Raw genomic sequence first — 121,896 nt, forward strand, 5'->3', positions numbered from 1 at the left:
AGAGCGGGGGAACAGACAGATATAGTTGAGGTAATGACAGAGGTGATTGAGTCCAGGTGAGTCCAATAATCGCTGATGCACGTGACGGAGGATGGCAGGTGTGTGTAATGATGGTGGCAGGAGTGTGTAATGCTGGGGAGCCTGGCGCCCTCGAGCGCCAGGGGGGAAGAGCATGAGCAGGCGTGACAGGTGGTCTTTTAAAATAGTTTTTACACTTAACGGGCATTATAATAATTTTCACAATTTCACAGTGTTATTCCAACCTCATAGTGTGGAAATATACTGAGTATACAAAACATTAAGGACACCTGCTTTTTCCATGACATAGACCAGGCCTGTGAAATTATTTTTCATGGAGGGCCACATTAGAATATATTTTTGCCATTGCGGGCCAGAATCACATTACAGGACTTATTCATCATATGTATATGACTGTGTTGGCAAATATATCTATTGTAAATCACTTCCAGATATGCTTATTATTTTACTTTTTTAACATGCACGGAAATAAACCACAATCATGTTCTCCTTTTTGTCTGTATTTTCAATATTAAACATGTAATGAACTACACGGAGGGAAAAGTACACTGTGCATTCAGCACCACGGACAGAACTCTTGTTAATGAGAATGCACAAAAACACAAGAAAGATAGAGCTCAACATTACATTTAAACTACTCAATCAGTGCGAGGAGTGAAGTCTTTGATGGGCATTGACTAGAACAGTGAAGTTAAGTATAGTTTTTGATGTCGCTATTCAGTTCATTCATGAGGGCCATGAGGTCCACGGTGAAGGCAAAATCAGCCAACAATTCTTTATCTTGCAGTTGAGAGATATCCACACATTTTCCTTTCATTTGCAAAAACTCAGCCATCTCCGACTTCAGGTCCCACACCCTTTTAAGCACCTCCCCCAAACTCAGCCATCTCACGTTTGTGTGGTAAGGGAGATCTGCATGACCCGACTCAGTCTCTTCCAACAGTGAGAAAAACTGCCTTGTGGTTTAAGGATTTTGCTCTTATGAAGTTTACCACTTTAGTATCCACAACATGGATCATTTTCAGAACACATTTACAGATGAATAATACAATGCAGGAAAATAATTTTCTGATCTGGGTTCAGCTCATTTACACATTCTTTAATGAATTTGCCTCATACAAAAGGCTTGCTATGTTTAGCTTTTGTTTAGTTTTGTGAAAAGTCCTTGCTGCTTTTGCAACTGAGAAAGCAACTCTTTCGATGCACTTGCGCTCTACTCAGAAGACATATTTCTCTGCATGCTTCGTCTGGAATTGTCGGGACAAGTTGTAGACAATTTATAACTAGCTACTGTTTGTAACTGTGACATGTGTGTCAGCCTTTCAGTCACTGTCTGTCCTCGTGCAGTTGTTATTTATACGTGCCTTCAAAATAAAATAAATCAATGGAAACAGGAGACAAAGGGCTGTGAGACATGGCTTTAATTCTAGACTCAGGAAAGATAGGAAGTATACAGAGGGTACGGAGCAACAGAGGGGCTAATGATCTTGGAGTGGGGGGGAAAGATCTCGGCTTCCGGGGGTGTAGCCGCGGGGCTATAGCAGTGTGCCAGCTCATCAGGCTTGACCTTCTTGGATACCGGTTGGTGCTGCGGAAGAGAAGTGGCCCGGGACTTACTGAACCCCTCTCAGAGGTCCTGGTACTCTGTAGGGCTGGTTGAGAGGTTCGGGGCAATTTCAAAGCCCACAGGAAGATGTCCCAGGGCTGAGTGTGGCAGGACGGGCTCCAGCCCACGATGGCACCAGTAGCCCAGTCAATAGAGGGATTGTGTCGCTGGAGCCAAGGGAATCCCAATACCACGGGAACCTGTGGAGACTCAACTGACAGGATTTGGATCGTCTCGCTGTGGTTCCCTGACACTCGTAGGTTGATGGGGGTGGTATGGTGGGTGACCCGGCCTATAGAGCGACTGGCCAGTGCTCTAACATCCATGGGAATGGAGAGGGGTTGAGTGGGGATGCCAAGCTCGGACGCCAGGGTAACGTCCATAAGACTCACATCGGCTCCCGAGTCAATGAGAGACTTGGACTGGTCCCGCACAGCAGGACGGCATAGAGAAGGGGGTGAGTAAGGGGAGAAGAACATTTTTCTTCAAGACCCACCCATCACTCCAAAGAATGAGCTAGGTCTCTTGAAGGGACAGGTAGACACATAATGCCTGGAAGAACCGCAATACAGACAACAACCACAATGTCAAGTCTGCGTACGCATTTGGCTTGGGAAGAGGTGAATCGGCAGTCTTTGAAGGCTCTTGGAGGAACTTGGGTAAGCTCGGATCCTCTTGGGGACATAGACGCCGTGGAATTCCGGAGTTCATCAGATGTAAGGTGGGATCCTTGAGTGAGCAATTGGGACCGCAATCAGACCTCTTCTCCCTCCTATGTTCCCGTAGCCGACCTTCAATCTGAATGGTTAAAGCAATGAGTGTGTCAAGGTCCGTCGGTAGATCCCAGCCTGCAAGTTCATCCTTTACTTCCTCCGATAATAAATTCAGGAACATGTCAAACAGCGCTGCCCGGTTCCAGGCATCCTCAACTGATAGCATGCAGAAATCCACCACATAGTCTGCCACAATGAGGGAGTCCTGCCGAAGCTGAAGTAACTTCCGGGCAGCCTCTCTCCCGGACACCGGAGCCTGAAAATCTTTTCCCACCTCAACCACGAATCCCTACAGACTGAAGCATGTGGCCGACTGTTGTTCCCAAACAGCCGTACCCCAGACGAGGGCCCTCCCAGACATCAGCGTGATGAGGTACACTATCTTAGAGCGGTTCGAGGAGGAGAAAGGCTGCAGATCCATGACGAGGGAACACTGAGCGAGAAACACCCGACAGCTGCCCAACTCTCCATCGAAGCGCTCCGGAGGAGGTAAGCGGGGTTCCCGGGAAACCAGGGTGACGGCGCTGCTACCAGCCATGTTACTGAGGGTCTGGGAGGTTACCGTCGTGGTAGGCTGCCTAGTAGACAACCCACAGAATTGCTTCCACAATGTATCTAATGCTAGGTGGTAACGTTCGGTCACGGCCTGGAACCCTTCCATCAGACTGCGAAACAACTCCTCGTGCCTACCAATGGTGGCTCCTTGGGAGGAGCTGATCCAAGTCTGCTGCATTGTCTTGAATGTGTGCTTAGGGTCATTGTCCTGTTGGAAGGTGAACCTTCGCCCCAGTCTGAGGTCCTGAGTGCTCTGCAGCAGGTTTTCATCAAGGATCTTTCTGTACTTTTCTCCGTTCATCTTTCCCACGATCCCGACTGGTCTCCCAGTCCCTGCTGCTGAAAAACATCCCCACAGCATGATGCTGTCACTACCATGCTTCACTGTAGGGATGATGCCAGGCTACCTCCAGATGTGACATTTGGCATTCAGACCAAAGAGTTCAATCTTGGTTTCATCAGACCAGAGAATCTTGTTTCACATGGTCTGAGAGTCCTTTAGATGCCTTTTTCTCATACTCCAAGCGGGCTGTCATGCTTTTACTGAGGAGTGGCTTCTGTCTGGCCACTCTACCATAACGGCCTGATTGTTGGAGTGCTGCATAGATGGTTGTCCTTCTGGAAGGTTCTCCCATCTCCACCGAGGAACTCTGGAGCTCTGTCAGAGTGACCATTGGGATCTTGATCACGTCCCTGACCAAGGCCCTTCTCCCCGAATTGCTGTTTGGCTGGGCAACCAGCTCTAGGAAGAGTCTTGGTGGTTCCAAACTTCTTCCATTTAAGAATTATGGAGGCCACAGTTTTTGTGGGGACCTTCAATGCTGCAGACATTTTTTGGTAACCTTCCTCAGATCTGTGCCTCAACACAATCCTGTCTCGGAGCTCTACGGACAATTCCTTCGACCTCATGGCTTTGTTTTTGCTCTGACATGCAGTGTCAACAGTGGGACCTTATATAAAAAGGTGTGTGCATGTCCAATCAATTGAATTTACCAGAGGTGGACTCCAATCAAGCTGTAGAAAACATCTCAAGAAAGATCAATGGAAACAAGATGCAAAAGAGCTCAATTTCGAGTCTCATAGCAAAGGTTCTAAATACTTATGGAAATAAGGTATTTGTGTTTTAATTATTATTTTTGTATTACAAAATGAATTTTGCTTTGTCATTATGGAGTATTGTGTGTAGATTGATGAGAGATTAAAAAATATATACTTTTTAGAATAAGGCTTTAACTTAAGGGATAGGCGTCCCATCAACGGGACAGTTGGAAATCATGCAGCGCCTTGTGTCACGATCGCAGATAAAAGAGAAACAACAAATGTCGGTACATATAAGTGTCTTATATTGGCTGAAAGCTTAAATTATTGTTAATATAACTGCACTATCCACTGTACAGTAGCTATTACTGCGAGAAAATGCCATGCTATTGTTTGAGGAGAGCTCCTAACAACAAAACACTTTGAAGGAACAAGATGGCGTTGAGGCCTCAACACTTTTTGAGTTATTAAACAGAGTAGGGTAGTAGGTGCCAGACACAGGGCCAAGAACTGGAATGTCAAGAACTGCAATGCTGCTGGGTTTTTCATGGTCAACGGTTTCTTATGTGTATCAAGAATAGACCACCACCAAAAGGACATCCAGCCAACTTGACACAACTGTGGAAGGCATTGGAATCAACCCAGACCAGAGCTTTCGACACCTTGTAGAGTCCATGCCCAGGACAAATTTATGCTGTTCTGAGGGCAAAGGTCTCGTTTTTTTCCCGCTGGGTCTGTGAACCTTGAGGCACGCGAGTGGTCTGTAAAACATGTTAAAGAAACTAAGGGATACATACCAAGCTTTCACTGCTTGCATGTTGGAACTGGATGTGTTGGTTTGTGTTGCAGGTGGTATTAGAGGATAGTGATCTGGCTGCAACTGAAAGGTAATAAAGAGAAAGTTTGCTGAATGTGGAGCATCCAAGAGAGGGATCTCTGCAGGGATCAGATTTCAATAGAGAGAGAAATAAATTACTAATCTAATTTTAAATAGACCCATGTATAGACTTCCCTTAGAAATGCACGCTGTGCTCCTTGTAAAGCCATGCAATTAAGCCTGGAGTTGCATTTTATTCGAGTAGCGTGCTCTTAACCCCTCCCAACTTTTTATTAATGAGCATTTTTTCTCTTTGATTTTCAGCCAATATTTAGATTAGTAGCGACATGCAGAAATCCCAGGTTCCTCCAGATATGTGAAGTTTCAATGAGCTCAGTTGTTTTGCTGTCTCCTCAAAGGCATCAAACAATATGTGTACAAAGAAGAAAGAGAGAGACTGAGAGGAGCCACTCTGCTTCGTTAACACAGGGAATTGAACTCCAAATAAATTGTCCTCCTCAGTTAGAAATACGCTCTCATTAATAGGCAGACACATGCTACCGGCACACTGCATCATTATTGTCTTGAGAATGCAATTGTACGGTAGGGGCAATTAGGATGGAGAAACCGTGAGTTCACCATTATTTTAGCATTTAATGACAAGGCAATAAGGCAAGAGCTTGATGTAAAAATGAGGGCTGCAATACAAACATGATGCATAATGTGCACCCCCCACACTCTCTTCCTTAGCCTTGAATACATTTACATGGAAATGAATATTCCTCTAATTTATTCAGAGAATTATAATATACATTACAAATATTTCCATAGCAGACATTAATGGCATGCAGTTAGGTTTTTAATGACTTCTTTCTTTGTTTTCAAAGGGGGTAGATGGGCTTGTTGCCCTCACTAAAAAAATATAAATAATTACCTACATATAGAGGTGCGAATAATATTTACTGGATTTATCTTCACGTGGAGAATTACAAAGGTTTTAAGGATCATCAAATCCTAAAGCTAGAGGAAAAAGTGTGGTGTATAGGTAGTGTACATACGATAAATACCACGGATGGTTATGTGTAATAGCATGAAAGCAAAATACATGGGTATGCATGGACACAACCCTAAAGAATGGAATATTGACATGGATGCTATAGGTCTTTAATAAGCCACTGTGTCCGTTGTGTGTTCGGGGTCACCATTGCCTACTATAACTATACCTTGTCAAGGCTGCTCCAGCCTCACAATATGTGCCTCATGTATATTCTGTCAGCAGGCATAATTCCTGTGTGCTGGTACACCGCTGATTTCTGCATAAGTAATGCAAGCCTTAGGAGCTGGAGTTAGGAGCTGGAGTTTTTTTTTACCACTGAAAGATGTTCATCATTCTTGATCCTGCTCTGTCAGGGCCTAGTGTTTTAGTGCCTCTCACGATTAGGCAGAATTGACAGGCCAAGAAGGAAGCGAATAGCAGAAACGTGTGAAATGAAGGGGAGTGTGGTATAGGGTGGAGGATGAAGTGAACTGTGACCGTCATTTAATCTGCAATTTATCAGTTTAGGCTGCACCATGTAACATCGGGATATTAGATTCCAGAGAGGAGAAGCTCTCCCCTGTATTCTCTCACACACTTCTTAATGTTGTCTAGGGGTGGAGGAAGAGAGGGAGGGATTTCTTTATTGTTATTATTATTATTTCTGAAACACTTAATTAATATATAGCATTGTGGACTCCTCTGTGGGGTAGCAGAGGATCGTTGGTGACAGAGTGATGGAGTGAATGAGGTGTGCTGCAGGAAGAGAAAGAAAGAGAGCATCTCCCATTGTTACTGCGTCATTGCTTGTCATGAGACCGAGGTCATACAGTATTGACACAGAAAGAGAGAGAGAGAGAGAGAGAGAGACAGAGACACAGAGAGACGCACACGCACGCACGCACGCACGCACGCACGCACGCACGCACGCACGCACGCACGCACGCACGCACACACACACACACACACACACACACACACACACACAGACACAGAGACACAGAGACACAGAGACACAGAGAAACACACACACATACAGAGAGAACTGACGCAAACTATATATCTGCACATATCTACTATACATAATGTTAGTCTGCACATGACCTCTAACAACATGGATCATGTTTTGGAGTAATCAATGTTTAATTGGTATGTTTTCCATTATTCTGTTCTATTGATGTCTTTTCTAAACCATAAATATGAAGTGGTTGCTAGTTGGTGTTATATTTCCCACTCTACACTAAATATATTAATTGATTCAGTTGTTGATTACTTTCACTGTATAACCTTCGGGTTCAAATACCTTTACAAAATAAGAAGCATACTGTACGCAAAACATTAGTATATTAAAAAAGTCAATTGATCCTGATGTATTATAATTTGATAAGTTGTGTGTCTTCCTCAACAGCAGTTCCCTCTGGTAACCCAGGAAGCCCAGGGCCATTGTTCCTTTTTGTAGACAGGGAGCTGCGGCCAGTGGGCAAATAAACTCTCTCCTCCAGAGGTGTCACTCAAATTACATCCCAGTAAGTGATCCCCAGCTCAGTGTTTAGTGGACTGTTATAAAGCCAAATCACAGTTAGTGGCAAGGGGCATTGTGCTTCTCTCTCAAAATGGATCCATTTCCACCTTTTTTTGGGAGAGCTTAATCCACCTCATGCTTTGCACTATACAGTATAAATCAAATCAAATTGTATTGGTCACATACAGAAGTTTTGCAGATTATTGCAGGTGTAGCGAAATGCTTGTGTTTCTAGTTGCAACAGTGCAGCTAAAACTGTTGCAGTTAGAAACACACACACACATACGATAACATACGGACTATACCTACACATGGATTTAGTACTGTAGATATGTGGTAGTGGTTTTGTAGGGACCTGAGGGCACACAGTGTGTTGTGAAATTTGTGAATGTATTGCAATGTTTTAAAATTGTATAAACTGCCTTAATTTTGCTGGACCCCAGGAAGAGTAGCTATGGCAGCAGCTAATGGGGATCCGTAATAAATACAAATACAAAAATATCTAACAAATAATATCTAACAATTTCACGACAATACACACAAATCTAAGTAAAGGAAGGGAATTAACAAAATATAAATATATGGACGAGCAATGTCAGAGCGGCATAGACTAAGATACAGTAGGCAGCAGCCTCTAATGTGCGGTGATGGCTATTTAATTAACAGTCTGATGGCTTTGAGATAGAAGCTTTTTTTCAGTCTCTCGGTCCCAGCTTTGATGCACCTGTACTGACCTCGCCTTCTGGATGATAGCGGGGTGAACAGGCAGTGGCTCGGGTGGTTGTTGTCCTTGATGATCTTTCTGGCCTTCCTGTGACCGAGTGTTGTAGGTGTCCTGGAGGGTGGGTAGTTTGCCCCTTAGTGATGTGTTGGGCAGACCGCACCAGCCTCTGGAGAGCCCTGCGGTTGCGGGCGGTGCAGTTGACGTACCAGGCGGTGATACAGCCAGACAGGATGCTCTCAATTGTGCATCTGTAAACGTTTGTGAGGGTTTTAGGTGCCAACCTAAATTTCTTAAGCATCCTGAGATTGAAGAGGCATTGTTCAATCACTGCACCTTCTTCCCCACACTGTCTGTGTGGGTGGACCATTTCAGTTTGTCAGTGATGTGTACGCTGAGGAACTTGAAGCTTTCCACCTTCTCTACCATGGTCCCGTCGATGTGGATAGGGGGTTGCTCCCTCTGCTGTTTCCTGAATTCCACGATCAACTCCTTTGTTTTATTGGCGTTGAGTGAGAGGTTATTTTCCTGGAACTACACTCCCAGAGCCCTCACCTCCTCCATGTAGGCTGTCTCATCATTGTTGGTGATCAAGCCTACTGCTGTTGTGTCATCTGAAAACTTGATGATTGAGTTGGAGGCATGTGTGGCCACCCAGTCATGGGTAAACAGGGAGTACAGGAGGGGGCTGAGCATACACCCTTGTGGGGTCCCAGTCTTGAGGATCAGCGTGGCAGATGTGTTGTTGCCTACTCTTACCACTTCTGGCCAATAAAAAGTAAAGATTAAGATGGGCAAAAGAACACAGACACTGGACAGAGGAACTCTGCCTAGAAGGCCAGCATCCCGGAGTCGCCTCTTCACTGTTGACGTTGAGACTGGTGTTTTGTGGGTACTATTTCATCTTGGCGCATGGATCCCGCTAGCGGGATCAAAATCGACAACATCCGGTGGAGCTGGAGCGCGCCAAATCCAAATGACAAATTTGTAATATTAAACATTCATGAACATTCAAGTGTTCTACATCATTTAAAAGCTTAACTTCTTGTTAATCCAACCGCATTGTCAGATTTCAAAAAGGCTTTACAGCGAAAGCATACCATGCGATTATCTGAGGACAGCGCCCCACACAAAAATACTTTTCCATACCAGCACAGGCGTCACAAAAGTAACAAATAGCGATAAAATAAATCACTTACCTTTGCAGATTCCCTCTGTTTGCAATCCCAAGGGTACCAGCTACACAACAAATGGTTGTTTTGTTTGATAAAGTCCTTATTTATATCCCAAAAATGTCCGCGCGCTTGATTCAGTAATTCACTCATTCAATATGCATACAAACGAATCCAAAAAGTTACCAGTAATGTTCGTCCAAACACGTCAAACAATGTTTCTAATTAATCCTCAGGTACTCTAATATCTAAATAAATGATCCAATTTAAGACAGAGAATAGTATGTTCAATAGGGAAGATAAATAACGAACAGCGCGCACCTCATTCATGCGCGCAACAAGACTACATTTCTAATGAGAGACACCTTTGCAAAACTACAACTACTCAATCATTTTTCAAAAAACAAGCCTGAAACCCTTTCTAAAGACTGTTGACGTCTAGTGGAAGCCATGGGAACTGCAATCTGGGAGCTATTTATTTGTATATCCCATAGACAAGTATTGAAATGGACTGTGACCTCAGAAAAACATTTTCCGGATGGTTTTTCCTCAGGTATTCGCCTGCCATATCAGTTCTGTTATACTCACAGACATTATTTTAACAGTTTTAGACATGTCAGAGTGTTTTCTATCCAATGCTACCAATTATATGCATATCCTAGCTGAGTAACAGGCAGTTTACTTTGGGCATGTCATTCATCCAAACTCCAGAACACTGCCCCCTAGCCCTAAGAGGTTTTAATAAAGCTGTTAGTTGAGGACTTGTGAGGCGTCTGTTTCTCAAATTAGAAACTCTAATGTACTTGTCCTCTTGCTTCTCTCCAATGACAGATCACTCCTGAAATGTGGCTTGAACCCTTACAAGATGAAGACATGACATGACATCTTCCGTTCACTTGATGTCAATGATAGGACAGCTCACTTTTAGATCAGGCATGTTGCCAGCCAGTCCACCCCGAGTCATGAGAGCCAGTCGTCGTCTCATACCAGAGGCCAATGACACAGACAACACCCAGAAAAGCCCATCACCTGTTGCTTATGGACAGCATAACCAAAGCAGGTCACACAAGTACAGGGGCAGTACCCAAGCCCTCCTCGGTGAGTGTGGGTGAGGTGATCATCTAACCAATTTGATGCTCCCAGTCAAGTACGTGCTCCAGCTCTGAACTTATCTGTGATATCCAACCTGACAGAGATCAACATAATCAGTAGCAGCATCACATGCTCTGTCAGATCATACTCACTCTGAGGGCCAGTCATTGTCACTATGTCCTGCTGGACAGCATGTGTGCCGCAGTAGCTGATGTTTTTGTGTAAATTATTCAGTTTAAAATAGTATGCGGCACTTAGGAAGATAATGACAGTATTGTGGGACTATGCCTAGTTTCTGTAACTGATTAATGGTACAGTATGTAAAAAAATAAGTATCCTTTTTGACTGAACACACACACACACGTCATGTGTTCCCTTCCCTTGTTTTTCCCCCAATTGGAAACTCCCCCTTGGCTGGTCTCCTTGGAGACAGGAGTTGTCCCAGGTCTGCCACACCTGAGCCTGATCAACTAACAAGCTATCTGGGCTCCTTAAAAAGAAGCTTCCAGTTCACTCTGGGGTTGCTAGAGGAAGACCACGTCAAAACGGCTGTCATCAGCGCCACAAGGCGATGACCTTGCAACCAAAGGGTACTCATGCATGTGAGCGTGGTCGAATATGTCTGCTCAGAATGGCTCCCTGCTCATGCTTCTTCTCCCCCCTCTGTCGCCTGCACTGGACTGGACCATTGGCTGGATGCCACAGATGCTTTATGACAATCGACGATGAGGAACGACTGCCAAGTGAATACCGACGAACAAACAAACCAACTGCAGATGAGAGACCGAAGGGTGGTGGTGGTGGCCATTTTAACAACCCTCGAGCAACATGGACTATCTCTGGGACTGAATGTATGGTTGGTGTGAACCCAGACATGTGTTACATTACAAACCCTTAACCTTACATTTGTCTGTGTTGGCCTGGGATCCAAAGAAACTGGTTTTTGACACACATTATTCACAACTGTATATTGTTACAAACGGGTTTTTCTCAAACATCAGTTCAATTAATTTAGAAGCATCAGAAATGTATGCTTCAGGAAATGCCTTGTGGTCTCTCTCTCCAGGGGATTTTTGTCTCCCTAACTATGCTTCTTAATTGCAAGAACAAAGGAAAGTGCCTGTACAGTAATGGCAGCACCTTACTGTTGCCATTTATGTGAATGCTATGTATGAAAAAGAGATTTGTGCACCTTTTAACTGTCAAGTCCAAAGGGTAATTTTATTTGTTTTCATTAACATAATGCTGGCTAAGCGCATCTAATTCTTGTTTCCATGGGTGATTACACATGCATAGAAAGCTTGCTTTAGAAACTAAGTTAAGTGCAACTTTGAACTTGCGCTATGCTCTAACCACACAGACAGCTGTATTTGACACAATGCCTAATACTATTCAGTGCACAAAGGAACCTACACTACATGACAAAGTATGTGAACACCTGCTCGTTGAACATCTCATTCCAAAATTATGCAACCCCCTTCGCTGTGATAACAGCCTCCACTCTTCTGGGAAGGTGGTCCACTAGATGTTGGAACATTGCTGCAGGAACTTACTTCCATTCAGCCACGAGCATTAGTGAGGCCGGGCACTGATGTTGGGCGATTAGGCCTGGCTCAAAGACGGCATTCAAATTCATCCCAAAGGTGTTCGATGGGGTTGAGGTCAGGGCTCTGAAGGCCAGTCAAGTTTTTTCCACAGCGATCTTGACAAACCATTTCTGTATTGACCTCGCTTGGTGCACGGGGGCATTGTCATGCTGAAACAGGAAAGGGAATAACCCCAAACTGTTGCCACAAAGTTGCAAGCACAGAATAGTCTAGAATGTAATAATATTTCCCTTCACTGGAACTAAGGGGCCTAGCACAAACCATGGAAAACAGCCCCAGATCTTTTTTCCTCCTCCACCAAACTTTACAGTTGGCACTATGATTTGGGCAGGTAGTGTTCTCCTGGCAATGGCCAAACCCAGATTTGTCTGTCTAACTGCCAGATGGTGAATCATGATACATCACTCCAGAGAGTCCAATGCGAGATTTACACCACTCCAGCCAATGCTTGGCATTGCACATAGTGATCTTAGGCTTGTGTGTGGCTGCTCGCCATCGAAACCCATTTCATGAAGCTCCCAACAAACAGTTATTGTGTTGACGTTGCTTCAAGAGGCATTTTGGAACTCTGTAGTGAGTTTTTGCAACCGAGGACAGAATTTTTATGTGCTTCAGCACGGGGCGGTCCCATTCTGTGAGCTTGTTTGGCCTACCATTTCGCGTCTGAGCCTCTCTTGCTCCTAGACATTTCCACTTCACAATAATGGCACTTAAAGTTGACCAGGCAGCCCTAGCAGGGTAGAAAACTGACTTGTTGGAAAGGTGGCATCCTATGACACGGCCACATTAAATCCCTGAGTTCTTCAGTATGGGCCATTCTACTGCCAATGTTTGTCTATGGAGATTGCATGGCTGTGTGCTCAATTTTATACACCTGTCAGCAACTATTGTGGCTGAAATGGCCAAATCCACTCATTTGAAGCGGGTGTCCACATACTTTTGTGTGTGTGTGTGTATCAGACATTGAATTTCTAAGTTATATAGGCTACAGCTTTATTTAAACATGAACTTGAACAACTCAAATACTATACGTTTTAATTATTTTCTTGATCATGTTGAAATAAACTAAAAATATTATGCATCAATACCACAGGTTCTGTCATGATTTAGTAGTGAAATAGTATGTACCATGATTGAGTCTATTGACATGAGTGCTGAGCTTTCAACTGTATCCACATCACTAAGGCTCTATCATGGTCCATGCATACACATTGGTCTCTACACACACACACATAACATGCACACACATGCATACTGACGCCACACAATTTCACCCTCAGCACATATTGTACACTGCTGCTACTGACTATGATCTATCCTGTTGCCTAGTCACTTACCCCTGCCTATATGTACAGTACATAGATACCTCAATTACCTCGTACCCCTGCACATCGACTCAGTACGGGTATTCCCTGTATATAGCCATGTTATTTTCTACTCCCCAGATACAGTACAGCCATGTTATTTTTACTTATTTGATTATTTATTCACTGTGCATTTTTATTCCTTGTGTCACTATTTCTATATTTATTTTTTAAACATAATCTTTAACTCTGCATTGTTGGAAATGGACCCATAAGTAAGCATTTCACTGTTAGTCTACACTGGTTATCTACAAAGCATGTGACAAATAACATTTGATTTGATTTTTTCATACCAGTGGGAGATCTCCATCACATTGCCGATACATTCCCAGTCTGTATAGTTTGGGTGGGAATTATCTCAGAGAAGAAAGCTGAGTTTTATTATTTATGTCTGTTATCACCCCAGGCACAGACACTGTATCCTCCTGAGTTTTAATCTGCTTGTCTCCAAGCATCCTCCTGGCTATTTCATTTAGTTTTTAATGTGTATTTGACATTTTGACATCTAGGTTCCCCTTTCATTTAATTGATTTGCCGCTGCCTTTTGCTGTTTTCTCCTCAGTGAAAGGATTCCTCATGATCACCTGCCTACTTCTCACGGTGGGCCTATTGCTTATTCAATTTCTCTTCACTACATCTCCAGATGTACAAAATCTCCAGATGTAGAAGTTAGATTAGTATTAGAAAAGAGAGGATGAAAAGCTTGCATACAGGGTTTTGAACATTTTAACAAAAATATTAATGGCTACCATTTTGAAACCACACACACACTGTCCAATTTCCAATTTATTTGGACAGTGGTGTGCTATGATTTTTAAAAATCTATAAATGTGAACTTCTGAAGTTAGATGGGGGAGTTTCGCAATGCCACCGTTGACCGTTTGACCATTTGAATGCTTGAATGAAAAGTAGTTAGGAATATGGGAGACTTGCGAGACCGTGTCGACAACAAATGTAGACCTATGTGTATGCAAATGATTATTGATTCTGTCTGTCCACCCAGTAATTTAAATGTACTGCTTGTGATGGTAATATGTATTAATTCGAAAATACTGTGGCGATTTTTGTGAGAGTGCAACGCTAATGGTGAGTTACCCAAATGAATGGGGATGCACACCTTTCATTATTACTATTAGATTAGGTGGCGCCAATTGATGGATTCACTTGTGACCAAACTAAAAGCCTTTCTGCGGTTCGCATCAATTTGGTTTAAGACCAAATACAGGTTTTAATGTTATGGACACTTACTAAGTAGTTTTTTGTCTTTGTCAGTAGTCCATTAATTGTAATAAAAGTTTTCTTCTGTCCTTAGGGACTTTGATAGAATCTTGAATAATTAGGCTACAAAAAAAACATGGGGCTACACAACAAAAGTCATGTTTTGTTTGTTTAATAAATGAAACCTATAAGTAGAGACAATAATATTAGTAGTAGTAATAAGAGGATTTCCAAATTTAGTTTAACTTTATAACACTTTTTTTTATCCATGGTTTGTGTTTATTTATATATATATATGTGTATAATCCTCATTCACTCTCAAGGATATAATTTACATGAACTAACATTCATGTGTCCATAGACTTTTAATGTGTTAATGTTCCATAGGTCTCGTGTTCTTTGTCTAAGCTCAGCTCAGGAGACCGTCGTCAAGAATGATGCGTCTGCCATCTGCAGGAGAGCGACGGCACGCCACATTAAATGGCCATTCCATTGGCCAGAGCCAACACATTCATGTAGCTCTGATTTATAGCATATTACACTGTGATAATAAAATATTTTCTTTGATACAGCTTCACGGCTATATGCACCTCTACTTTTCAGATTTACCACGTCGTTAAAAGGCAAGTGCAGTAAGCATGTCCAGTATACAGTATAAAGTAAACATCCATTTCCCTAAGATCCCATAGTTTGGGTAGGTCTAATGTCCATTACAAAAGGTAAATGAGCACAGTGGATGCCTACAATAAGGCATAAATGTGTCTGTCTTTCTCAAAGAGTGGCTGGTGAGATATACTATTGATATCAAGCAAGTTGTAAAAGAAATCATCCAAAAAGAGAGTCTGAATTAACCCTGATCAGAGTTCACTGTGTTCAGAGCTGCATGACCAACACTATTGAGCTAGGTAGCTAGCATTAGCTAGACTAGGGGTTAAGGTTAGGAGTCAGGTTAAAGAGTTATGGGAAGAGTTAGCTAAAAGGGTTAAGGTTAGGGGAAGGGTTAGCTAACATGCTAAGTAGTTGCAAACTGGTGAAAAAGTAGGAAGTGGTTGAAAAGTTGTTAATTAGCTAAAATTGTCCATGATGAGATTTGAACCTGCAACCTCTGGGTTGCTGGACGTTCACATTATTAGCCCACCCATTCACTCCAACCAACCACTGTACTTTTGTTTTTTCATTAAGTAACCATCTGTCTTATGTAACCATACCTAACATACACTGCTCAAAAAAATAAAGGGAACACTTAAACAACACAATGTAACTCCAAGTCAATCACACTTCTGTGAAATCAAACTGTCCAATTAGGAAGCAACACTGATTGACAATACATTTCACATGCTGTTGTGCAAATGGAATAGACAACAGGTGGAAATTATAGGCAATTAGAAAGACACCCCCAATAAAGGAGTGGTTCTGCAGGTGATAACCACAGACCACTTCTCAGTTCCTATGCTTCCTGGCTGATGTTTTGGTCACTTTTGAATGCTGGCGGTGCTTTCACTCTAGTGGTAGCATGAGACGGAGTCTACAACCCACACAAGTGGCTCAGGTAGTGCAGCTCATCCAGGATGACACATCAATGCGAGCTGTGGCAAGAAGGTTTGCGGTGTCTGTCAGCGTAGTGTCCAGAGCATGGAGGCGCTACCAGGAGACAGGCCAGTACATCAGGAGACGTGGAGGAGGGCGTAGGAGGGCAACAACCCAGCAGCAGGACCGCTACCTCCGCCTTTGTGCAAGGAGGAGCAGGAGGAGCACTGCCAGAGCCCTGCAAAATGACCTCCAGCAGGCCACAAATGTGCATGTGTCTGCTCAAACGGTCAGAAACAGACTCCATGAGGGTGGTATGAGGGTCCGACGTCCACAGGTGGGGGTTGTGCTTACAGCCCAACACCGTGCAGGACGTTTGGCATTTGCCAGAGAACACCAAGATTGGCAAATTCTCCACTGGCGCCCTGTGCTCTTCACAGATGAAAGCAGGTTCACACTGAGCACGTGACAGACGTGACAGTCTGGAGACGCCGTGGAGAACGTTCTGCTGCCTGCAACATCCTCTAGCATGACCGGTTTGGTGGTGGGTCAGTCATGGTGTGGGGTGGCATTTCTTTGGGGTGCCGCACAGCCCTCCATGTGCTCGCCAGAGGTAGCCTGACTGCCATTAGGTACCAAGATGAGATCCTCAGACCCCTTTTGAGACCATATGCTGGTGCGGTTGGCCCTGGGTTCCTCCTACTGCAAGACAATGCTAGACCTCATGTGGCTGGAGTGTGTCAGCAGTTCCTGCAAGAGGAAGTCATTGATGCTATGGACTGGCCCGCCCGTTCCCCAGACCTGAAACCAATTGAGCACATCTGGGACATCATGTCTCGCTCCATCCTCCAACGCCACGTTGCACCATAGACTGTCCAGGAGTTGGCGGATGCTTTAGTCCAGGACTGGGTGGAGATCCATCAGGAGACCATCCGCCACCTCATCAGGAGCATGCCCAGGTGTTGTAGGGAGGTTATACAGGCACGTGGAGGCCACACACACTACTGAGCCTCATTTTGACTTGTTTTAAGGACATTACATCAAAGTTGGATCAGCCTGTAGTGTGGTTTTACACTTTAATTTTGAGTGTGACTCCAGTGTGATTTTGTTGTCAGCACATTCAACTATGTAAAGAAAAAAGTATTTAATAAGAATATTTCATTCATTCAGATGTAGGGTGTGTTATTTTAGTGTTCCCTTAATTATTTTGAGCAGTGTATATTCATTTGAGTGTCCTGGATTTACATTTACTATGTTACGTCTCGTCCTTGAGACCAGGCTGGCTCTTTCCATGACAGACTGACCAGGTGAATCCAGGTGAAATCTATTATCCCTTATTGATGTTAAATCCACTTCAATCAGTGTAGATGAAGGGGAGGTGACAGATTCAAGAAGTATTGTTAAGCCTTGAGACATGGGTTGTGTGTGTGCCATTGAGAGGGTGAAAGGGCAAGACAAAATATTTAAGTGTCTTTGAACGGGGAATGGTAGTAGGTGTCAGGCACACCAGTTAGTGTCAAGAACTGCAACGTTGCTGTGTTTCCTGTGTTTATGAATAATGGTCCACCACCCAAAGGATATCCAGCCAACTTGACACAACTGTGTGTTGGAGTCAACATGGGCCAGCATCCCTGTGGAAAGCATTTGACACCTTGTTGAGTCCATGCCCCAACGAATTGAGGCTGTTCTGAGGGCAACAGGAAGGTCTTCCTAATGTTTTGTACACTCTGTGTAGATGAATACATTCTGGTAATCAAATTTCAAATATATTTATAAAGCCCTTTTTTACATCAGCAGATGTCCCAAAGTGTTTATACAGAAACCCAGCCTAAAACCCCAAACAGCAAGCAATGCAGATGTAGTAGCACGGTCGTTAGAAAAACTCCATAGAATGGCAGGAACTCAGGAAGAAATCTAGAGAGGAACCAGGCTCTGAGGGGTGGCCAGTCCTCTTCTGGCTGTGCCGGGTGGAGATTATAAGTACATGGCCATTAAGGCCAGATTGTTCTTCAAGATGTTCATATGTTTATTGATGACCGGCGGGGTCAAATAATAATCACAGTGGTTATAGAGGGTGCAACAGGTCAGTACCGCAGGATTGTTTTCTATAGACCTAACACATTTAGCGTTTAACTACTCAAGGTAATATAGTGGAGCGAGTGAGGGGAGATATATGGCATTCCATGGTTCCCCTAGTAGTCATGCACAAGCCCCGCTGGACTGATCATCTGTTATTCCAGAGCCATCTGGGCCAGGCTCCAGGGCTGTTTATATCCTCATGCAACAATCTGACATCAATGTGAAACAAGAGTTGCGTCAGAGAAGCCAAGTCCACATTTTCTCCACTTCATCCCTCAAATAATAAAACGGCAAGCATCTTTTGCATCAAACTTGAACAAAAATATAGTATATAATGAAACGTAGCTGTTGCCCATACAGCCAGATCTGTGTAATGCAGGATATGATCACATTGGGATCATGGGCAAGCAGTGATTGGGGAAACAAAGACCTCATTCTCAATGTATCGGAAATCAACCATGTATCACAAACAAAAAGATCCAAACTCTAAACCAGGCCAATTTTGCCATTGGTTAATTAATCCAACTAATTAACTGCACAGAACATTTGAATTTAAATTAACAATTGAGAGATATTATCAGGAGATGCAAGCCACTCCGAGGACTTTTTTTCGTAATAAAGATGACTATTAGAGAAGGCTGTGTGTGAAGTGATGCTTTTAGATGAGAAATCTCCAATTACAAATCTGCCGTACACTTGTCAGCAGTAATTAAATGTTTGGTTAGACGTTGCTATATGTGGCGCTGCAGAGATAGGATGATCTTGCTCTGTTGCCCTCTCCAACAATTATGTTCCATGCAAAAATACGGTCAACATGTACCATTTATTGTGCAGCCTGTGTCAGAATTTCTCTGAAGCTAAATCTGAATTACAAAGCCACCGAATATGAAACAAAAAAATGAGACTACAACATCCCTCCATTAGAGAGCCTTCACACATTATACTTGCATGCAAACAAATAACAGGATACTGAGTAACAGAAAAATGACTGTTTAAAATAGTTTAAGAATTGTTTAATAGTTTAAGAATGATATAATACATTAATCACATTAAAGACAGATCGCCTACCCCTCTGCATATGTCATAATTGTGCAAGCTTACAAATGTCAAATGTATTATTCTGCCTACTCTGTACAGGGACCAGAGCACAGGGAGGATTGTAAAGCTTTGAAGACCAGATTTCATAGGCAAGTGTCTCTTCGTCCACCAACGGTCTACTTGTTTGCATACAATCAATGCTAAATCAGGCTATAGTACAGACTGCTCAATGTTAGGATGTGTACTTGAACTTCACAATAAGAGGTATTCTGTCACTGTGTATGAACAGTATCACTCAGGTCAGACACTAAGGCTGGTTGTAGTTTTTTTTTTTAGCTATTAAAAAGAGTCACTGATATGTATAAGGGAACATTGAAACACTATTCAGGTCCAGATTGTTCCACATTTGGTCTGTACTGTACAGTACCTCTAAAGTGACACCACAAACACTTATAGATACAGTCTATCTGCATTTGGTGACATAGTACATGCTGTGTTTTCAAACAGGTTAGACAACAGTATCATCTATTTAGCAGAGGTGTATTTAAAACGGTAGATGCTGTACACACATATTCCTCAAAAACCAGGAAGAGAAGTCCGGGAATGGGGAGAAAACAAACATCCCACCTTTAGAGATTGCTTATAAATGTGTCTCCTTATGACTAACAGTAAGACCTAGCTAAACTACCCATATAATCACCTCAATTAGAGTATTTTAATGTCAGAGGCAGTAGTTCAAATGAGTGCAACTCATTACTAAAGAGCAGGGAAGTAGAAAACATGTCAAATGTTCTGCTTGTAGAATGTAGGGCTCAAGCGTCGCTAACCCCGTACAAAAACTCAAGAGTAATTTAGCTCTGAACTTTTAAAAATAAATGACATCAGGGTCACAGACTCAAAAGAAAACCAAGCCTCATTCTTCTCAACCCTTTCATACCTGGCCTGAGTTGGAAAATAGAAGTATTTATAGAGATTTTTTTACCAGCAAGGACTTACTGCTCGTGTAGTACTGTAGCTACAGTAAGAAGACCATCCTATAAGACAGTGCAAGAGGAGACTGAGCAGATGCAACCGCTCACACATTCAACATACAAACCTCTCACGCCCATCACAGCCTTTTTCCAGCAGTCAGTAACATGTCAGTGTTCTGATGGTTTGTTCTTTTTGTTGTGCTGTCTATTCATGTGATATGAAAGCAGTCATTTAACACATCAAATAAGACAAAACACTTGGCACAATACTAAGCGTACAAACAGTGTGTTCCTTCTTTTGTAGCTGCAATGAAAACAGAACAGGAGTTTGAGTTTTGATGACTTTGGCTGCAAGTGACTTTGAAACAGTTTTTTCTCCCCCCCCTTTTTTTTTTTTACCTTTATTTAACTAGGCACGTCAGTTAAGAACAAATTCTTATTTACAATGCTGGCCTACTCCGGCCACACCCTAACAACGCTAGGCCAATTGTGCGCCGCCCTATGGTACTCCCAATCATGGCCGGATGTGATACAGCCTGGAATTGGACCAGGGTCTGTAGTGACACCTCTAGCACTGAGATGCAGTGCTTTAGGCCACTGTGACACTTGGGAGCCCCTGACACAGAACAGGCAGAAGAGCAACATGCCTGTAAGTGGAAGAAAATTATGAAACTGGAATATCCCTGCGCTCTAAAATTGTATAATAAATAAAATAATCCACGCGAGCATACGCGTGAAGAGTCCCTTTCTTGATCATGTGAGGTAGAGCTAATCCAATCACTAGCCTGTCTGCTCTATGCTGAAACATACATGCATTCAACTACAGAAATACCTAACTTTATTCGCTTGGAAATGCTTTACTACCTTGAATACTAAAGGTTACTTTGACCCGCCTAAAGTAAAAATATTACATACTAGTATGCTTCATTGTAGCAGGGGAAGATGCTATAGAAGCCCCTTGAACAGTGAATACCTGTTCCATTATTCTTTCTATCCAACCAATGTTAAAGACTTGTGCCCAAAAATAAATTGCAGGTTCATTGGTTCTAACTGAGGTAGAATCTTGGATATTCAAGGGCATAACGGTAATGGGAAGGAAATGAGTGCAAAGGGAATTAACTGAAAGAACCAGCGGTGTTCCACACACTGCCTGTCCTCCTCAGAGGTCACTCCCAGCATAGAGGTTGGACAGAGGTTTCTTAAAAAGAGGCTGTGGGGCTCATTGGTGATAATGGGGTGGGAGAGTAATGCCAATCGTTTATGGAAAATAAAGAGCAGAACCCTCATACTCAAGAATATATAGAAAATGAAGACTTACACAAAACGCCCCTCAAGGCACTCATTTTCAGTATTTCCAAATAAGCAGTGCTACTGATATCTCATCCTGGGGGCTTTTCAGTCCAAGGACAACACTGCTCCTTGTCCTAACACTATATATTTTTTTGTTTTTTGTTTAAAAGCATTTAAATAGAATGAAATAAATACATACATTTTATTTCATATATAAATGTGTGGGCCCTTGTCAAAATTGCCACATAAAAATAAGTATTTAGGAAAGGATGAACTGAAATGACTACATGTGTTTACATTTGATGAAAAAAAGTTACCCTATTATCAATGTGGTAGCGTTAAAAAGAGAAACATTAGCATTAGTATATTGGATTGATCTTATAATGTATTGAGTCACGAATACTCAGTATCTATTGAGTTTTGTGATTCCCCAGGATACAATGCATCTGAAGAGCATAAGTATTTCAGGGGAAAGATTGCACAATTTAACAAGGAAGAACTTCCATCACCTACTACTACATTTATCTGAGATCATCTCTAGGAAACATGGTTCCCTTTCATCTGATTAGAAGCTTTATCAGTCAATTTAACATCAGAATCATAACTTAAGATAGAACACTTTAGATACAGACCCCACACCTCACCATGACTAAGGAGACCCAAGAGATGATAGGAAAAAACATCTAATTAGTTTAAGTTCAAAGTTAACATCTGCCATTTTTCCAAGGCCTTTTTCTCTACTGTAAAACCTGGATTTTGCCAGCTTAATAATCATATATACTCTCAGTCTCTGACTATGTACAGCTATACAAACAGACAGCAGACAGGGTGTGGTCCTGGTGGCTGTGGGGAGCAGAGAGAGAGGGAGCAGTTGGTTGGGAAGCCTCCCAGTCCAGTCTCCTTCACCACGGTCTGCCCATACAGGTGGCTGTTCGTTCTGCTTCACTTGCGATCGTCGATGGTCTTAATGAATTCCACTGCCGCGGTGAACTGCATCCACCAATAGCACTCCTCCCCACTCAGCCGGCTGGCGTAGAAATGATTGATGTACTGAATAGTGGACAGCAGGCAAGGCGGGTTTGCCTGGAGGGAGGGGGCTCACATTAACCACGGAGAGAGCCACACGTCCGCCATGTATAATACATGCCGTATGTAAATATGTCCATACAAGTTATCATACAGCAAGATCTTTATGCTACTACACATTTACTATGCAGTTGTCTAGGTGAGAAGGAATTGTCAGAAGTTCTGCTAAGGATTCAGTTTTACCCTCTGCATTTTAGGGAGATGAGGGTCATACTTCTAGCAAAGCCTATCATTTTAATAACCATGCTTGTGATATTAAAGTTATGGTTTAATGAGGTATCACTTTTCAATATCTAAAGTGAATATGTTGTTGTAAACATCTCAGAGTAACTTTATATCAGTTTGCGATGGATGCTCACCTTTATCAGGACAAAGACCAGCACAGGGACAAAATCGTCAGCTCCGGGGACAGAGTCCTCGTTGGCCAAACTCAGGAGATTCATGATGGTGGAACACATGCGTAAAATACATTGCACTTTGTCCCGAGGGGTCTTGTAGGCACTGATGGTCCGGATCTCTGACTGGGCAGACGGCCAGGGAGCCTCCCTCGCATACACCTGGAGCCACACAGGAAAAAGCATTCAGCATGTCAAATCTGTAAGAGCTCCAAAACATCAACACAAAACTAAACATCTCAGACTTTGACGGACAGTTGGGGGATACAAATCTGTGGGGCATTACCTCTGGGATTTGAAGAGCTTTGTGATTCGCTGTCACCACTTTTGAGAGACGTGCTATGTGTTCCTGAAGAAGCCTAGAGGGGGAAACATGGATGTAGAGAGCAATAGCTACAGTAGCCTAAGATGAACACATAACATAGCAATACATATTGGTTACTCAAATATGTCAAAGATACTGCTGCTACAGTAGCATCAGAGGAGGAGGAGAGGATTCTGGGTCATTTGATAGCGTCAGGGGTTGCAGCCACACCGAGGCTGTGGCTGTGTGACGGAGGTGAGGTGGCGGGCACCGTTACTCACTGGTCTCTTAGGATGTCCCCGTCCTGGTTGGGGTAGAAGGCCAGCTTGAAGATGCGGTTCATGACGCTGCGCTCGATGGCCATCTGGGCATCCTGCAGCTGATCCTCGCTGGCGTACTGCCAGATGGCATCATGGGCCATGGCCCCGTACAGGTAGCGCAGGAAGTCCTCCACCGCCGCAGTCTTGTCGTCTGACGCTGTGCACCCCTGGAAGGCTGGGGGGGGGGCAGAGACAGACACACTGAGCACTATGCACCCCTGGAAAGCTGAGGGAGGAACCTGAGATAGTCTTTTTAGCGAGGTTACAGATTGACGCACTGCAGTTTGGTGCAGGTAGTTAGGTTGAATATTAGTGTCTGTATTTTGAATTCCAATCTATGGCCATTCAGCAGACAATCAACTAGCAGAGACAACATGAGTAGATTAATGGTTACAATATCAAAGTGATTGTGTCCGTAATAAGCGGCAAAGACCTTTGATGAAGTCCAGGGACTTCGCCTCCATGTGTTCCAGTAGGAGGCGAACACAGACTGTGGTGAAGTAGCGGTTAGCTACCTCCTTGTCCCTCAGCACCCTCTGCAGCAGCCTCTCCAGGTGGGCATGGGATGTCTGCAGACCCTGCCGACAACGCGTCAGATATGCTATGTAGGGTGCCCGCTTCCTACCGGAGGGTACAACGGACACACAGGCATTATGGATTATGCTTATTAACAGTTGTGTTCAGTGACAAAATTATGTTGATCTGAGATAATACCAGTGAAATAAGACAGTACACTCAACATTCATTGATAGTCTACCAAAATGTTTATTTTATCCTTTCAAATCGACATACACACAGGTATTTCAAACAAAACAACACCCAACTATGCCACAGAACTACGTCTTTGCAGTAGAAGAGGTGAATGTGCAGTGCTGGTCCTTCGGCAGCATGTATGTCTTCCTCCATAGTTACCTGTAATCCTCAGCAATGGCAGCCAGCAGCTTCTTGCAGGTGCGTGTGTCGAAGCGGCTGACGCAGCGAGTGGTCTCCTGGATCTGGGCCATCTGGTTCTTATCCTGCAGGTTGATGGCCTCCGCCAGCTGGACCTTCAGGAAGCACACGATCTCGTTGTCTGGGAAGGAGACGGGAGGGAGATGGCGGTGGGTCAGATACGCAGGCCCCTCAGTGGGAGAAGGGCTACTGCTGTAATCAGATCAGCCTTCCCTGCTCCCCCCTGACATGTGGATGTGACTGATGACTACAGAGCTAGTCTCTTATGGATTTCAAATGTAATCATTTCAAAGGATTTCACTTTCTATTGTGTGTGGCCGTGCCCTGATGGTAAACGTGTAGTGGGATGGCTTACTTACAGGAATGAATGTGGTCAGATATAATATGAACAGTGATGATAGAATGTGCAAAACAGATTCAGTGATTTTTTACAGTAGCTCGTCTGGTACCTTCAAAGTCTGTGTGGTCAGGCAGCCCATTGCGTGTGGTGGCAGGAGCCATGAGAGGAAAGGCCACAGACTCTGCTGAACACAAGGCCAGCCTCAACTTCTTCTTTGCATCACTGCAAAATATGAGTAAAAAAAAATAGCCAAATGTAGATTTGGTTTGACAGTCTTATCACTCTGTCTTTTGCCTCTGAAGCACTTCTGGCTAATTAAGCATCACATGAAATCTGATGCATAAACAAAGATCTTATTATTACTATTATCAAAATCCTAGCTGTGTGATTCTTGTGAGTTGATGAGCGTTGGCTGACCTGAATGAGAACTTGTTGGAATCGTGTTGCTGGGCTGTCTGGCTGGCTGAGTCTGGCAGGTCGTCTGTGGATATGTTCTGCAGAGCTTCGTCTCTGGGGGAGTTGTGCACACACTCCTCTCCACACAACTCTGTGTACAACACATTCACACGCTCAAATTGATGTAACGTGTGTGTGAGTGGGTGTACCTGAGCGAGAAAGACACTGACCTGTGGCGTCGTAGGCTGCAGCAGTGGCTCCTTCACTGGGACTGGTCCTCTTGATGTTCCTGTACTTGTCAAGGATGTCTTCTGCTGCCTGGGCCTGGGAGTTCCTGGACAGAGGGTCGTCTGACACACACAGAAGACACCACAGGCACATTTGGATTAAACCCACCATGGGAAACATGCCCAATTCCTTTCCCCGTGATTCAACCATATCTGAGTGCAATGACAGTAAATCAGGACAGACCTTGTGGGACACGTTCATGGCCCATATTGTCTTTCTCCTGCTTGTCCCTTTTCCGTAAGGCTGCTATCGGAGCTGTGGAGAGGGCATAATGAGTGAGCTAGGAGAAGTGCAGCTACGCTCTCCTCTCACCATCTCTGGACCACAGTCCCATCATGACTCACTTCACACAGCAGTGTTTCATGACAGCATGTGTTTATACAAGGTATTTTCTCACTAACAATGCAGAGGAGAGATGCATACCGTAGCATAGCATCATCTCACTGAACAAAACGAAGGAGATTTATCCATATTTTTACTGCATGAAAATAGCAAAGGAAAAGAGTGGTAAATAAAACCAACATGGCTGAAATAATACGACTGCCAGACCGCAATGGAGAAATAAGATCATAGATATATACACATGATAAAATATCAATATATACAGTAAGTGTATATATTTGTACAAATAAGCAGGTGAGGCTCATCCTAATAACGTGTCAACTAGACAAACGGGATGTGTCCAGATAAGACGTATCCTACAGGACTGATATTTAAAGGGAAAGAATGTGAAGAGGACTAGCAATGATTAGACTAAATGGGTTGTCATTCTGTACGCTCCAATAACATTGGTTCACAATGTTGTATAGCAAACAGTACAGTGCAAAAAGAAAAATGGAGACAACCAAAACAAATGCATGAATGCTGAGCCAGAGACATCAACTCAGGTGGCACCATGTCACATCACAGCTTTATCACAAAGGGCCACGTCTACAAGCCTCATGACCTACAGAACTCAGGCACTGACTTCAGAGCCGCTAGCTCAATGGTGACAGTTACAGTGTCGGGACGTGTTACCTGGGACTTCACTCTCAGCCGTCCAATACAGCACTGTGTGAGGAACACAACAGACAAGGTTGGCCTTTCACGCACTCAGTCTGCCTGGCTGCCACTCTGTGTGAGGGGCTACACATCACCATGGTATTCACAGCACAGCAGCAGCAAGGCCAACAGAAGGGACTTTATGTGGACTTCACAGGTTTACACTTCTCTTTGCAGATCTGGCTTTATTAATACAACTTCAATGTTCACTAAAGGAACATCATTATCTAAAAGAGTAATAAACAGTCATCTCTTGTAGGCACAGCCCCATTATTTCCCTGACACTTCCATGAGAGATGGTTTTGGAGTTTAACTGCAACAAGAGATGTGTAATCTATCCGCGGTGATGACAGCGAGGTCTATGTAATGACCATTAGGCTGGGGATGACAGGACTGCTTGGAGGGGTACCACCGCACAATCTACACCTGCTCAAGCCCCTCACATTAATGATTCGTTTCACAAACTAAAAATAAATCTAGCGCAAGTGAGACGTGAGGAAAAGACATGTCTAGTGTAACTTTCAACAACAAACAGTATTTGAAGTGGAGCGATCACGCATCATCACTCCCTTTCTCACATTACAAACAGTAGAGATCTGAAACGATTCATAGGAACCATGCAATTCTCTAACGAATTGTAACCATTTTCAACCCACTAAAAGCATTTTTTGCAACAGACAGCATGCCAAAATGACACAGTGATGGAGGGGAAAGAGAGTAGCTGAAGTGACTCTTTACCTTTGGGAATGGCTGACTGAAAGCGTTTCTTCCACCACGGTCTGTTGCGATCAGACTTTTCCTCATCACTGTCCTTTCTCTCCTCAACCTTAGGGAAAACAGACATTCAAGTATGTTTTAGAATCCGTAGTGACATACTGTACAGTAGGACAGGAAAGAAAGGCTTGCAGTAGAGTTCAAACTTAGACTATTGCTATAGAGCAGCAGGTCTAAAACTAGGCTTTGAGAGCAGCATACAGGACTAACGCGCGACACAGGCAGCGATGACCAGCAGCTCTCACCTCCCCTTTCAGGGAGTCCTTGCTAGGAGACGAGAACGGCCCCATAAAGAAGGCCCCCGCATGGTCCCGCTCCTCGGCTGCAGCCCTGCGATTCAGGCCCGGGTCGCTGGTGGGTCGGCGGCCTGGGCACACAATGTCAGAGCTGCGGCTGCGTACCAGCCTGTCTGTGTAGGAGTGGCGCTGCTTGGTGTGCTCCAGCTCGGCTTGGGCCAGGCAGTGGGGCGTGAACAGGGAGTAGCGGGGCTCCTGGCCCAGGGCACAGGTCTCTGGGATGGGTGGGTCAGGCGGAGGATGAAGGGGTCTGGCGTAGTGCACCTTGGGCCTCACAATGGTACCAGTGGAGGAATCTGTGGTGGGGCAAAACATGGCTTAGTTTGGTTATACAGCTTTATACATAGGGGTGTATCACACTCTATTACCCAGATTGTCCAGAAACAAAAAGAACAGCAATACAATTAGAAAGTAAGGGACAGTGCTAGAGAGAGGTTGGTGGGAGACAAGCCCTAGGTGTGGGTAGGCCACCTGTTCCAAGGGTAGATTGTCTCTCCTGAAAAGCTTCCAATGGCAGCCTGGTGCCATGAGCACAGTGGGACAAGGGGACTGTGCCAAAGTGCCTGGGGTGAGGTCTCTCAACCTGTCATCCCTTCACCTTGCCACAGACACACAGCCCTGCCACAGCTCCCCTCCCTCTCCAGCCATCTCCTCCTCCACTCACAATAACACTGAGCAAGACAGGGCCACAATTTACCAAGCGCAGAGAGAACAAAGAGCAAACCACAATGGAAATATTATACACCAAATTAGCTAATTGAAATGACATTCCCACGCAGTAGACATTTTTATTGCACTAATGTTTTGTCCAGTAATTGGGGCGGGACTCTTTGGTTCATTTCTCAGAGCTCAAGCTGTTCTGTGAGCCCATGCCATTAGACACGACTTAATGATGCTCATTTCTGGGTTTGATTGGACACTCGACACAGCAAAGACCCCAGAGCATTGTGGAAGCAGAAATTACCTTCGCCGGAAGAGAGGGGATCAAACATGGCCAGTAAGGAGTCAGCCTGAGAGGGCGGAGAGGCCAAACTGTGATGTGCTCCTGAAACAACAAGGGAAATAGAGAATTCTGAATGACATTCATATACTAAACAGAGAGCCACTTTCTGCTATAATTGGTCATGTCACTGAAAAACGCATGGGCTATTCTGTGCTTCGTATTATACAAAGAAAGTCATCATCATCATGTACCTACACTTTGTATTTGAGAAATATAGTCTAAACATCTTATATGAAAACATAGCAGAAAGACTCCAACAGGGTCAGCAGCATTCTAGTGTAGTGGAGAGGTCGTGGCAGCTCAGCTATAGAGCAGACAGGGATTGATAGGTCTTGCTGATGACAGTGTAGTGATGGCACAGCCGGGCCAGGGTTGAGGTGACTCTTCCCGCTCTCCTACCATGGGATGAATCCTCCCCATCTGGACTAGTCACAGAGTCCTTCCCCCCAAAGTCCGAGCTGCACTCTGACCGCAGGTCCTCTGTCTTGTTGGGAATGTCTTCTGATGTCGCTGCAGAAGAAAAAATGTCTGTTCAAAAGTCTGTCATCCAGGAGATGTTTACATTTGGTGGAATACTTGGTTTCTGAGGGATTGAATGTGTGACATTTGAAAGGTAGCAGCATGACACCATACACACTGTATAGAGAGGATATGCCGAACGATCCCACTGGGACCTCTAAATTTGGTAGCAGGAGATCCCATGGGTGGGATGGTGACACAAATAGCAGCAGCAAGAGTGATAATCAGACAGAGCCTATCCATCGGCCCGGCCCCTCTGGGACATGTTCCTATAGGGGCTCAGCCATGGGCACTAGCCCAGTCCTCTTAATCTGGGATGCTACGCCAAACATGGCAGCGCAGCTTGTTTACCTGAGCTACCAGTACAGAGTGCCAGGGTTAACCTCTGTGCCCTTGCCAAACTCACACAAACATGATTGTCCTGGCTATTTAGCATTATTTGACGGTTTTCCAACTAACACAGACTACTCCCAACGTGGTTTTAAACTAGCCTGCATGTATTCTATGTAACTGACCGGTTAGGTTGCTTTTACTTGATTTCCCACTATGTGTTTTATATGTAATGAAACCTGATGTATAGGGTGTAACCGCACAGCTTCAATTAGTGACATAGACGCAGGGTACCTGAGACTACGCTGAGCCCTGGGGTGCTGGGCCGAGAGCTGACCTCTCTGACCTCTGTGTCATCGGAGGTGCTGCCCACCCCGGAGCAGCTCTCTAGCTCCTGTAGACGCTCCTCCTGCTTCAGGTCTGGGGCTTCTGGAGGGGATTATGGGGAGGTACACACACACACACACACACACACACACACACACACAGCACAGTCACATCACATCCCGTTATAGTCATTGTGGTTTGTTCTTGCATACAGTAGGCAGCCTAAAATAGGCCTATGAATGCCAATGTACACCTTGCTGTATGTTTGCTCTCCCTTCTCTGGGAGGACAAAGTAATAGCGAAGAAAAGCTCATATGCACGAAAGAAAACAAACCATTTACAACTGACAGAGAAAAACAGAAAGTCCAGCCCATTTTGTGGCTGCCCAATGGAGCTGTTCAGCTTAACCCAGAGGCTCCATAGTAACAGCCGTAGTCATTTGCATGCTCATTAGTAATAATGTGCTAGAGAAGTGCTCTTTGGAGTGCAGTTTTCTGCTGCCTAGCCATGAAACAAGCGCTCAACTCCAGGTGAGCATCAGATAGCCCTATTACAGAGGAGAACAGGGGCAGCAAACGGAACAAAAAGCAATCAAGACACTCATGCATGTCAATTTAACACTGCACATATTGCAATGGTGCACTTCAATTAACAGAGTCCGGGCTTTCCCAAGAAACCCTAGTTATGCTTTTATTAGCACTCAATTGATATTCATGAAACACTGACTTTAGGGGATTTACGTAATCTAACAAGGTTTAACCTTGTTTTTAACTAAATGACAGTGCAAGATTGATATGATTCCTGCTGTTCATCATAAGGTATGGTTTGTAACTGCTGCAATGGGACCACATTCACACTGTGCTGGAACTGCTCAGCACATGTCCATACATAGAACATGGTCTGAAGAGGGTTGCAAAGCCTACAGATTTGTGAGAGTATGTCGCCAGCAGATAACAGCACTCGTTGCACATTTCCTCATGACCGTTCCTTCACTACAGGTGCAAACACACCTGGAGGTTCCTCTGGGGAAGCCCAGAGCTGCCTTATACTGTCACAGGCAGATGTGCCCTGATAGACAGGCTAGTGCACACAAACATGACAGATTGCACCCACTTCCTTGATTTGGAACTGGGGGACACCACACCTGGCATGTCCGCCCACACACAGAGATTCATACCGTGCACACACCTACTGGAGTGACTCATGCAGATGCATTGCATGGAGGAAGACAAGAAAATGAATATACATAGACACTCATGGAAAATGTGTGTAGAAAGTTGTGAAATAGACAGGAGACAGCATTCAGCCCCTATAATCCCCTTCTCCACACTGAACCCACCTGAGTCGCTGGGCAGGACCTCCACACTCCAGGCCTCGCTGGTGGTCTCGGAGATGGTGGATCCATATGGGTCTAGCAGCACTGAACCAGAGCCTGGTAGACACAGCAGGCTGCCCAGCATGTTCTCTACAGCCGCCCCTGAGAACACACGCACAGACAGACAGAGAGAGAGAAAGCCTGGGGTCACGGGCATTTCATGCTGGGCCCAAAGGTGTGCGCACGCACACACACACACACACACACCTGTGCCAAAGGTCAAAGGTTAATGGTAATATCTCACCCCACCACCACCCCCTGAGCCATGACTTTGAGCTGTTGATTAAGCCGGGCATTACTCACAACCAAATTACCCCTCACCCACCCACCCACCCTCCCACAAAGTCCTCCACACGACGTCCCTCCATTTCCATTTGGGATGCTGCGGCAGGTTAACAAGGCGGAAGAATGCGGAGGAGGGGAAAGAGCTAGCAGGTGTGAGTGGGAGTATGGTGGCCGGGGTGCGGATCATGAGTCGACCCGTGGTACCCACACTCCCAGGTATGCCATGTTTCCACTTCACAGCACACACACAGGCGCACGTGCGTGACAGCGCCCAGGCAACAGTCTGCAGGGCGGGGGCAGGGCCCTTCCTTGCGGCAGGAGAGCTCTACCCTGCTGTCCATGTTTACAGTCTTCAAGGTAGAGGCGCAGAGCACTTGTCTTTCAGGTGGATGATTAAATGAGTGGCACAACAAGAAGTGAAACAATTAGAATGTCTGCCTCATTATCATGGTAATCTTATCAGTGGGATAATGAGGTATTAATGGATATTTAATGTGCATCTCATAACCCAATCCCTTGGAGAAAACACATAAGGAAACCGTTGTAAATTCACTTAATGATGGAAAAGTCCCCCAACGCCATATTCCGAGCAATGAAAAATGGTGGATGCAAATGAGAAGGAACCAAGGTCAATAAGACTGCAGAGACTGAGTGAATATATATGAGCGAGAGAGAGAGCTTTGCATGGAATAAAATGAAAAATTCTGATGTCTTAAGGCGTCAGCATGCTTCAGTTCAGCTGGTGCCAAGCTGAACTTGGCGAACCGAACAAGTGTGCTCGCAAACTCCCTTAAAAAGACCTTCTCTTGAAAACGAGAAAAAAAGCAGCAATAGTACCGTTTGGCCATTGAGACGCCGTAGCCACTCTCCAAAATAGTCAGAACTAATCAAGAAATCTGTCATTGACATTTTTGCCAAATAAATCTTATTTGCGTGATTTTACATCTAACTAAGATGTTCAGTGAATTATTGTTCAACGAAAAAAAATGTGCATGAAAACATGTCGTCTCTCATTGAATGACAAGAACCCCTCCTGTTGACCAATCACCGATGAAGGGGCGTAGACTTCAACCTTCAGCTTGCCTCCAGAAATGTTTTGGTGTGCACAACCAACCCCCCCCCCAAAAAAACTCACCGAAGTCCAAAACGTCGTCATAATATTTGCACGAATTCTACCGAACTGTTTCGGCTGGGATGTATGCGGACGCCATTAGAGAACATTAAAAGGTAGTCCTTACTTTAAAGAATTAGCTAAATAAAATGGGATACTCCAGAATAAATGTGACCATAGGCTATATTGAGTGGAACTGTTAAAAAATCAAATTAAAATAAAAAAGTTAGAAATACAAGCTAGATGAATAGCAGATAATGATAATGAGCTGCACACATGAACTCATACTTTGATTGAAATCATGCATCGATGCTTCAATGGAAACATTCTAGTTATGCACAAGGATCTCAAGTTGGGATTCAGCCCGAAGTGCCCATTTTCTACCCACATATAACCATCTACCCATAGCTAAACTTAAAAAGGGCATTCAAGAGAGTGATCTCAATCAAGAACACACCCATCACTCGAAAAAAGTTAAGAAATAGCAATGATTATCCCTTGAGGACTTGAGTGCTTTATAGGGCAGGCCTGTTTATGGAGAGGAAACCATAACATGCCGTTATCCAACATACACCACAACAGTATTGTGCTACATTCTCAACAAAAATATGCAACAATGTCAAAGATTTTACTGAGCTACAGGTCATATGAGAAAATCAGTCAATTGAAATAAATTCATTAGGCCCTAATCTATGGATTTCACATGACTGGGAATACAGATATTCATTTATTGGTCCCAGATACCTTTAAAACAAAATGGGCCTAACAATGGGCCTCAGGATCTCGTCACGGTAGCCTGGTGGTTAGAGCGTTAGGCCAGTAACCGTAAGGTTGGTGGATCGAATCCCAGACAAGGTAAAAATCTGTCGTCCTGCCCCTGAGCAAGGCAGTTAACCCACTGTTCCTTGGGCGCCGAAGACGTGGATGTCGATTAAGGCAGCCCCCCACACCTCTCTGATTCAGAGGGGTTGAGTTAAATGTAGAAGACACATTTCAGTTGAAGGCAGTCAGTTGTACAACTGACTAGGTATCCTCACTTTCCCTTTTCTTTCAAATTGCCTCCGATAAAATGCAATTGCGTTCATTGTCCGTAGCCTGTTGTGAGGCCGGTTGGATGTACTGCCAAATTCTCTAAAATGACATGAGGCAGCTTATGGTAGAGAAATTCATGTTAAATTCTCTGGAAATAACTTGTGGACATTCCTGCAGTTAGCATTCCAATTGGACGCTCCCTCAAAACATCTGTGGCACTGTGTTGTGTGACAAAACTGTACATTTCACAGTGGCCTTTTTTCCCCAGCACAATGGGCACCTGTGTAATGATCATGCTGTTTAATCAGTTTTTTGATATGCCACACCAGTCAGGTGAATGGATTATCTTGGCCAAAGAGAAATGCTCACTAACAGGGAGGTCCTTACTACACTGAACAATAAATAAAATAAATTATATATATAAATAAAAACACACATGGCATATGTTGGAACTCCTTCAAGACTGTTGGAAAAGCATTCCAGGTGAACCTGGTTGATAGAATACCAAGAGTGTGCAAAGCTGTCATCAAGGCAAAGGGTGGCTACTTTGAAGAATCTCAAATATAAAATAGATTTCGATTTGTTTAAAACTTTGTTTACTTCATGATTCCATAAGTGTTATTTCATAGTTTTGATGTCTTCATTATTATTCTACAATGTAGAAAGCAGTAAATAATAAAAACCCTAGAATGAGTCGGTGTACAAACTTTTGACTGGTACTGTAGGTCTTACCAGCTATTTCCTGCAGTCTATCTTCGTCCATGTTGGGGTCAAAGTCGCTGCCCAGCACGTCTGTGCTCCAGGTCTCACTCACAGTCTCAGAGATATCCCGGTCATCCGTCAGGCCCATCATGTCTCGTATCTCAAACTTCCTCAGTTTGTCATCCAGGTTGTCCTGAGTGGTGGCTGGGGGTTAAAAATAGACAAAGTTATCACAGCTCAATTTAACAATACCTGACATTGATATACACTACCGGTCAAAAGTTTTAGAACACCTACTCATTCAAGGGTTTTTCTTTATTTTTACTATTTTCTACGCTGTACATCAAAATAATGAAATAACACATACGAAAACATGTAGTAACCAAAAAAAAAAAAAAGTCTCCAATCAAAATATATTTTATATTCTTCAAAATAGCCCCCCTTTGCCATGATGACAGCTTTGCACTCTTGGCATTCTCTCAACCAGCTTCATGAGGAACTTTTTTCCTTCTTCATGCATTTGAGCCAGTTGTGTTGTGTTGTGACAAGGTGGGGGGAAACAGCTCAAATAAGCAAAGAGAAACGACAGTCTATCACTACTTTAAGACATGAAGGTCAGTCAATGCGGAAAATTTCAAGAACTTTGAACGTTTCTTCATGTGCAGTTGTAGTAAGGACCTCTCACTGTCAACTGTGTTTATTTTCAGTAAACTTAACATGGGAAAGAAGATTCCACAACAGACAAACTAAACACGTTCCACAGACATGTGACAAACAGAAATTGAATAATGTGTCCCTGAACAAAGGGGGGGGGGCGTCAAAATCAAAAGTAACAGTCAGTGTCTGGTGTGGCCACCAGCTGCATTAAGTACTGCAGTGCATCTCCTCCTCATGGACTGCACCAGATTTGCCAGATCTTGCTGTGAGATATTACCCCACTCTTCCACCAAGGCACCTGCAAGTTCCCAGACATTTCTGGGGGGGGAATGGCCCTAGCCCTCACCCTCCGAGCCAACAGGTCCCAGATGTGCTCAATGGAATTGGAGAGCCGGGCTCATCGCTGGCCATGGCAGAACACTGGCATTCCCGTCTTGCAGGAAATCGCACAGAACGAGCAGTATGGCTGGTGGCATTGTCATGATGGAGGGTCATGTCAGGATTAGCCTGCAGGAAGGGTACCACATGAGGGAGGAGGATGTCTTCCCTGTAACGCACAGCGTTGAGATTGCCTGCAATGACAACAAGCTCAGTCCGATGCTGTAACACACCGCCCCAGACCATGATGGACCCTCCACCTCCAAAATCGATCCCGTTCCAGAGTACAGGCATCGGTGTAACGCTCATTCCTTCGACGATAAACACGAATCCGACCATCACCCCTGGTGAGACAAAACCGCGAATCGTCAGTGAAGAGCACTTTTTGCCTGTCCTGTCTGGTCCAGCGACAGTGGGGTTGTGCCCATAGGCGACGTTGTTGCCGTGATGTCTGGTGAGGACCTGCCTTTCAACTGGCCTACAAGCCCTCAGTCCAGCCTCTCTCAGCCTATTGCAGACAGTCTGAGCATTGATGGAGGGATTGTGTGTTCCTGGTGTAACTCGGGCAGTTGTTGTTGCCATTCTGTACCTGTCCCACAGGTGTGATGTTCGGATGTGCCGATCCTGTGCAGGTGGTGTTACACGTGGTCTGCCACTGCGAGGACGATCAGCTGTCCATCCTGTCTCCCTGTAGCGCTGTCTTAGGCGTCTCACAGTAAGGACATTGCAATTTATTGCCCTGGCCACATCTGCAGTCCTCATACCTCCTTGCAGCATGCCTAAGCCACGTTCATGCAGATGAGCAGGGACCCTGGGCATATTTCTTTTGGTGTTTTTCAGAGTCAGTAGAAAGGCCTCTTTAGTGTCCTAAGTTTTCATAACTGTGACCCTAATTGCATACTGTCTGTAAGCTGTTAGTGTCTTAACGACCGTTCCACAGGTGCATGTTCATTAATTATTTATGGTTCATTGAACAAACATGGGAAACAGTGTTTAAACCCTTTACAATGAAGATCTGTGAAGTTATTTGGATTTTTACAAATTATCTTTTAGAGGGTCCTGAAAAGGGGACTTTTCTTTTTTTGCAGATAGACAGAGGTCCTTACAACACTGAACAAAAATATAAATGCAACATGTGAAGTGTTGGTTCCATGTTTCATAAACTGAAATAAAATAATCCCAGAAATGTTCCACACACACAAAAAGCTTCTCTCTCTCAAATTTGTTCACATTCCTGTTAGTGAGCATTTCTCTTTGGCCAAGATAATCCATTCACCTGACTGGTGTGGCATATCAAGAAACTGATTAAACAGGGCCTCCCGGGTGGCGCAGTGGTTAAGGGCAGCTGTGCCATCAGAGTCCCTGGGTTCGCGCCCAGGCTCTGTCGTAACCGGCCGCAACCGGGAGGTCCGTGGGGCGACGCACAATTGGCCTAGCGTCGTCCGGGTTAGGGAGGGCTTGGTCGGTAGGGATGTCCTTGTCTCATCGCGCACCAGCGACTCCTGTGGTGGGCCAAGGTTGCCAGGTGCACCCTCCGACACATTGGTGCGGCTGGCTTCCGGGTTGGATGCGCGCTGTGTTAAGAAGCAGTGCGGCTGGTTGAGTTGTGTATCGGAGGACGCATGACTTTCAACCTTAGTCTCTCCCGAGCCCGTACGGGAGTTGTAGCGATGAGACAAGATAGTAGCTACTACAACAATTGGATACCACGAAATTGGGTAAAAAAATATATTTTAAAAAAGGGGTAAAAGAAAAAGAACTGATTAAACAGCATGATCATTAGACAGGTGCACCTTGTGCTGGGGACAAAAGGCCACTCTAAAATGTGTAATTTTGTCACAACAATGCCTCAAGTTGAGGGAGAGTGCAATTGGCATGCTGACTGCAGGAATGTCCACCAGAGCTGTTGCCAGATAATCGAATGTTCATTTCTCTACCATAAGCCAAAGCAAAACAAATAAATAAACTGGAATGAGTAGAGTTTCTAAAACTTTTGACCGGTAGTGTAGCTGATTATTTCTCACAACACACCATGTTCATGCTCCAGCAGTTGTAGAGCCTCCACCCCATTGCTCCCTGATGGCCCAGCTCCCAGCTCTGACACAGACTCTCCCTCCAGGTCCAGAGACGACACAGAGTTAGACCGGTTGGACGGACCTGTGCAAAGAAAACAATTACATTGTGACATCTCTAACTACAATGCATCAGATTACAAAGTCCTCTTCTGAATCCTATTTTTGTGGTACATTAACAGTTACTGTGGTTTACAAAAGATACACTGTAATAACATCTATTATAAACTCAATTCCATGGTCAAACATTGAACACATTCTGTTGTGTTGCTGTAGTAACTACTGAGTTAGCAAGGCATGTGGGCTGTTAGCACACTGACCCTCTGAGATACCCTCCAGGTTGTCACTACAGAGGGAGAAACGCAGGGTTTTGTCTGGTTTGCAATGGTGCTTGGTGTCGTCTGCAGGAGTGTACCCTTGTGCTCCATCAGTCTGCTGCGCGGTCAACACCTGAGAGAGAACAGCACTGGTTACTGCCACCCTGGCTCTTGATATGGGCTTCCAATAATGACAAATACATCTGTTACATAAAAGTATATATAAAAGTAAGTGATCTTTGATTTGAACGATTGTGTGGAACTGTATTACAGCACATCTCCCTAATGAACTAATCTTCATGATCCAGGCTCCTTAGTTACCTCATTCTCTGACATCATGCCGGGGATGGTCTGCGGGCTGCTTCCGAGTGAGATCACCAGCACCTCTTCTGGCATCACCTCCTGCAGGGATTCCATGGAGCTGGCCTCTGCTTCCCCCTGCTGGGCCAGCTCAGTACGGCTGCGGGAGGCTGCTGGGGGAGCAGGAAGACAGACGGGATGAGGCTAACTAAATAAGATATTCAGGGTTAGCAGGGGACACGGAGTTACTCTAATATTCACTCATTAACAGAAATTCAGAGTGCGCAAAAGACTGGGATCGGTTTCAATTATAAAAAAAGCAAAAAGTAGGCAATATACTATCTATAAAACAACCGAACGTACAGACTCACCTACCTACACACAACTACATACAGACTGCTTTGCTAGTTAGATTACCTGTAAGTTGCTCCCAACCTGTTAGTTGCTCCCAATCTTTCAGTTTTGCAATGTGAAAGAAGTATTGCAGTGAACAGAAATATTGGACTAATGAATCTCACATTTAATCATCAAATCAATGAATCTATCCTAATAGAGACTGAATATTTTGCTAGGCCCTGATTAGATAACCTGTGCTGTATAACCCGTGCAGTGTAATACAGGTCAATGACTGCATCCAATCAGGTTCACAAATCATAAGTGCATGCCAAACACAATGAAGCAGTCACATTCTGCACATGGCATGCATACCATTCTAATGACCGACCTGATGGACTTCTACAGGATGACAATCTATTCCTACATTGTGCTCTGTGTGGTTTTTTATTTATTTTATTTCATCTTTACTTAACCAGGTAGGCCAGTTGAGAACAAGTTCTCATTTACAAATGTGACCTGGCCAAGATAAAGCAAAACAGTGCGACAAAAACAACACATGGGATAAACAAACGTAGTCAATAACACAATAAAAAAATATATGTACAGTGTGTGTAAATGTAGTAAGGTTAGGGAGGTAAGGCAATAAATAGGCCATAGTGGGGAAATAATTACAATATAGCATTAACACTGAAGTGATAGATGTGCAAGTAGAGATACTGGAGTGCAAAAGAGCAACAAAAAAATAACAATATGGGGATGAGGTAGTTGGGTGTGCTATTTACAGAAGTGCTGTGTACAGGCGCAGTGATCGGTAAGCTGTTCTGACAGCTGATGCTTACAGTTAGAGAGGGAGATATAAGTTTCCAGCTTCAGTGATTTTTGCAATTCGTTAAAGTCATTGGCAGCAGAGAACTGGAAGGAAAGGCGGCCAAAGTAAGTGTTGGCTTTGGGAATGACCAGTGAAATATACCTGCTGGAGCGCGTGCTACAGGTGGGTGTTGCTATGGTGACCAGTGAGCTGAAATAAGGCGGGGCTTTACCTAGCAAAGACTTATAGATTACCTGAAGCCAGTGGGTTTGGCTACGAATATGTAGCGAGGTACAGTTAACGAGAGCATACAGGTCGCAGTGGTGGGTAGTATATGGGGCTTTGGTGACAAAACCAATGGCACTGTGATAGACTGCATCCAATTTGCTGAGTAAAGTGCTGGGGGCTAGTCAGTTTTACGAGGGTATTTTGGCAGCATGAGTGAAGGAGGCTTTATCTGCAAAATAGGAAGATTCTAGATTTAATTTTGGATTGGAGATGCTTGATGTGAGTCTGGAAGGATCGTTTACAGTCTAACCAGACACCTAGGTATTTGTAGTTGTCCACATATTCTAAGTCAGAACCGTCCAGAGAAGTGATGCTAGGCGGGCGAGCAGGTGCGGGCAGCAATCTGTTGAAGAGCATGCATTTAGTTTTACTAGCATTTAAGAGCAGTTGGAGGCCAAGGAAGGAGTGTTGTATGGCATTGAAGCTCGTTTGGAGGTTTGTTAACAGTGTCCAAGGAAGGGCCAGATGTAAACAGAATGGTTATGGTGCAAGACCTTCAAACAGAGGGATGCACAATCCCAACATCAGCAACTTTAATATCTCTTTCGCCAAAAGCATGCGTCTGAAAACATTCAGCAAACAACCAGGTATAAACGATGTTAACAAGACGAAAGCACAGGGCGAAGCAGGCATGGTCAAAACATGGACAAGAGCACATCTAGCGCTATCTGGTGGTGAAGCAGTGGGACTGCAGCTACATGGCTAAAAGCATGGCTGTTACTGTATGTTTATGACTGGCAGTGGTACAAACACACTTTAGTTCTAGTCAGCCTCACAGGGCTGCCAGGCTACCCACCAAAAGGGGTAACTAATGGAATGTGTGCAGACAGGGTGGTGGTTGTGGAATCCCAGGACGTTGCTAACTGTTGTCCTAATCGTTCATAGGCAGCAAAGGAGGAAGGAAGAAGGTTGAGGGTGAAAGAGTATACAGGGCAAATATTTAGTAGCAACAGTATAAAACAGTTTAAAATCTGACTAAAAGGTTCATATTTTAGGGCAGCTTGAAGCGGCTTATTTCATGGCAGAGGATGTTGTGCCCTCACATTTAATGAATGTATTTCTAATGGAGGAAGGTATACATTTCTCCATCTATACCAATTAAAAAGGGTTCATTTATATTTGGTCATTTAAATTGGTTGTCATTTCTGGAATTGAGCTCCAATCTAGAAGCTGCTAATTACCTGTAGAACAGTCAGGGAACCTCATTAGCTTCCTACATAACAGGGGCTTTCTAAGGCAGCCATTACAACTCTAGCAACCTGGTTATTTATTACCATGAATGAAACAACCTATAGTTTGTACATAAATACAGCAAGGCTGGTTTCAGTGAAGATTCCAACTGAACTCTACAACTGGTGCCATCAGTTACAGCAAAATACACTATTGAAAAGACATCCTATAATGGGAATGACAAGTACTGGAGATGAACACCGTACATCATTAAGCAGTATGTCATTTTATCTGTCAGAGAGCCAGTGGCTGCACATGTACAGTAACAATAGCTGAGGTAGGTACCTAAGTTCCTGTTCTTCTTGTTGGCAGGGGTGGTGGTTGGGGAAAGCTGGGGGGTGTTGGAGGGGGTGAGCTCCAGACTGTTGCTTTTCACTGTGCGGGACTGGGGCACGTTGGCCATTAGGGTCTCCAGTAGTATGTGCTCCTCCTCCCGGAGGTAGTCCCCTGCCATCACACTCCGTACAAAGTCCACCTGAACACCATACGATTGATTTACTTCATTTAATACTCTCACATCCTAGTCTCTATGTGGAACCTAATTATGATGTTTTTAATAATGCATGAATAGCTACGCTGGAGGATAACTTATGCCATAGGTGATAAGTACAGGGCTCTGCTTTACAATTAAACTAAAAGTGGCACTTGAGACATGCTAATGTGCAGAATACAGCTAGAGTAAGTGTTGATTATTGCACTGTTATAAGGAAAGGTTCCTGTAACTCCAGGAATATGTGAGACTATTTTGTATACTTGAGTATGGTATATCCCAGCTAGGGTTCCTGGTTATTCCCTCCTGATTCCTGGAATTTTACAAACAGGATTTCTGGAAAACCTGTGACTTTTGGGATAGTTACCAGAATTTTGTAACCCTAATACCAGTCCTTAAAACATAACACCACTCAACAACCTGTGTGAAATGTCTCTTTCTGCTCTGACAAGTTTGGGCATGTCATGTACATTTTCTGTAACATAGGAATCTCTACTGTTGCCTGTATAAAACATGGGGGTATACAATTCTTAGGCAAGGCTAACTATATAACAGTCAGACTCTGGGCTTCAGCAGCGTACCAGGCAGAGCAGCTGACTGTGTGTCATGTACGCCACAGTCCTGCTGAGCCCTTCAAGTAGGTTCATGGAGGACATGGGCGGCGTCTCCACAGCTCTCCCTCCGATTACCACATCCAGGAAGGCAGATACGCAGCTCTGAGGTGACACAACCAGACAATCAACTTCAATAATAAGGCAAGAAGCAAAACAAGTATTCAGAATGTAATTAAAGCTACCCCATGGGCAAACCGGTCCATATTAAGATGTGTGTTTGAGGATATTACCTTATCGAACTTGGCCAAATTGTTCTTCCTCCTGGGGTCTCCATCACCGTCAGCCATTGCCAACTGTTGAAGAAGCTGCCCTACCTAGAGGACAAAGATAATGATTAGAATACATACAAAGGTAACAATATTTTGTCTTGTTATTTAACAGTTAAAACAAGATTTGTACTCTTAAGCTGTCAATATAAGACTAGTGTGGATGTATGAGTCTGTTGGCTCCTCCACTGACCTGCATGAGGTTGAAGCGAGCCACCTCGTTGATAGGGGCGTCTGAGATGATGCCGTACTGCTCAGGGTTGACTATGGCTGGGCAGATGAAGCAGGTGAGCAGCAGGTCCGTGCACATGGTCCGCACCTCGCCCACCTCCAGCCTCTCCACACACGACAGAGTCTTGTACATCTGAGACACAATCCAGCGCAGGTTGTGGGGGAAGCAGTAGGTGTTCTGCTTCAGGTAGCCGATGAACTTGTTGACCAGGGTCACCAGCTTGGCCTCATTGGCCTCCACAGCAGACGCCACCTTCTGCCTGTAGCCCTCCGAGCCCTTCTCCCCAAACAGGCGCTCCTGCTGCGCCGGCGTGAAGCGCTCTGTCACCTTGGAGGGGTCCGTCTCCAGGTGGTCCTCATCCTCCACCAGCAGCTGCATGATGGGCTCATGGAGGGTGGCGGTGAGGAAGAGCTTGGCGGAGTACAGCCCCTCAGAGAAAAGCTTGAAGAGGATGCTGAAGGCACAAGTCCCTCGCCGCAGCAGCCGCCGAGGGTTGTCGCTCTCCTTCAGCTCAAACTCCACCAAGTATCGCAGGACCTGGAATTTATAGAAACAGCAGCACTGTTACCATCAGTTTTAGCAGTGCAGAGGTTAGAAACTAACTGCCTGATCACACTGCCTATGGGGATCTGTAATAGTAACATGTGGCTGCTTGGACTTTGTGAGTGCAACTGGCTATTGGCTGTGTGTGAACAGCATGTTTATAGTGTAAGTGTATAAATCAGAAGAGGTCTGGGCTGCTCACCTGCAACAGGTAGCTCTCATCCTCCTGCATGATACAGTTGCCATAGAGTGAGGTGAAGACAGTGTAAATGACCCCCTGTGTGTGTTCCTGGTTCAGCCTCTCCCCAGCCACCAGGCAGGAGGCCACCAGCCGGGGATTCTCCCGCACCCGGCCCAGGAATTCCCCATAGATGCTCTCCTGGAAGCCCAGAGTCTTGTAACCATCCAGGAACTGTGTGTCCTCCAGCACTTTGGCATGCTGGCAGCATTCGGCCGGGGAAGCCTCAGCACTGTAGGAAAGAGAGCTTTAATTACAAGAGCAGAAGGCTCCACAAACCAGGAGCTGGAATTAGGCAACAGCGGGCCACAATGTTGATTAGTGGTTGGAGTGACATGTAATTGTATGATATTCTTGCTGATCACGGGACTACTCTTATTCCTTGTAATTTCCCTTTTGACTTGCTAAACTAAATAATACTCAGCTGGGTCTGGCATGCACCATGTTTGTATTTGGCAGGATCTACCATAAACAAGATGATCACATCAGGAAGATAAGACAGTTAACACTGTGGAATCCGACTTCGGGACTACTAAGTTACTAGTTCATTAATAGGTCACTCGGTGGTCACACATTGCTGTACAATTTAAAATGCAGGACAATTTAAATTGCCAATTAATTGAGAGTTCCTATTAGAACTGTTTCTATTCTACAATTGGATCAGTGTCAATTAAGTGCGTTGGTGTAACAGTAGCTGTGGGGGCACCATGCTGACCTGGTGAGGATGAGCCGGTCGAGGTTGATCCTCTGCTGCTTGGTGATCCAGGCAGCACGGTACAGCCTCTCAGCAGTCTTCAGCACGTCCCCATTGAGCCGCTGGATCAGCTGCTTCTCTGAGGCCACATACAGCCGCTCCTGCTTCAGGTGATGGGCCAGAGTGTGGATGTCTGGCTTCATCTTTACCAGCTCACGCAGAGAGGCAAAGGACTGCAGAAGAGTGAGAGAAGAGAGGGATCAGTCACACTGGGAGAATGAGTCCTAGACATTCAGGGCAGAGCTACATACAGGGCAGTTTTGGAGTAGATTTATAAGCGTGGACAATGTAGCATTTCTATATCTGAGAGGAATTCAGATGAAGAGCCGGAAAGAACCCTTTTCCTGTGGATGCATAGCTGGCAGAATCCTAGCTCACACACGGACAGAGGAATTGGATTGTCAGTAGTCAAGAGAAGGTAGAAACACTACTTCCACTGGCTGAGAATGACAGCAAAGAGAGAAGAGGGGTGTGGGGGGTGGCTTCAAGCCATCTTCAGCAGCTGGCCCCATACTGGGGCGGCCTTTAAAAGAATTAACTCCTACTCTCACACACACAAGCGTTTGGTAGTATTATTCACAGCACAAAAGAATATGCAAATCCCTTTTTCTTCACACATACACAAACCAGAAAGAACACATTAAATTTAAATGATTTCCTGGAGAATTCTATGACACAAAAGGCTCTTTGTGGATGGCTGCTCCCGAGGAAAACAGACAAGAGTGTAAGGCTGGGAGGCCCGTGAAAACAGCCCAGAGAACCCTGCCTCAGACAGAAGGCTACGGCTATCAGAGGACACAGCCTGCTAGCTAGTAACAAGTGCAAATGCTTGATACTATTAAACAGAATCAATTAATGTGGTTTGAGGTATAAATAGTGTAGAGGCTTAGAAGCATTTATTTTAAACATGTCAAATAAGCAAGGTCATCATCATGGGTAATACACAAGGCAGTCTCTGTTTCTTTAGTATGCTAAATCCAATTATGGACAGGCCACTGTGGAGTTTTCTAGAAACATGAACACTGTGGGATCTCTGCTAAATCAAATTCTGTCAAATGTATAAGGTTAATCAATAGATTATTGAACGACTAGTATACTTGCCCATGAGATGATGCATGTGCCGTATTCTCTTGAGAGAGAGGACTACATTTGTCATAGTCCTGCGGGGAAGAGAAAGGGTATAGGCCTAGGGCAGACAGACAGGTGGTACTGTAGGAACTGTGGCCTGGTACTGGTATTAAAGCCATTTCTGCGTTAGAGACTTGTTGAGTAGACCTACAGTGCATTCGGAAAGTATTCAGAACCCTTGACTTTATCCGAACTGTTACGTTACAGCTTTCATCTAAATGTATTAAAAATAAGAACCTGAAAAATCACATTTACATAAGCATTCAGACCCTTTACTCAGTACTTTGTTGAAGCACGTTTGGCAGCCTCGAGAATGACGCTACAAGCTGGGCACACCTGTATTTGGGGAGTTTCTCCCATTCTTCTCTGCAGAGCTTCTCGGTCAGGTTGGATGGGGAGCGTCGCTGCACAGCTATTTTCAGGCCTCTCAAGGACATTCAGAGACTTGTCCCAAAGCCACTACTGTGTTGTCTTGGCTGTGTGCTTAGGGTCATCGTCCTGTTGGAAGGTGCGCTCTGGATTAGGCTATCAAATATCTCTGTACTTTGCTCCGTTCATCTTTCCCTCGATCCTGACTAGTCTCCCAGTCGCTGAAAATCAACCCGACATCATGATGCTGCTGCCACCACCACCATGCTTCACTGTAGGGATGGTGCCAGATTTCCTCAAGACTTGACACTCAGACCAAAGAGTTCGATCCTGATTTCAGCAGACCAGAAAATGTTGTTTCTCATGGTCAAAGTCCTTTAGGTGCCTTTTTGGCAAACTCGGGCTGTCATGAGGATTTTACTGAGGAGTGGCTCCCGCCTGGCCACTACCACAAAGGCCTGATTAGTGGAGTGCTGCAGAGATGGTTGTCCTTCTGGAAGGTTCTCCCATCTCCACAGAGGAACTCTGGAGCTCTGTCAGTGACCAATTGTGTTCTTGGTCACCTCCCTGACCAAGGCCCTTCTGCCCAGATTGCTCAGTTTGACCAGGCAGCCATCTCTAGGAAGTGTCTTGGTGGTTACAAAATTCTTCCATTTAAGAATGATGGAGACCACAGTGTTCGTGGGGAGCTTCAAAGCTGCAGAAATGATTTGGTACCTTTCTACACATTGGTGCCTCGACACAATCCTGTATCAGAGTTCTACTGACAATTCCTTCGACCTCAATGACTTGGTTTTTACTCTGACAAACACTGTCAACTGTGGGACCTTATATAGACAGGTGTGTGTGACTTTCCAATCATGTCCAATCAATTGAATTCACCACAGGTGGACTCCAATCAAGTTGTAGAAACATCAAGGACCATCAATGGAAACAGTACGCACTTGAGCTCAATTTCAAGTCTCATAGCAAAGGGTCTGAATAGTTATGTAAATAAGGTATTCCTGTTTTAATAAATGTGCAAAAAAAAATTGAAAAACCTGTTTTCGCTTCATCATTATAGGGTTGTGTGTGTAGATTGATGAGAAAATTTGTATCCATTTTAGAATAAGGCTGTAACGTAACAGAATGTGGAAAAAGTCAGGGGGTCTGAATACTTCCCGAATGCACTGTACCCAATGAGTAAGTAATGGAAAAGGAAGGGGAACTTGAAAGCAGAAGAACACTAGGTGGTGGGGAAAGGCGCAGGTTGGAATGTGTGAGACAGAATGACTGTAGTTACAGGTAGGCAGGCAGGCTAGAAATAGAATTCTCAGTCCAAAGCCACCCCAACCCTCTATACATCATCCTTAGGCTCAGAACAAGGAAGCACACCATCCATCTGATCAAAACACCATAACAGCACCTGAACCAGTGATGTAGAGTCGTGGTGTTTAGAACACAACCCAAACATTCCCTCAGTTGAACATACAACACAAACCAAGAGAACAAAGTGCTTTCTAAAGGCACTGGAAACTCAGCCAAAGTCCCCTTTTCACTTCCCCTCCACATCAGATCAAGTAGGACTGTATGCATGAGTAAGTTACCAACTCCAGTACACCATAATCTATGGTCCACGCCACACCACTGCTGAGCCGCAGCATCTCCCTTTGAAACTCGTCAGGCCTCCTTCCATTGGACTGCAGACATTTACCAGCTCCTGTGTGCAATGCCTTGGGTTGCACACTGCACCTCCCTACAATCACCTCCTCTAAGAATGAGCTCACACAACAGAGACATAGCAAAACTCTACCTAGCCTATTCCAGCAATCTGGGCCCACCACTCCCCAGATCCAACTGACAACATAGGACAGTCATATATTCTGTTTTAGATTATTAGGAAACTAAAAATATGAAATGTGAAGTGCCATACACACAATATACTCAACTGCTGTACCCTTAGGAGGCTCAGCATGTTTATGTTCAGATTATTGATTCTGGGATGGAGAAGTAGAGGGAATCGCACTGACACTGGTGTCTCCCTGGCCACTGAGAAGAGGGGCAATGTTGGGGGAGAATATGCTGTGTGGCATTACAAGCCCAATTGATGTTTTCAGTGAGTAGTTTCACTTTGAGAGTCATTTCGATGCTTGGCTAGCTCTTCTGCTTTCCCAACCATGTAAAGAATAATCCAGTGCAGTACTGTCATAAATACCTAGAAACTTAAGTTAGGCTATCTGAGCCCAGAGATGACAAATTAGTCAATGTTTCCTCTTACAAACACCATAACCAAAGGGGGGCATTCTGTAGGTAAGAGGAGTGCTGGCAGGAAATATTTAGAGACTTCAAGTTCAAAGGTGGGAGGGAGCAAAGGAGTAGCATCCAAATACAGGAAAAGGATAAATGATATAGGCCTAAATCAACACCTTTACTGACATATTCATGCTCCAAATTTTATTTTGCAAAATGTCGTTTGAAATGCTGCCTGCCAGGAAGACAAAGCCTGGCAGTGCACTTCAACGCTGAATGAAACATCCTCTGGAGTGTTCAACTTCCTAACTTCTGACCTTGCCGAAACACAACTAGTATTGCATGGGCAGAGGCAGTTGAGATTCAATGGAACCAGAATTATATCAAATTTCTGGTATATGACTATAACTAAATAATAAATTAAAGAAGCTAGGAGCACACTTCTTATTTGCAGGGATTGAGGTGTGTGTGTTTTTTGGCTCAAACAATGAACCTATTCAAAATGTCAAGTGCATCCCTGAATCAACATAAATAGTGACCATCCGGTTTTAAAAAAAGACTGAGCCCCTCTTGATACACACATGCCTTTTTCTATGGTTCATCATACTGCACTACATTCATGGCCCCTGCAGTGGGTGGGGCTCAACTGTACACCTAACTAAGGGATCGGGTGGGTAATGAAAGGGGCGACCACCGTTTGTGTGCCAGCCATGCAGCTGTCTGAAGAGAGATAAAACTGTAGTTGCCCAGCAGCCCAGAACCATATAACAACCCCTATTTGTCATCCTTAACTTGGAAAAAAAGCTACAGACCATTTCGGAATTTCTGATTTAAAAATCTATATGATAGCTGACATTGAAGTAGTTACAAACTAGCCAGTCCTATGATTTGTCAAGGCCCTCAGGCCCTAGCTTGTTCACTCTGGTGCAGCACAGTCGACATCTTGCGGAATCTTTGGTTTGTTTGTTAGCATCTCACTGCTAAGGTTTGCAAGCATTATGATAACAAGCGATAGTAGCTGTTTACAACAGTAGTAGCTGTACCACCTAGTTAACGTTAGTTGTTGTAAACAGCTAGTTTGCTATCATGATGCTGGCAAATCTTAGTAGTGAGATGGCTACCTACCTAACCAATGCTTGCTATCTGATTATTAGCGTTATATCCTAAACAAACAAAATATCAAACTATCGAAGAGAGAATGACTAACGCGCTAGCTATCAACAACGATAGCTAGCTAACGTTATCTAGTTAAGGTAACTAACGTTAGCGATCTAACGTAAGTTAGCTAACCTTAAATGTTGGCAGTACTAGTACTGTACGAGCCAAACATCGAGTTACTGTGGGACAATTTTATGGGAATACCTACGCCAATGTTGCCGTGGTAGGCCAGTTGCAGCAGCAAACCGGTACAATCACAGAGGACCGTTCGTGTTCAAACATCAAGAAGTAGCTAACAGCTACTACTAGCTAGCCTGCTATCTATGCAAACTAGCATGGAGGCGGCCTGCGAGGAAAACATGCAAACATAACTATAACACTAGTTCAATGACTTACCAAACAAGTTGATTAGTATAACAGTTGTTTACGGATTCCCAATAACCGTGAAATAATTGCAGTAAGCAATAACTCGTTAGCTCGATACGTCTATTCCACAACGTTTCTGAACTCCCTCTTTCGGGTTACAGCGCTTGCTAATGTTAGCTGTCATAATGAGAAGACGCGCTCCACCCGCATGCGCACTGGGCATAGAATGCTCTTGGACGCGGTCAGTGCTTTCTTGCGTCCTTGGAATGTCTCTACCCTAAAATCTTAACCCTTACCTTAACTGTTTTACATTTCAACTTCATTGAGGGTGACGTCCGAGTTTGGACTTTACAATGATGCCGTTTAGACGTTTTCCTCTTGGAGACTCAAGGCTGTTAAGGTCAGAAATAATTTAAGAAATTAGCAGGTCAACTCTTTTTTCATCTGTATGAACGCCCATTACATACTTTGCCCGTGAGTTGTGGGCCATGCGGTGCGTTCTGGGTAATTCTGGGACAAGGTAACCAGGGCCTTTTCTCATTTAGAAAAGTCTGTCCTTCACTCTCTCTCCTTTGGCTGCTCTCCTCCATGACCTGGAAACCAATAAGTAGTCAAGGAGACATCAATTCTTTAGTAGGCAAAATGAAGAGTGTCCTCCCCTCCTCGATAGCCACCTTTCAAATACATTACGTATTTGATACCGTTCCACTGATTCCGCTCCAGCCATTACCACAAGCCCATCCTCCCCAATTAAGGTGTCACCAACCTCCTGTGATCCTACATGAGTCTGCAGAAAAGTTTTGAAATCAGCCACACCCCCATTGAATTAGTTTTTGTTTTGTCGGAGGAGAAAAGCATGCACGTTTCAAAACAATATGCTAATTATCAATGTATCTATCAAATGTTTTGCACAACTAACTAAGTTAGTTTTTATCACTTTACACACTTATTTTGAGATCCCTGTAAACATAATTTGCCTGATGACGTACGGGTGGAGTAGATTTCATACAAGCACATTTTCGTCCACATTCCCTCTCCTCACCGCCTCTAGTCTATAACCTTTGACCTTCTTTAAAAAAGGAGGTGAGAGAAGACAGAGGATGCAGGAGTTGAGCAAACCAATAGAGAAAATGCCCATGACAAGGAAACTTATGGGGGGTGATAAGGGCCATATTTAAACCTCGTGAAGCTACTCATACCTCTCACGAAGTCACCTAATGTCTTCCTAACTCCATAAAATACCGCCATGAATTAACACTGTTAATGGAGACAAGTTTTTTTCTAAGGCGCCAAACTGCCGACGAGTTCACGTCACTTGACACGTACACGTCATGTAGACGTAGCGTTCACATCGTGTAACGTGGCACTGACACGTCATGTGTCGGTTTGCTTATAAGTTTATTATGTTTAGTTTATTATTAAAGATCTCACCATGAACGCCTTACAGACGTCGACATGTACATGATTTTGTAAAAAACAATATTTAATTGCCAGAGTAATCAATTCAATTTAATGTGTCGATTTAGCTAAAATAGGCTTATCACCTCAATACAAAAATTATTAGGCTAGTTGATATCGCAGCCAGCCACCATTACTGTGTAGTTACTGTATGCCTATTTCTCACATCAATACAGCCACAGGGGCTTCTTTGTTGGAGATAGCCCTATTCAGAAATAAGAGGTAACCTAGGTCTCTAGTGGCACTTTCAAAAGAACTCGTAATTCGGCAATCTCTGACTTTCGACTTCAGTGTGTTCAAGACAACTGGGAACTCGGAAGAGCTCAGACTGGGAAAAATAGTTTTGAACGTCATCAGATTCAGAAACTTGCATCTTTCTCTGACCTAAAAATCAACCATTTTCAATCGTTTTTTCCCCAGAGTTCCCAGTTTAACAGACACAATCACTGTCACTATGCAATCCTTAGGTTATACATTTCTGTGGAGATGTTTTATGGTCAAAAGCAGGGCTCGAATTGAGGGATATAGGCTTATCCCTTGTTATAGAGATGGGTAAAAAGCATATGCTACCCCTTGTTTGCTTAGCCTTAGAAAAAACAACGGTCCAGATTATGTAAAGCAATCTAGGCTATAACAATGATTACCTCCCCGATTATTCCTGCATAGTCTACTAGCCTATCGAAGGACTTGCTCAGCATCAACATGGTTTCTTGGTGGACCAATAGGCTTATGAAAACATTCATTTTTAAATTAAAAGCAAGTGTCACCATCACAGGAAAATATAGTTGAATTAAATGCTCTGTAATTTAGAATATTAGTGGTAGGCTATACCTACCACAAAAGACCAAAAATATAGAATCGGTATGGGTCTATCCATAGACCAAACAGTTTAACAGAAACACTTTATTACTCAGGAGAATCACCTTGAATCAGGCTATTCATTTCAGTGCAGTTGCGTTCTTAGTCTAAACGGAACCAAAAACACCCCAGCCTGTTATGATGACAGATCATGATAAAGCCTGAACATTTCAGCTATATTTGTCATTGATTTAACCCACAATCGCCTACATATTTCATACACATTGAGGCCTTTATTTAGTCTGGCTTTGACAAACAATAGATTGACTAGGATACATTGACTTTTCTCCACATTATATTTGTTCCCAATTAGGAAAATGTGGTCCTATTAATAAGCTTTTGTTTTCCTATTCATTTTCATAGGCTAACCATTGTGATTAATGATATTTAGCATCATCTGCTTTGATGAATAAACAGGCATCAGGGTATCAAAACAAAAACAATATTGCATTTAATTCAACCATATTTTCCTGTGATGGTGACACTTGCTTTTAATTTAAAAATTAATGTTTTCATAAGCCTATTTATTCAACCACAAGGGTTTACTAATGACGTATACCTTTTTTAAATCATAATAGATGATTGCTGAATTAGGCCAGCTTAAAATGAAAACATGCCAGCCAGACAAGTTAGTGTATGGGCGGCAGGTAGCCTAGCGGTTAGGAGAGTTAGGCCAGTAACGGTTGCTGATTTGAATCCGCGTGCTGACTAGGTGAAAAATCTGTCGATGTGCCCTTGAGCAAGGCACTTAACCCTAATTGCTCTGGAAAAAAGTGTCTGCTAAATGACTCAAATGTAAGAATAAAATGTATTTGCAATTCAGTAAACCTCTATTATGATTTTTTTAAAACACGTATACCTCATTAGTAAACCCTTGTGGTTGAATATATACAGTGGGGGGGGGGGGGGGGGGAGTATTTAGTCAGTCACCAATTGTGCAAGTTCTCCCACTTAAAAAGATGAGAGAGGCCTGTAATTTTCACCATAGGTACACTTCAACTATGACAGACAAAATTAGATTTTTTTTTTTTTATCACATTGTAGGATTTTTAATGAATTTATTTGCAAATTATGGTGTATTTGGTCAATAACAAAAGTTTATCTCAATACTTTGTGATATACCCTTTGTTGGCAATGACAGAGGTCAAACGTTTTCTGTAAGTCTTCACAAGGTTTTCACACACTGTTGCTGGTATTTTGGCCCATTCCTCCATGCATATCTCCTCTAGAGCAGTGATGTTTTGGGGCTGTTGCTGGGCAACACGGACTTTCAACTCCCTACAAAGATTTTCTATGGGGTTGAGATCTGGAGACTGGCTAGGCCACTCCAGGACCTTGAAATGCTTCTTACGAAGCCACTCCTTCGTTGCCCGGGCGGTGTGTTTGGGATCATTGTCATGATGAAAGACCCAGCAACGTTTCATCTTCAATGCCCTTGCTGATGGAAGGAGGTTTTCACTCAAAATCTCACGATACATGGCCCCATTCATTCTTTTATTTACACGGATCAGTCGTCCTGGTCCCTTTGCAGAAAAACAGGCCCAAAGCATGATATTTCGGCCCCCATGCTTCACAGTAGGTATGGTGTTCTTTGGATGCAACTCAGCATTCTTTCTCCTCCAAACACGACGAGTTTAGTTTTTACCAAAAAGTTATATTTTGGTGTCATCTGACCATATGACATTCTCCCAATCTTCTTCTGGATCATCCAAATGCTCTCTAGCAAACTTCAGATGGGCCTGGACATGTACTGGCTTAAACAGGGGGACACGCCTGGCACTGCAGGATTTGAGTCCCTGGCGGCGTAGTGTGTTACTGATGGTAGGCTTTGTTACTTTGGTCCCAGCTCTCTGCAGGTCATTCACTAGGTCCCCCCGTGTGGTTATGGGATTTTTGCTCACCGTTCTTATGATCATTTTGACCCCACGGGGTGAGATCTTGCGTGGAGCCCCAGATCGAGGGAGATTATCAGTGGTCTTGTATGTCTTTCCTAATAATTGCTCCCTCAGTTGATTTCTTCAAACCAAGTGGCTTACCTATTGCAGATTCAATCTTCCCAGCCTGGTGCAGGTCTACAATTTTGTTTCTGGTGTCCTTTGACAGCTCTTTGGTCTTGGCCATAGTGGAGTTTGGAGTGTGACTGTTTGAGGTTGTGGACAGGTCTTTTATACTGATAACAAGTTCAAACAGGTGCCATTAATACAGGTAACGAGTGGAGGACAGAGGAGCCTCTTAAAGAAGAAGTTACAGGTCTGTGAGAGCCAGAAATCTTGCTTGTTTGTAGGTGACCAAATACTTATTTTTCATTTGCAAATAAATTCATTAAAAATCCTAAAATGTGATTTTCTGGATTTTTCTTTCTCATTTTGTCATAGTTGAAGTGTACCTATGATGAAAATTACAGTCCTCTCTCATCTTTTTAAGTGGTAGAACTTGCACAATTGGTGGCTGACTAAATACTGTTTTGCCCCACTGTATATAGTGTAGGTCCTAGGATACAACAACGAATAATGTTGAACTAACAAATACCATCCAGGGATACCTTACAATTTACAATAATGAACACCTTGTGAAACAGCTGTGAAAACCAACCTGCCAATATTAAAGATTGAAATATATAAACTTAGATATTTGTTTTGGTACAGGTGTGTCAATTTACTTTCACAAATTTTCTCTACACTCACATAGCAATAATAGCCTGAAATACTTAACTCTGGTGGGTGGAGTCCAGGCACTGCTGCTCTGTTTGCTCTGAGTGTTTGCAACGCTAGTGTTTTTAGTTCATCTGTGTATCTCACATTACGTGCCCAGTATGATAGAGCAAGAACATTTCTTAGCAGATAATGACAACATGACAATAACAGTAGCTGTAGATGATGTAATGACATCAGGTGGATCCATTTCTGGGTGTTAGGCAGAACCCTTAGGTCCTGGAGAACAAGAGCAAAGTAAAGGGAACAGGGCAAGAGACAGAGAAGTAAACAAGCAAACACACAGGTTACAGGTTGATCAGGTTGATATGTAAAAAGACAGTTATTGAATTATTAAATTTAAATGTTTGACTAGACATACAATATTGTTAATGTCAGACAGAAAATAAAGGATACCCGTCTGTGGATACCTGTCAGTGGGGTGGATGAGGGAGGTAAGGGATGGTCCCTGGAAAAGATGAGAGAGGTGAGTTGTGAGAGAAACTCTGGGGTGGTGTCGTAACCACTTGAGTCATACACCTTAACAGTACCTACCTGGCAGCAGAGGTTACTAATTGTGACCCAGTAGTTAGCCTTGAGATTGACTATTTGGAGAACCCCTTGGCCAGTGTTGGTACTGTTGACAGCATGACGATGCCGCACACCGCGAGGAGGCAAATGCAAATAGTTATCGAAGATTTTAATTATCACCTTAACGGATGGTGGCCCCAGCTAGGAGCAAAAGAGCAGCATAGTTTCCCAGGTCTCGCCTTCCTTTCATCCTTCTTCCAAACCAAATAATTTGCCCGCATGTCAAAGCTCTTGGTCAGAAAATAAATTAACAGTGGACAATAGTTTTTACCTGATCAAAAACATTGCAGTGGACTTTCATTAACACGCAGGAGTCACGCAGATGTTAGTAAGGCGTTGGTATCACAATTTTTTTATTTTTTTATTTTTATTTCACCTTTATTTAAACAAGGTAGGCAAGTTGAGAACAAGTTCTAATTTACAATTGCGACCTGGCCAAGATAAAGTAAAGCAGTTTGACACATACAATAACACAGAGTTACACATGGAGTAAAACAAACATACAGTCAATAATACAGTAGAAAAATAAGTTGATATACAATGTGAGCAAATGAGGTGAGATGAGGGAGGTAAAGGCAAAAAAGGCCATGGTGGCGAAGTAAATACAATATAGCAAGTAAAACACTGGAATGGTAGATTTGCAGTGGAAGACTGTACAAAATAGAGATAGAAATAATGGCGTGCAAAGGAGCAAAATAAATAAATAAATACAGTAGGGGAAGAGGTAGTTGTTTGGGCTAAATTATAGATGGGCTATGTACAGGTGCAGTAATATGTGAGCTTCTCTGACAGCTGGTGCTTAAAGCTAGTGAGAGAGATAAGTGTTTCCAGTTTCAGAGATTTTTGTAGTTTGTTCCAGTCATTGGCAGCAGAGAACTGGAAGGAGAGGCGGCCAAAGGAAGAATTGGTTTTGGGAGTGACCAGAGAGATATAACTGCTGGAGCGCGTGCTACAGGTGGGTGCTGCTATGGTGACCAGCGAGCTGAGATAAGGCGGGACTTTACCAAGCAGTGTCTTGGAGATGACCTGGAGTCAGTGGGTTTGGCGACGAGTATGAAGCGAGATCCAGCCAAAGAGAGCGTACAGGTCGCAGGGGGATTTGGTGACAATACGGATGGCACTGTGATAGACTGCATCCAATTTACGTAATTTTATGACTGCATCCAATGATATTTTGTAAATGACATCGCCAAAGTCGAGGATCAGTAGGATGGTCAGTTTTACAAGGGTATGTTAGGCAGCATGAGTGAAGGATGCTTTGTTGCGAAATAGGAAGCCAATTCTAGATTTAACTTTGTATTGGAGATGTTTGAGGTGAGTCTGGAAGGAGAGTTTACAGTCTAACCAGACACCTAGGGATTTGTAGTTGTCCACATATTCTAAGTCAGAACCGTCCAGAGTAGTGATGCTGGGCGGGCAGGTGCAGGCAGCGATCGGTTGAAGAGCATGCATTTAGTTTTACTTGTATTTAAGAGCAGTTGGAGGCCATGGAAGGAGAGTTGTATGGCATTGAAGCTCGTCTGGAGGGTTGTTAACACAGTGTCCAAAGAAGGGCCAGAAATATGCAGAATGGTGTCATCTGCGTAGAGGTGGATCAGAGACTCACCAGCAGCAAGAGCGACATCATTGATGTATACAGAGAAGAGAGTCAGCCCAAGAATTGAACCCCGTGGCACACCATAGAGACTGCCAGAGGCCCGGACAACAGGCCCTCCGATTTGACACACTGAAGCCTATCAGAGAAGTAGTTGGTGAACCAGGTGAGGCAATCATTTGAGAAACCAAGGCTATCGAGTCTGCCGATGAGGATGTGGTGATTGACAGAGTCTAAAGCCTTGGCCAGGTCAATGAATACGACTGCACAGTATTGTTTCTTATCGATGGCGGTTAAGATATATTGTTTAGGACCTTCAGCGTGGCTGAGGTGCACCCATGACCAGCTCTGAAACCAGATTGCATAGCGGAGAAGGTGCAGTGGAATTCGAAATGGTCGGTAATCTGTTTGTTGACTTGGCTTTCGAAGACCTTAGAAAGGCAGGGTAGGATAGATATAGGTCTGCAGCAGTTTGGGTCAAGAGTGTCCCCATCTTTGAAGAGGGGGATGACCGCAGCTGCTTTCCAATCTTTGGGAATCTCAGACGACACGAAAGAGAGGTTGAACAGGCTAGTAATAGGGGTTGCAACAATTTCGGCAGATTATTTTAGAAAGAAAGGGTCCAAATTGTCTAGCCCTGCTGATTTGTAGGGGTCCAGATTTTGCAGCTCTTTCAGAACATCATCTGACTGGATTTGGGAGAAGGAGAAATGGGGAAGGCTTGGGTGAGTTGCTGTGGGGGGTGCAGTACTGTTGACCGGGTTAGGGGTAGCCAGGTGGAAAGTATGGCCAGCCGTAGAAAAATGCTTATTGAAATTCTCAATTATAGTGGATTTATTGGTGGTGACAGAGTTTCCTATCCTCAGTGCAGTGGGTAGCTGGGAGGAGGTGTTCTTATTCTCCATGGACTTTATAGAGTCCCAGAACGTTTTTGAGTTTGTGTTGCAGGAAGCAAATTTCTGCTTGAAAAAGCTAGCCTTTGCTTTTCTAACTGCCTGTGTAAATTGGTTTTCAGCTTCCCTGAAAAGTTACATATCATGGGGACTGTTCAATGCTAATGCAGAACGCATAGGATGTTTTTGTCTTGGTTAAAGGCAGTCAGGTCTGGAGAGAACCAAGGGCTATATCTGTTCCTGGTTATACATTTCTTGAATGGGGCATGCTTATTTAAGATGGTGAGGAAGGCATTTAAAAAAAAAACAGGCATCCTCTACTGACGGGAGTTAACGTATGTAACGTAACATGCAGGTGACATGCAGACGTTAGTAAGGCAGCCACACAGTGGTACAGTTTCCTGGGCTTAATTATGGCCCTCATCACCCCCCATAGAGACTCCTTCAAGGGGTGAATGGGAGTGAATTGGGCGCTCGCTCAAAAATCCAACATTAGAATGAATTACGTGAACAACAAGGACAACATTACTTATAATTTCCGAGATCTTAGGTATTTTACTTGTTATTTGTAATATCGTATCGTTTTGAAATCGTGACAATGCGTACTATTGAGGAAAATAAGCACTTTCTCGACTCATACCCTGTCTTTTTACAAGGGATTTCGTGACGATTAGTTTAGCAACCGCGTGACCTGATTGGTCGACAGTCTGCTGGGTTGGCCGTTATACATTTCTACATTCATTGACTTTCATTATAGTACAACGGTTTGATTTGTCTAATCTTAGCAATTTCTTCTTAGCTAGCTACATAGCCGGCTTTGTATCAAAGATAATTGCGTAATTATCGTATTTCGTCGTCCTAACGTAGTCTACACTGCTATCTGCCCAGCAGCTAGCCAGCTAGCAAACGTCCACCGTCTACCGAATAGCAGCACTGTAGAAACTATTTCACTCAACTGAACGACTTGATTAGTGTAGTGTTAGCTAGCTACATAGTTGTCTTTGCTGTCTTCGTATCCAAGATAATTGTGTAGTTTAGAGTGTGTAGTTTCAGAGTGATTATCCTAATTTACCGCGGTTAGCTAGCCAGCTATTTGTCGTCCTTAACGTAGGAGACACTGCTAGCTAGCCAACAGCTAGCCAACGTCTACCGAATAGAACTTCCGCACTCAACAACCCGGTCGCATTCCGCTTCGCTCCACAGGTAGTATCACATTTTCATTTCATTTCATTACAGTACAACGGTTTGATTTGTTTGATCGTAGCTAGCTACTTAGCTAGCTACATAGCCGTCTTTGTATCAAAGATAATTGTGTAGTCTAGAGCGATTTTCTAGGTTAGCTAGCCAGCTATTGTCGTTCTTTTAACGCAACGTAACGTAATCAACACTGCTAGCTAGCCAGCTAGCCCGGAATAGCAGCACTGTAGAAACTATTACACTCAACGGAACGACTTGATTAGTGTAGTGTCAACAACGCAGCCACTGCCAGCTAGCCTACAAAGTCAACAACGCAGCCACTGCCAGCTAGCCTACTCCAGCAGTACTGTATCATTTTAGTCAATAAGATTCTTGCTACGTAAGCTTAACTTTCTGAACATTCGAGACGTATAGTCCACTTGTCATTCCAATCTCCTTTGCATTAGCGTAGCCTCTTCTGTAGCCTGTCAACTATGTGTCTGTCTATCCCTGTTCTCTCCTCTCTGCACAGACCATACAAACGCTCCACACCGCGTGGCCGCGGCCACCCTAATCTGGTGGTCCCAGCGCGCACGACCCACGTGGAGTTCCAGGTCTCCGGTAGCCTCTGGAACTGCCAATCTGCGGCCAACAAGGCAGAGTTCATCTCAGCCTATGCCTCCCTCCAGTCCCTCGACTTCTTGGCACTGACGGAAACATGGATCACCACAGATAACACTGCTACTCCTACTGCTCTCTCTTCGTCCGCCCACGTGTTCTCGCTCACCCCGAGAGCTTCTGGTCAGCGGGGTGGTGGCACCGGGATCCTCATCTCTCCCAAGTGGTCATTCTCTCTTCCTCCCCTTACCCATCTGTCTATCGCCTCCTTTGAATTCCATGCTGTCACAGTTACCAGCCCTTTCAAGCTTAACATCCTTATCATTTATCGCCCTCCAGGTTCCCTCGGAGAGTTCATCAATGAGCTTGATGCCTTGATAAGCTCCTTTCCTGAGGACGGCTCACCTCTCACAGTTCTGGGCGACTTTAACCTCCCACGTCTACCTTTGACTCATTCCTCTCTGCCTCCTTCTTTCCACTCCTCTCCTCTTTTGACCTCACCCTCTCACCTTCCCCCCTACTCACAAGGCAGGCAATACGCTCGACCTCATCTTTACTAGATGCTGCTCTTCCACTAACCTCATTGCAACTCCCCTCCAAGTCTCCGACCACTACCTTGTATCCTTTTCCCTCTCGCTCTCATCCAACACTTCCCACACTGCCCCTACTCGGATGGTATCGCGCCGTCCCAACCTTCGCTCTCTCTCCCCCGCTACTCTCTCCTCGTCCATCCTATCATCTCTTCCCCCTGCTCAAACCTTCTCCAACCTATCTCCTGATTCTGCCTCCTCAACCCTCCTCTCCTCCCTTTCTGCATCCTTTGACTCTCTATGTCCCCTATCCTCCAGGCCGGCTCGGTCCTCCCCTCCCGCTCCGTGGCTCGACGACTCATTGCGAGCTCACAGAACAGGGCTCCGGGCAGCCGAGCGGAAATGGAGGAAAACTCGCCTCCCTGCGGACCTGGCATCCTTTCACTCCCTCCTCTCTACATTTTCCTCTTCTGTCTCTGCTGCTAAAGCCACTTTCTACCACTCTAAATTCCAAGCATCTGCCTCTAACCCTAGGAAGCTCTTTGCCACCTTCTCCTCCCTCCTGAATCCTCCCCCTCCTCCCTCTCTGCAGATGACTTCGTCAACCATTTTGAAAAGAAGGTCGACGACATCCGATCCTCGTTTGCTAAGTCAAACGACACCGCTGGTTCTGCTCACACTGCCCTACCCTGTGCTCTGACCTCTTTCTCCCCTCTCTCTCCAGATGAAATCTCGCGTCTTGTGACGGCTGGCCGCCCAACAACCTGCCCGCTTGACCCTATCCCCTCCTCTCTTCTCCAGACCATTTCCGGAGACCTTCTCCCTTACCTCACCTCGCTCATCAACTCATCCCTGACCGCTGGCTACGTCCCTTCCGTCTTCAAGAGAGCGAGAGTTGCACCCCTTCTGAAAAAACCTACACTCGATCCCTCCGATGTCAACAACTACAGACTCTACAACTCTTGAACGTGCCGTCCTTGGCCAGCTCTCCCGCTATCTCGCTCAGAATGACCTTCTTGATCCAAATCAGTCAGGTTTCAAGACTAGTCATTCAACTGAGACTGCTCTTCTCTGTATCACGGAGGCGCTCCGCACTGCTAAAGCTAACTCTCTCTCCTCTGCTCTCATCCTTCTAGACCTATCGGCTGCCTTCGATACTGTGAACCATCAGATCCTCCTCTCCACCCTCTCCGAGTTGGGCATCTCCGGCGCGGCCCACGCTTGGATTGCGTCCTACCTGACAGGTCGCTCCTACCAGGTGGCGTGGCGAGAATCTGTCTCCTCACCACGTGCTCTCACCACTGGTGTCCCCCAGGGCTCTGTTCTAGGCCCTCTCCTATTCTCGCTATACACCAAGTCACTTGGCTCTGTCATAACCTCACATGGTCTCTCCTATCATTGCTATGCAGACGACACACAATTAATCTTCTCCTTTCCCCCTTCTGATGACCAGGTGGCGAATCGCATCTCTGCATGTCTGGCAGACATATCAGTGTGGATGACGGATCACCACCTCAAGCTGAACCTCGGCAAGACGGAGCTGCTCTTCCTCCCGGGAAGGACTGCCCGTTCCATGATCTCGCCATCACGGTTGACAACTCCATTGTGTCCTCCTCCCAGAGCGCTAAGAACCTTGGCGTGATCCTGGACAACACCCTGTCGTTCTCAACTAACATCAAGGCGGTGGCCCGTTCCTGTAGGTTCATGCTCTACAACATCCGCAGAGTACGACCCTGCCTCACACAGGAAGCGGCGCAGGTCCTAATCCAGGCACTTGTCATCTCCCGTCTGGATTACTGCAACTCGCTGTTGGCTGGGCTCCCTGCCTGTGCCATTAAACCACTACAACTCATCCAGAACGCCGCAGCCCGTCTGGTGTTCAACCTTCCCAAGTTCTCTCACGTCACCCCGCTCCTCCGCTCTCTCCACTGGCTTCCAGTTGAAGCTCGCATCCGCTACAAGACCATGGTGCTTGCCTACGGAGCTGTGAGGGGAACGGCACCTCACTACCTCCAGGCTCTGATCAGGCCCTACACCCAAACAAGGGCACTGCGTTCATCCACCTCTGGCCTGCTCGCCTCCCTACCACTGAGGAAGTACAGTTCCCGCTCAGCCCAGTCAAAACTGTTCGCTGCTCTGGCCCCCCAATGGTGGAACAAACTCCCTCACGACGCCAGGACAGCGGAGTCAATCACCACCTTCCGGAGACACCTGAAACCCCACCTCTTTAAGGAATACCTAGGATAGGATAAAGTAATCCTTCTCACCTCCCCCCCTTAAAAGATTTAGATGCACTATTGTAAAGTGGCTGTTCCACTGGATGTCATAAGGTGAATGCACCAATTTGTAAGTCGCTCTGGATAAGAGCGTCTGCTAAATGACTTAAATGTAAATGTAAATGTAATGAGATCTCCTTATCTCCTTATTTCTTAAAGTATTTATGTTAAAGTGAGTCCCTAAAAGGTTCATCTCGTGGCTAAGGCTGGAGAATCCAAATCTAGAAAATCTTTGTTTATGACAAGCACACCTCATTTATTTATGTTTTTTCACTGTAAATATGTTGGAGGCATCCCTATAGTTCAAAGTATGTATACTCCTTGCACAATTAAATAAAGGGGCCAATTGCCTAGTCTAGTCCACCATCTATCTCTCTCTCTCTCTCTCTCTCTCTCTCTCTCTCTCTCTGTTGTGTGTTAATTGACGAAATAGACACATTTACTTTCTTAATTATGACTGAAAGAGTAACTATGATCATAATTTCTCCTGATGCGTTCTGCAGGCAATCTTGACTCTGAGTGAAATATGGTTGTGAAAGAAATGTAATATTTCCCCCCTACCTTGTTGAGAACTCCCCTGGGACACCCTCAAGGACCCATAGGGGACCCTGGACTCCAATTTGGGCCATAGTTGCAGTCTGTGAAGTTCATAAACAATCTGTTTTCAAATGTTAGGATAATAGACCTAGAGTGGCAAAGATACCTCCTGGAGAAAATATAGTGTGTATCTAGTCATAGAATATTTCTCAATATAGACTGAGTATGAATAAAACAGATTTGTAGACTATAAGCTACAAACTTTGTTTTCAAATAATATGAAGGGACAGTTTTTGACTTTTCTGATTTGCCACTTTAGCAATGTCTAGATTTCATCAATAGGTGGTGCTCAAGTTCTATGATTTCATATACACTCTTCAAAATGGCTTTCCTCCAGGTTCTTCTCTCCATCCAGCTCCATTTGTATAGACAAACAAAGATACAGCACTCTCTAACATAAGAATATTGAGATGTCTATTTTAGGAGCAGCAGTAGTGCTGGTTTCTCACATGTGCCTGCATATTGCAGGGTGATGCACTATTGTGATGGGATAGTGTCTGTTGGCAAATTCAGTCACTATCAACATTTAAGTCATATTGAGATACCATTTAAATGATTATCTGCATTGTCTTGGTCTGTTTAATGGGCTGTAGGCTTTCTGGAGTTCTAGCTTGCAGTGCAGAGAATGGTCTTTAACGTGACGTGGCTGATTTGATTTACAGTTTGTCAATGCATCAGTTAGACGAGGATGTTCAATTTATTCAGTCTTCAAGTAATTCCGACTGTCCTTCAGGGCTATCTGATAGAAGTGTGAATAACTACAGACTTTCCATATACATAGTGTTTATTTTGGTCATAAATTGTAAGACCAACAAAAATAAAGGGGAAAGACTAAATACCAAGTTGTTATTGTGTCCTTCAACTTAGTCTATGTATCACATTGTATGATCATTGTTTTAGTGATTTGTACGGTTTACTCGAGAGCCTTGATATGCCTGAATATAAGGCTCTGCATGGTTTACTCTAGAAGAGAAATGCAAAGAGAAAAGTGCGTCTTTATTTTCAGTTTATTATACATGGGTTATAAACGTCACAAAATAGAAAATTGGGTGACATCTTGCAGGAGGAAAAAATAGCAACTTTAGATTTGTCAGGTTCTATCAATGGAAACATAACATGCTTGTTTCAGTGCTGTGTAGATGCATTAGGAGACATTCTGTATCATTTATGTTCAAGTGCAAAAGAAGCTCACAGCAGCTCAAAGCTCCAACTTATCATTACCAATATGTCCTGTTTAAATGTTAAGTTGCTCTTTTGTTTCTTCTTTTTATTGCATTTGTGTTCATTTACAGGTATGAAATACATTGGGCGGAATAGGATATTAATAGATATCCTTCAACAAATGTGTTTAGTTAAAACATTTTTTCCTCAACCAAAAATAGTAGTACTAATATTTCATATATCTTCGAAAATAATATTCAATTCCCAAGCATTGAATGTCAGTTTATTATAACCATTGTCAGTCTTATCATGAGCATAATCAATATTTAAATACCTGAATATAAATAACGTGCTTTAAGCAAAATAAATGTTCATTTGCAATGTCAAGCAAATGCACCACATTAATTTACAGTCAAGAGTCAAGCCTTACAAAACAAATCCACACATTGCTTTCTGTCAAATGCATTTTCTACTGAAGGCCACTATCAAACAAGTTATCAAGCGTGTTACAATGAATTTAGCAGTGTAGAATCAGTACAAAATCTAAACAAAGTGATGAAAGAGGGTGCAATTCAAATGCCTAAAACAAAATCAACAACTGGGAAACTCAAGGGGTGAGAGGATTCAGAGCGTAGATGTAGACACATGATTTTCTTTATCCATATGTAGGCATAATTATTATCAGCAGTGATATTAATAGTATTAACTAAGATTTCTACCCAGACCCTGGCACAACACAGCAATTTCAAGAGATTCTTGAATTTCAAATTAGAATAATTTCTGGATATATTGAAGCATCTGCAGAAATACAACAGTCAGTATTTTTAAATATATTCCAGCTGCTGAGAAAAGCTTCAACAAGTAGAACACTGGTGGAGATTATGCTTTGAAGCTTTAATCTAGTTTACTTTATAAATGCTCTTAATAGTAGTGCCTCCCTCAGTTATATTCAGTTATATTTTTTATTATTTGTGCTTGTTCCAACCCAGTTCATATGGTATCAACACAGACAGTACCTTGTCTAAACAGGGATTAAAATTAAATAATGACTTGTAAAATACAGTATGACCATTTTACATGCAGATCAAACTATTTCAGTGTAACAGGATCAAAACAATGCTACTTCAACCAAAAACTACAATGATAAAGTGTTACATTATAGTTTGTTTGTGTGTGCAACGTCAGTCAACCTTTCCTGCACATTGTTTGTATGAATCACTTCTAAATGATATCTAATTCTTAGTGATTAATATGCAAACATTACTACTGGTAGTCTTATTAAAGGGATACTTCAGGATTATGGCAATTAAGCCCTTTTTCTACTTCCCCAGAATCAGATGAACTCATGGATACCATTTCTATGTCTCTGCATCCAGTTTGAAGGAAGTTAGAGGTAGTTTCGCGAGCCAATGCTAACTAGCGTTAGCACGAAGAGTGGAAGTCTATGGTATCTACTAGTATGCTGGCAGTTACCATAGACATCCAGTCATTGCGCTAACGCTAGTTAGTAATTGTGCTAGTTAGAGACATAAAATAGTATCCACGAGTTCATGTGATAATGGGGAAATAGATAAAGGGCTTCACTGATAAAATCCTATAGGAACCCTTTAACAATCTTCCTTTCTGATGTAAAATACATGTGTATCTACAAACATCCATCATAAATATCTGTTAAATCACATGTACATACATGTACATATAGGTGACATCAGAGGTGCACAGGTCAGTACTATATAATATCATCCAGGAGATGGGGGGTACCCACCCAGTCTAGCATTCTAGGCTCAGAAGCAGCCATGATCATACACATGAACTGCTTCCCTGTTCTCTTATCTATGGGGTAAATGGTAGTGGGCGTGAATCTCTTGTTGCTCTCCACAAATTCACAGAGTTGACGGTATATTTTGGGATACTCATGACGCAGGAAGACTCCCCTGGTCCTGAGCTCACGTTGGATATTGATAAAGCAGATCTCTCTGGCTTTCATACCCTCCTTTCCCTCTTTGTCAATATCAGGTGTGCCTGGTGGCGGGGTGAGAATGAGTGTCTCCATGTCACTTTCCTTCTTGAAGACCTTTTTATCTGGGCTGGAGGAGGCCAACGAAATCTTTGCATATTTTCGGACTGTTGGTGTTTGGACTCTTGGTGAAGGTCTGTTAGGCACTAGTTCACCAACAGCTATGGATACATTCAAGAGAAAACATTCATTGGGGTCATACTCATTGCCAGCCTGCTGCAGGTCCTTACAGTATTCCCCCAAGTTGTCTTTGAAGCTGTCCAGCTCTCTTAGAGACAGATATGTTGGCGACATGACAAGGCTCTCAAGCCCAACCTTCAGGAAGTTGTCAGCAGTCCCTGGGTTAGCAAAGCCCAGGAAAAGAATGCCTCTCCCTCTGGAAAGGTAGCCAGCTTTGGTAATGCGAGAGAAGGCTTTATGGATCTCAGAGTTCTCTCTGCAGTACTTCAGCATGTGCCTGCACACACTACTGATACGCCCATATAGACAGTTCTCTTTATGGCTGTCCCAGTCATCCCGACGGCAGTTCCGGGAGCAGTAGAAGGTGTAGCAACTATGACAGGATTTGAAGTAAAGACAGGCATTGAACAGGGTCTCTGTCCGCTTGCACTTCTTGTTGGCACACATCATGGTGTCATCGTCGTCTGTGCTGTGGTCTGGGGAGATCTCCTCTGGACTCCTTTGTATGCTCTGTAAGCCATCACACCCACTGTCTGGGTCTTTGATTGTGTCAGGGCTGGTTTTAGTGGAGGCGATTGGTGAGCTCAGAGTTCCTAGACTCTCTAGGCCTCCTAGACTCTCTAGGCCTGAAGATATTAGCTTTCCTTTTTCATCATCCTCACAAATCAACTGTTTTAGTTGGTCCATTAGATCCTGACTAGGCCGCCTGCTGGTCGAGGGTTTGTAATCAGTGACAAGATCAGCTAGCAGCTCGTCCAGTTGCTCTAGGCTCTGCTGCAGGGAATAATCTTTGTGTTGTCTGTCTTTGGTCAGCTCCGCTGACTCAGATGGCTGCTCTTGATGACGAAGAACATTTAGAGTTGGCACCTTTTCACAATCCAGTGCATCCCAGGTGGCTGAACGCACATCTTGCAGTTTGTGGTTGCGTGCGCGTATGTCATTGTCGGTTATCGTGATCTCAGGAGTTACAAACCATAGCCCAGCCTTAGTGTTCCTTCCAGGATTGTTTGGACCTTTCTCTAAGGAGTTTTCAGAGACGGACAGGGCAGCATAGCGCCTTGGTGAGCTAGATAGATTGAGTATAACTGGCTTTGGTGTATCATTAGGAAACAGAGCATGTCTCCCCTGGTATAACAGATTATCATAGCTGCGTCCACACGGCACTGCTTGCTCCCTGTCATGACGAGGATAAAGAATGTTGTCCCAGGACTTTGAGTGTTTTCTGACTTCTGCTCCCAGTCTGGTTGGCTCCACATAACTGTTTTCAAACCAGGGGGACATTACTGGCTCTTGTCTTACTCTCTGTGGTGTCAGCTGAGAGGACTGGTTAGAGTATCCAGATATACTTGAACAATACCAGTCATCTGCATAGGCCTGGGACATTTGTGTACGTCGACGGCCCTCCGTGTGATATGCCCTGTAAGGAATATACTGTTCTGCTGGGGGGTTGTACGGCTTGCTGTATAACATCCTGGAGCCATTAGACTGACAGGGATAGCCCCTGGGTTCTTCCCCATAGTACGCTCTTGCCTGTTGTGTTTGAGCAAAGTATGGCCCTGCCTCACTTGTGGAGTAAGGTCTGGTATAGACAGCCTGCACAGGGTCTCTGCTGGACATGTGTTGCTCTGTGTAATAGGGCCGGACTGGGAGAGTGTGAACCCAGCGAGTCCGTGGATCATGCACATACTGACCATTAAGAGTACTGCCTTGGCTGGTGAGGCTGGAATTATCATCCTGATAGTACGCTCTAGCAGAGGGGTGGACAGGGTATCTGGTCGGATCCTCAGTGTAGAAGAATTTAGTGGGTATATTGGGGTTTGAAAGAGTCCTCTGCTCCCTTGACAAGTATTCCCTTGGCATTATAGTGGAGGACACCCTTCGCATGTCTACTGGCTGGATGTAGCTGGGGGGCCCGCAGGTAGTGTACTGATATGTTTGTCTATAATCGCCACTGTAACAGTCGTTTGGTGTGGGTGTCCGTACCTGCCGTGGCACAGACAGACCTCTGCTCTGACTGAAGTAGGAGTATCTCTGCCAGGGATGTTCAGTCCTCATGCTCTGAGACCTCCTGGATGTGTGCTGCAGGACCGCTGCATCTGGCTTGATATCCACACGACACCTGACATGAGGAGTGATGGCTGGCTCATCCTGTTTACTCTCCTCAGAGAAACAGTCTGAGACGTAGAGGGGAGAGTGTGGTTGCAGTTTTATAGGGTGTACCTCGTTCGAAAAAGCCTGGTTAGAGGAGTAAGAGTCCCGGTGTGGTTCAGATGTCCTTAGAGGGGGGTCTGGTACAGCCTGTGGGACACCTCGTCCTCTCCTGGTTACCGGTGGAGAGACTGACAGGGGCACAGGGGTAAGGGTGGTCTTGACTCTTGGAGCACTTTTTGATCTTGTCCTTTTCTTTGAATCTGACCTCGTGGCCTGACTGGTTTTGTCTGGGTTGGCATGCTGTGGTGGGGGTAGTCTAGTGTTGAACAGATCAGGGGACGAGAAACGGAGGTGTCCTGGATGATCCAGGCCATTCCAGGTCACCTCTTTATGCACCCTCTGATGCTCAGTCCTCTTGTAAGGATACTCCATTGAGGCAGAAAAGGGCTGTGGGTCGTCCAATGACTCAAGGTAGTCAAAGCTACGGCAGTGTCTTTTGTTAATGGTTTCCGTGTGTCGCTCCAGTTTGTCAATCATTTGCAAGTCACATTGTTGGAAGGGGCTGAGCGAAACGGAGTGCCCAGTGATGGGATTTAGTTTGATGTCCCGATACAGAGTAGATACCAGTATATCAGGGGGATCTGTGCGTGTCATTTTATAGGGACTCCTTCGATCTCCCCATTCAGATTGGTTCAAGATCAATATGGCCTGAGAAAAGAAAGAGAAAAGCATTTTATATCCATATTAAAACATACACAAATTTTCTTTAAAAATGTAGAAGTGGTTCTACACAGACATTAACATGTTATGATGACAGAGATTAACAAAATAAATAATCAAATTATTATTTAATTCAACACTTTTATCTTCCATACTGTAGGCCTATTTCATTCCAGATTCAATGAAAAAGAAGGAAAAGTTCACATCTAGTAAAGCATTTTAAACTTGAAGCCTGTAATCTGTGGATTTTTACACAGCTTGAGAAGAAACAGATGAAGGATTTAATTGTATCATGTTGCGATGTGCTTTTCTGCAGTGTGCCGCACAAGGTTGTTCTAATTTTAGGAGAGTGGGAAATCTCGATTTTACTGCCCATCATATTGCCAAGATGCTTTACACAGCATCTAAATCTAAGACTAATATCTTGTACAAGATCAACACTTGAGAAACATACTCTTAGAAGTACGTGCTATCTAGAACCTAAAAGCGTTCTTCATCTGTCCCCATAGGAGAACCCTTTGAAGAACACTATTTGGATCTAGCTAGAACCCTTTGGTTCCAGGTAAAACCCTTTTGGGTTCCATGTAAAAGCCTTTCCATAAAGGGTTTTACATGGAACCCAAAAGAGTTCTACTCGGAACCAAAAAGGGTTCTATCTGGAACCAAAAAGTGTTCTCTTATGGGAACAACCGAAGAACCCCTTTGGAACCCTTTTTCTAAGTGTGTACTAATATAGACAAGGCCCATAAATTGACATTTAAAAAGAGAGTAACAATTAAAGTAACAAATACTGAAACTGTGGATGTTCCCCTCAAAAAAAGTACTGCATTTCTAAGAGGTAGTAAATTATCAGTATTGTATTGTAATGGCAAATCAGACTTAGTCTTAGTGGGATCTTACATACAAAGTCTGGTCATGAAAATAGTGCAAAACTGTATCTGTACAGATATCTGTATCTGTATCTGTAATCATTCACTCTAGAGAAAAAGAGTCACTAAACCATAATTCAATGGTTTGTTTCAAGCACTTTGGGAATGATTGTGTAAGGATCCAAACCTACAGTAGCCTGCAAAAGTATTCACCCCCTTGGCATTTTTTCCATTTTGTTGCCTTACAACCTGGATTTAAAATTTATTTTTGGGAGGTTTGTATCATTTGATTTATACAACATTCCTACCACTTTGAAGATGCAAAATATTTTTTATTGTGAAGCAAACAAGAAATATGACAAAAAAACGGAAAAATTGAGCGTGCATTACTATTCACGCCCATGAAAGTCAATACTTTGTAGAGCCACCTTTTGCAGCAATTACAGCTGCAAGTCTCTTGGGGTATGTCTCTATAAGCTTGGCACATCTAGCCACTGGGATTTTTGCCCATTCTTCAAGGCAAAACTGCTCCAGCTCCTTCAAGTTGGATGGGTTCCGCTGGTGTACAGCAATCTTTAAGTCATACCACAGATTCTCAATTGGACTGAGGTCTGGGCTTTGACTAGGCCATTCCAAGACATTTAAAAGTTTCCCCTTAAACCACTTGAGTGTTGCTTTAGCAGTATGCTTAGGGTCATTGTCCTGCTGGAAGGTGAACCTCTGTCCCAGTCTCACATCTCTAGAAGACTGAAACAGGTTTCCCTCAAGAATTTCCCTGTATTTAGCACCATCCATCATTCCTTCAATTCTGACCAGTTTCCCAGACCCTGCCAAAGATAAACATCCACCCAGCATGATGCTGCCACCACCATGCTTCACTGTGGGGATGGTATTCTCGGGGTGATGAGAGGTGTTGGGTTTGCGCCAGACATAGTGCTTTCCTTGATGGCCAAAAAGCTCAATATTTGTCTCGTCTAACCAGAGTAACTTCTTCCATATTTTTTTTACTCCTTTATTTTACTAGGCAAGTCATTTAAGAACAAATTCTTATTTTCAATGACGGCCTAGGAACAGTGGGTTAACTGCCTTGTTCAGGGGCAGAACGACAGATTTGTACCTTGTCAGCTCGGGGATTCGATCTTGCAACCTTTTGGTAACTAGTCCAACACACTAACCACTCTTCCGTAAAGCCCAGCTCTGTGGAGTGTACAGCTTAAAGTGGTCCTATGGACAGATACTCTAATCTCCGCTGTGGAGCTTTGCAGCTCCTTCAGGGTTATCTTTGGTCTCTTTGTTGCGTCTCTGATTAATGCCCTCCTTGCCTGGGCCATGATTTTTGGTGGGTGGCCCTCTTTATTTAACTAATTATGTGACTTCTGAAGGTAATTGGTTACACCAGAACTTATTTAGGGGCTTCATAGCAAAGGGCTGAATAGATATGCACGCAACACTTTTCAGTTTTAAAAATATATATATTTTATTTTTGAAACAAGTTATTTTTTTCATTGCACTTCACCAATTTTGACTATTTTGTGTATGTCCATTACATGAAATACAAATAAAAATACATTAAAATTTCAGATTGTAATACAACAAAATGGAAAAATGCCAAGGAGGATGAATACTTTTGCATGGCACTGTATATATGTAACAACCGACGCCGGAGATTACAAGCAGGTACGGGGAGTCAAAATTTATTCAGGAACAGACAAGTAACAAAACAGGAACAGCGTCAGCACACGGGTAAATAACGACAAATGACAATTAATGCTGAAGCAGAGAACAGAGCGGGGAACCAGACAGATATAGTTGAGGTAATGACAGAGGTGATTGAGTCCAGGAGAGTCCAATAATTGCTGAAGTGCATGGCGGGGGGATGGCAGGTGTGCATAATGCTGGGGAGCCTGGCGCCTTTGAGCACCAGGGAGGGGGAGCGGGAGCAGGTGTGACAGTACCCCCCCTCTAGGGGTGCCACCTGGCGTCCCACCTGGGCGAGTCTGACGTGCCGGCTGAGGCACGGGCGCTGAACAAGCCGGCTGGGTGTAAACTCCCGACGAACCGGCAGAGGCATAGGAGCCTGGCGAGCCAGCTGAGGCATAGGAGCCCGACGATCCGGCTGGGGCGTGAAAGCCTGTCGATCCTGCTGAGGCATGGGAGCCCGATGATCCGGCGGAGGCGTAGCAGCCTGACGAGCTGGCTAGGCGTAAAAACCTGACGATCCGGCTGAGGCCCGATGTGGGATGGGCGGCTTCGAGCCAACCGAGACAAGAACCTCTCGCACCAGCTAGGGCGTGACAGCTCGAAGAGCTGGCTTAGACACCCCCTGTTCCATCGGCAGCACTCCCCGATGCTTCGTATGAAGGCTTCAGCATTCTGTAACAACCGACGCCGGAGATGAGAAGCAGATACGGAGAGTCAATATTTATTCAGGAACAGACAGATAACAAAAGAGGAACAGCGTCAGCACACAGGTAAACAACGACAAATGACAATTAATGCTGAAGAAGGGAACAGAGCGGGGAACCAGACAGATATAGGAGAGGTAATGACAGAGGTGATTGAGTCCAGGTGAGTCCAATAATCGCTGATGCACGTGACGGGGGAAGGCAGGTGTGCGTAATGCTGGGGAGCCTGGCACCTTCGAACGCCAGTGAGGGGGAGCGGGAGCAGTCGTGACAATATATACAAAAAGTATAATAGTGACTGGCAACTCCTCAGTAAATAACTCCCTTTCCATTGATTGTCGACAACAGTCAATCCCCTCCCACCCAAAAATAAAGGCTATGTAAGATGCCAATGGTTTGTTTTCAAGAGTGAAGATCACTGACTCTTTGTTTCACACAATAAATAGATTTTCAACAGAATAGATTCAGTGGAATAGTGGCTTTCAGTACACATAGAGTATTTCACTAGTACATAGCTTGCTATTCATATCTTAAACAACAGTACATTGTAATAAACAAAGAGGTATAGTTGACCACTATTTATATGAAGAAATTGAATATAAATAATGTGTCTCTGTTTAAAACCAAGAATAAGGGAGTATCTGAGTATCCATGTTTCAAATAGTGCAAACATTTCAATATTTTTGCACATAGACCTTGCTTGTAAAGCTTTTTCGTTTGACTTTTAAAGCATATTTTCATGACAGAGAGACAAACATAGAGGCGCCCTTGTTGGCTCTCGCCCATGAGCTAACCCTGAGATACCATCTGTTCATCCTGAGGAGAGAGGTCTGACCAAACGTCTCCCCCGTCTCCACAACACACCTAAATATAATCTACACACAGCCATCATAACCTTACCAGACCTACAGATACTATTAAATAATGTACCATGGTTACAGTCACTGACTCATCTTGTAATTGCAATTTTCAAACCCGATTTCAACATACAGCAAATATGTCTTTTTTAAATATTACACCATATAACACAATTGGTAACTAACAACCTGGTATCAAAATATTTTAAAATGGTGTGTTTGTTTAAATTAATGTCAACAATATAATTATTGGATTATTATTATGTTACTACTATTTTACAATGTTATTTCTAAGGAAATACACAGTAAATATTGTGGCAGACTGTAAGATGAAGCATAACCAAATATTTTTTGACAAGATAAATTATTTTTAATTATGGCTATTTATTTTTCATTACATTGGTCGCCGTCTAATTGATGGCCACCACTGAAATGCCACTGAAGCATGAATATTCTCTAATCAATCTGACATCTGTGTCAGCCATGCTACCCAAAATAGCAAAGATGATGGAATGAATTAATAATATACAGTATTACTCAGAAAGTAGGTAAATTGACAACACTGACATTGAAGTGCGGACGTATGTGTGTTTGTGTGTGTATGTGTATGTATGTGTGTGTGTGTGTGTGTGTGTGTGTGTGTGTGTGTGTGTGTGTGTGTGTGTGTGTGTGTGTGTGTGTGTACAATCATACCCTCTTTCCACCATTATGCAATCCATAATGCTATCGCCCAACAAAACAAAGTCGCCTGATTTGCTCTCATGCTGATAAAGGCATTGAATGTCCTTTTTAGATGGTAAGTCATCAGTGACAGCATTTTTTAAATAAAAGGTCACAGAGGATGCAGATTTATTGCCTTGGTACTGCATGTCCTTTGGTTAAAGAAGGCTATTTATCCTGAGGCTAATAAAACAAGAAAACACACCTTTGAGCTAAACTATGGTGGATCTCTGGAATGTGTAACTTTTTGTCTCTTCTGATGTTGCTGAAATCCAGATATCAGAATTAACATTATATGGCTGAATCGTGATAGCTCTACTCTGTTCGCATTGTCTCATTTGAAAATTAGGAAATCATTGCAATCTGGAGAAAATAGCCATTTACCTGACAGTAATGTCTTCAGTATATTGAGTAGGCGACAGACATCGTTTATTTGGTTTATGCATAGGCCTATACACAATATAATACTTGTCCATGATTATGTAGGCCTATATAATCGATGGAAGAGAGACTTGAGTTAAAATAAAATATTTTTCCATAGGCTACAGAAGTGCATCAAGGGGCAAGCGGGACCACTTTCACTTTAACACCGTAAACTATTACAAATAACATTGGCTACACTCACATACCACATGCCATGTCGCCTGGATACACTCAGCACACACTGAAACATTCAAATAGGCTAGTTTACAATAGATGTTCGACGGGCCAGTTATGCACTCTCTCTACGTGAAACGAATCCAACTTAACCTACATAGGCAACCTGTCCGTGTCGCAAATTGTCAAATTCCCTCAAAACAATTGATAAGAAAGTAAACAGTTTATCCACAGAAACAACTGTTGGGAAAATGCATTGATACAATAGGTCTAATATGCGCTATTGTAACAGTGTCATGATTTGATCCGATGGCTGCATTTGAAAGGACAGTGATCATTGAGATTTTCTATTTTCAAAGGTGTGATTTTGGCACACCGAGATCTGAAGCACACTTTGTCCTCGTTTATTGATGCGGCACGGCATTGCTGACCCAATGTATTTGAGCATCGAAGACATCATCGGAGGAGAGGTAATCACACGCTCAAATAGACCAAAATGTTGTGTCCGTACTCAGAGGGAAAACGGAGAATTTTGAAACCCGTCCTTTCATTCCATCATCAAATAGGAGTGGATATCATCTTACCCTTCACGCCAATGATCCGCTTCCATCATATGTAGGCTACATGATCAATCCTTGGCTCCTGTTAGGTGCAGTTTTACTACATTTCTTATACAGTCTTTATAAAAATCATGCCATCTTCGCATTTAGCGCTACATGTTGTCCACAACACAGTCAACAGTGATTTAGTGCGCCCTCATGGTTTATCTGAAGCATTCGTAGCAATAAGGGGGTGTGTCTGAGTCTGCGCTTATGGGCATCAAATGACGCACTCGCGTGCATTAGCATGTGAGTTCGTATGCTTGCGTGCTGATGAGCGTTTATAAGGGACTTTGTCATGCTTATTAAATACATGTCTCTGAGGAGAATTGCATACTATCTGTGTTCATGAAAGTAGCTGCAGACACAAAAATTAAGGGTAATTTTTTATCACTGTTCATATGGGAAGATAATTCACCAATCATTTTCGCTGAGCTCTCACAGGTATCCTGTCAATGAAAATTAACTCTTCATTATTTGCTTAATTTATTATTAATAATTTATTTATTAAACTGACATTATTTCCTAACCAAAATGTACTATGTGATATGAGGCATGGCAGCATGTTCAAATGTACACCTAAAAAGCTCCATGCTGTGTTCACACAAGTTCTTCACTCATTTTGTCACATATGATTAACTCATAATAGTCTCTTGCACAGTAGAAAGACTACTGATGATAAAATGGTGGATACATGTCAAAAGTATTTGGGGCTCTTCAGTGAAGTGAAAAACAAGATAGCAAAATCTCTGAAACAGTGACCTCTCATCAGCACAGGGTAATGACTCCAGCTCCCCGCACCTGCTCCTCAATCTCACCTAGACACAGTTTCTGCATTAGTTGAATTGATGATGGTGACAGCACAATGTGGGCCCCAAAGCAGTAGTCACCAGCTGCTGCAGTAAAACTGCTTACTAAAGCAGTCTCACACAGAGAGAGGAGAGAAACAAGGTACAGATAGTGCTCGCGAAGATTGAAATGATGGCCTCTACATCTCTTTGGACATATAACATACAGCACAATGTGGGCTCCAAAGCAGTAGTCACCAGCAAAATCTCTGCACCAGACCAGTTTCCCATAGCAGTAGAATAGGGAGCATTAACACTGTACTTGCATTTCTTCTCATGCCTGGGCTTACAGTTCATATGGCAGAACAAAAACAAATCCTATTGGTGAGCCAGACTCCTCCATCTGTCTCATTCCACATGTATAGTACCAGTTAAAAGTTTGGACATACCTACTCATTCAAGGACTTTTCTTTATTTTTACTATTTTCTACATTGTAGAATAATAGTTAAGACATCTACACTACTAAATAACATATATGGAATCATGTAGTAACCAAAAAAGTGTTAAACAAATCAAAATATGTTTTATATTTGAGATTCTTCAAAGTAGCCACTCTTTGCCTTGATGACAGCTTTGCACACTCTTGGCATTCTCTTAACCAGCTTCACCTGGAATGCTTTTCCAACAATCTTGAAGTCATTCCCACATATGCTGAGCACTTGTTGGCTGATTTTCCTTCACTCTGCTGTCCAACTCATCCCAAACCATCTCAACTGGGTTAAGGTTGAGTGAATGTGGAGGCCAGGTCATCTGATGCAGCAATCCATCACTGTCCTTCTTGGTCAAATAGCCCTTAATTTTCAACAGAACAAATTATAGTCCCACTAAGCGCAAACAAGATAGGATGGCGTATCACTGCAGAATGCTGTGGTAGCCATGCTGGTTAAGTGTGCCTTGAATTCTAAATAAATCACTGACAGTGTCACCAGCCAAGCACCGCAACAAAATCCCACCTCCTCCTCCTTGCTTCACGGTGGGAACTACACATGCAGAGATCATCTGTTCACCTTCTCTGCATCTCACAAAGACATGGAGGTTGGAACCAAAAATCGCAAATTTAGACACATTAGACCAAAGGACAGATTTCCACCGGTTTAATGTCCATTGCTCTTGTTTCTTGGCCCAAGCAAGTCTCTTCTTATTATTGGTGTCCTTTGCAGAAATTGAACCATGAAGGCCTGATTCACGTAGTCTCCGCTGAACAGCTGATGCTGAGATGTGTCTGTTACTTGAACTCTGTGAAGCTTTTATTTGGGCTGCAATTTCTGAGGTTGTTAACTCTAATGAACTTATCCTCTGCAGCAGAGATAACGCTGGGTCTTCCTTTGCTGTGGTGGTCCTCACGGGAGCCAGTTTCATCATTGCGCATTATGGTTTTTGCAACTGCACTTGAAGAAACTTTCAAAGTTATTGACATTTTCCGGATTGATTGACCATGTCTTAAAGTAATGATGGACTGTCGTTTCTCTTTGCTTATTTGAGCTGTTCTTGCCATAATATGGACTTGGTCTTTTACCAAATAGGGCTATCTTCTGTATACCACCCCTACCTTGCCACAACACAACTGATTGGCTCAAACGCATTAAGAAGGAAAGAAATTCCACAAATGAACTTTTAATGAGGCACACCTGTTAATTGAAATGCATTCCAGGTGACTACCTGATGAAGCTGGTTGAGAGAATGCCAAGAATGTACAAAGCTGTCATCAAGGCTAAGGGTGGGTACTTTGAAGAATCTCAAATATAAAATATATTTAGATTTGTTTAAGACTTTTTTGGTTACTACATGATTCCATATGTGTTATTTCATCAGTGTCACGCCCTGACGTGACAATCGGTTTGATGTTTTCACTATTATTCTACAATGTAGTAAAAAAAAATGTACAACTAAAGAAAAACCTTGGAATGAGAAGGTGTCCAAACTTTTTATTGGTACTGTATAAGATATGATTTTGAATGATAGCACTGAGAATCTCACTCTGTGATGTGTTTTAGCATCCAATATCCCTGAGAGTGGGATCTAACGGCGCATGGTTGACTCACCTTCTCCTGCCCCACACTCTGGCATCAGATACTGTCAGCTGTTTGTTAGTAGGCAATAATATCTATCAGCTGTGATAAGAGGTGTCTCTGCCTCTTCAGGAGGCCCTCGGGGGAGGAAATCAAGGTCCTTGTGTTAATTAGAGCGCCCTGCCAAAGGGATCAATCAGACTAACACCATATAGTAGCAAAATGGAACTGCAAAAAGAGCTTGACTCCTGTCCTCTGTCTGTAAACTGGGTCTTGACTTAAATACTTTCAACGTATGCTCTCCAAAGAGCCAAATTGCCAAAGTCATCGAGGAAACCTGTATAAAAGTCTCTGAGTTGATTATGTGCTGCTGGTGGATGAGTGGCCCCCAACATGAACATGTTGATAAGTCTCTGTGTTTCTTATGTAAGAGGGTTAGTTATGTTTCCACTTGCCTCTGCAGAAATGTATATTTGATGTTTAGCTTTTCCTATTGGTTGGATGAATTTACATATCAATAAGGTGTTAGGCCATTGGTTACATTTGCAGATAGGGGAGATGGTGATCATCAAATCTTCCCAGTATGACATTGATATGCAAGCGTTAGGTCACGTTCTGAAATACTATATTCTATTTTGATATTTACAATGTGTACGAGTTCACTATGTACATGTCCTTATGTGTATACAGTATATGTGTACAGTACCTGTTAGATATTGAGGGCATCCTGGAATGTGCAATTGTATGTTATTGCTGTAAGAGCGAGATAGCTATCATGCTCGAGATGTAATGGTCACATTAGTCCCTGCTAATTCACAGTTTTTTCTATGCTAATCACAAATCTTCCTTGTGTCTATCTTCAGATACTTACGTTTATTTTATTTTGTACTATCTCTGTCTGTAAAGGGGTGCGTAACTGGTGGCAGGGAAGTCAGACGCAGGAGAGCAGAACTAGGTAGTAGCCGGAACAGTTTAATCCAAAAACCAACGGCATAAAAATACAACAGAATATGGGTACAAAAAAACCGATGCGCACCAGTAAACAAGAACACAAGCACTTACAACAAACAGTTCCACACAAAGACAGAGGGTTAAATACACAACAAATAATGAGGGAAATGGAAACTAGGTGTGTTGGAAAACAAGACAAAACCAATGGAAAATGAAAAGTGGATCGACGATGGCTAGAAGACCGGTGACGCAAACCACCGAACGCCGCCCGAACAAGGAGAGGAAACGACTTCGGTGGAAGTCGTGACACTGTCAATGTTATGATATTGTCTGATATTGACATGTAAGCGACAAATTATGAATCTACAGCCATCAACATACAGTTGTCCTGCACATCTAATGTGCTCCCTTGTGTCTATCGTCAGAAAATAAACTACCAATCAACTGGGACTGCCACATCTGTTACACTGGTGTCGAGACAAGTGTTCTTGTCTTTCTGGGACATCTGTTACACTGGTGTCGAGACCAGCCTTCTTGTCTTTCTGGGACATCTGTTACACTGGTGTCGAGACCAACCTTCTTGTCTTTGTGGGACATCTGTTACACTGGTGTCGAGACCAGTCTTCTTGTCTTCGTGGGACATCTGTTACACTGGTGTCGAGACCAGCCTTCTTGTCTTTGTGGGACATCTGTTACACTTACATGGATATTTCTATATCCACCATAGATTGTTATACAATTATATAAGAGACAACAGCTCTGAAAGGCATTCAGATCTATTCTTTACAACATTGCCAGCCAATAATAGAAGATTCAGCAGCCCATCAAAAGTGAAGTCTTTCACCTTGGAGTAAAAATAAAGGGTTGTTGGGGGGTTGTTAGAGGGGGTTGTTGGGGGTAAATGTAAGCCTATGTGCTTGTAAAAAAATGTCTGCAGTTTGAATTTTTCAAGGGAAATTCTCCAGGGAATCTCAAGATGTTGTCTGTGCTCCCCTTGGTGGTTAATATTTTACATACAGATCACAGTCTTGGGTCTTGAATTATGTTTGGATTTTTTAAAATTACTGTATGTGTGCTATCTAAGGGTTCTTACAGTCCATGAAAGTTCATTATAACATATGTAGATGTTTTAAATCAGGCCAGGCTTTACCCTAAGCTGAGACTCTAGGGATTGAGTGAAGAACAGTGTTGTGAATCTGAGGAATCCTTTGGAGAGTCTTTCTCTAAATCCATTGGTCAAGACTGAGAGGATTAAAAAGTCAACAAATTAAATTAAACTACTCTAAGGCCCATATATCCATCAGCTTTTCCCAAACAGACCTGAGCAACCACGCTGCAATGGGGCACCAGCCTCTGGGCTCAAATGATCCATGAGTATGCGATGAGGATTTAGACAAGAGTGCAGTAATGTTAAGTCTTCTGACTAATAGGGAGCTGAAGCCCCCACCCTGACACAGAATGTGGTCAAGCCTGGAGGGGAGTGAGTCAGGCTGGCTCATATGCAGACATGATGATTGGGCTTTTTCATGAGTGACAAACATTATAAACTATTAAATCCCCTGCCGACCCTTTGACATCTTTGTCTCTTTTATCCTCATCACCCTGAATGTTCTTAGGCATTTCGTATGGTGTAGCAGAGGTGTTCTTATGTATCCCTAACTGAAGCAGTTTGAAGTGCTATTGAGTATCACAGTGAGTATCACAGTATTACACATGCATTCACAACATAGGCTACATGTTAACATCAACGACAGTCGGTTTATTGCATTTATGTTTTGTAGTTTTGAGAGATATACAGCATATACCACACCAAGAAACTGTACAGTCATAAACAAATGCATGAAGCTAGTTAACAGTTGGGAGCAGTATCCATGGTAACCCATATTGAGTAGGAGCAAAATAAAAGGCTGAATTGATTTCAAAGGGAATGAAGTAAAGTGCTGATGGGAGCTGCCCATAGAGACCATCAAAATCTACTTCAGAATCCGGAGATGAATGAAGGTGAAAATTGGTTGTAAATATGAAACAGTCTGTGAGTGGATCCAGGGGGTAAAGCGTTCTACCAACATTTTGAATGCAATGAGGTAAACAAAATCCAATCACTTCCCCATCCATTCCATATTATCAAGAGTGATCAATGAGAGGTTTATATTATGCCGGATGCTGTGCAATAAGGGGAATAAAATGGAACCATACGGTATACTTCCAAACTGGATGAAGCCTACCAACCAGACCCTTAGAGCAGATCCTCAAAGCAGTCTGTAGGGCATACTGTACACTGCTCGTATTGTCAATTCTTATATAATGTAAGAATAGACAATATAATTTTCGAACTGTGTTCGGCAAACAGTAACTCTTCTCTGCTAGTCTCCTGAGCGGCAGAGAGACATCCTGGGGAGCGGTTTAATTAAATCTGTGCCACACACTTCAGTCTCTCATTCTTCATCATCTGTCATGTTGGCCAGGGAGACTTAGTGGGCTTAGACCATGAGTGCAAATATGACCCAGGCCATCATTTGAAGACTACCCATGTAAACTTCTGACTTCCCACTTCTAGAAAATGATGTATGTAATTAGAGCTTTTAGATGACACGTAGTCATTTGTTAATATATTGAGTGATTTTTGAAGAGTAAGGATGTCAATGGGAGGTCCTTCATGCCGTGCTGTTAAAAAGGCCTAACATGACTTGACAGACAACACATCTTCAGTGCTTCAGTTAATAGCTTTCTAATTATGCTTTGGCTCTGCCGTCCACAATAGGACAGCTCCCATCAGTGCTAAAACCACCTCAACAAAGGATTGTACAAGCCTAAGATAGGCCTACATGGTTGAAGAAAGTAAAAAGCAATCACAACTTATGAGATCAAAAAACATATATATTTTCACAGCTGACAAAATATGCAATCACTCTACTTGTAAAATACTATCAAATCTCCAGATTTACTTTCAGTGTTTTTATTTCAACAAGAACTGAGTTAAACCATGACAGCTAATCTCCCTAAATACAACCGTGAATACTTTGTAGCTTTGACTGTATTTCACATTTCATTACTGTAAAGTCTTGTAAATATCCTAAGGGCTCAAAACATGCCCAGCCGTCAGTCATTCCCTAATGTGATATGTCAGCTGATGAGCTGTGCTGTTTGAGGTTGTCGTTTTCCATTCTTATCATGTGAATCCTACTAATTATTGTGTCTGTCTGGGTTTCAGAGACAGTCAGAACCAGATGCACCTGTGCCCACAGCATCTCAGGGCTGTTTAAGTAGGTCAGCTCTAGAAATATCTCTGTTCAGTGAGAGAAAGAGACATCACGGACCCCATCTCTGCCATCTCCCTCGCTCCCAGTCAATGACAATGCAAGGCTAATGTTATCACAAAGATGCCTCAATCCTTTATTCATCTCCAGCAAGATAATGAGAGCTGAACTCATTAAGGACATTTCCCTCGATACTGCATGGCAGACTAACAGTACCAGTCAGGGCTTGTGTGGAGCTGTAGACCTGAACTACTTCCGAAAAGCTTTTAAATAGGTTTTCTGTATTTGCTCCCTGAACTAATACACAAAGTTGCACTGGATTTTGTCATATTAGAACACTTTTCTTCCTTCTGACAGATTGACAACATCTCATATGTCACTGTCATCATGGGGTTGTCAGTGGCTGTCAGTGCGATTCTCATGTCATATCAACTCGTGACGTGGCTGGGTAGCAGTAAATGACACTAAGCCATTTGTATGCCAGGAGATCCGAGAGTGATTTCGTGCAAGTACACCACTGTCTAGAAGGTCATCAGATATTGGTCATCAGATATTTATGAAAATGTATGGTCAGGTTGAAAACAGCTGCACTCTTAGTATCCAGATAAGAAATGCAGGCAGACATAGCTTTAAATTCAAGTGTGACCTTTCAGAACATTTAGCAGCGTTGAAACCATATAACATTCTGTGCAAATTGGATTGTGCACTCCAGACACAGTAGAGTATAATGAAAACTTTCTGGGGAAACTGGGAAAGTGATCGACTGCAAATAAAATATCGAACTCTTCTCCCTCACTCATCCTTCGCTAAGTATGTCCTTCTGCTGCTTTGGCCAACTATGGAGTTTTGACAGAGCTCAGGGACTTTTCTTTTACAAGACAGCTATGCAACACATCCATTCTCAGTGCAGTCAAATACGTGATTTTCCTGTGTTTTATATACACTGAGTGTACAAAACATTATGAACACCTGCTCTTTCCATGACATAGACTGACCAGATGAATCCAGTTTCCCCCTCCCCACTCAGACAACTCCCCGACTGTTCTAGCAACATTCTTGCTTGAGATATGGCTCTTTGTTAAGAAACTCTTTTGTTTTCAATTAAAATGGTGAAAAAAATCACAGTAAGGTACTTAATTGTTACCCATAAATAATTTGATATTGAGATAAAAACAGCTGCATTGGACCTTTAACAACCTTTTCTTCAGGCCAAATCACAGCAAGAGAACTCAAGGGGGGCAGCAGATATTTGGGTGCAAAACCAATACTGGCACTCTTTGTGTTAGTTTATATTCTCAGAGAGCATACTTAGATTATTCATATACAAAATAAAGCTAGAAACAAACAAGCAAACAAAACAAATGTTGGGCTATGAAGCAAATCCTTTGACGAAAGTAAAGAGACCAAGACGGGGAAGGAGTAATAACAGTCTCCTCTGTATCTCTTTGGCTGGATGGGGTAGATGCTGCCTTTGTCTGGTACAATAGTTACAACACAATAGTTCCAACAGTGACAAGTAGTTTCTATTAACTTTACAGGGCTTGTGTGTTTGACTGTTGTACTGTATATAAACCTTGAACAAACACATTTGTTGCACAAAAAACAAGATAAAAAAAGGCTTGATCATCTTTGGATATTTTATATGCGTGCTCTGTTTAAATTAATGGGATCACTTCAACATTGGCATTTGTGTGTAGTATTTTGTAGTAATGCTGGCAGTAAATCTTATTCACCAGATTTTTCCACCTCATGCCATGTTCATTATCCCTTTTGCATAGCTGGCATATTATGCATGAAAGTAGGTACAATCTTAAAAGATTACCAGACATTTCTAATCTACTCTGTCACACTTTTGTTACTGCCACGGCTCACTTGAAAAAGAATGTAAATCTCAATGTGACTACTCTGACTTCTCAATCCTTTTAAGGTTGCTCACACCTGTTGTATAATTAGGGCCCTGTGTTCTGTAGAATCATGTGACCATTTTATCCTGTTTAAGCCTTACACAGAAACAAGAATTATACAAAAAAGTTCAGCAGTTGTCTGAGGATGGTGCTGGACCATCTGACATAAAATGAAAAGGGTTCAAATCCAGTCATGTCACATGTCACATGATCACGCACAACACCGGGCCCTAGGTATAATCTGCTGTATCTCTGTAGCTCTTATTACATGTTCTCCAAGCATTAAAACATTATATCTGTCCTTACAACAATATGATGAGAAAGACATCCGTAAATACACCAATAATTTAGGTCACTCCCCTCTACAGTATCCCAAGTTAGGATCTCATGTTGGTGCATTGGTTGCTAGATCGAATCCCGAGCTGACAAGGTCAAATCTGTCGTTCTGCCCCTGAACAAGGCACTTAACCCACTGTTCCTAGGCTGACATTGAAAATAAGAATTTGTTCTTAACTGACTTGCCTAGTTAAATAAAGGTCAAATAAAATAATACAAATTGGTGGTTGTGATGTGATAAAGTTCACAGTAAAGTGGCCTTTGAGTATCCAACTAGTTGGTCAGACTGTAACCCTGCAGCAGCTTGTGGTCACATTGGTAGAGCTAAACCTTATTACACCAATAAAGCATAATATGACAGTCGTTCGACTGAATAGCTCTTCTACAACTCCACAGAGGAAATGAGCCATTGGCCATTCACAGTTTTCCACTGAGCTTGCTGTTATCATGTCTACTCAGAATGTTATTTTTGATCATCATTTGAACATTATGAAGAAAATGGTTCCTCATTGTTACTAATGGTCTTGAACTTTATTGAATATGTGCACATGTTGATAGCATAATTATGAAGGTACATTGCAAATAACATCAAAATAACATCACATATACTTTTATACATTTATTTGAATACTCCACAATGATTTATATGTATATAAATATATGTAATATTTATCATTTTTGTCTATTTTAGATACATATAGATTTCTTGTTTTATACATCTGGCAGGCATCAATATTGACCATCAATTTCACAGAAATTCATAGTGCAGATAACAAAATAAAAAATAATTACATCTGCATTTAGGAAAACTACTTAAGCAAAGAAAAAAGGCATACAAATTGTAAACATACATTCAAATCTATCCATCAAAAGAATGTAAACAAAATAAACATTTCAACCCATGTCTATGAATATCAACAAACAATATTCATATAGATTGATTCAATTATGATGACACTCCAATGTATAATCCACTGGAGGATTTGAACTCCAAACACAGCTAAGATGTTCTCTGATGGATGTTCTCTGTGACAGGCAGTAGCAGAGAGCCGAGTAAAACAATACAGATGTATACCAATCACGTGTTCATCCAGACAAGTCATTTTTTTGTAGCAGGTATCATTTGAGGCTTCTCTGATCCATTCATTCAATGGTATACCCTGACAATTCTGTTTGCTGAGTTATGATTTCCATTGAGTCCCATGATAAGATGTGTAATATACATTTTCAAACGGAGACATTTAATCCTGAATACAAGAGAAACTAAGATAAAAAAAGATTTTTCAAAAAGTAGAAATAATGCATAATTCATGATAGTGAATGCCAGTACTGAAAAAGGGCTTACAAATGATATAAATGCCAAAAATCCAAAACCAAAATCCACAAGTATTCATTGCACAAAATATCAACAAGCACAAGCGTGACAAACGTGACAAATCTGCATCATTCATAGGTCACGATCTGTACAACACTTCTATTTGGTTTTACAAAACAACATTTACACGTTTATGCACCACTTATCACAAGGGTTCACTGTGGATACACTAAGGGTCGATGCGTAGAGGAAGCAGAGGGGTTCTGCAGGGAGATTGGGACTTTTCCGAATTAGCTCCAAAAAACAGATTGCCTGGAACACACTCTTTTTGGAAGACATATTCAGTGCCCTAGAAACAGAAGGTTTCAGCTTTGGGCTCAGGGAATATCTAGGGATTGTTTTCTGACCAATGATCAAAGGAGTCATTAATGTTTTGAGGAGAAAGTATTACATGTAGAAAATCAAACAGAAGTATACTGCAGTGGTACTGTATATCCCACAGGGGACATACCAGTATATTTATTTTACACTGCCTACATGACCCATGGTACATTCCTTGGCTGAGCATTTACTTGGACTAGGTCCCTTGCTCACAAGCTGTGACCCTGCTGGGAGCCAGGGGACAGACAGGATAGGCACCCAAACTCTCCACTCACAGAAACAGCAGCATCCCAGGCCCTTGTGATGGCAGGTAAAATAGAGCACTGAGATGGCTGTGTCTCTACAATCTGACATTCAAATCTCAAAAATATCGCTTGACTCATGTCTTCAAGTATGATTTTGTTATATTTCATGTGCAAATACATTTGAAAGAACAAATACATTCTACCTCAATAAACACACATGCTTTCATTTGCAGTGCTCATCATCCTCATTTCAGTGCAACGTTTGGAAGACCTGACCCCTGACACCAGTGTGTCACTTACCAGGACATCCCTGAGACAATACTATCTGACTGAACTTTGTGCCTGTGTAAGGCATGTTTTCTAAATTGAGAGCTATTGAGATTTTGTCTTAATCTAACAGAAGAAGGGAGAGGGAGGCAGCAACGGCATTCTCACAAAAACAACACATACTTTTGTTATGCTAATTACGCTAGCTAATTACATGTGACAACACGGTTACAAGCGGCGATGTGAGTGATTGAAATTGCAACCTTATCTCCTTTATTGACATGCATCTAAAAAAAAACATAATTTAGAATGAATGAGCAACTCAAACAGCTGTGGTGTTGCTTTACTGTAACACTGAACTGACCTACTGTAGTGTGAACAACACTGTGCCGAGAAGTTTAATTTAGCGATGGTTCATTTCAGAGTCAACCAAAACTTGGTCAAATGTGTCACTATGATCTGACAGTAACAGAAAACTGTGAACACTATCATGACGATTACCAGTGTATTGTTTCCAGTATACTAGCATAAAAACAATTTCAAATGATCAAATCGTGACCAAGTAAATATCTCCCTTACTTTTATCTGAAATTTAAACACACGTGCAACAACAAGAGAAGTGAATGTGTACTGTATGTGTGTGTGTTTGTAGGAATCATTTGGAATGTGAAGGTGATGGGGAATGTTTCAGACTGAGAGCAACAAACCTCCCACTGGGCACATCTAGTTTTGATTTTCATTTGGTCGAGTTTAAAAAAAAAATACATGTAATTGGATTTAAGTTAAAAGTTGGGTGAAAAAAGACAAAATGCCCTTACATTGATGACTTTGCAAATCCAATCAGTTTTCCACATTGATTCAACGTCATCTCGTAGATTTTTCTGGTTGAAATAAAGTGGAAACATGATTTGACCAGTTTCTGTCCAGTGGGATATCTATATTATATTCTATGTGTGGTCTTCAAATGTACAGATGTAGGATCTTAATTTGATCACTCTTTTGTTGTGGAGAATTTTCCTGCACCACAGGAAATGCAGATGAGCTTTGTGATTTACATAAATGCACTGAAAACCCACACTAACACACGGTTTTTAATATTTGACATTTATTTAACCTTTATTTAACTAGGCATGTCAGTTAAGAACAAATTCTTATTTACAATGACGGCCTACACCGGCCAAACTTGGATGACGCTGGGCCAATTGTGCGCCGCCCCATGGGACTCCTAATCACGGCCGGTTGTGATACAGCTTGGGTTATATTAACAGTATTGCACTTTTCACATAGCCTAATTTTGGCCAGCTTAACCATCGATCAAGCAATATTATGGATTTAATGTTAAAATCCTTTTGCTGCAGGATAATTTTGCTACAACAATACTGGTCAAATTAAGATCCTATGTCTGTATAGGCAGTAGATGTTTTATATGTGCATTTTCACATCAATGTACATCAATATCCATGATAGGGAGGTGTTAGTTCTATTGGTCCATTGTGTGTTGGGGAGGGACTGCCTTTCAGTCTGTCTGTCGGCGTAGGAGGGGGCTTACTCCATCTCTCAGTCTGAGAAGAGACTAGCAAAAGACTTGCGTAGGTTGCGTATGGTCTCAGCCTTCACCTCATCCTGGCTAAGGCTGGCCCGTGGCGTTGGAGTTTCTGGAATGTTGAAGGCATTGGTAAGAGACTGGGATTTGCTATAAAGAGAGGAAATGGCAATAGAGGAGAGGAAGAGGCTATTAAAGTCATGCAGCAAACCCATGTAATGGTAAGAAGTATAGGGTGTAATGGTAAGAAGTGTAGAGCATGGCTGGAGAAAGAAAGAGAGAGACCATACATAGGGGATAAACAGAGTTCCTTCAGTATGTATGGACATTCCTTACAGAACTGATTCAGTGCACTGACTAGCTCAACTTTATATGTATACTGAATGATTGATCTGGATGCAAAGGCATGCTTTTTTAATCACCCCCATCCCCCCGACCAGTGTTCCTAGTTCCATGTTCTGGACTCGACGGCACCAAGATAAATTAATTGAAGAAATTGCTTGCAGTTGTCTTTCAGTCAGTCAACTTGGGTACAACATACTATGGGGAGTCGCACTCTCACGACTTCAGTTGGAGGAGCTACAATCACGCCTGACAAGGCCAATGAAATCCACGCCACACTGGAAGCCCTGTCTTCCACAGGTTATACATGTGAGGTTCGGATTCATTCCTTCAGTTATTCCACTATTTACCTGTGTGAACAGGAACAATTCACGGTACTAAAACAAACACGAGACTGTCTTGAGTCACGTCAACTAAACTGTCTGTTAATGGTAGAGCGTGCTCACCCCCTGCATGTTGTGTGTTGAAGTTGGTACTTTGTTCTCATAAGTTTCCTAATCACAAACAATGAATTATTCTTCAAATGGCTTAGCCTGGCTATAGCAATAACTAACTACTAATAACAAGTCGGGTTCGCGACCATGCCCCAGTATATTAAAAGATAATGTTTGTTGTCTTGTATGTCTCGGCTCGGTGCATGCTCAGGATGCTCTCGCTTTAATCAGTTTGTGTGCGAGAGTAAGAGAGAGCTGCCACTGTTGCCCAACTAGTCCATGGTTCAGGTTCTCTTGACAATCATGTAGCATTCCTTACGGAGCTTGGTGTTTCCAATAGTGACTTCCTCTCCTGGGTGCCCGTACCTTGGCTGAGTCGGAGTTGCGGAACGCAGAGAAGGATTGGGTGCTTGGTCGACTAGAATGTCTACCGGCTCCTGTGCACTCTGTCGACAGTTATGGGAGCCTACTCAAAGAGAGAGGGCAACCAGGTTCTGTGAATATCCCCCTACCGCCTGTGTCTGCCTTGGTTAAGCACCGCTTGCCTCTCATCGCATTAAGTCGCTTGGTTATTCTAAATGGACGATGCCGCCGCAGCCATTGCCGGATCCCCCTGTGTCCATAAGGGACTTGGCTTCATCCAAGGCAATACAGTCACGGAATCACAACTATGTTTGGAAGCTTGTCAATGTTTAAAGGGACATTAAAAAAAAGTTCTACTTCATATTCAGCACCACATGTGAAAATGGAACGTTTCTATGTTTTGTAGTAAACAAGAAAGAGGAAGATAAGTGTTTCCAATGACATTGTCAACCAATTAGTAGACAATTAGTTAGCAATGCCTACTAATTGGTTAAAAAAATATATATAATGCACACCAATGATGTCATTGGAAACACGTATTTCTTCCTCTCTTTATTACTACAAAACATACATTACCGGTGAAAAGTTTTAGAACACCTACTCAATCAAGGGTTTTTCTTAATTTTTACTATTTTCATCAAAACTATAAAATAAGACATATGGAATCATGTAGTAACCAAAAAAGAGTTAAACAAATCAAAATACATTTTATATTTGAGATTCTTCAAATAGCCATCCTTTGGCAAACTACCTGCCCTCCAGGACATCTACACCATTCGATGTCACAGGAAGGCCAAAAAGATCATCAAGGATAACAACCACCCGAGCCACTGCCTGTTCACCCCGCTATCATTCAGAAGGCGAGGTCAGTACAGGTGCATCAAAGCTGGGACCGAGAGACTGAAAAACAGCTTCTATCTCAAGGCCATCAGACTGTTAAACAGTCATCACTAACATTGAGTGGCTGCTGCCAACATACTGAGTTAAATCTCTAGCCACTTTAATAATTAAAAATTGGATAAAATAAATGTATCACTAGTCACTTTAAACAATGCCACTTTTTATAATGTTTACATACCCTACATTACTCATCTCATATGTATATACCGTACTCTATACCATCTACTGCATCTTTGCCTATGCCGTTCGGCCATCGCTCATCCATATATTTATATGTACATATTCTTATTCATTCCTTTACACTTGTGTGTATAAGGTAGTTGTTGTGAAATTGTTAGATTACTTGTTAGATATTACTACATGGTCATAACTAGAAGCACAAGCATTTCACTACACTTGCATTAACATCTGCTAACCATGTGTATGTGACCAATACAATTTGATTTGCCTTGATGACAGCTTTGCACACTCTTGGCATTCTCTCAACCAGCTTAATGAGGTAGTCACCTGGAATGCATTTAAATTAACAGGTGTGCCTTGTTAAAAGTTAATTTGTGGAATTTCTTTCCTTACTAATGCGTTTGAGCCAATCAGTTGTGTTGTGACAGAGTAGGGGTGGTATACAGAATATAGCCCTATTTGGTAAAAGACCATACTATGGCAAGAACAGCTCAAACAAAAAGAGAGAAACGACAGTCCATCATTACTTTAAGACTTGAAGTTCAGTCAATCTGGAAAATTGGAAAACTCTGAAAGTTTCTTCAAGTGCAGTCGTAAAAACCATCAAGCGCTATGATGAAACTGGCTCTCATGAGGACCGCCACAGGAATGGAAGACCTAGAGTTACCAGCCTCAGAAATGCACAGTGATATTTTTCTCGATGAGGGACCCGTGCCCTGTTGGGAATGGACGCTCTGGCGCACCAGTGTCTTCGGACCCTCCTTTACACGTTCTGCCAGTGGTTCTGATTCAGCCCATGCTGAAGAGGGTGTGCCAGGAGGGCTTACTGTTGGTTCTTGTGGCTCCTCGTTGGCCCAAGCAGCCTTTGTTCGTGGCGATCATTTGCCTTTTAGGCAGGGAGCTGTGGCAACTCCCGTTGCGTAGCAACCTGTTGTCCCAGGCACACAGGCAGGTTTGGAATGCAAGGACAGAGATTTAGTTCCTATGGGCCTGGCCCCTGAGAGGGCCAATCTGATGGCGAGAGGTTTACCTCTGAATGTTATTTCGACCATTCAGTCCGCAAGGGTGCCCTCTACAAGAGGGCTGTATGCGTATAAGTGGTTGAGCTCTGGTGCCAAGATAAAGGGCTGGTTCCTTTTCAGTGCGGGCATCCTTTTCTTTTTAAAACATTTCTCCCCAATTTTGTGGTATCAAATTGTTTTAGTAGCTACTATCTTGTCTCATCGCTACAACTCCCGTACGAGCTCGGGAGAGACGAAGGTTGAAAGTCATGCGTCCTCCGATACACAACCCAACCAACCCGCATTGCTTCTTAACACAGCGAGCATCCAACCCAGAAGCCAGCCGCACCAATGTGTCGGAGGAAACACTGTGCACCTGGCAACCTTGGTTAGCGCGCAATGCGCCCGGCCCGCCACGGGAGTTGCTGGTGCGCGATGAGACAAGGATATCCCTACCGGCCAACCCCTCCCTAACCCGGACGATGCTAGGCCAATTGTGTGTCGCCCCACGGACCTCCCGGTTCGCGGCCGGTTACGACAGAGCCTGGGCGCGAACCCAGAGTCTCTGGTGGCACAGCTGGCGCTGCAGTACAGCGCCCTTTAACCACTGCGCCACCCGGGAGGCCCCAGTGCGGGCATTCTCCACTTTAAACGTGTACATGGCCGCTATCCCTGATTGTGCGGTTCCTGGAAAGTGTACTTTTTTGGGGCTTGACACTGGTTTTGGGGGCAACCCCTTTGAGCCTCTGGAGTCAATGGATCTGAAGATCCTCTCCCTTAAAACCTCCCTGCTCATGGCTTTTGCATTAGCTAAACATGTTGGGGACCTCCACGCGTTATCCGTACATCCTTCCTGTACTCAATTTGCCCAGTGCGACTCTACGGTGATGTTATGTCCAAATACGTCCTTCGCCCTGAAAGTCATGACTGTGTCCTACAGGTCCTTAGCTTTGAGCAATTTCCATTTTCGCCTCCTCCTTTTGCTTCTGAAGAGCAACAGCGGTTACATGCTCTGTGTCCAGTGCAAGCTTTTCCCATGTACATTGAACTGACCTGGGAAATCCAGTTATGTGACCAGCTTTTTGTCTGTTTACTAATCCAGCTCGCAGCAGGACGCTCTCAAAGCAGTGTCTTTTCCAGTGGATTGCGGAGGCTATCACGTTGGCATATAGCAGAAAATGGCAAGGGTTACCTACCAGGGGTGTGGCTGTATCTTGGCCATTGTTTAAAGGGTTGGCCGTAGGAGATATTTGTCCTGCGGCAAGTTGGGCATCACCACACACTTTTGTGAGGTTTTATCGCTTGGATGTTCCTGCTCCCAGTAAAGCCCATAGGGTGCTTACCGCTGGGACAGGGGAAAGTCACTATGCAGTGCGCCGTTTGCACAATACCCAGACTGCCACATCTGGCAGGGTCAGGTCTGGGTGGTCTGCCATGGACCGTTTCATTTAGTATCCATCAGGATCAACTTAGGGCGTGATTATATTTCCACATAGTATGTTGAACCGAAGTTGACTGATTGAAAGGGAACATAACGTTAGGATTATAACTACTGTTCCCTGAAGGAGGGAAACGAGGTACAACACCTGTTTGGCCCCGTGCCACCCGTTCCTGGGCTCAGTGAAGAGTAGTATTAATTTGAAGGAATTAATCCGAGCCTCACGCTTATCACCTGTGGAGGCGGTGCTTCCAGCGAGGCGCGAATTTCATTGTCAGGCGTGATTGTAGATCCGCGAAAGTGCAACTCCCCATAGTATGTTGTACCTCATTTCCCTCCTTCAGGGAACAGTAGTTAAATCCATAACATTACATTTTGACTGTTAATAGCTTGTTAAAGCCATATTTCATATGCAATATACACTAGAAGCATACATAATTTACAACATAAAGAAACCTGCATAACCCTTTCCTTGACCCTTTCCACATTTTCCTCTATCACATGTTTTAAGGAACACTGCATTAGTTGTAAATTATGTAGTGTTATTTAAACTTTCCTTTCCATGAGTCACTAGAGAATTACCAGGACATTAAACATGGTCAATAGTACTTTGTACATTGTACTCAATACAATGTCAACCAGCTTTTTGGTGGCCCAAAACGAAAAGTTGTTGGAAAATTGCACCATGTGTATTCTACTATTCTAATGCTCATCAGTAAGTTGAGACCCTGACTGAGTTTCAAAAATATATATTATAATAATTATTTTTGGGTGGTTGGGACACCCTAGCAGCCGTGGGGCCCTAAGCGGTTGTTTATGTCAAGTGCAACACGAAAATTAATAATGAGCAGGACACAAAAAGTGTGAACATTCCATTGGAATCGTCTTGAAAAAACTTGTTCGGCACACTCAGTCCAAATATTTGGATCAAATAACAAATCGCACTGTAAACATCTGATAACATATCCCATGACAAACTATAGCTACATTGATTTGCAAACTCAATTTCTAGCCTACAGTACAGATATAACACCATCATGCACATCAATCCCCTTGATGAGATAAAAATAAATGAAAGTTAAATCTAGAACACAGAATCCTCTCGTCGGTTAATTACTCATCCTTATCTAGAATGAGATCGACAGAGCATCCTGTGTGGCTCACAAAAACTGCCAAAAACAATAGGAGGATGTTACATCCAATATTGAGCTATTGAGTAATACAGTTGGGATACACTGAGCAAAAAGTATATTGGCATTGAATGTTTTGGGAAACTTTATGAAAGCTATTCTTACTTCAGTGGAGGGATGGCTCCCATAGCAGGAGGGTCCTGGTTGGGCTTCTGTGGGGGTTGGGGCTTCTGCTGCAGAGGAGGTTTCCCTCCCGGGCCTCCCTGGCCCTGGGCACTAAGGCGGGGCTGCTGAGTGGTGGGGGCCCCAGGGCGACCTTGCTGGGCTGGAGCTCTCTGCTGCTGGGGGCCCTGGGGCCTCCTCCCTGGGACTGCTGCCTGGCAGGCTGACCTGGCTTCTGCTGGGGCCTCTGCTGGGGCTGGGCCCCTGTGGACTTCTGGCCCATGCCTCCAAGAGGGGGGCTCTGCTGCAGCTGGGGACCTGACTGCTGTGGCCTCTGGTTTTGAGGGGAGCCCCCCTGGCTCATGGATCGCTGGGGGGATCCCTGACCAGAGGGGGGTTTCTGCCCCTGACCTGGGGGACGCTGCTGGGCCCCAGCTCCTGGGTTGGTTCCTTTCTGTGATGTCTGGGCAGGGGGGTTCTGGGTGTTGGGGCCTGGGGAAGGGGGCTGGCCTTGGGGAGAGGGGCGCTGCTGGGAGGGGGATCCTTGGCGAGGGGTGGCAGTGCCGGTTGGTGTCTGTTGTGGGCCACCTGAAGGAGACAGAGCACTGTTTATCCTGTCCCTATTAAGCAATCATTAAAAAACAATTTAGCTATCATATTACCAGCTAATGAACAAAAGCAACTGTCCATTGGGATTTTGGGCCTTAATATTACAGAGCCATCTTCTTACCTTGTGGAGAAGGGCGTTGCTGAGCCTGTGGCACTTTGGGTTGTGAGATAGGCTGAGAGGATGTAACTTTCTGCATGGCCAACATGTTACAATGAGACATAAAGTGAATGGGTTATAAATACAATCCAAATATACTGGCCAATTAGCAATAAAGACCACTCATCTAAACATACTCCTTTTGACAAATATTGACTCATCTTAAGTTTATTAGACTGAGTGGTGGTTAGCAATAGTGTCACCTGTACAGGCTGTGCAGCTGTGGGACGGACAGGAGAGGGACTTGCAGTGCGAGGGACTGTCTGGTTCATTTTGGAGATGACCAGGTCTGCAATTTGAGCACGATCTTCACCCTGCTGGTCTCCAATCAGAGGCATGGAGCAACCCACCACCTGAGAGAACGAGATGGGGAAACACAAATCAAATTGTATTAGTCACATGCGCCGAATACATCAGGTGAAATGCTTACTTACCAGCCCATAACCAACAATGCTGTTTAAAATATACGAACAAGAAATAAAAGTAACAAGTAGTTAAAGAGCAGCAGTAAAATAACAAGAGCGAGACTATATACAAGGGGTACTGGTACAGAGTCAATGTGGAGACTATATACAGTGGGGGACTGGTACAGAGTCAATGTGGAGACTACATACAAGGGGTACTGGTACAGAGTCAATGTGCGGGGCACTGGTTAGTCGAGGTAACATGTACATGTAGGTAGAGTTATTAAAGGGACTATGCATAGATAATAAGAGTGTATCAGCGACGTAAAAGAGAGAGGGGGGGGGCAATGCAAATAGTCTGGGTAGCCACAAGGTATTACAATGTTACCAGTGTAATTACTGTGTTACTACACAGTTTAAGAATGCTTAAATTGCGAGCCTTTCCCAATAATGCAGTACTCAATATCAAAATAGTATGGAAGCCATGAAGCCCAAGGCAAAAAAATACAACTTAGCCTCTTGGAATTCTCATTTGAATGACTTAGTATCTTGTTTCAACAACTTAGTCTCTCATTTGAATTACTTCATTGTTATTTTACCTAATTAGACCTATTTTGTTATGCAGCTTATTGCACCGTGTAATGGTTGGTGCAGCCATTCATTCATGATTCTATCCATTGATATGATTATTCATTGACAGCTCTATGATAGCCTAAAGCAGGGCTGCTTTTGAATGCCAGAGCATGTAAGTGGGTGAGTGTTGAGTAGCGCAAAAAAAATTGTGCCTTCTTCTCCCACTCCAATTTCGCTCTGGTACTGCTCAGCCACAAGCTCTGGGCCTGCCCAGCTTAGCATTTTTATTTCCTTTATCACTAGTCTTTTAATTCTGCCTATTCGGTTGTAATTATTTTGCCCCCCCATCAACAGTAGCCTATATCTAGTTTATATTCTACTTTCTAACGTTGGGAAATGTCATTTCTATTTTGAAGGAAATGTATTTACGTATGTTTTTAGGTAGGCAATACATAGACTACTGTGAAATATGTTTGAGATTTTCTTGGAATAGAATCAATTTAATTAAGCTAAAACATCTTAAATAAATCGTAAATAATAAAGGACGGTATCAACTTCTTTTCATTAGGAAAATGGAAGAAATAATCTCAAGCAAACACCAATAAGCTTCACATGTGGATTGAAAGTGGGAAAGTCGCTCTACAAATTAAATATTATTATTATAGAGACAACAAAATACACATGTAAAAGCTTAATTACATAAAGGAATATTATTGGGAATATAACCATAACATAAACAAGAGAAAGGAGAATGGAATACATTTTAAAAGCCTAAAATGTACAAATACAATGAGACAATGTGCTTTTGGGCTATTTAACATTTAACATTTAAGTCATTTAGCAGACGCTCTTATCCAGAGCGACTTACAAATTGGTGCGTTCACCTTAAGACATCCAGTGGAACAGCCACTTTACAATAGTGCATCTAAATCTTTCAAGGGGGGGTGAGAAGGATTACTTTATCCTATCCTAGGTATTCCTGAAAGAGGTGGGGTTTCAGGTGTCTCCGGAAGGTGGTGATTGACTCCGCTGTCCTGGCGTCGTGAGGGAGTTTGTTCCACCATTGGGGGGCCAGAGCAGCGAACAGTTTTGACTGGGCTGCGCGGGAACTGTACTTCCTCAGTGGTAGGGAGGCGAGCAGGCCAGAGGTGGATGAACGCAGTGCCCTTGTTTGGGTGTAGGGCCTGATCAGAGCCTGGAGGTACTGAGGTGCCGTTCCCCTCACAGCTCCGTAGGCAAGCACCATGGTCTTGTAGCGGATGGGAGCTTCAACTGGAAGCCAGTGGAGAGAGCGGAGGAGCGGGGTGACGTGAGAGAACTTGGGAAGGTTGAACACCAGACGGGCTGCGGCGTTCTGGATGAGTTGTAGGGGTTTAATGGCACAGGCAGGGAGCCCAGCCAACAGCGAGTTGCAGTAATCCAGACGGGAGATGACAAGTGCCTGGATTAGGACCTGCGCCGCTTCCTGTGTGAGGCAGGGTCGTACTCTGCGGATGTTGTAGAGCATGAACCTACAAGAACGGGCCACCGCCTTGATGTTAGTTGAGAACGACAGGGTGTTGTCCAGGATCACGCCAAGGTTCTTAGCGCTCTGGGAGGAGGACACAATGGAGTTGTCAACCGTGATGGCGAGATCATGGAACGGGCAGTCCTTCCCGGGAGGAAGAGCAGCTCCGTCTTGCCGAGGTTCAGCTTGAGGTGGTGATCCGTCATCCACACTGATATGTCTGCCAGACATGCAGAGATGCGATTCGCCACCTGGTCATCAGAAGGGGAAAGGAGAAGATTAATTGTGTGTCGTCTGCATAGCAATGATAGGAGAGACCATGTGAGGTTATGACAGAGCCAAGTGACTTGGTGTATAGCGAGAATAGGAGAGGGCCTAGAACAGAGCCCTGGGGACGCCAGTGGTGAGAGCGCGTGGTGAGGAGACAGATTCTCGCCACGCCACCTGGTAGGAGCGACCTGTCAGGTAGGACGCAATCCAAGCGTGGGCCGCGCCGGAGATGCCCAACTCGGAGAGGGTGGAGAGGAGGATCTGATGGTTCACAGTATCGAAGGCAGCCGATAGGTCTAGAAGGATGAGAGCAGAGGAGAGAGAGTTAGCTTTAGCAGTGCGGAGGGCCTCCGTGATACAGAGAAGAGCAGTCTCAGTTGAATGACTAGTCTTGAAACCTGACTGATTTGGATCAAGAAGGTCATTCTGAGAAAGATAGCGGGAGAGCTGGCCAAGGACGGCACGTTCAAGAGTTTTGGAGAGAAAAGAAAGAAGGGATACTGGTCTGTAGTTGTTGACATCGGAGGGATCGAGTGTAGGTTTTTCAGAAGGGGTGCAACTCTCGCTCTCTTGAAGACAGAAGGGACGTAGCCAGCGGTCAGGGATGAGTTGATGAGCGAGGTGAGGTAAGGGAGAAGGTCTCCGGAAATGGTCTGGAGAAGAGAGGAGGGAATAGGGTCAAGCGGGCAGGTTGTTGGGCGGCCGGCCGTCACAAGACGCGAGATTTCATCTGGAGAGAGAGGGGAGAAAGAGGTCAGAGCACAGGGTAGGGCAGTGTGAGCAGAACCAGCGGTGTCGTTTGACTTAGCAAACGAGGATCGGATGTCGTCGACCTTCTTTTCAAAATGGTTGACGAAGTCATCTGCAGAGAGAGGAGGAGGGGGAGGGGGGAGGAGGATTCAGGAGGGAGGAGAAGGTGGCAAGGAGCTTCCTAGGGTTAGAGGCAGATACTTGGACTTTAGAGTGGTAGAAAGTGGCTTTAGCAGCAGAGACAGAAGAGGAAAATGTAGAGAGGAGGGAGTGAAAGGATGCCAGGTCCGCAGGGAGGCGAGTTTTCCTCCATTTCCGCTCGGCTGCCCGGAGCCCTGTTCTGTGAGCTCGCAATGAGTCGTCGAGCCACGGAGCAGGAGGGAGGACCGAGCCGGCCTGGAGGATAGGGGACATAGAGAATCAAGGGATGCAGAAAGGGAGGAGAGGAGGGTTGAGGAGGCAGAATCAGGAGATAGGTTGGAGAAGGTTTGAGCAGAGGGAAGAGATGATAGGATGGAAGAGGAGAGAGTAGCGGGGGAGAGAGAGCGAAGATTGGGACGGCGCGATACCATCCGAGTAGGGGCAGTGTGGGAAGTGTTGGATGAGAGCAAGAGGGAAAAGGATACAAGGTAGTGGTCGGAGACTTGGAGGGGAGTTGCAGTGAGATTAGTGGAAGAACAGCATCTAGTAAAGATGAGGTCGAGCGTATTGCCTGCCTTGTGAGTAGAGGGGGAAGGTGAGAGGGTGAGGTCAAAAGAAAATAAAAAATAAATAAAAAATTGATTGGAGAAAGAAAATAAGTAGGCGGCCAGTATGGTGCAATAAACTTTAGTGAAAAGATATACAAAATAATACATAGGGGAAAATCAGCCTGAATAGCAGGACGCGCAACAGCAATGCGTTTTGACTACTAATTCATATGCACATTGCATCTGAAACGGTTCTTTTTAGGGGTCCATCTACATTCATTCCACCTGGGCCTATTGACCCAGCTTTGGATATGTACTACAGACTGGTGCATAAAGACATATCCAAGCTACAGGTCTTAAATGTCCAGAATGCCCCCTCTATAGTCATCCACCTAGTGGACAAGGGAGGCGCTGATACTGTACAAGACTGAAGTACTCAGGCAACTGAATGATCAGACGTTCTGTAAAATATTCACTACAAAACCCCACAAAAAAGTTTCTGTCATTGAGGGCATGCACAATGGTGATATCACCAAAAGAGAACACAGATTGGTGCGTAAAAACAGCTCCACACTGGTAATCTGCAGTCCCTAAAATACTCTTTAATTATCTTAATTCCCAAAGGGACAGGATGAATCTTCTTTGCAATGTCAGACCAGATTTGGCAGCAGGCCTGAAGATCTCTACTCAACGTCAAATTCTCTGATTGATAATTATGCCCCTATGTATTGTGACACTTTCGTTTACCAAATACTCCACAATTAGACATTAGTTAAACTTCCTCCTGCTAATAAAAACGCCAATTCCATCTATCACGCACAGATCTCCCTCTCAAGCGCTCCTTCTCAGGAGCTTTGCATTATCACCAAATGAATAGGTTGTTGTCATCGGTGCTATTGAAAATTGGATAGCTTATTTATGTAAACAATTAGCCAACAATTCAAAGATTAAATGAATTGTCATCATGAAAGTTTATTATCTCTTCATTTTATTTTGGTGATAAAATGTTATTTTTTTTGTTATTGTGAACTGTAGTCTATAACAAGTTACTCCTTTCAATTAAAGCCCTATCAGAGGAGATTCTGAAAAGCATGTTGTTCGCAGCATAAACCAGCCTATAATTTCTGAAGTTTATTCATTTATTGGTGATGGATACTTTAACTGTAAGTTTAGTAATTCTATTGATGGAAAAATTGTTTACCTCGTGTCTCACACATTTAATTCAACATTTGATTATAGCTCACAATCAAGCATAGCCGCAGGAAATAGGCATCACCCCCTGAAAAATCTGAATAAGAAATATTTATTAATAAAATAAAAAATATACAGTTGAAGTCAGAAGTTTACATAGGTTGGAGTCATTAAAACTTGTTTTTCAACCACTCCACAAATCTATTGTTAACAAACTATAGTTTTGGCAAGTTGGTTAGAACATCTACTTTGGGGATGACACAAGTAATTTTTCCAACAATTATTTATAGACAGATTATTTCACTTATAATTCACTGTATCACAATTCCAGTGGGTCAGAAGTTTACATACACTAAGTTGACTGTGCCTTTAAACAGCTTGGAAAATTCCAGAAAATGATGTCATGGCTTTAGAAGCTTCTGATAGGCTAATTGATATCATTTGAGTCAATTGGAGGTGTACCTGTGGATGCATTTCAAGGCCTACCTTCAAACTCAGTGCCTCTTTGCTTGACATCATGGGAAAATCAAAATAACTCAGCCAAGACCTCAGAAAATATTGTAGACCTCCACAAGTCTGGTTCATCCTTGAGAGCAATTTCCAAACACCTGAAAGTACCACGTTCATCTGTACAAACAATAGTATGTATGCAAGTATAAACACCATGGGACCACGTAGCCATCATACCGCTCAGGAAGGAGACGCATTCTGTCTCCTAGAGATTAACATACTTTGGTGCAAAAAGTGCAAATCAATCTCAGAACAACAGCAAAGGACTTTGTGAAGATGCTGGAGGAAACAGGTACAAAAGTAACTATATCCACAGTAAAACAAGTCATATATCGACATAAGCTGAAAGACCGCTCAGCAAGGAAGAAGCCACTGCTCCAAAACCGCCATAAAAAAGCCAGACTACGGTTTGCAACTGCACATGGGGACAAAGATCGTACTTTTTTGGAGAAATGTCCTCTGGTCTGATGAAACAAAAATGCAGGAGGGACTGGTGCACTTCACAAAATATATGGCATCATGAGGAAGGGAAATGTGGATATATTGAAGCAACATCTCAAGACATCAGTCAGGAAGTTAAAACTTGGTCGCAAATGGATCTTCCAAATGGACAATGACCCCAAGCATACTTACAAAGTTGTGGCAAATGGCTTAAGGACAACAAAGTCAAGGTATTGGAGTGGCCATCACAAAGCCCTGACCTCAATCCTATAGAAAATGTGTGGGCAGAACTGAAAAAGTGTTTGCGAGCAAGGAGGCCTACAAACCTGACTCAGTTACACCAGCTCTGTCAGGAGGAATGGGCCAAAATGTATCCAACTTATTGTGGGAAGCTTGTGGAAGGCTACCCGAAACCCAAGTTAAACTATTTAAAGGCAAAGCTACCAAATACTAATTGAGTGCATGTAAACTTCTGACCCACTGGGAATGTGATGAAAGAAATAAAAGCTGAAATAAATCATTCTCTCAACTATTATTCTGACATTTCACATTCTTAAAATAAAGTGGTGATCCTAACCGATTTAAGACTGGGAATTTTTACTGGGATTAAATGTCAGGAATTGTGAAAAACTGAGTTGAAATGTACTTGGCTAAGGTGTATGTAAACTTCAGACTTCAACTGTATATAAATATTTGACTACAAAATAAGTGCACTGGGCCTTTTACTAGTGTTAGCGGACCGATATACAGTGGGGAGAACAAGTATTTGATACACTGCCGATTTTTCAGGTTTTTCTACTTACAAAGCATGTAGAGGTCTGTACTTTTTTTATCATAGGTACACTTCAACTGTGAAAAACGGAATCTAAAACAAAAATCCAGAAAATCACATTGTATGATTTTTAAGTAATTAATTTGCATTTTATTGCATGACATAAGTATTTGATACATCAGAAAAGCAGAACTTAATATTTGGTACAGACACCTTTGTTTGCAATTACAGATATCATATGTTTCCTGTAGTTCTTGACCAGGTTTGCACACACTGCAGCAGGGATTTTGTCCCACTCCTCCATACAGACCTTCTCCAGATCCTTCAGGTTTCGGGGCTGTCGCTGGGCAATACGGACTTTCAGCTCCCTCCAAAGATTTTCTATTGGGTTCAGGTCTAGAGACTGGCTAGGACACTCCAGGACCTTGAGATGCTTCTTACGGAGCCACTCCTTAGTTGCCCTGGCTGTGTGTTTCGGGTCGTTGTCATGCTGGAAGACCCAGCCATGACCCATCTTCAATTCTCTTACTGAGAGAAGGAGGTTGTTGGCCAAGATCTCGCGATACATGGCCCCATCCATCCTCCCCTCAATACGGTGCAGTCGTCCTGTCCCCTTTGCAGAAAAGCATCCCCAAAGAATGATGTTTCCACCTCCATGCTTCACGGTTGGGATGGTGTTCTTGGGCTTGTACTCATCCTTCTTCCTCCAAACACGGCGAGTGGAGTTTAGACCAAAAAGCTCTATTTTTGTCTCATCAGACCACATGACCTTCTTCCATTCCTTCTCTGGATCATCCAGATGGTCATTGGCAAACTTCAGACGGGCCTGGACATGCGCTGGCTTGAGCAGGGGGACCTTGCGTGCGCTGCAGGATTTTAATCCATGACGGCGTAGTTTGTTACTAATGGCTTTTTTTGAGACTGTGGTCCCAGCTCTCTTCAGGTCATTGACCAGGTCCTGCCGTGTAGTTCTGGGCTGATCCCTCACCTTCCTCATGATCATTGATGCCCCTCGAGGTGAGATCTTGCATGGAGCCCCACACCGAGGGTGATTGACCGTCATCTTGAACATCTTACATTTTCTAATAATTGTGCCAACAGTTGTTGCCTTCTCACCAAGCTGCTTGCCTATTGTCATGTAGCCCATCCTAGCATTGTGCAGGTCTACAATTTAACCCTGATGTCCTTACACAGCTCTCTGGTCTTGTCCATTGTGGAGAGGTTGGAGTCTGTTTGATTGAGTGTGTGGACAGATGTATTTTATACAGGTAACGAATTCAAACAGGTGCAGTTAATACAGGTAATGAGTGGTGAACAGGAGAACTAATAGGTCTGTGAGAGCCGGAATTCTTACTGGTCGGTAGGTGATCAAATACTTATGTCATGCAATAAAATGCAAATTAATTACTTAAAAATAATACAATGTGATTTTCTGGATTTTTGTTTTAGATTCCATCTCTCACAGTTGAAGTGTAGCTATGATTTTTTTTAAATTACAGAACTCTACATGCTTTGTAAGTAGGAAAACCTGCAAAATCGGCAGTGTTTCAAATACTTGTTCTCCCCACTGTAGATATAGTTGTTGCCTGTCCCTTCCCCTGTGATTATCATTCTAATGGTAAGAATGGAAAGAATAAAACCCTTTCCTCAAACATTTACATCAAAAGGTGAAAAGTTATGGGCAAAGCCACAAAATATCCAAATCAACTTAAATATTTTTCTTGATCAAATAACAGGGAAAACAACCACTTTTTGTGCAGTATTAATTGTTTTCTTTCTCCAATCAAACCTAATTCTAAACTTTTCAAATATATTCCATTCTTCCTATTGTTTATATTGTGGCTTTATTCCCACTAATATTGATTTATGTAATTAAGCTTTCACATGCATATTTTTCTGTCTTTATAATAATAATAATACATTTGTAGACCACATTTCCCACGCTCAATGCACATGTCAAGTTTATTGGTGTTTGAGATGATTTATTCCCTTTATTTCATGAAAATAAACTGATACGGGCCTTTATTATTTATTTTAGCTTAACTAAATGGATTTATAATGTGGTGTTTCTATTCCAAGAAAAATGTAAATACATTGTACAGTAGCCTATGTATTGCCCACCTAAAACATCTGTTTATACGTTAGAAGTTCTTCAAAATGGAAACTACATATCCTAATGTTAGAAAGTAGAATATAAACTAGATATAGGCTACTCTGGGTGGGGTAGGCTAAATAATTACAACCAAATAGGCCTAATTAAAATAATACTGATAAAGGAAACAAAAAATGCTAGACAGAGCACGCCCAGAGCTTGTGGCTGAGCAGTACCAGAGCTTGTGGCTGAGCAGTACCAGAGCTTGTGGCTGAGCAGTACCAGAGCTTGTGGCTGAGCAGTACCAGAGCTTGTGGCTGAGCAGTACCAGAGTGAAATTGGAGCAGGAGAGAAGCTGCTCAATTAGTCTCTGCTCCTTGCTCCACATTCGCCCACTTACATGCTCTGGCCTTCAGCCCTGCTTTAGGCTATCAAAAAACTGTCTATTCATAATCATATCAATGGATGGAATCAGTGAATGAATGGCTACAGCAACCATTATACGGTCTGACAAGCTGCATAACAAATTAGGCCTAATTAGACAAAGGAACAATGAAGTTCAAATACTAAGATACTAAGATGTTCAAATAAGATATTTTCTCATTCAAACGAGATAATTCCAAGAGTCTACGTATGATTATTTTTGGAGGTCTTGGGCTTCAGGGCTTCCGTAATATAGTATAAATATTTTTTTTTATAAAAAAACATGCGAAATAAGAAAAAAAACTGGAGAGTGTAAGCTATATAATAAGTATAAGAGCAAAATTGTTAACAATGCTTCTAATCCTTTTACCTCTATAATGTAATCCTTGCCATCTTTTCCATGCAGAGCCTCCACAGCGCACATATCCAAACCGCCAAACACCTCAGAGCAGGAGTCCACCCACATCCGATACCTATGATGTTGGAGAACACTGCTAGTAACTACTAAACACACGGCTGTCTGTCTGATGCACAAAAGCCCAGTCTGTGTTAACACTCACCTGTCTGACATGGCTATCTGTTCCAGCATAGCTGAACCAGTGTTGGTTTTCCAGTTCCCTGAAATTGATGTGCGCCTGATAAACAGACAAGATCTACCGTTTAGCATGTTCTCTTTTGATCATATTATTCACATCAATGTTGGGATATGCAGAATAAATGATCTGTAGCCTGTGCTGAATAGCTTGGGGATTTGTAGAATGGATTGACCTCAGTCACCACAACAAGGAGCTTATTTTTTTCACTTACATGTAGGCCTTGTAATTGTCTCCAATCTTCTGGATGCGAACATCATACTTTGCATCGATGAAAGGTTCAGATGTGGCATAGGTCTTGGTCAGGGCAACAACACTGGCAATATCTTGGAAGTCATATTGATTGTCCACTTTCACCTGCAGGGTAAAGTCATGATTGAATAAGATTATGTCAATAGTATTGATTTGTGAAGCATAAACACTAATCCAGGCCTACTTTGTATCATTTAAAATAAGTAACAAGAGCAGTCCAGTCCTACCTTCCCTATCCCTGAGTGGGCGTGGCCCATTTTCACCACCACAGGGAAACCAGGAGTGGTAATCTGCAGCAAAAGACAACACAACATCCCCATTGGAAAACGTCATACTAAACAGGCTCCAGACATGCAGGTAGGTTTGTTTGACTAAAGAGAATGTATAGCACAGCATTTCTTAGTAAATTGCTAACTGAGTAAACTGTAAACTCAAATTGAGCTGCTGTTATTTGCTAAATGTGCCAGGATGCAGTTAAATAACAAAGTATCATCACGTTTTAATGTGCATTCGGAAAGCATTAAGATCCCTTCCCTTTTTTCCACATTTTGTTACGTTACACCCTTATTCTAAAAATGATTAAATTACTTATTTTTCTCGTCAATCTACACACAACACCCAATAATCACAAAATGAAAGCAGATTTTCACAAATTTTTGAAAATTATTACAAATAAAAAACAGAAATACCATATTTACATAAGTATTCAGACCCTTTGCTATTATGAGACTCGAAATTGAGCTCAGTTGCATTCTGTTTCCATTGATCATCCTTGAGATGTTTCTACAACTTGATTGGAGTCAACCATCTCTGCAGCACTCCACCAATCAGGCCTTTATGGTAGAGTGGCCAGACTGAAGCCACTCCTCAGTAAAAGGCACATGACAGCCCACTTGGAGTACTCTCAGACCATGAGAAACAGAATTCTCTGGTCTGATGAAACCAAGATTGAACTTTGGCCCTGAATGCCAAGTGTCACATCTGGAGGAAACCTGGCACCATCCCTAGGGTGAAGCATGGTGGTGGCAACATCATGCTGTGGGGATGTTTTTTAGCTACAGGGACTAGGAGACTAGTCAGGATCGAGGGAAAGATGAACGGACCAAAGTACAGCGAGATCCTTGATGAAACCTGCTCCAGAGTGCTCAGACTGGGGGTAAACATTCACATTCCAACAGGAGAACAACCTTAAGCACACAGCCAAGACATCACAGGAGTGGCTTCGGGACTAGTCTCGGAATGTTCTTGAGTGGCCCAGCCAGAGCCCGGACATGAACCCGATCGAACATCTCTGGAGAGACCAGAAAATAGCTGTGCAGTGACGCTCCCCATCCAACCTGACAGCGCTTAAGAGGATCTTTCGAGAATGGGATAAACTCCCCAAATACAGGTGCGCCAAGCTTGTAGCGTCATACCCGAGGCTGTAATCGCTGCAAAAGGTGCTTCAACAAAGTACTGCGTAAAGGTTATGAATACTTATGTAAATGTATGAATATGTGTGAATATGCTGAGGGCATCATGAGCCCAAACAGCAGCAGTAAAACTTTCAGAGTAATGGAGCGATTCATGTTGATCATTGAGGCGAGCTGCGCCGAGAGCAGGCCAGCGACTGCAGGTGTGGAGGGTGGCAGCACTGCGGCTGCACAGACTCTGATCTCATTGCAGCGCTACTGAGGGGATCCATATGGCGCAGGAATAATCAAACCCACTCTGGCTCTACTGCGACCTGTACACATGAACCCTCAGTCTGATCAAAGACAATATTAAGATTGATTGTTGTGATAGATCTGAGATGGATTATTGATGTGTGCTAGCTACTCCTTTGCCCTTTTCTTACTGGACACAGAAATATGTTATTCAAACAGAAGGGCCACCTAATAGTCTTTGCTTAGGTCTGTTTAGTGTGAAAACATGGCCATGTCGTGGTGGGGGAGGAGTAGAGGGAAGCAGATGGCAGAACACCCACCATTTCTCTGTGGTTGGGATAGTAAACCTGCTCGATCAGTGGGAATTCCTCTGGTCCAAGTTGCTTGTACAATCTCACCATATTAGCAAACTGAAACGAGACACGATAATACACGAGATTACTTTTTCAGTTAAATCAAAATTCATGATCTGTCTAGCAGTCATGGCTGTTTACTTGAATTAGATTAGGCTCAGAAAGCAAATAACAAACAATTGAATCTGCTTTATATTGCCACGCTTACCACCCATGGTTTGTCACAGAAGTTGTAGACAGAGTGTAGAGAGTTTACACCCGCGAGACCAGCATACTGTAACCCAATCACTATGTGTCGGTGGTCTCCATTCTTGGCCATACTGAAGGCATGCTGCCTAACCAGCACAAAGTCTGGCCTGAAACACCTTGGAACATTTTTAAATCACACATTACCAATACATTATATTCAAACAGACATGTCAACATTTTATTCTGGCTTTTGGACTTGAAAATTACAAGCATCATGCATATCATGTAACATAAGCAATCAGGACACCCTTATGATATTGTCACGCCCTGATCTGTTTCACCTGTTCCTGTGATTGTCTCCACCCCATCCAGGTGTCGCTTATTTTCCCCAGTGTATTTATCCCTGTGTTTCCTGTCTCTCTGTGCCAGTTCGTCTTGTATGTTAGTCAAGTCAAGTGTGGTGTTCCCCATTCTCCTTTTGCTATTCTCTAGTTTATAGTCTTCCTCTTAGTCTTCTATACTCTGGACTACTTTCCCACCTGCTTGATCATCCTGCCTGCCCTGACCTTGATTCTGCCTGCCCTCTGGTACCTTTTGGACTCTGAACTGGTTTTGATCCATTTGACTGTCCACGACCATTCTCTTGCCTTACCCTTTTGGATTAATACATATTGTAAGACTCCAACAATCTGCCTCATGTGTCTGCATCTGGGTCTAGCCTTGTGTCATGATAGATATATGTGTCTGATTATCTTAAACATCATGTAGAACACTGTATTCAAAGGATGTACAGTAGACTTACTTGGTGACCTTGGTTCCATTCCGGATTGCTTCGATATCAACACTATAGCCCCCTGTAGCATGCGCTATTAGGTTGATGTCAGAGAAGTCAGCCTGAGTGGACAACATCCGTGTCAATCCCAGTCAAACCTCAATGTGATCATAACAGGGACATATTAAAGTTATAGTTCACTGCAAAAATCAACGTTTTCCAGGCGTGATGAAATGAGATTTTTTCCATTTCTTTGGAGTTGAGACAGGTGGCTCTACAAAATAGATGGTGTGGAACATTGATTCATCTTCACATTAGCCCACTTAAGAGATCAGATTTGTCTGACAGACTTTGATTTTGGAGTGAACTACTGTATTACTTCAATGGCTTTGTCCCCAAAAACTGAGGCAGAAGGTAGCCATTATCACCTCCACAGATAATGAGACATTCATTGCACAGGGCTCTTCCTGCTGAGACTCATGGGGTGCATAGTGGAAACACTCTAATGCAACATAAAAGGAGCGGACAGAAATAGGAGACATTGAAAATGCCGGTAGAGAAAATAATCCAGAAGCATTTTCAAGTCTCCTTTTACAAAGCACAGAGGGTAGCATTAACTTCATTGTTCTATTAAGCCACCACCGGGTACAAATGTTTTGGGGTCCATGAGATCATTTTATTTTCCATGGATATTGTTAGCAGATTCAGAGTGACCTATTTCCTTAATATATTTGACAAATATGACAACATTATTATCTCACTTGATAATTATCCAACTGTCAGTCCACTTAACCTAGTTCAACTATACATGTGCATGTCTTGGGATTTCTTTGATTCATTGTTTATTGCATACAGTAAGTGCAGGTCTGCAGCACCCATGTACACTCCTAGAAGAAACGGTTTCAAACGGGTTCTTCAGCTGTTCCCTTAGAAAAACCCTTTTTGGTTCCGGGTATAACTGTTTTGGGTTCCATGTAGAAACCTCTGTGTATAGGGTTTTTACATGGAACCCCAAAAGAGTTCTACCTGGAACCAAAAAATATTTTAAAAAGGGTCCCCTATGGCGACTGCTGAAGAAGCGTTTTAGGTTCTAGATAGCACCTTTTGTTCTAAGAGTGTAGATGCAGGGGTTGTCTATCTGTGTGCTTCAAGCCCTGTACTCAATAAAACCCATCATGAGAGGACCTGTGAGTTTCATTGGCTGTTCTATAACCTCAAATCTCCTCTCTCCATCTCTGATATAAAATAGACAATTAAAATAACAAAGGTGAACGAGCAACCCACCTGTTCCACCTTAATGTCGAATTCACCATGAACCTTTTTACCTTTGAAGACCTTTACCCTAGAGAAGAAAGGCAAGAGAAAATATTTGAATTGCATAAAAACTAGGACTACTTTGGAGAGTAGTTTTGTAATGCTATCATCAATTCTCACAAGCATACTCGATGTACAGTGCCTTCAGAAAGTATTCACACCCCTTGACCTTTTTTCACATTTTGTTGTGTTACAGCCTGTTTACAAATTAATACAAAAATGACAAGCTGAAATGTCTTGAGTCAATAAGTATTCAACCCAATTTTTATGGCAAGCCTAAATACATTCTGGAGTAAAAATGTGCTTAACAAGTCACATAATAAGTTGCATGGACTCCCTCTGTATGAAATAATAAAGTTTGACATTATTTTTTAATGACTACCTCTTCTCTGTACCCTACACAAACAATTACAGTATGTTCGGAAAGTATTCAGACCCCTTGACTTTTTCCACATTTTGTTACGTTACTGCCTTGTTCTAAAATAGATCAAATAGAAGATTTTCCTCATCAATCTACACACATTATCCCAAAATGACAAAGCGAAAACAGGTTTTTTAGAAATCTTTGCAAATGTATTTAAAAAAAACAGTGGCCTCCATTCTTAAATGGAAGTAGTTTCAGACCACCAAGACTCTTCCTTGAGCTGGTCGCCCGGCCAAACTGAACAATTGGAGCAGGAGGGCCTTGGTCAGGGTGGTGACCAAGAACCTGATGGTCACTCTGACAGAGTCCTAGAGTTCCTATGTGGAGATGGGAGAAACTTCCAGAAGGACAACCATCTCTGCAGCACTCTACCAATCAGGCCTTTATGGTAGAGTGGCCAGACAGAAGCCACTCCTCAGTAAAAGGCACATGACAGCCCGCTTAGAGTTTGCCAAAAGGCACCTAAAGGACTCTCAGACCATGAGAAACAAAATTCTCTGGTCTGATGAAACCAATATTGAACTCTGGCCTGAAAGCCAAGTGTCACGTCTGAAGGAAATCTGGCACCATCCGTACGGTGAAGCATGGTGGTGGCAGGATCATGCTGTGGGGATGCTTTTCAGCGGCAGGGACTGGGAGACTAGTCAGGATTGAGGAGTGCCCATCGGGTTCTTGGTCACCTCACTGACCAAGGCCCTTCTCCTTCAACTGCTCAGTTTGGCCGGGCGACCAACTCTAGGAAGAGTCTTGGTGGTTCAAAACTTCTTCCATTTAAGAATGATGGTGTCCACTGTGTTCTTTGGGTCCTTCAGCGCTGCAGACATTTGGTGCCCTTCCCCAGATCTGTGACTCGAAAACAATCCTGTTTCGGAGCTCTATGGACAAGTCCTTCTAACTCATGGCTTGGTTTTTGCTCTGACATGCACTGCCAACTGTTGGAACTTACAGTATATAGAGAGGTGTGCATCTTTTCAAATCATGTCCAATAAATTTTATTTACCACAGGTGGACTCCAATCAAGTTGTATAAACATCTCAAGGGTGATCAATGAAAACAGGATTCACCTGAGCTCAATTTCAAGTCTCATCGCAAAGGGTCTGAATAATTATATACATACGTTTTTTTTCTTTTTTTTTCTTCTAAATTTCTAAAAACCTGTTTTCGCTTTGTCATTATGGATGTTGTGTATAGATTGATGAAGAAAAAAACTGTTTAATACATTTTAGAATAAGGTTGTAATGTAACAAAATGTGGATAAAGTTAAGGGGTCTGAATACTTTCCGAAGGCACTGATACTGTAAGGTCCCTCAGTCAAGCAGTGAATTTCAAACATCAATTCAACAACAAAGACCAAGGTGGTTATCCAATGCCTCGCAAATAAGTACACCTATTGGTAGGATGGGTAAAAAAGCAGACCTTGAATATCCCTTTGTACATGTTGAAGTTATTAATTGCACTTTGGATGGTGTATCGATGCACCCTGTCACTACAAAGATACAGGCGTCCTTCCTAACTCAATTTCTGGAGAGGAAGGAAACCGCTCAGGGACGTCACCGTGAGACCAATGGCGACTGTAAACAGTTACAGCGTTTAAAGGCTGTGATAGGAAAAAACTGAGGATGGATCAACAACATTGTAGTTACTCTACAATACTAACCTAAATGACAGAGTGAAAAGAAGGAAGTCTGTACAGAATAAAAATATTTGAAAACAAGCATCCTGTTGCAATAGGCACTAAAGTAAAACAGCAAAAATGTGTCAAAGAAATTAACTTGAATACAAAGCACAGGCAGAATTCTAGAGGAGAACCTGGTTCAGTCTGCTTTCCAACAAAGAGACAAATTCACATTTCAGCAAGACAATAACCTAAAACACAAGCCCAAATATACAATGGAGTTGCTTACCAAGATATCATTGAATGTTCCGGAGTGGCCTAGTCATAGTTTTGACTTAAATCGTCTTGAAAATCTATGGCAAGACTTGAAAATGGCTGTCTAGCAATGATCAACAACCAATTGAACAGAGTTTGAAGAATTTTTTAAAGAATAATGAACAAATATTGTACAATCCAGGTGTGCAAAACTCTTAGAGACTTACCCAGAAAAACTCACAGCTGTAATCACTGCGAAAGATGATTCTAACATGTATTGAGTCAGGGGTGTGAATACTTATCTAAATGAGATATTTTTGTATTTCATTTTCAATATATTTGCTAAAATTTCTAATAACATGTTTTCACTTTGTCATTATGGTGTATTGTGTGTAGATGGGTGAAAATCTACTTTATCAATTTTGAATTCAGGCTGTAACACAACAAGAAGTAAAATAAGTCAAGGGGTATGAATACTTTCTGAAGTAACTGTAGGTATACATGTATTATCAAATAAAACGGACCCAGTTTAACACACTGGAAAGGAACATGAACTATCATGGACCAAGAAATCATCATGGTATCTTTTGGCCTAAGGTAAATACTTAATCAGTGGGGCTCTCATATGGGCTGATAAGCAGACCAAAAAAACATTACCTTCTGAATGCGTCATAATTTGGTCTGACAGAACCATTTGAATATGTAGCCTAGTCTAGTTTACCATGCCTGGCACAAGTGAGGCTATCTGGAATGTGCTGGTGGTGCAGAAGTGCAATTGCACCATTTGCATTGCCCAAGACATCTTCATTATTTCAGTGGCCTATGTACAGTGGGGCAAAAAAGTATTTAGTCAGCCACCAATTGTGCAAGTTCTCCCACTTAAAAAGATGAGAGAGGCCTGTAATTTTCATCATAGGTACACTTCAACTATGACAGACAAAATGACAAAAAGAAAAAAATCCAGAAAATCACATTGTAGAATTTTTTATGAATTTATTTGCAAATTATGGTGGAAAATAAGTATTTGGTCAATAACAAAAGTTTGTCTCAATACATTGTTATATACCCTTTGTTGGCAATGACAGAGGTCAAACTTTTTCTGTAAGTCTTCACAAGGTTTTCACACACTGTTGCTGGTATTTTGGCCCATTCCTCCATGCAGATCTCCTCCAGAGCAGTGATGTTTTGGGGCTGTTGCTGGGCAACACAGACTTTCAACTCCCTCCAAAGATTTTCTATGGGGTTGAGATCTGGAGACTGGCTAGGCCACTCCAGGACCTTGAAATGCTTCTTACTAAGCCACTCTTTCGTTGCCCTGGAGGTGTGTTTGGGATCATTGTCATGCTGAAAGACCCAGCCACGTTTCATCTTCAATGCCCTTGCTGATGGAAGGAGGTTTTCAATCAAAATCTCACGATACATGGCCCCATTCATTCTTTCCTTTACACGGATCAGTCGTCCTGGTTCCTTTGCAGAAAAACAGCCCCAAAGCATGATGTTTCCACCCCCATGCTTCACAGTGTAGTATCTGGGATCTACATCTGTTTATATTAGTTACTGTGCTGTTACTAAGCAGAAATGCATTACGGCAGTGTTACGTTACTACACCTAATAGGAAATGCACATGCGCACTGGAATGCCGGGAACTGTAGGGCACGAGGGGTTTTTGACTAAACGACAACTAACTGTACTCCCGTCTCCTGCCTGGTCATTTCTCCACAACACAAATATTACAGTGGCGACGATATGATTAAACTACATAAACGGACATTGCTTGAAGGGAAGAATGTTGCGTGAGTAATGAAACTCAAAAAAAATGTATGGAATTCGTCAGTTATTTTTTTGTTTCTTTCGCCAGTAGAGTAGGCTAAGCACTGCTAGCACTGCTAGTACAGTATTCAGGAGCTGCCAAGTAGCAAGACTATTGGAGTCCAGAATAGCGACACTGCCCTCTGGTGGTTAAATAAAAGAAACTGTCATTGAACCCATTGAAATTAGGCGATCTCAGTGGAGAAATATTGTCAAAGGCAAAAAAAAAGGAAGAAGGGACGTAACATTAATACAAATGAGTGCAGTGAATGAAGTAATTGCAGAAACTTCTGAAGTGAAGAAGTAGATGAATATTCAGAAAATTAAGGAATATAAGGACTGAACTATTAACTGTGAAAATGGCAACCATTGGTCAAGTACCAGAGTTTGAGGCTACAAAAGAGGATTTTGATTCCTATTTGGAGCGTTTTGAGCGTTGGCTGGCTGCAAATGAAATCAAAGATGGAAAGAAAGCAGACGTATTTCTCAGTGTTTTGGGTCCAACTGAGTATGGATTGCTGAAAGGTCTCATTGAACCAATGAAAGCAGTGGAGTTGAACTATGCAGAACTGTCTGAAACTCTTTCAAGGTATTTCAAGCCTAAGCCAATTCTCATTGCAGAACGTTTCAGATTTTACCAACGTCACCAGAGTCAAGGGGAAACCGTGGCTGACTACATCCTTGCTTTGAAAAGGCTGGCAAGTACATGTGAGTTTGCACGATTTCTTGATGATACTCTCCGAGACAAGTTTGTATGTGGTCTCACAGGTGAAGCATATCACAGAAGGCTCCTGTCAGAGAAGGACCTGACCTTTAAGAAAGCCTGTGATATAGCACTTGGACTCGAGCTTGCCCACAGGGATACTATTGAGCTATCGGGACATGCAGAACGTCAGAAAGGTGTTCACAAGGTCAGTGATGCACGTGGTGAAAAAAGCTCACAAAAGTCACACTTTTTTCAGTCCTGTTCTCAAGGTTACACAAGAACAAAGCAGCCCACATCTCAAAGATCTAAGCCAAGTTGCTACAGATGTGGGGGAGATAATCATCAGCACAGTGAATGTCAATTCCAAAAGGAAAAGTGCCACAATTGTGGAAAGGTTGGACATTTACAGAGAGTGTGTAAAGCTTCGAAACGCACAGCAAGAGCGCACAAAGTGTCAGACGCAGCACAAGAAGAGGAAGGTACAACTGAAACAGTAGTGGAACTGTTCACAGTGTACGCAGCTCAACAACTAAAAGATGGAATCTATCTCAACATGGAGTTAGCAGGAAAACCAGTTAAAATGCAGCTGGACACCGGAGTGTCTGTATCTCTGGTTCCAGAGAGACTTTACAAAGAAAAACTGAAAGAGTGCCCTCTTCAGCCCGCGTCCATCCGCCTTTCTTCATACACTGGTGACACTATTCCTGTGTTAGGGCAGATCCAGGTACCAGTCCGGTATGAGGGGAAGGAGTGGACGCTACCGCTTGTCATTGTTGAAGGAGAAAAATCAGCCTTGCTAGGCAGAAACTGGCTACAAAAGATCAAGTTGAACTGGGGAGAAATCTTCAGTCTGAGAAATGACAAACCAGTGAGTCAGGCTACACTCACTAACATGCTGGAGAAGCACAAAGAACTTTTCAAAGATGGCTATGGTGAAATACAAGACTTCACAGCAAAAGTCAGAGTGCAAGAAGGAACCAAGCCTATCTTTCTCAAACCACGTCCAGTTCCCTATGCTCTTAAGGAAGCAGTAGAGAAGGAACTGGACTGCCTACAGAAGAATAACATAATAACGAAAGTAGCGAGGAGCGACTGGGCCGCTCCGATTGTTGTAGTCCCAAAGAAAGACAAGACCGTCAGAATGTGCGGTGACTATAAGGTCACAGTAAATCGCTGCATATTACCAGAGGAATATCCACTACCAAACGCTGAAGATCTGTTTGCCACTCTAGCTGGTGGGAAGGTTTTCAGTAAGCTGGACCTGGCATTCGCTTATCAGCAACTGAAGCTGGATCCGGAGTCAGAACAGTATCTGACCATCAATACACACAAGGGGCTATTCAGATTCAATCGCTTGGCCTATGGAATCTCGACAGCTCCAGCGATATTCCAACAAACAATGGATCAGATCTTGGACGGTATAGACCATGTTGTGTGCTTCATGGACGACATCCTCGTGTCAGCACCAACCATTGGAGAGCACCTTGTAGTGCTGGACAAAGTGATGTCAAGACTGGAGAAATACGGAGTGAGAATGAAACGCAGCAAGTGTGAGTTCCTCCAGGACTCAGTGGAGTATCTCGGATACATTGATGCACAAGGCCTGCACCCAACCAACAGCAAGGTGGAAGCAATCGTAAACGCACCAGCACCCACAAATATCTCAGAGCTGAGGTCATTTTTGGGGCTCCTGAACTATTACGGAAAGTTTGTGGCAAACTTGTCCACATTGTTGCATCCGCTTCACCAACTGCTGCAGGCCGATACAAAGTGGAATTGGTCCCCACAATGCGAAGAAGCATTCAAGACTTGCAAACAGCGTCTGCTAAAGAGCAAGTGGCTTGCCCACTATAACACAGAGATGAAGCTGAGACTCGCGTGTGATGCATCTCCATACGGAGTAGGAGCCGTCATCTCACATGTTCTACCGTCAGGTGAAGAACACCCTATTGCATTTGCATCACGGACTCTGTCACCAAGTGAGAAAAATTATGCTCAAATTGAGAAGGAAGCCCTGAGCATAATATTCAGAGTGAAGAAGTTTCACAAATACCTCTACGGAAGGAAGTTCCAACTGCTGACAGATCACAAGCCTCTGTTGGCCATCCTTGGACCAAAATCAGCTATACCAACCCTTGCTGCACTTCGAATGCAACGTTGGGCTCTGATATTGTTAGCCTACGACTACGAGATTGAGTACAGACGATCCAGTGATCACGCAAATGCCGATGCACTATCAAGACTACCATGCAATAGTGACTCCGACAGTCAAGATGATAGAGCAGTCTTCCAGATCTCTCTCATTGATGAACTGCCCATATCTGCTTCTGACATAGCAGAGGAAACAAGGAAAGACCCAGTGCTTTCCAAAGTCTTGGACTTAACATTAGGCGGTTGGCCAACCTTCGTAAATGACGATAACCTTCGTCCATTCATCGACAAGAAAGACCAGTTGTCCACTGATCAAGGGTGTGTTCTGTGGGGATCAAGGGTGGTGGTACCTCACAAATTCCAGAGGAGACTGCTATCTGACCTGCATGAGGGACATCCAGGGATCACTCGAATGAAAGCACTCGCTCGCAGTTATCTGTGGTGGCCTGGACTGGATCAGGACATTCAACAGCATGTAGGCCACTGCTCACCTTGTGAAGCTGTTCGCAACAAGCCTGCTGCTGCACCTCTTCATCCATGGTCCTGGGCTGCTACACCTTGGGAACGCATCCATGTGGATTACGCCGAAATTGACAAGCAACATTTCCTTGTTGTCGTCGATGTCCATTCCAAGTGGATGGAAGTGTACCCTACTCAACTGACCACAGCTGGGAAGACCATCAATCTTCTCAGACACCTGTTTGCATCCTTTGGACTAGTCAAGGAGCTCGTATCGGACAATGGCCCTCCGTTCACATCAAACGATTTTGAAATGTTTCTCAAGAACAATGGAGTAAGGCACATCCTGTCACCACCTTACCATCCGGCATCAAACGGAGCAGCGGAGAGAGCCGTGCAAACCTTTAAGAAGGCCTGGACTAGACTCGAGGTTCAGTCTGTGCCCATCCACCAAAGGCTTCCCCGGTTCCTGTTTACTTACCGTAACACCCCACACACTGTAACGGAATGTACACCAGCTGAACTGTTTCTGAAACGCCAACCACGTACCCGCCTGACACTGTTGAAACCAGACTTGTCAAGCACTGTGGCAAAGCACCAGCTACAGCAGAAGAAATCTCATGACAGACACTCAAAGACTGTCAGAGAATTCAAAGAGGAAGAGAGGGTGATGGTACGTGATTTCAGACACCCCAAGCGCCTGTGGAACTCAGGTGGGATCTTGCAACGCAGAGGACCTTTGACTTACCAAGTCCAAATTGGTCATCGCCAGGTCAACGTTCATGTGGATCATCTGCTACGGTCCCACGCCCCAGCAGAGACATGCCGAGAGAACAAGAACAATAACGACCCCCAGGACTATTCTCCTGACTGTGGACGTACGGGAGAGACAGAGCCTGACCTTCCACCCGAACCTGGCCCACCACAGGAAGCCCAGGAAGAGCGGAGATATCCTATTCGACAGCGAAGGGCACCTCAAAGGCTTGACCTGTGAGTTGAGCTGGTTAAGGAGGTAACGGACAGTAAAACAAACACTTTAATATGTCCTAGATAAAAGGAAAGAAAAAGGACATTACCTGGGTTAGTTATTAGGACACAAACTCCATCTTCTGGGCAGAATAATCCCCTGGATTTGTGCTGGGCTCTGAAAAGTCTGCTTCAACCCAGTAGTTGAATTATTTTTAAGAATGCATTGTTCAGATATTGCATTAGTAGTTACCTAACATATTTACCTTGTTCTCTGGGAATTAAACACTATGGGGGAGGAGTGTAGTATCTGGGATCTACATCTGTTTATATTAGTTACTGTGCTGTTACTAAGCAGAAATGCATTACGGCAGTGTTACGTTACTATACCTAATAGGAAATGCACATGCGCACTGGAATGCCGGGAACTGTAGGGCACGAGGGGTTTTTGACTAAACGACAACTAACTGTACTCCCGTCTCCTGCCTGGTCATTTCTCCACAACACAAATATTACACACAGTAGTGTTCTTTGGATGCAACTCAGCATACTTTGTCCTCCAAACATGATGAGTTGAGTTTTTACCAAAAGTTATATTTTGGTTTCATCTCAACATATGACATTCTCACAATCTTCTTCTGGATCATCCAAATGCTCTATAGCAAATTTCAGACGGGCCTGGACATGTACTGGCTTAAGCAGGGGGACACGTCTGGCACTGCAGGATTTGAGTCCCTGGCGGCGTAGTGTGTTTACTGATGGTAGGCTTTGTTACTTTGGTCCCAGCTCTCTGCAGGTCATTCACTAGTTCCCCCCGTGTGGTTCTGGGATTTTTGCTCACCGTTCTTGTGATCATTTTGGCCCCACGGGGTGAGATCTTGCGTGGAGCCCCAGATCGAGGGAGATTATCAGTGGTCTTGTATGTCTTCCATTTCTTAATAATTGCTCCCACAGTTGATTTCTTCAAACCAAGCTGCTTACCTATTGCAGATTCAGTCTTCCCAGCCTGGTGCAGGTCTACAATGTTGTTTCTGGTGTCCTTTGACAGCTCTTTGGTCTTGGCCATAGTGGAGTTTGGGGTGTGACTGTTTGAGGTTGTGGACAGGTGTCTTTTATACTGATAACAAGTTCAAACAGGTGCCATTAATACAGGTAATGAGTGGAGGACAGAGGAGCCTCTTAAAGAAGAAGTTACAGGTCTGTGAGAGCCAGAAATCCTGCTTGTTTGTAGGTGACCAAATACTTATTTTCCACCATAATTTGCAAATAAATTCATTAAAAATCCTACAATGTGATTTTCTGGATTTTTTTCTTTCTCATTTTGTCTGTCATCATTGAAGTGTACCTATGATGAAAATTACAGGCCTCTCTCATCTTTTTAAGTGGGAGAACTTGCACAATTGGTGGCTGACTAAATACTTTTTTGCCCCACTGTAGGTGTGATAATAACTGTGGATAGCATTGATCAACACTGATTGTACAAAACATCAGGATCACCTGCTCTTTCCATGACATAGACTGACCAGGTGAATCAGGGGAATCCTGGTGAAGCTATGATCCCTTATTGATGTAACTCATTAAATCCACTTCAATCAGTGTAGATGAAAGGGAGCAGACAGGTTAAAGAATGATTTTTAAGCCTTGACATAGTTGCGACATGGATTGTGTATGTGTGCCATTCAAACGGTGAATGGGCAAGACAAAATATTTAAGTGCCTTTGAACGGGGTATGGTAGTAGGTGCCAGGCGCACCGGTTGAAGTGTGTCAAGAACTGCAACCCTGCAAGATTTTCACGCTCAACAGTTTCCCGTATGTATCAAAAATGGCCACCACCCAAAGGACATCCACAACTGTGGGAAGCATTGGAGTCAACATGGGCCAGCATCCCTGTGGAATGCTTTTGACACCTTGTAGAGCCCATCCCCCAACAAATTGAGGCTATTCTGATTGCAAAAGGGGGTGCAACTCAATATTAGGAAGGTGTTCCTAATGTTTTATTCACTCAGTGTACACTGTAGTATGCAGCAGTTGGGCGGCAGGTAGCCTGGCGGTTAAGAGCGTGTGGACAGTAACCGAAAGGTCGCTGGTTTGAATCCCGGAGCCGACTAGGTGAAAGGCACTTAACTCTAATTGCTCCTGTAAATAAGAGCGTCTGCTAAATTAGTAAAATGTGGTCTTGTTGTGTGTGTGTTACTATCCTTGTGGGGACCTAACAATTGATTCGCATTCAAAATCCTAACCCTTAACCCCTAACCCAACCATAACGCCTAACCTAACCACACATTCTAACCTAATTGTAACCCTATCCCTAAACTTAACCCCTAAGCCTAAAATAACTTTTTTCCTTGTGGGGACTGGCGAAATGTCCCCACTTGTCAGAATATTCCTTGTTTTACTATCCTTGTGAGGATATGTGTGCGTGTGTGTTATGACCATAGTAAAGATGAATTATATCCTAATGACGTTATGTTTCTTGGTAGCATACTGACACCCATTTGAGTCTAGACAGGGGCCATAACGTGTAACCTTACACAGTACTCTCCTTACCAGTCTGTTTGTTGGTCATCAATTACCAGGAGTATCTTGGCACCAGAGGCAACGCCTGCTTTGTCTGCTACCTCGGTGACTTTCTCAGCAACAGCAGCAGTGGTTTGTTTGACAGCTTTAGTAAAGGAAGATAAAAATCCAGCTCCGGCTCCGCTACCAGTGCCCTCCGACTGCTGGTTGGTAGACAGACGCCTCTCCGGTGGTCCAGGCGACACTACTGCAGGGTCTTGCTGCGGCAGGTCAGGGCGTTGTAGATCAGTCATGTACCCATTGGGCAAATTGGACATAAAATTGCTGTCCGACAGCCGACGACGCAGGTAATTCATGTTGAAAATGTTTGGCTACGAAAAGGTGTATGGCGAATCCTCCTTTCTGATGCAGATGTATGAATTCGCCTACCAATAGCCTAAAACACTATTTTGACATTTGAATCGAAGGATCAGTGGGAAATGTATCAAACCTGAGTCGCAGAAGAAAAAAAACAAGTTACGTCGTTAAAATAGGTATTTCCATAAAATTATTTTATTTCCAAATCTATAGATGGATTGGCATGTATCCCCTTCAAGGTTCAGACCTCTTCAATTGACTCGAAGAAGGATTATCGGTCACGATGAGAAACACACAGTCAACACGAATATCTAAGCTTCGCCTACCTCCAATTGTCCAAATTCGAGCCGTATCCAACAAAACATTAGTGAGTGGCTGCGTAAAATAGATAACATGTGAGTCTGGCATCCACGTTCACTGACCAAACAGGCTGTGCTTCGGTCTCTTTTCTACGGAACGGAGGTTCCGTGATTTACATTTGGGTTTCCAGAATTTGTCTTATTGCATCACCCCTATCCAATCTTTCCTTCGACGAGGTTCGGCGCAGTTTTCCCGTCTATCCTGCGTCACTCCCTTGCATCCCTTTGAGAGGAGAAAGGCAGGTTGGGATGAGGGGTGGTGCTGAGGAGATACGATTGAGGGGCGTTGCTCTCCTGTCGGGAGAAGGACTGCGGGTACAGGAAATGCGCCATATGTTGCCTATGCTCGTGATGAATTAAAAAAAGTTAATGAAGAAGTAATAGCATAATAGCCATAGGTTTAGGCAGTTGTTCAGATTTTGATATTCAAGGATAGTAGTGGATTTTAGAGAATTGTGTGATGCATTATCATGGGCTGCACATTTATAGACAAAGCAAAGAGGGATTGTTGCTGAGAGCTGGACTTTTTTAAGCAGCCTGGTCCCATAGACTAGACGTAACATAGTAAACGTAATCCGGGACTACCAAATTAGTATGTCATGTTACTATTGGTAATGTTAATTAAGCCAGTAGGGTGGTTGGTCTGGGCGGATGGGTAGGCGTATAACATGAATGTCTAGCAACCCAATTTAGAATTTCATCACAGACAACTTTAGAATTTTAGCTAATGAGCAACTTTTCAACTACTTACTATATTTTAGATACTTTTTAACTACTTAGCGTGTTAGCTAACCCTTCCCCTAAACCTAACCTTAACCCTTTCAGCTAACCCTTTCCCTAACCCTTTAACCTAACTCCTAAACTTAATTCTAACCCTAACCCCTAGCCTAGCTAACGTTAGCCAGCTAGGTAACATAGCCACCTAGCTAGAATTCGTAAAGTATCATACATTTAGAAAATAAATAACATACAGCTGAAGTCAGAAGTTTAAATGTATTTGGCTAAGGTGTATGTAAACTCAGTTTTCACATTTAATCCTAGTAAAAATCCCCTGTTTTAGGTCATTTAGGATCACCACTTTATTTTAAGAATG

General features: G+C 43.3%; 3 protein-coding genes across 7 annotated transcripts; all 3 read right to left on the bottom strand.

Annotated features, from left to right (window-relative positions):
* Positions 1-19,164: 19,164 nt before the first annotated feature.
* LOC115111545 (GTPase-activating protein and VPS9 domain-containing protein 1-like) lies at positions 19,165-49,583 on the bottom strand. Of its 5 annotated transcripts, XM_029637696.2 has the most exons (29): positions 49,144-49,312; positions 43,825-44,036; positions 43,074-43,341; positions 42,290-42,865; positions 42,061-42,144; positions 41,798-41,932; positions 41,012-41,201; positions 40,293-40,367; positions 38,086-38,234; positions 37,768-37,897; positions 37,407-37,532; positions 34,371-34,544; positions 31,175-31,312; positions 29,803-29,937; positions 29,059-29,169; positions 28,621-28,701; positions 27,606-27,952; positions 27,325-27,412; positions 26,563-26,595; positions 25,729-25,800; positions 25,488-25,607; positions 25,279-25,408; positions 24,971-25,083; positions 24,483-24,642; positions 24,004-24,191; positions 23,532-23,745; positions 23,233-23,305; positions 22,911-23,108; positions 19,165-22,548 (listed from the first exon to the last, which is right to left on the bottom strand). In XM_029637696.2, the coding sequence occupies exons 2-29, from the start codon at positions 44,004-44,006 to the stop codon at positions 22,408-22,410; spliced, it is 4,431 nt and encodes a 1,476-aa protein (XP_029493556.2). In that variant the 5' UTR covers positions 44,007-44,036; positions 49,144-49,312; the 3' UTR covers positions 19,165-22,407. The 5 variants fall into 5 exon arrangements, with proteins under 5 accessions (XP_029493556.2, XP_029493559.2, XP_029493557.2 ...); XM_029637699.2 differs by lacking the exons at positions 40,293-40,367; positions 49,144-49,312 and adding an exon at positions 49,410-49,583; XM_029637697.2 differs by lacking the exons at positions 40,293-40,367; positions 49,144-49,312 and adding an exon at positions 49,410-49,583 and having other exon boundaries at positions 38,086-38,237.
* A 13,788-nt stretch (positions 49,584-63,371) lies between these two features.
* On the bottom strand, positions 63,372-68,595 carry LOC115111546 (apical junction component 1 homolog). Its single transcript, XM_029637702.2, has one exon. It carries the CDS (start codon positions 68,555-68,557, stop codon positions 65,285-65,287), a length of 3,273 nt encoding a protein of 1,090 aa, XP_029493562.2. The 5' UTR covers positions 68,558-68,595; the 3' UTR covers positions 63,372-65,284.
* Positions 68,596-84,503: 15,908 nt separating this feature from the next.
* Positions 84,504-121,012, bottom strand: LOC115111547 (synapsin-1-like). The gene is given in 14 exon segments (XM_029637703.2): positions 84,504-87,877; positions 93,681-93,867; positions 93,870-94,265; positions 94,408-94,477; positions 94,647-94,796; positions 104,436-104,538; positions 104,626-104,700; positions 104,873-105,015; positions 105,138-105,200; positions 106,877-106,966; positions 107,118-107,274; positions 107,901-107,992; positions 109,155-109,212; positions 120,118-121,012. Coding segments are annotated over 14 exon segments (2,046 nt in total). The 5' UTR covers positions 120,444-121,012; the 3' UTR covers positions 84,504-87,741.
* Between the last annotated feature and the right edge of the window lie 884 nt (positions 121,013-121,896).

This window comes from Oncorhynchus nerka, linkage group LG27 (genome assembly GCF_034236695.1).
Source record: "Oncorhynchus nerka isolate Pitt River linkage group LG27, Oner_Uvic_2.0, whole genome shotgun sequence".
NCBI classification, from domain to species: Eukaryota; Metazoa; Chordata; class Actinopteri; order Salmoniformes; family Salmonidae; genus Oncorhynchus; species Oncorhynchus nerka.

Bases quoted from the DNA above. Each gene is read 5' to 3' on its own strand.
- LOC115111545 (XM_029637696.2), bottom strand. From the start codon at position 44,006: ATGAAGCCAGACATCCACACTCTGGCCCATCACCTGAAGCAGGAGCGG. The intron at 27,413-27,605 runs GTGAGAGCTGCT...GTTTTCCCTAAG, and splicing joins AGGACTCCCTGAAAGGGGAG to GTTGAGGAGAGAAAGGACAG. The intron at 23,306-23,531 runs GTGAGTAACGGT...TTCCCCCTCTAG, and splicing joins GGGGACATCCTAAGAGACCA to GCTTCTTCAGGAACACATAG.
- LOC115111546 (XM_029637702.2), bottom strand. From the start codon at position 68,557: ATGACACGCACAGATCCCCCTGATATACTGGTATCTACTCTGTATCGG.